Here is a 144179-nt window from a genome sequence, read left to right as displayed (position 1 = left end):
CGATACAGACACAATAAATTCATACAAAAACAAATTGGTTTAAAAGCAAATAGGCTACAGTATAAATACATTAAAAACAAACTAGTTAAAATACAAATAAGTTATATAAATAAGCTAAACACTAATAAGTTTAAACACAAATACAAGTAAATTCATGGGATATGTAACAACATTTAATTGGAGAGCCTAAACTAAGAGATCATGGTAGAGTATAAAAGGGAGACAGAGAGCAAGAGGAATTCAGTTTGGCAGAAAGCTTTGGAGGAGCAGCATCTCCCCAGCATTGATGGGATTCACCTGTAGGATGGCCAAAGCCTGAAGAAGTCCTAGTTGGACGAAACGTCGCGCGCGCCACCTGCAGGACACATAGAAAAACAAAAGGTTAACCAAAAAACAAATATGGGAGGGAATTATGAAAACTACGTAACGCCAAACTATATATAATAAAAAAGACCAAAAAAATGGAAAAATAAAAACACAAAAACAGAATAAGCGGTAAAAATAATACTTGATATAAACTTTACTTTAAGATACATATAAACCCAACTAGAAATTATAAATTATTATCTAAATACACCGCGAACAAACAAAAACACAAATGGATGATGATGGGGATTGGGGCTGGTCAGCCATGTGAAGGACCGTGCATTCTGGGCGACCACATGGTGGTGCCCAGCTCTTTCTCCTCACCTAACCCTGACCCCTAACCTTAACCCTAACCCCCAACCCAACACGTGTCATGAGTGATGACTGGCCATGCCATGTTCTCTTACCCCAACCAGTCGGGGGATGTGACCAACCCTAGGTATCTCACTTTGGCAGATTTCTGTAAAAAGTTGGTACTTTTCAGTCTTTTTATAGGTCTCTATAGGCTCCAAATGGCCTGAAACGTGGTCCTAGACAGTTTCTGGAAGAATGTCTTGGAGTCTGACACTTAGTGCAATTTCTGAAAAAGATCGAAATTTTTAGTTGTCCAAATTTGACAAGTGAGTAGTCTATCTGCTATCACCAACCCTAGGTATCTCACTTTGGCAGATTTCTGTAAAAAGTTGGTACTTTTCAGTCTTTTTATAGGTCTCTATAGGCTCCAAATGGCCTGAAACGTGGTCCTAGACAGTTTCTGGAAGAATGTCTTGGAGTCTGACACTTAGTGAAATTTCTGAAAAAGATCAAAATTTTTAGTTGTCCAAATTTGACAAGTGAGTAGTCTATCTGCAAGAGAATTCAACGCTGAATCCAACGCAACAAGTCCCCTGTCTCTACGAGGTTCCTATCAAAAGTTATCGGAAGACATAAGTCGGACAAAATCAGTACCTTCTTAAGTTCATATCTCCGGGACCGCTGGTCCAACTGGGGCGGTCCTGGTGTCTATGGAAAGGTCTCGACGAGACGAACAAAAGCCGACAGGTCTCAGCTCTGTCAGACGTTCCTGGACCGAGATACGGCCGTTTGAAGGAGCCGGCGCATGCCTCAAACACTTGGGCATATTTCAAGCTACTTTCACTTCTCTTCAAACGGTTATAACTCCGGATAAGAAGGGGCTAGGAGGGAACCAAGGACATGTACGGCTTCAGCACGGGCCAGACTATACAGTCAGACACATTGCACAGCGTTTCCAAACACTTTGGCCCAAAGTTGCTCCCATCAAGACGGGACTGACATAGGCTGACTCTACGCGGCCCAAAACGCGCTCCTACCAAGTTTCAGAAATTTTCATTTTGGCTGTGACACTTAGTGAAATTTGGCAATTTTCCCAAATTTCAAAACGGCCATATCTCCGGACAGGAAGGAGATAGAGACTCCATTCCAAGTGCGTTGGAAAGCCCGTGGCAACATTTGGGGGGGTAGCCAAAGTCTCGTTCACTGGACCGGCCGGGAACATTAATGACCGGGCAGCCAAAGTCGGCCGGCCGCCGACCTTTAAAATCGCGATATCTCCGGAACGGAAGGAGATAGAGACTCCATTCCAAGTGCGTTGGAAAGCCCCTGGCCACATTTGGGGGGGTAGGCAAAGTCTCGTTCACTGGACCGGCCGGGAACATTAATGACCGGGCACCAAAAGTCGGCCGGCCGAAGACCTTTGAAATCGCCTTTTCTCCGCACGGGAACGTCCGAAAGACCGCCTGTGGCCGGATTTTAAAATCGCAATATCTCCGGAACGGAATGAGATAGAGACTTAATTCCAACTGTTTCGGACAGCCAGGGGCCACATTTGGGGGGGTAGGCAAAGTCTCGTTCACTGGACCGGCCGGGAACATTAATGACCGGCAGGCCATTGTTTTTTCGCCAACTTCCCGAACTCCGATTCCAAATCCGAAGCCACCAGCGGCCTCGGGGGGGCCTGCGGTTTCCGAATATATGACTCTTTTCACTCTAGGACCCCGGGAACCTTAATGACCGGGCACCTCCAGGGTGGCACTCATCCCTATTTCCCCTAACCCTAACCCTCATAATTTCATAATGTTAATTGATACTTGGTTTAAAAACCCTCTAAAACAATATCCCCAATCCTAAAACCCTAATTAAACAAAACCCTAATGATTGGCATTTATAAATTAACATATATAACATATAATTAAGTTCATTTACCTTAACAATAGTCATTTAAAAAGAATTTCATACTCACCTGCAGATACACTGTAGCCACGTAAGCTAAAATAAGCACAAATAACGGATTCCATCTACGCTTTAAAGTTTAAAAACACCAATAAACAACAATCCATACTCACCCTTTAAAATTTAAAAACCAAATTATACTCACCTGTTTAGCTGAAGTCCAATCCATAGGTACCGTAGTCACTTAAAAACAATCACAAACAATTCATATTGCCCCTTTAAACTTTAAAAAGACAACTATATACAAAAATTCATACTTACCCTTTACAATTATACCAATTCATACGTATTGTTGCTACTTACCTGGAAAAACAATCAATAACAACAATTCCTATTACCCCTTTAAACTTTAAAATACACCAATAAAAAACAATTCATACTCATCCTTTTAAATCTCAAAATCTATTCATACTCACCTGCATGGTTGACAAATTCATACGGACAGTAGACTACATACCTCAAAAACAAGTCAAAACAATAAATAATACACCTTAAAAGCACAAGATATAAATAAATAATTCCATTTCCTTAAAAACAGTTACAAAAAACATTTCATATTGGCCCTTTAAACTTTAAAAACCACAATACATTCCTACCGTAGATCATTAGTACCACTTACCTTTAAAAACCATTTAAAGCAACAATTAATAAATACCCCCTTTAAAATTTAAAAACCAAAATAAATACTTACCTTTTAAACATATTGATTATTTACAATTTACCTTAAAAAACAAGTCATACGTACCTGCAGAGTGGAGCCATCCGTACCGGGGAGAGGGGGAGGAGCCAGGAGTATAAAAGGAGTCACTGAAGAGCAGGAGCTCATTCAGAATCTGACCTGCAAAAGAGAAGAAGCTCTGTGAGAAGTCAAACTATCAGTCATTTTTTTGTGTGCTTGGCCTGAAGAAGACCCATTTACGGGTTGAAACGTTGCCCAAAAGCACACATTATTTTCTTCCTTAAAAAACAATTCATTATACTTCATATAAACTTTAATTTCATAATAAATAAATACAAACCTAGATAAAAAATACATTATTAAATAAATACACCGTGAAAAAAAGAAAACAACACTTACCCACAAGGGATGGGAAGTCAGCAGGGAGGGTGGACGGTGGTCCGCCATGGCAGGAAAGGCCGGCGGCCTCTCCAGCCCTACCCAACCATCAGCAGGTGGGACCGGGGTGATGAGTGCATCCGAGGGAAGGACCGTGCACCTCCTGTTCCCTTTTGGGAGCAGGCTCAGTCCCGCTCTACTTACCCACAAGGGATGGGAAGTCAGCAGGGAGGGTGGACGGTGGTCCGCCATGGCAGGAAAGGCCGGCGGCCTCTCCAGCCCTACCCAAACATCAGCAGGTGGGACCGGGGTGATGAGTGCATCCGAGGGAAGGACCGTGCACCTCCTGTTCCCTTTTGGGAGCAGGCTCAGTCCCGCTCTACTTACCCACAAGGGATGGGAAGTCAGCAGGGAGGGTGGACGGTGGTCCGCCATGGCAGGAAAGGCCGGCGGCCTCTCCAGCCCTACCCAAACATCAGCAGGTGGGACCGGGGTGATGAGTGCATCCGAGGGAAGGACCGTGCACCTCCTGTTCCCTTTTGGGAGCAGGCTCAGTCCCGCTCTACTTACCCACAAGGGATGGGAAGTCAGCAGGGAGGGTGGACGGTGGTCCGCCATGGCAGGAAAGGCCGGCGGCCTCTCCAGCCCTACCCAAACATCAGCAGGTGGGACCGGGGTGATGAGTGCATCCGAGGGAAGGACCGTGCACCTCCTGTTCCCTTTTGGGAGCAGGCTCAGTCCCGCTCTCCTAACCCTAACCCTAACCCGACACATGTCATGAGTGATGACTGGCCATGCCATGTTCTCTTACCCCAACCAGTCGGGGGATGTGACCAACCCTTGGTATCTCACTTTGGCAGATTTGTGTAAAAAGTTGGTACTTTTCAGTCTTTTTATAGGTCTCTATAGGCTCCAAATGGCCTGAAACGTGGTCGTAGACAGTTTCTGGAAGAATGTCTTGGAGTCTGACACTTAGTGAAATTTCTGAAAAAGATCGAAATTTTTAGTTGTCCAAATTTGACAAGTGAGTAGTCTATCTGCTATCCCCAACCCTAGGTATCTCACTTTGGCAAATTTGTATAAAAGGTTGGTACTTTTCAGTCTTTTTATAGGTCTCTATAGGCTCCAAATGGCCTGAAACATGGTCCTAGACAGTTTCTGGAAGAATGTCTTGGAGTCTGACACTTAGTGAAATTTCTGAAAAAGATCAAAATTTTTAGTTGTCCAAATTTGACAAGTGAGTAGTCTATCTGCAAGAGAATTCAACGCTGAATCCAACGCAACAAGTCCCCTGTCTCTACGAGGTTCCTATCAAAAGTTATCGGAAGACATAAGTCGGACAAAATCAGTACCTTCTTAAGTTCATATCTCCGGAACCGCTGGTCCAACTGGGGCGGTCCTGGTGTCTATGGAAAGGTCTCGACGAGACGAACAAAAGCCGACAGGTCTCAGCTCTGTCAGACGTTCCTGGACAGAGATACGGCCGTTTGAAGGAGCCGGCGCATGCCTCAAACACTTGGGCATATTTCAAGCTACACTGTAAGAAAAATCTGTGTATTAACAGTTGAATGATTGTACATTTTAACAGATATTGTCCATTAATGGGATTCACAGGTTTATTTCTGTAAATTTACATCCCGAATTGCATTATGGGATTTTGATCTCCCAACCAACCTCTCTTGGCGGTCATTGTTTGCAAGGGTCTGCATTTCGTTCGTGGTAAGGAAAAAAATAATTAATTAACAATACAGTAGAAATCAATCAATAATAAAGCAACTGTTTTATTAACAGTAGGTCTAAAGGAGTTGGAAAAGTTATATTCTGGTCAAAATACGGCTCAGATATCACGTTAACGTATATGTTTGCTAGCACCAACGGTAGCTCGCAACGTTAGTCTAACGTTAGTTATACTCTATTGTAAATTAAAACACTTGGTTTAATTATTTTAAATTTAGAAAAAGATAAATGAATTAATTGTTTGCAAGATTAGAAACAGCCGCTTTGTAACGTTATATGAGCCTGTCTGTCGTGATAGAGATCGCTCGTCAGTTGGTCATCATCTGAGTTTACAGTATAATTTACAGTATTTTCTGTCAACCGCACGTGACGTCATAACTCAACCGCCTCCTCACTCACTGTGCGTCTGTCAACGCAGGTCCGTCAAGGTCTCACTCGGCCCTCTTCACTTCACCTCAAGGTAAGCCAATAGATTGAACTTTCAAAGTAATATTAAATACATAGGCTGTTATATTATATAAAGGTTCATGTTAGTAGATCAGAGTAAACGTTCGCTAAAGTATTTTACTATGGTCTCGCGACTAGCTAGCTACGTTAGCTTTAGCTAGGTTGGTCTGTTAGCTGCCTGTTGTCCCGTTGTTGACACATTACATTTTCATTTTGACCTATTGACCGCGGAAATATGGCTTTATTTCACCGGAGCAGACGGGTAAAGATTGTGCAGCCTCAGCTGACGTTAAGTTAAATAACATAGCAGCCTTAAACAAGAAAATAAAAATACGTCAGTAGTGTAAAGGAACACTAACGTTGCCATATTTTCCGGACTATAAGTCGCGCTTTTTTTAGTATAGTTTTACTGGCCTAGCGACCTATATTTAGAAGCGACTTGTATATCAAAAATATACGCTATGTCATCTATGACCACAAGAAGACGGCAGGGAGACTTTTATTTCTAAATCCTTCCTCATTCAGTAGCTCATCTTCATCCTCGTCACATGCAGTTCTCTTGCTGCGCTGTCAGACCTGGGTCTCTGTCTCCATTGCGCCGTAGCGCTTCACTGCCATTCGAGTCAGTTCAGAGTATTTTCACAACGTGCGCTGGTCTGTCTCTGTCTCTGGCTCCGGACATGGAGCAGAGACCCAGGTCCGACAGTGCAAGGCTGTCCCTCTCTGAAGCAGAGGATGAGGTCAGCTTCACACCTGTAAGTCTTAACAGACAGTCCACACAAGTTGAAGGAGTTTCGGATCAAATCCCCATCAGTTTGTTCCAGGACTGAGTTGTTTTTCTTTATCCTTTTTTCTTTTTTTAACCCAGTTTGTAGTGGGTTGCTTAGTTCCAGCCTTTATTTGTTTGTGCACACAAAGCCCTGGCCATTATATGAGACCTGGCTATTAATTGAATGTCTCAAAAATAAATGCGACTTATAGACCAACGTAGGGCTGGGCGATAAATCGGCAAAATCGATTAATTCGAGTTTTTGGTTTAGGACGATTTAAAAAAAATGAAAATCGTGTTTTTACTTAACTTGCTCCGCCGCCACTCCTCATGGGTTCCCGTAGTTCATAGTCTGCTCCGCCCCCAGCATTGACTTTCCACTGATACACAAAATCAACAACGTGCAGCGAGCTCGTTCCTAACACGACACCGTCTCGTTAGTAGTTTGGTTTTGTAGCGTCGTAGCCCAAACAAACCACGGTCAGCTGCAAAGTTTGTTCAAAGGCTGTTGTGACTAAAGACAGCAGACCGACATTTATTTCAGCCTCTCAAACAGACGCATGTATCACAGTGGGACACTTGTTCACTACGAGAAGACCGCAGCAGCCCACAAATACCTGCTATACAGCAGCTAACATTAGAGGAATCATTTAATCATTGTGTCCAGTATGAGAAGAAAGGGTCCCGGTGGACAGTTGTTACAGATGCAGTCACGTTGCATATCGCTAAAGATATGGTGGAGGTTCATCCACACGCTAAAAATGTTCGACCCCAGGTTTGTGCTACAAAGCCACAACGGGTCATTATGTCTCAAGCCAGAGGAAGCAGACAGGCTCATCCTCCTGGCCAAAAATGTGTTAAAAACAAAGCAAGCACACATCTCATGTCCTGTACATCTACCAGCATGCAGTGTTTACTATGGAATGCATGCAGATGTTTAATTAAGTTTACATATCTTCAGGGATATAATATACTATTTGGAAACAAAAGGCACCTTTTGTAAAATAAAGTATTTAATAAAACTTATGTTAACACTTTATCAATACCAATATGGAAACTGATCTGTTTTTATAATAGCAAGCAATCTGACATGTTAAATATGTTTACAAAAGCATTTTATCAATAAGGGACACATTCCTTTTAAAAGGATGCACTTTTATTTATTTTTTCAAATGAGTTTCAAGCTGCACTCTTACAACAGCATGGCAAATTTGTTTAGAATCATAGCATTGAAATAAAATGCAATGCTTTTAATAATTTCTTTGTAATTTGAAATTTGTTCTTGAGAAGGATAAAAAAAATCGCTTAAAATCTTAAATCGAGTTTGGTGTGAAAAAATCAGAGATTCAATTTTTAGGCCATATTGCCCAGCCCTAGACCTGCGCGACCTGTATGTTTTTTTCCTCATCATGGCGTATTTATTGACAGATGTGACTAATACTCCAGTGCCAAATATAGTCCGGACAGAATACGGCACTCATTTTTACTACTGAATATCCGACTGGCATCAGAGCAGAGCATAATGTTATATTGTGCAAATTTTTATAAAAATGTATTTATTTTCTAATTTATTTATTTAAAATATTTTTCTTTGCAGCCAGTGCAGTATTTTCTTGTTTTTTTCTTTTCAGATAATTGTTCATTACTCATAATTTACGTAAAAAAGTTCAATTAATCTTGAATTTTGCCATAATCTGATGCAGTTTCGGGGCGGAAAATAAGGGAGAAGGTGAAAGAAACAACATTGGTGAAACCCTAATATGCTGCAATTCATTTCAAGTAACCTGGAACACTTTTTTTTGCAATTAAAAAAACCTGGTGCAGTTTTGGGAAAAAAATGTAATAGTCTGTGTTCAATAAAGCCAATATCAGTGTTTTCAATTCAAATATGAAAATATTTGTTGGCTAAAATTACTGTACTTGTTTTCAGGTGAACATCTACCCAACACAAACCTGCCACCTGTCAGTGTGCAAAAGTTCTTTGGACGGCTAAACCACGTGGCACCCCAGAAGCCAATCCATTGTGCCTCAGTGCAGGTACCATATGGAATACGAGGATCTTTCCACATTATTATTACTTTTTTCTTTTTGAATAATGGAGTGAACAGGTTTTGGACTCTACCATTGACACTACCTTGGATATCATTCTTTTTTTTTTTTTTTTTTTTTTTACACTTGCTATGACACTTCATTGTGGTATCTGTGAGTTCACATGTGCCTCAGTGTCTGCCTATTTAAAACATTGCAGGACCCATAGAAACATTAGCCGGGCAGTTTTTCCTTGTGGTTTTCCAGATTGTGGAAGAAGCTTTACCTCTTACAATTCCTTTAATGTGCACTTGACCAGAAATCACCATGAGGGGAGGAAACAGTCTTTTAATCGTAACATATCTGTACAGTTGAAGTGTTCTTGGGAATTTTGTGGCAAAGAGTGTGGAAGCATAAAATGTCTTGTAGCTCATCTTAAGTTTCATATGAAAGAGGGTCTTGAAGTGACATGTCCTTATAGTGGATGTGGAAAGACCTTTAAAATCATATCTACTTTTACATCTCATTTGTCAAGATGTCATAAGCAGTGTGATGTTACACATATTTGTCAAGGTCATATCAGTGAGACAGAGTATGTACATACTGATTCTGATAATGGGCCAGGGTCATATATTGATGATGAAATTCACCATGATGATGGAGAGAGTGCAGCAGGGCAGCAAGATAGAGATACTAGCCCAGGGTCAGCCGAGGATAGATACACCGAAAACATGGCTCTTTTTTTTCTTGGCTTACAAGCCAAGTATCTTGTCCCGGCATCTACAATCTCAAAGATTGCAAGTGAAATGAGAGTGCTTCAGGACATCCAGCATGAGTTTACTATGGATTTGTTTTCAAGAGGTCTCCAAAAATATGGCGTACCTGATGAGGCTTTACAAAATCTAGGGCAACATGTATATGAGCAAAGCCCAATGCAGAACACACTACATACAAATAATGGCAGCTTAACCACACACCACAGAAGACTTCAGTATTACAGGAAAGAGTTCAACTTAGTTGAACCTGTACAGATACATTTAGGCCGTGATGACACTGGCAAACAACGACATTTTCATTATGTTCCCATCTTACAAAGCTTAAAAGCTCTCTTGGCAAATGAAGGTGTGCGGCATCAAGTGCTACATCCCATACCTGCCAATGAAAACGTGCTACATGATATTGGAGATGGGCATGTCATCAAATCAAATGTTTTGTTTTCATCTGATCCGCACACTCTTCAGGTCATGCTGTTTCAAGATGCTTTTGAAGTTGCTAACCCCTTGGGGTCTGCCAGGCAAAAGCATAAAGTTCTTGCGGTGTACTACAGTCTAGCTAATGTCTATGCCCATAACAGATCCACTGTTGATTCTATCCAGCTGGTATTACTTTGTTTGGAGAGGGACTGTAAATGGTTTGGACCTGACACAGTTTTTGACACTTTGATGTCAGACTTGGGTGACTTGGAGACAACAGGCATTTGTGTTGAAGGGAAAACCTTCAGAGGCAGTATCGCCTGTGTTATAGGAGACAATCTTGGGTCCCACTATCTTGGAGGATTTACCGAAAACTTTAGCAGATCAGAATATTTTTGTAGGAATTGTCATGTCAGAAAAGCGGACTTTCAAAGAAATCCTCTTTCTACAGCCACTGAGAGAACACCAGCTAGTTACAGTGAATCATTGCAAGAGTTGCAAAATAACCCCGATCTGAAAATGCATCAAGGCATCAAGTCAAACAGTGTTCTCAACAAGCTCACACATTTCCATGTTTGTGCACCAGGACTCCCACCTTGCCTTGCCCATGATTTATTTGAGGGCATAGTTGACTATGATTTGGCGATGTACTTGCAGTTCCTAGTAAAAACAAGGAAATGGTTCAGTTATGATGTACTTAACAGCAGGATTGTGACCTTCAAAGGAGAGAGTAAGAACAAGGCCAATGTTTTACCTACCAGTGGGACAAAACTTGGCGGGCATGCTGCCCAAAACTGGTGGCTGCTTAGACATTTACCAATACTGTTAGATGACAGAGTCAGAGACCGCAAGGATGAGGTCTGGCAACTCATACTGCTTCTGAGACAGGTGGTTGAGCTCGTGTGTGCTCCCACACTATCAGAGTCACAGGTTGCATACATGAAGGTGCTTATTGAGGAGTACCTGGAAACGAGATATATCCTCTTCCCTCTTACACAGCTAAGACCCAAACACCATTATCTCTTACATTACGCAGATCTCACACTACAGTTTGGACCTTTAATTCGCACATGGACAATGAGATTCGAGAGCAAGCACAGCTATTTTAAGAGGTGTATTCGAGCAAGTAAAAACTTCATGAACATCTCAAAATCCCTCTCAGAGAGGCATCAGCTACTGCAGGCCTACCAAAGCTGTGGCAATGTGTTCTGCCCTGAGTTGATCATGTCTGACTGTACAAGGTTTTACTCACACTTGTATGATAGTCAGGTTAAGGGTGCATTGACAGAGTTTAATGTCTCACATTCAAATGCAGTTGTGACAGACAGAATTACTGTACGAGGCACATGTTATGCAAATGATATGCTTGTCATTTTGAGCTGTGAACTTGGAAATGTAACTGTCGGGCTGATTGCATGCATTGTGGTGAAAGAAGAAAAGTCAGTGCTCCTTGTGCTTAGACAGAAAAGTGCAAGCCTTGATCCAGATCGTGGTGTTTTTGAAGTAGAGAGTGTGGGGGGTCCTTTTACTTGCAAAAGAATTGATGAGCTTCTTGATTACTTTCCAGTCAGGCATTACCATAGAGGTGGCAGGCAGCTGTTTGTACTTAAACACAGTCCACCATGGAGCATGTAAGGCACACGATCAGAAGAACACTGCTTTCACTGGAAGAAGAGCAAGTGGACATTGTTATCACAAAGTTGATGGACCTTGGAGTCACAAATCTTGACGACTGTACGTTTTTAAAAGCGGAAGACTTGGATGGGATTTTGCCACCAATACAGTCCAGGCGGCTGATCAATGCATTCTGCTCAGGTACTTTGTTTCTGTTGGTTTGTCTGTCTGTCTGTCTGTCTGTCTGTCTCCCCTCTCTTGTGTCTGGCTATCTCTGTCAGTCTGCCCCCCGCCCCTTGTCCGTGCATTTCCTCTCTCCCTCTCCCAAATTGAAACATGTATGTTAAACGAACACACACACTCCCTCACACACTCTCACTCCGTCACTCCCTCACTCACTCACTCACTCACACAAATTCTCACAATCTCTCTCACACACTCACACAAATTCTCACACTCTCTCTCACTCACTCACACAAATTCTCACACTCTCTCACTCACTCACACAAATTCTCACACTCTCTCTCACACACTCACACAAATTCTCACACTCTCTCTCACTCACTCACACAAATTCTCACACTCTCTCTCACACACTCACACAAATTCTCACACTCTCTCTCACACACTCACACAAATTCTCACACTCTCTCTCACACACTCACACACTCTCTCACAAAATGCCAAAACTGGGTTGAGTCTGCCTCACAAGTAGTAGGGCTGCTTGAATATAGTAAAAATAATGTTCTTCTCTTCTCCTCCAGTTGGTCCAGTTCCCAGTGGATCCAGTTCCACCGAGCATCCGATTGGGACACTAACAGCTACGACACACATGAATGGGACACCAGCTACAACACATATGAATGAGACACCAGCTACAACACACATGATGGGAACATCAACTATGACACATACAGAGAAGTTTCAAATCCCATGGCAGAAGTTCCCAGTTAAAATGATGACTGCACTGAAGGAGAGGAGGAGACCACAACCAAAAGATAGAAGACACATGATTAGGATCATCATGGAAGACATGATGGCTTCTGACATCAGGCCAGGCAGAAGCAAGTTGAAGCAGGTTGCACAACAGCTGGTTGAGAGATACCCGGATTCCTTCTTAGATAAGTGCGGGACAAATGTAGTGGGTCAAGGTTTTGCATCCCTCGTGGTACAAATGGAGAACCGAGTAGAGAATGTCAGACGGCAGTACGGTGTCAGCACTAGCTCTGAAGGAAGACCTAAGAAAAAACTCAAGTCATCAGACTATTATGGCTGCAGTAACTGGCAACCTGTGGCACCAAATGGCTCTGATGATGAAGAAAAAAAGAAAATGCTGCAAGATGCATATAAAGAAAATCTTCTATCTGAGATTGACATAAAGAGGGTAATGTCAGAAACATACAGCGCCCAACGCATCACTCTGAATAACCAAGACAACGTAATCAAAGTCATGGAAGAATGGCCGTACTTGTTTGAAGCCACCCATCTACTCGACCACACAGAGAAGTTGATCGGATTTCCTGTCCAGACGAAACTGCTGAACCAGATTGAGGAGAAGGGCAAGACCATCACTGAGTTCCTTGTTAGCAAGGGAATCACGGGAGTTACAGCAGACCCATTGAACCTCCTCTGGGGCCTGATCAAGTACCTTGGAGAGGATCCAAACGTGTTGCTACTAAACCAAGAAGTGAGTACAGCATACATAACCTAATTTATTTTAGATACAGAAGAAGGGGAAGCTAGATAACCATGTTACCACTCTTAAGCATTAAAGTTATAGTTGTTAATCCTGTTGAGAGATACATGATTTGTTATACTGGGAGAAATGGTCCTTCTATCCTGAGAGTTATCAATACCTTATGTATTCAGAAAAAGGAACAAAAATAATCAGATCTCTGTGGCAGCTGCAGGACTGACAAAACTCTGACCAATCCATGCTTTTTACTCTAAAAAGGAAAAACCAATCAGATGCCTTCATGTCTAGTTCTGTCTACGCCAAATCAAGCTGCCGTCTCTCTCCCTCCTCCCATGTGCATGACCAGAGTCTTCACCTTTGTCCGCAAACGGGAAAGTCATGGTTTCAGAGAGAAGTCTGAGGAAAGGGGCTGGGACTTTTGACTTGTATGTTTTCAAAATGTAGCTAGTACTGTTTTTCCAGGCTCGCCAACCCTACCTTTAAAAGAAGCTTGATGTGGTTTCGACAGTGTCTTCAAGAATCCAGTATGCACTGCACGGAGTACGCCCTATGAGAGTGTTTATTTACCATATGACCATTCTGTCTTCACTTACAACAGGATGCCTCAAGAGAACTGCCAAGCACGCCATGTATCATCATCGTAGGTAAGTATGTTTACAGTATAGGTGTTGTATAGGCTGTTTATTTCATTGCTCATCTTAAATACTTATATCAAAAAACTGAATGTGAATCACGTAATTTGAAATTTAAAGTGAAACTCTCGCCAAAGAGCAACCAAGGCTTGATTTGGGATTGAATATGAGTCGAACCTTCGTGTGAAAGCATAATTAGGACTAAAGAGACACTTTTAAGATTTACCGTAGTTTTGGTTTTGGGCTCGTTAATTTTGAACGGGAGTGCATGGGGCATGATATGCTAGCATCAAAATCTCTATTTTTAGAACACTAAGAAGGCTCGACACAACATGAAACTTTGCTCGTAGCATCACCAGGGTCTCTACTCATGAACAAGAGCATTGAGAACGTCGATCCCCGAGTGCGACCGGACAGGCATGCTTGAGGAGCGGTTCACCATTACTCTCCTGCCTGTCCGATCACACTCGGGGATCGACACTTTTTGCCTGCCTGACGGCAACGCGCAGGAGGTGCAGCAGCTAACGTGAGTAGTTCAAAAACCTTCTTTTTCATAAACTCTATGTACACAATGTTCTCAATGCTCTTGTTCATGAGTAGAGACCCTGGTGATGCTACGAGCAACGTTTCATGTTGTGTCGAGCCTTCTTAGTGTTAGTGCTTATAAGATTTTGATGCTAGCATGTCCTGCCCCATGTACTCCGTTTCAAAATTAACATGCCCAAAACCAAAACTACGGTAAATCTTAAAAGTGCCTCTTTCGTCCAAATTATGCTGTCACACGAAGGTTTGACTCATATTCAATCCCAAATAAGTCTTGGTTGCTTTTTGGCGAGAGTTTCACTTTAATCGGTGAACTGCAATAACTGCATTTGGAAAAATTTATCTGAATAGCATAATTTTTAAACAGAATTCATTTGCTCTGAAACCTTATTCAGTTATGGCAATTCAGATTTGCTTCATGTCATTCAAATTGAGCAATATAAGTTTTTCAAATTCAGTCTATAGTAACATGCATCTCTGCACATAAAATGTGTGTTGTCTTTTTGTATTGTATTTTGCAGATGAAGGACAGTACAAGCTGGCAGTGGATCAGGTTATTTTTAACAAGATCATTAGCTGTCCACTGGTGGCCTTCAGCTGTATGTTCAGCATCTTTTATGTGTTAAACATAAAATACCCAAAAGAAGCAGCCCTGACACTGGAGTTCATCCAGAGGTATGTTTTGGCAATGCCCATATATCGTGTACTGTACTGTACTTAATGTTGCAATACCAAGTGGCATGATACATTTTGTGTTTGCCACAGGAGCCTGCTGGGTATCAATCCAGAGAGAGGATCAAAGGCAGAAAAAAAAGGTGCCAAACAGTATAATGTCCCCCCTAAACTGCTGCGATTCCTGTCGGATCTGAACGACTTTACAAATCCTTGGAAGATATAAAGGTTATTACACACTCTTCTTTGTTACTAACACACTCTCTCTCTTGTCTGTCTCACTCAAATCTTTGGTCACGAGTCTAAATCAAGTTTCAAGTCCCTTAAAAATTAAAGCCTTGTTGTAATGAGCCTTACGGTGGCCGGGAGGTGCAAACCAAAATTACAAAATGTGAAACAAATCTACATTTCAGAAAACAAATTTACATTTCAGAAAACAAATTTACATGATACAAAACACTTTTACAAACGCCGAAACAAATTTACAAATAAACATCAACCGGAAAGGGAATGTACCAACTCCGGGGTTGAACCTGAAGTAGTTCCGACTAAGCGATCTGATTGTTTAACAAGACATTTTGACCGTGCTCAAATCAGCATGACAGCACGCCTGACTCATTACTCAAAATATTACTCCGCCAGTCTGTGGCAATAGTGTATCCATCTCCATGGCAACATAGTAACTGTCGGAGCTGGTACGGCTTGAAATCCAAACTTTCTGCCGTAAAATATGCAGAGGAAAAGTCGGGAGAAGCAGTCGCTAGACTTTTCTCTGTCGACCCCAAGAGAGTGAGAGATTGGCGATAAAAAAAAAAACGGAGCTGTCGGAGGAGGACAGCAGCAGGGCCAGGCTGCCTGCTGGAGGGAGGAAGAAGGAGCCTGAGATCAACATGCGGGAAAGAGTTATCAGCAAACGGCCACGCCACGAGAGAGTGTCCCACAAAATGATCAGGGCGATGGAGAAACAAATGTACGCCATCGTGAGTGACAGCAGAGATGAGGAATTTACCTGCGAGTGCTGGTCGGCTGAATCGTTTCCTCCACCGCAACAACTTCAGTTGCAGAAAACAACTATTACCCAGCAGGATGCCAGAGAATTCACAGAGAAGCTGTGAAGTTTGTGATATTATCATCCCAGATTTTTGAGAGGAAGGAATTAAACGCATGTCCCAAATTGCCCCCTGGTCCCAAATAAACGCCTTGTCTGTTCAGTGATTGAAACAAATAAATGCCCCGACTATTATTTATTTTCCCTTCAGTGTGAGAGACACTACTGTGGCCGCGGTGAAAACGTTCTATAAAGAATATAAAAGAAAAAAATAATCAACATCTTTGTTATATCTTGGGCGATAAAAATAAGCCTTTTCTGTTTATCTGTGCAGTATTGATTTAGTTCAGGACATTCCGAGATCGCGATAAAACATTAACGTCAGCTCAGACTTCACTCTTCTGGGATTAGAAAATCCTTTCAGTTGCTGGGTCGTTACTAAGGGTTGGATTATTTGCTGGAGTAGTAAACTACGTTCCATTACACATTTGAGTCAACTGACGTGACTGATTTTGTTTCAGTTATTAGTCAGACCCCATGTGTTTCCATGGAAACGCGACGCACACTCGCAAAAACCTTTACAATTTGAGAGCAAATTGTCCATCAACATGGATATATTTTGATTATACATTTTATTTGTGTTGGTATTAGTTGTATAATCGCAATATTACCCTCGAGGGTGTGCTTTAACTTCATTTGAGCACTTCAGTGCTGCTTGTGGGTTAGATCGATGGACCAGATTTGCTGCAGCAGTGCATAAAATATTTTAATGAGGGACACTCATACGCTGTAATCGTGGACATGATGTCATGTTTACACAGTGTTCACATCAGCTTGAGGTCTCTGAAAAGCAAACTGAATGGAGCCGGGTTATATCGCAGAAAGGATTACTCCTCTACTCCTGATGTGAACACCGTGTAACCATGACATCATGTCCACGATTACAACGTACGAGTGTCTTTCACACTGAAGGGAAAATAAATAATAGTCGGGGCATCTATTTGTTTCAATCACTGAACAGACAAGGCGTTTATTTGGGACCAGGGGGCAATTTGGGACATGCTTTTAATTCCTTCCTCTCAAAAATCTGGGATGATAATATCACAAACTTCACAGCTTCTCTGTGAATTCTCTGGCATCCTGCTGGGTAATAGTTGTTTTCTGCAACTGAAGTTGTTGCGGTGGAGGAAACAATTCAGCCGACCAGCACTCGCAGATAATTCCTCATCTCTGCTGTCACTCACGATGGCGTACATTTGTTTCTCCATCACCCTGATCATTTTGTGGGACACTCTCTCGTGGCGTGGCCGTTTGCTGATAACTCGTTCCCGCATGTTTATCTCAGGCTCCTTCTTCCTCCCTCCAGCAGGCAGCCTGGCCCTGCTGCTGTCCTCCTCCGACAGCTCCGTTTTTTTTTTATCGCCAATCTCTCACTCTCTTGAGGTCGACAGAGAAAAGTCTAGCGACTGCTTCTCCCGACTTTTCCTCTGCATATTTTACGGCAGAAAGTTTGGATTTCAAGCCGTACCAGCTCCGACAGTTACTATGTTGCCATGGAGATGGATACACTATTGCCACAGACTGGCGGAGTAATATTTTGATTAATGAGTCAGGCGTGTTGTTGGTACATTCCCTTTCCGGTTGATGTTTATTTGTAAATTTGTTTTGGGACTTGTAAAAGTGTTTCACCACTTGTAAATTTGTTTCGGCATTTGTAAAAGTATTTTGTATCTTGTTAATTTGTTTCCTGAAATGTAAATTTGTTTTCTGAAATGTAAATTTGTTTCGGTGTTTGTAAAAGTGTTTTGTATCATGTTGATTTGTTTCCTGAAATGTAAATTTGTTTTCTGAAATGTAAATTTGTTTCGGTGTTTGTAAAAGTGTTTTGTATCATGTTGATTTGTTTCCTGAAATGTAAATTTGTTTTCTGAAATGTAAATTTGTTTCGGTGTTTGTAAAAGTGTTTTGTATCATGTTGATTTGTTTCCTGAAATGTAAATTTGTTTTCTGAAATGTAATTTTGTTTTCTGAAATGTAAATTTGTTTCGGCGTTTGTAAAAGTGTTTTGTATCATGTAAATTTGTTTTCTGAAATGTATATTTGTTTTCTGAAATGTAAATTTGTTTCACATTTTGTAATTTTGGTTTGCACCTCCCGGCCACCGTAAGCCTTCCATCATCTGCTGCGATCCAGTTTGCTAAGAATACTGCACAGTAATATCAAAGGAATTCAAAGCATTTACTGTATACTGTTAATACTGTATGCTAAATAGATAAAGGAGTGATAATAGGCTAATACTATTATTATCACTCCTTTGTCTATAGCATACAGTATTGACTAGTTTTTTACCATATGCAGGCATGTGATTTTTCCGGAAATCCGGATTTTACGATATGAAAATGTGACCCTCGCGAATTATGCAAATCCGCTTTGACATGACCGTTTGCTGATAACTCATCCCCGCATGTTTATCTCAGGTTCCTCACCAGCCATCTTCCTCCCTCCAGCAGGCAGCCTGGCCCTGCTGCTGTCCTCCTTGGACAGACGCTCAAGCTCTGTTTTATTTTTTTGCCAGTCTCTCACTCTCTTGGGTTCGACAGAGAAACATGTAGTCTAGCTATTTTATGTGCACTGCTGATGTGATGATTTATCTAAAAAATAAACCATTAAATAACCAATGGCTGCCTGTTTTTGTTTTGTTTTTTATATAAAAAAAACCCCCAAAAAAACAGGACATTATCCAGTATAAAATGGTCTTAATAGACCAATTTAAACTGGATAATGTCCTGTTTTTTTACAGTAAATGTTCAGTAAATTACTGAAATTAGATTTACAGAAAAGGTTTTATTTCACTATAAATACACCATTTAATAACAGAAAATGACCTGTTTTTCCACTATAAAAACACCATTAAATGACCACAAATATCTTGCTATTTCACAAGAGATAAACCATTAAATAACTGAAAATGTCCTATTATTTTGCCTGTAGTTTATTGTTAATTGACAGTAAAATTCTGTTTTTTAAGGCCGGTTAATTAATGGCAAAATTCCGTTTTTTAATTAATGGTCAAAGTCCTGTGTAATGAGCTGCCAGTACTTTTACTGTTATTTTACGGAAACATTTCTGACAGTGTACTTTCACTTCTCTTCAAACGGTTATAACTCCGGATAAGAAGGGGCTAGGAGGGAACCAAGGACATGTACGGCTTCAGCACGGGCCAGACTATACAGTCAGACACATTGCACAGCGTTTCCAAACACTTTGGCCCAAAGTTGCTCCCATCAAGACGGGACTGACATAGGCCGACTCTACGCGGCCCAAAACGCGCTCCTACCAAGTTTCAGAAATTTTCATTTTGGCTGTGACACTTAGTGAAATTTGCCAATTTTCCCAAATTTCAAAACGGCCATATCTCCGGACAGGAAGGAGATAGAGACTCCATTCCAAGTGCGTTGGAAAGCCCGTGGCAACATTTGGGGGGGTAGCCAAAGTCTCGTTCACTGGACCGGCCGGGAACATTAATGACCGGGCAGCCAAAGTCGGCCGGCCGCCGACCTTTAAAATCGCGATATCTCCGGAACGGAAGGAGATAGAGACTCCATTCCAAGTGCGTTGGAAAGCCCGTGGCCACATTTGGGGGGGTAGCCAAAGTCCCGTAGCTGACATCCTTAAAGCTCTCCCGCCCAATTTTTACAATGGCCGCTTATGGGCGAATTTTAAAATCGCGATATCTCCGGAACGGAAGAAGATAGAGACTCCATTCCAAGTGCGTTGGAAAGCCCCTGGCCACATTTGGGGGGGTAGGCAAAGTCTCGTTCACTGGACCGGCCGGGAACATTAATGACCGGGCACCCAAAGTCGGCCGGCCAAAGACCTTTGAAATCGCCTTTTCTCCGCACGGGAACGTCCGAAAGACCGCCCGTGGCCGGATTTTAAAATCGCAATATCTCCGGAACGGAATGAGATAGAGACGTAATTCCAACTGTTTCGGACAGCCAGGGGCCACATTTGGGGGGGTAGGCAAAGTCTCGTTCACTGGACCGGCCGGGAACATTAATGACCGGCAGGCCATTGTTTTTTCTCCAACTTCCCGAACTCCGATTCCAAATCCGAAGCCACCAGCGGCCTCGGGGGGGCCTGCGGTTTCCGAATATATGACTCTTTTCACTCTAGGACCCCGGGAACCTTAATGACCGGGCACCTCCAGGGTGGCACTCATCCCTATTTCCCCCTTATGAGTGGGTTAATTTGATTAGATGGATTAGATGAGTCCAGACCAGGATTGAGCCTAAAATTAAAGTCCCCCCCACAGATAAGCGTGCCCTGAGAGTCCACCATTAAGTCAAAAATATTTCTGTAGAACAACCAATCACTCCCAGGTGGGGCATATACATTTAATATTGTGATTTGAGACACCTCCATCCTTCCCGTTACCTTGACGAATCTGCCTTCATCATCACCAAATTCTGAGATATGTTCGGAATTAAGTGCACCAGAAATAAGTATAGCCACTCCCCTCTTATGTTTAGAATTCACAGATGAGAAGAATACATATTTGAAACCCTTTCTTTTCAACCTTAGATGGTCCGTTTGGCTCATGTGTGTCTCCTGGAGCAGGGCGATCTGAGCCTTTTTTTTCTTTAGTTTAGTTTTGACATTATCTCATCTTACTCACATTCAAGATCCTGTTTACATTGAAAAAAAAAATTTTCACTGGCTCATCTTGCATGTAGTAGTAATAACTGGCAGCACGGCATATCCCTGACAGCAGCAGGCAAACCCCCTTAGAAAGACAACAAATGAGGAAAGAAAAAATCAAAAGTAAAAAACAGAAACAGAAAATTCTGTGCGTAATTGGAACATAAATGCACCTGACTATACTTCCAGCAGTGAAACACCTCCACTGCTTCCCTTAGTCCTAGAAGGAAAACCCCTTTTCCCTCCCTGAGTCAGGGGGCCTTCCACTATGATGGTGCCCTCAGCAAAGAGACACCCCATTCCTTTTAACTCGACAAAAATTATATTTTACCATGTCACCCATATCATACTTATATAATAATGTACTAGTTCTCTTCTCGTCTGTATACTTGCAGCCTCTCCTTGAAACCTGCAGCTCCTCGGGTCTGCCGCGTCCGCCGACCCCCAGCCTCCCGGCACGACGACCATCTCCGTAGTTTCTCTCTTAGTGTTGCTGGTGGTATAATCACTTTCACCGGGAGCCCCCGGCTCGCCAGATCCGCTGTCGCCTCTTCCACTGTATTATAAGTCTTCGCTCCTTCTTCGTAAAATACCTTCAGGCGGGCTGGGTACAGGGTCCGGAACCGCAGACTCCTTTCTTTCAGGATCCTCCGCGCCTCTGCATACTCCTTCCTCATGGCCATAATCTCTGGCGGGTAGTCGTGGTCGAGGTTAATCTTGCTGTTGTTCCATGTAAAACCTTTCTTCTGCCACGCCAGCTTAAGCACTTCTTCTTTAACGGTGAAGCACAGGAATTTTACCAGGACCGACCTGGGCTGTGAGCCGTCTGGTGGAGGGGAAGATGGCGCCCTGTGTGCCCTCTGTATCTGTAGCGCTGTTGAGGAGGGGATGTTGAGATTCTCTCGGAGTAGCTTCTCCTCAAAATGGGTCATAGATTGCGAACCCGATTCCGCTCCCTCCAGGACCCCGTACAGTCTGAGCGTCTCCCTCCTTGAGTATGCCTCCAACGCTGTCAGTTTTAGTTGAAGTTTTTCCTGTGTTGTTATCATCTCGGATAGTATGTCCTCTGGGGGGCGCCGTGACATTCCGACACCCCTCCATTGCGAAACACCACCCTTCCGAAACACCCCCACTCCGAAACACCGCTGTTCCGACCCTCCCCTCAAAACACCGCCGTTCCAAAAATAAACACCGCTGTTCCGAAATTGATTTTCAAGTTTACATTACTTCCTACATCAAACACTGCCGCATTCACACAACTCATTGCTTTTTATTGCTAATAGGCCTATGTCACTATCTTCATTTATTATATATTTTCGGTTGCAGCAAACACATTTAAACGTTTGTCTAATCTTTTTACACGCAATATCCGTGGTGCTGGAATCCCCACTTCCAGCCGCACTCTCACAACTCTGAAATAAACTGTGGCCCATGGGTGCGATCTGCCGGGGAATGACCCCTCTGCTCGTTCGTTTTAACATAACTTGCATAGTTGCCAACTCTCCCGATTCACGCAGGAGACTCACGATTTTTAACCCTATCTCCCTCGACGCTCCCGGTCAGTAATTTCTCCTGTTAATCTCCCGATTTTACAGTAAAGGAAACAAGTAAGATTGTGTCCCTATATTTGTTGCAGTATCTGGCAACATTGTCATTACTGCTATTTGTATAATTTCTACAAGTCACCGTTGAAGTTGAGTGACTGAAATCCTCGTCATCCTTTTCAAAGGCTGCAACAGGCGACTCATCGAACCGGGGTGAAGTTAGTTTCAGTTTGGATATTCTGTGGATATCTACTCGGGTCCAGCTGAGACTTTACTGAGGTTCTCCCAGTGTCAGCAGCAGGAGGACGGTCAGCTCACCTCTCAGAGCCTCGCGATGAATCACTGGAGACTGATTTAGGGACCGTCATTAAATTACTTAGCATAAATATATTAATACAAAATAACTGCTGTTTTTTAGAATATCTTTCATGTCATGTGACCCAGTGACTCCAAACCAGCTGCAGATTGTATCAGTAAACTGGACGAGTAAGACACCTATTGTTATTGTATTTTAGTGCTTCCTCTATTTAATATGAATATTAATATGCAGAAATTATGATTATTTTTCTCAATAGCTTCCATGTCATGTGGCTCACTGACTTCTGAAGTGCTCAGGATGTTAACATATTTTCAAGCAGCAATGTCAGCTTCTACACTCTTTTGTCTCATGTCTTAGATTCTGATTCTGAAATTCTGAAAATGATTTTCTTTTCAAAAATCTCACGAGTAGGTGAGATTTAAAGGGTCATTTTTCAAAAAATTTTCACAACCTAATGTTGGCAAGTATGAACTTGTCTTTGTGGAAGGTTAACAAAGTATGAGTGGATTGAGCACTGCTGCTCAGTTTGTCTTTGAAAAAAAAAAGCAATTAAAAAAAGCATTCAATAAACATTACATGAAATTGATTGTGTATCCATCTCTTATAGCCATAGACGGATTATCATGACCACAGGCCTACACACGCAAACTGTGCGCACGCAAAGGCGCTGTAACTTAAGGCAAGGGCGCAAAGGCTGTTACATAATTACATTTAATGTAATAATGTTCGCAAACGTAATAAACCTCAAACACCTACTAATAATACTGACCGTGCGTGCAAAATCCAGCTGCTGACCCTCCGCTCCGCTGTCACACAACGGATCCCCCGTCCGCGCTCCCTCTCTCTTGCCCGAAAAATAATTTCCATGAAGAAAACATCGCCTGACATTTAAATTTAAATTCCCATTGAAAGTACAAATCTCAAGAAATCTGGATGTATTGCTCATTTGTAAACACAACACTTGTCAGTCTATAGGAAGAATCTAAAGGTTTATTAATGCAATTCATTTCAAATTCGCTTTATTGGCACGAATGCCACAACAACAATATTGCTCCAAGCACCAAGAACCACGAAAAGAATACCTCGCACAGTAAATAATGATTATAATAATAATAATAATAACAGTAATAATAATAATGATAACTTTGAACATTATCACAATTAAGTTATCAATCTGCAATGTAAACAAAATGCAAACATTACATACTTCTAACATTTTTTCTAAAAGTGTCTGTATTTTAAATTGAGAATAGTTTTTATATAAATTACACAAAAGGAAAAGAAAATGTGATTTGTTTTACCTATTTCAGCCATAAGCGGTCATATTGACCGCACATAATTTCGCGGGATTTCATACATTGTCTCTCGTCTCTAACTTTGTTAGCGGTCTCCAGCTGTGTGACTGTAACACAACATTATATGAAGAAGGACTAACACTAATAGCCAAATTGATTCTTATTTCTTCCACTTACAGAACGGTTTACGACTCGAAACAATGTTATTATATATGACGTTTCTGACCAAATGTCGCGGCTTCAAATGCATCAAATTCCCACATCCAGTTACGCAGGCAGCTGTCCAGGGTGCTGAACCAGGTGCCAGACAAAGGCTGCACTCTGCGTTCTGATGTTTGCTGGGCAGATCTGTCCCCCTTGCTTTCTCATCCACTCTGTTGTGGGAGATCTCCCACAGAGCAGAAGTAATACACATTTTTTCTCTCCCCGCTCGGCTCGAGCCCAGCTGAACTCTGGCCTGAGCCCACTTCACCCAGGCGCGAGCCTGCAGCCCCGCTCCTGCTGACAACAGACCGGGGGAGAAAACAGACATTCCTTTGCTCAGAACCCATATCAGGCTGTGTCTGAATATGCTCGAAGATCGGTATAACGCATTGGAGCAATTTTCATACAATTTCGGATATTTAGCATGATAAAATAATTTCAGTTCAACACAGCCATTTGTCCAGCTGAAGCATAATGAGCATTATGTCATTAATATGAAGAAGGCTTGTTTTGCGGTTAATCAGCCACATGATCCGTTTGAACCCACAAAGAAAAAAAGGATAAATGCGCAGCCTCCGTTTCCTTTCTGATTGAGTCCGTTCGGAGTGGGGGGGTTTCGGAATGGCGGGGTTTCCCCAATAGACTTTTCGGAATAGCGGGGTCTTTGAAAAAAAGGGAAACCCCGCCATTACGATGAATTGAAGTCTATGTTCGGAACAGTGGGGTTTCGGAAAGGCGGGGTGTAACCATCCCTCTGTATTTTGGAGATTATCTTCATGCCCAGCGACCCTGGCCTCCATTTCGTTGAGCCTCACGTTGGTTTTATCCAGCTCCCCTCTGATGACCTGAAGTTGTGTTTTCGTGTCTTTCCGAAATTCCTTCACCTCTTTCCCCACGCCTCTTAGTTCTTCCAGAATCAGCATCAAGCTTACAGGTTCGTGCTCATTCTCTATCCCACCGCCATCGTAGCTGGAGCGGGGGAGGCGGCCCGGCTTGCCCCGGGAGGGCTAACGCTAGCGCTAGCTTCTTCTGTTAGCTGCATCTCGCCGTCTTCAACTTGTTCGGTGTTTAGCTTTTTAACTCTCCTATTTTTTTTGGACGTCATTTGTGCCCCTTCTCACTTATTTTCATGTACTTAGCTGGTTCAAGCATTCGCCTTGGGGCAGTTTTAAACACTTCTCGTCGAGAGCTCCCCTACTAAGCCGCCATCCCCTCTAAACCGGAACCGGAAGACTATAAAAGTATACTTTAAGTATACTTTATAAGGTCATTTTAAGTTTACAGAAGTACACTTTCAAGTATACAAGTACACTCATCTATATACTACTAGTGTACTAATTATATACTTCTAGTCCACATTTTAGTTTATTAACAAGTTTATAATAGCTGTAATACCTAAACGCAAATGAGTATAGTGAAAAACATCTTTATTCTATTAACTTAAACATAAGCACACGTCAATGACTTGACCTTTATATGCTCTTAAATCAGGATATACTCAGTATTAGTACTTGTAATTTGGCAAGTGCCAGCCAGAAATTCACCATTTATTAACACACAGACTGATAGCTTAACAGACGGGAAGTCTCTCCCAGAAAACACCCCTTCACTCACGGTGCCAACATTTTTATCATCTTTGTTAACTCGGCACAATTTAACCACAGAACAAGGATGTGAATTAACCCACAACCATCTTACACATCATTTTATTCACAACCACATTCACGAACTACAATTACACCAACAACAACGGAATACCCAAGAGTCTTTGCGCAACAGTCCACAAGGGCCGTTACAGTATACTAAAGTATAAGTATAAGCTTTAGCATAAGTGTAAGTCTAAGTATTAATGTACTTAGTGTAACCCAGGTCCCATGTAGTTAAGAGAAAAGCTAGAGTGGTTAATACGATGAGACTGGGCCTGGGCTCGTTGTAGGAAAAATACAACTATTTTATATGTTACTTTAATGATGTATATTACTTTAATAATGACCACCACAACTGTACTTTAAATACAAAAAACCTCACAGGTATTTATTTATACAAAATGAAATAATATTTAAATGGGAAGATATTTCCTTATGAAATAGATGGCGACAATATAGATAATGGCGAATTTACAGCTTCTTCAGATGGTTACTTCTCTTTTAAGTTTCAAAACAAAAGCATTTTGCTGTATACACTTTGAAAAATAAACAATGAGTCCAAAATAAACTCTTTTCACTTTCAATGAAACACCTTTTGTTTTCTTATACTTGGAGATAAAGGAAATCTGATCCTCTTAAACATATTCAATTTACCTTCAAAACAGTGACTCAAAACAACTTATTATGTACCTGTGGGCCCACACACATTCACATGAAACATACCAGAAACGAAACTTAAACCCGTTGCAGGCCTGTTGGATGAAGCTCGTGTGCGGTGGGGCCTAAAAACTGTAATGGCCGCTTCACTCTGAGCGTAAAATAAAAGCATGTGCACAATTGTTTCAGTTAGTACTCACGAATCCAATGTTTGTTAGTAGGGATAGAAGGGGACAAGCGATGGCAGTCTCATGAGGGCAATGGAAATGGCAGTCACAGTTCAAACACACAGGCGTGGGCAATGGCGCACAGCAACGAAGTCACAAGGAAGAAAAACAGCAGGGCCGTCGGTTGGAAACCCGTCTCGATCTCTCTCTCCTTCTCCAACGTCAGCCTCCTTTAAGGATATCATTCATAAGTTGAGCCACAATATCAACTGCTATCTCTTGTTGAATTAGCATTAGTTCGCTTTAGCTTCAAAGTCATCTTAACGCTAAAACTACGATACACAGGCACATTAGCACTGCATGCTACCGCTAGCTAGCATGTCGCTAACCGCGTTACACATCCAGTCTACTTTACACTATAACTGTTAGATATAGCACAAAATACAGGCATACACATCATATTCACCTCTTGCAGGTCACACAGAAGTTTGTATCAGGACAACGAGTAGTCGACCTCCACGATAAAACTTAAATGCTCTCCACAACACGATGCCTCCTTCTTAGCTCTCTGGTCGATAGCGTCTCTATCTCTCCTGTCGCATGCTCACTACGCACCAAGCTAACCTGCGCCACTAGTCCCACCTCTTACACAGTGACTTTACTCTGATTGGTTTGTGAGTTTGATAACCACCAAAGGAAACACAGGAATTAAATGATTGACATTAAACAGGTAACAAGTTAGATTACACATAAGAATACTGCTACGTCTTCTCTCCTTTTCTCTGGATCACAGATATCTTATCAACTCTATGAACTTAACCTTTTTAGCATATTTATCTTTTAACTGTAAATAGTCTTATTAAACTGTACATATTATATTTATACCTTTTATCCAGCACATATTTTAACCATTAGTTTTTTAATATTATAAACGTTCTCTTTCAAATACCATGAACTTTTTAATACAACATTTTATTATACTTTGAAATGAATTTTATGCACTGTATCCTAAATGATTTTAGACAGGGCTACACCAGTCTTAGACTATTCTTTATACTTTTCAGTATAAGCCAAGTATACTTCACTAGACTATTCTTAAGTTTATAAAATATAGTATATAAAAAGTACACTTCAAGTATACTGACTCAGTTTTAGTATAAAATAAGTATGCTTGTTGAACACTTGAATAAACTACTTTTTGCTAAGGGGTACTACAGGATTTTTCAAACCTTCACAGATTAGGAGACCACACACTTGATGATAACGAAAGACAGATCGCACACGATCTCTCTCTGCTGATCTTATAGTGTGGTGTTCTCCGTAGTGCACACCATACAGTAACCGATTCTTCAGCAGAGTATTAGGTTCTTCACGCTCAGTATTACAAATCTCGCGTGGTCAAACGTGACCTCAGTGTAAACAAACATGGCATGGCAGACGAACCAGAAGATGCACTGGTGATTGTTTTAAGCCTATTACTGGCTGAAAAAGTCATGGAGACGGCGAGGGTGTGGGCTGTATGCGTTACAGCGCAAGTTGGAGGTGAGTAAAAATTGTCACAAGTATTACAGATAGCTTCGAGAGTAGCGCTGCGCGCTCTGACCCCCGGTGCTGCAGGTAACCATGGCAACAGGTAAATATAAGGCTGACGGAGAATCGCAGCTGACTCAGCTCACGTCTTGATTGGCTGTTTGTCCGGTCCACGTGACATCACACGCTGTGTGTGCTCGGCTCCGCTCGGAACACCCCACACATTACAGGATTTCTTGTCGCAAATATTAAACATGTTCATTATTTACGATCTCTCCTTCCGACGCCTTCTGAGCGGATCTGACCGGACAAAATCACTGTTAACACACCCCGCGCCACAATAAAATCAGACACGATGTCCTTTGCAAACATCAGATAATCGTTCCTTTGCTGGCTTTGATCGTAAGCGGGAAATCTGGACAAAAATCACCCCGATTATCCTGTAGTGTGTACCCCCCTTAAGATGGAACTTCCATATCTGTGCAGTGAACGCTGTTTCAGCGTACATTATTTCACACCGGCAATAGCAGGCCACCGAATTATAAAGCAACGACTTCCTCAGCGGAACGTGTTGCTTGAGCATGCCCTGACGGCAGCATGCATCAATGGCGGCATGCCCCGACACGCGTGGACTGCGAGGGCCCGTTCAAAGCTGCTTGCAGCTTTAATTATTTTATATGTGGTGCCAATATATTTTCATTACTGTGTGCATGGATTGTACATCCCATATCCCATATTAAATTATACAATGCAGAATCAGTTTTTGTTGGATATTTTTCCTTCTTTATCTTTATTTGGGGGAATTTAAGCTTTTAAGTGTCAGTTTAAAGTGGAAAGGTTCTCACAAAGAAAGTTGTGTAAAAGCCGAAATGATGCACTCATTGACTCTCATGGAACTATCTATTTCAGCAGCTGTTATGTGATTTTGCCAGGTTTATCACTAATATTTTATATCTTGTAATGTAGCCTCGATTTCTGTTGTGTATTGTATTGTTTTTATATGGTGCAACTACTTTTTGATGTTCAACACAGTCAAGGACACATGTACAACCTTTCCTTTAGTTTGTACAAATGTACAAGTGGGTTATCCCCCCTATCACCCTGCCACTGAGCATGAGGGTTTGTTTAATGCATTCCCCCTCTCAACCTACTCTCCCTCTATCTGTTCTCCTCTCCTCTATCATGGTTCATGCTAGCAAGTGGGAGGTGGGATGGGGACTAACTTGTGGCAGCCAGCGCCCTGCCTCTGTCTCTCTACCCCAAACTATGTTGTCGTTGGTCAGCATAGGGAGAGGCACTGAATAGTTTACCACTTCACCTAACCCTTGGAGGCTCTAACTCCTTCAGGGACGAATCACCCAAATGTGCAATTGGGTTATCACCCCCTTTACCCTCATTTAAAAGGATGTGCCTTTGATTCCCTTTAAGTGTCCCCTGATGATTTCAGGTCTTTAATAAGAGAGAAGTAAAGTTGGACCTGAGCACGTGCTGTATTGAGCCTCTTTGAGCTTCCATACACCTATTTCCCCATCACCTAACCCCCTAACCCAGAAAACTGGTAAATCAAGGCTTCAATATCTTTAATCTCGCTCATCCGCACTTACGCCCAAGATACCCGCATTCTCCACCATCTGTGAGGTCATGAGAGGTATTCCAGATAGTCAAGGCTGGAGCAGTGCAAAACTGAAAAAACAAACCAAAACCAGAAGATTCAATGCAGACGGCTTATTCTTTCACACAAAAAATCCCATACAAGTCAAAATGAGGGGGAGGGCCCTTTAACTCCTCCTGCACCCCAACAAAGTCTCTAACAAAAAGTGTCCGCATTCCTCCTTTTTCCCTGAAAGCACTTTCCTTGTCGCTGCAGTGGTTTCATCCCTGGCCGTTCAGCTCCTTTCAGCTCCAAGCACAGCTGCTCTCTGCACTCTGTCCTCCTTTGTTCTCCTCCCCTCTCCCTTAATCAGGTGGCCTAAACACCTACACCTGTCAGAGGAGTGAGGCCTGCTGGGAAGCGTAGCGTGTGCTACGGCCATTTTGTTAGGCTGCAGCCAAGCCTTAAGGGGAATATAGCAGCCCTCTACCACCTGCCCCTGGTGATGCCACAGTATGTATAGATTCCAAATGGCCTGAAACGCGCTCCTAAACACTTTCTGGAAGAAGGATTTGGCCTCAGACAGAGAGCTTGCTTTCAGGTCTCTAGGACGTTCCCATCCAGAGTTATTCAATCTCAGTTTTTGCGTACAGCGTACAACGACCTTATATACCCTTATACCTAACTAGAAACATGCCAGTCACTGTGCCTACGCCTGAAGAAGACCCGAATATGAGTCACAACGTCGCGCAAATTGACACAAAAGATCTAAATAAGAGTCTTAACAAAAAAACATAGGACTCTATAGTTTTATTAATAACAAGAGCTGCTGGCTATAATTACTTCAATACCCTGTAAATGTCTGATAAATTGCATTAGTATTCTATTGTTTTTGTGTTAACAAGACATCATAGTGCTACAGTGCCACCTTGTGGTCTGTTCCGCTTTTATTTTGAAATGCGCTGTTTTCTTCTTCTGATGGTTCTGGTGACGTTGAACTTCCTGCAACTCTCTGTTCGCGATGCTGTGCTCCCGTGTGGTTAGAGGAACGGTAAAAACTTGTAAACACACTAGTTATTTATCTTGTTCGTCTGTTTGAATCCTGTAAGGAAAGAGTTTACATTGTGATATACCTCATTATCTTTGTATTGTTCGTACCTGTTATTTTAAGAGCTCCGAAATGTGAGTCGTGTGTAAAGCTAGAGAGCATGCTAGCTGATGGCAGAAACTCTTTATTTGAGAGAGCGGAATGAGGTATGGAAACTGTGGAGTGTGTATTATCATCATATATGATTTTGTTTAAGAATGTCATTACTTCATTTATTCATGAGTTAATTGCACGTTATCAAGATCAAAGCAATATATTCTTTTTGTAACCGTAATAATGAAAACCCATCACTAAGTATTGTTTTGTTGGCAGGCTCAAAAGTTCTGCTATCGATTAGTCAGACTGGCTATAAGGTGGCTGGGCTAATATTAGCCATGTTAGCTAAGGTTAGCGCTTTCATTAGCTTTAAGTAGTTTATAGGCGGATATTTAGACATATTACTTTACTATCATATCGTAAGAGTCCCACGTGTAATTACTGTCTATCTGCCTACAATCCCAACAACATAACATTACTTGCGGTAAAGTGTAAAGTTAGCATTGTCAATAAAGACAAAAAAAAAAAAAAAGTTTATGTTTACGGCTGCACTTGTCGTCAAACCAGCCCAGTGGCATTACATTTGCATATTCATCAGGGAGCGGTACCCATCCAACAGTCTCTCAGTGCCGTAACAATCTCAAGCGGCACATACCATCATGTGTCGGTGGAGTAACAGCGGCATAATAGCAGCATACCACTCCAAGAATCTGTATGTCAGTCTGGGGATCGGTATGCCATTCTAAGGATCGGTATATGCCGTTGAGCAGCAATCGACATACCTTTAGCCACTTTTCGATCTGGCTGTCACTCTATTTCCCTCAACCTAACCTGCCAGATCCTTCCCCTAGGACTGCTCAGTGCACCACTCACCAATCTCGTGTATAAAATGGACTTTATGTACAAAACACTGATATACTTAATCAATAAACTGGATGATTACTTGTTGTATAGTTGTATATTGCAATAATAATCTGCGGTTGGAACTAAATCCCACTGCACACCTGGGCTCGTTTTTTTGCCACATTTTATATCAGTCAGTTTTAGCGTCTCTAGTGGTGCGTTTGCAGATTGCATCCACCTGAATACCCTGATGAACCATTCATAGTTTCAGGCGATAATACAATAATGACGACATCATTGTGATTATTTCATTCTATTTTGGCGAAAAAAATCCTTTTACATAAATGCATAGGACTGTTTACTGTTGTTCTATTGATGCTAGACCGTGGGTGTCACAATTTGCCATGACTTTGCTTGACTGCTCTACTTGAACAGCAAAGTTACTGAAGTTATTAGTAGAGCTGACTCCAGTGAGTAAGAGGTAGAAGCCATCAGATGCAGAAATGTCTTATTATGCCTTACACTTGTATTTTCAGATACAGAAGTGCTGAAGTACATTTTTTTATTTCTTTAAAAAGTCATGCTGTTGTCTATTCCACCCTGTAATCATACTGTAAAGTCATATGACTACATTAATAAGTACATGTAACAGCACTGTATACACAACATTTCAACTGGTCATGGAAAAAACTAAACTGCCTTAAATAATTCCAAGTATTTTGTCTTAAAAATGTCTGGAGGGTATAGTTGTTTCTGATAAGGTTTCTCAAATAGTTTAATCTCAAAATGTTTTACAATTGTATTAACTCATTCTATTATTGGAAAATGAGGATAATATTTTGTGCTTTACAATGAAGTTGCAGAGATGGTGTTCCACGAGTTACATTTCTTGGAGTCCATTCTCAGTGAATGTGCACGGGAGGAAGTGTCCACATCAAACTTGTGTGTCTTACTAGCCCAAAATTGTCTGCCACGCAAGTTGTACCATGACAAATCTGCTATTACATACACATGTTCAGCTCTTTCCCCCTTCAGTAGGTGACTGTGAAAACAGACTTCTAGTTAGGACATTTAGAAAACCATAGTTCTCCACCCTTGACCTCAAACCCCAGATCACTATAAGCAAAACACACTTTTGCCTGGAGGGCGAGTTAAAAGGCCCATGTTCAATTCCCAGTCAGGGATCTTATAGTTTTCTGCATCTAAATTTCCCTCGGGATCAATGAAGTATCTATTTACAGCTGCAGAAGGCAACTATAAAATAACCACAACAGAGATCACATGAGATATGACTTAACATGAAGCAGCACTAATAAAAACTTTGGAAATCAATTATCTTTGCATAAAAAGATTCTTTATTAAAACTGCATGCAGATTCCATTACTCCAGACCAGATTAAGTGGCAAAGAGAGAGCTGAAGTTGCAAAAAAGATCATCAGTCAAGAGTCAGAAATCACAATCGGAGTGTAGTTTCTTGGGGCTCTTTTAGTCGATGGGACCAGCCAGCACAGTGTCCAGGGTGCTCTGAGCCTCTTTGATTTGCTGCTGCAGTCTTTGCTTCATGCCCTCATTCTGGGCCTTCTTCAGCATGTCCTGCATGTCTCTGATGGCTGCCCGGTAGCCCGGGGCGTTGTGAAACACTCGGATAGCCTTGTCACCGCTGCACACCAAGTAGCGTCCGTTAACATCAAATCTAAGGTCTGTGATCTCCTCGCTGTGGATGCCTTGCAACTCCTCCTCCACCTCACCGCTGGCAGCGTTGAACATGGCTATGTTACAGGCATCACTAATGGCCACCACCCGGCCATCTGGAGACAAGGCAACCCGACTACCCTCAGATGATGTACAAGGCACTGTTTTCAGGAGGTATGGATCCTGCTGCTTCTTGTACTCCACATCTGTATTCCACAACTTCCACGTGCCGTCTTTGGAGACAGTCACCATTCTGATAAGTTAAAAGAAAGATAAGAATATAATTCCATGCAAGTGTAACACAGTAAAATGACTAATAGACAGTTTTGCACTCTAACCATTTTCTTACATTTCTGGAGTCGTGTCATCACTCAGTGCGTTTACATGCACGGCTTAGTCGGATTACAGCCATAGTTTAACTATACTACGCAACCACACAACGGCAACTATCCGAGATACATGCCCGTGAGATAATTGTATTATTGGGCCGGAGTTTGTCATACCCCGGTACGATAGGTGGCGCTGTACCCATTTCAACAAGTGGTAACTTTGGCTGACCTCATTATGTCACCAGCTGCCTCGGCATTACAGAAAGATGGCGCCAGGGGAAAAATCTTGCGCGTGTGCAGAACGCAAAATCCAATTACAATCTGATGGAACGTATACATGCAGGAGTAATGCGACTATCAATCGAATAATCTGGGTGCTTTAATTCGACTATGAGAAATCCGATCCGGTCCGATTTTAGTCAGACTAAGGTGTATACTAGGGCTTTGACTCCGAACTTCGTTATTTGAATATAATTCGAATATTCACAAAAATAAAGATATTCGAATGAATATTAGGCAGCCCTTAATATTCAAACCTGTTATGGGCATTATTTTTTGTAAATGCATTTGCTTGTAAACGTTGTTTTCAATTCAGATTCCGAGGCTTTTTCACGCCTGGTGAAGTTGTGAATCACAAGCTCATTAGCAAGGCTATTATTGGTCATCTGGGCTCCTGTAAGTGACGTTAGCGTCCTGGTCAGCGCCTATTTTGTATACCAGAACAATGGCCGCGCCAACGCCTACAACAACTACGCCTAAGGAGTTCGAAATCTACACTCCAGACCATCCGAAAAGCAACGTGAGGCACTACTTTGGGTTCCAGGGAAAAATCACAACTAAGGACAAAGTGATATGTAAAATATGTAGGACCACACCCACATACCACGCGACGACCACCAACTTCAGAGCCCACCTGTCAACACTACATCCCGGCAAGCTGGAAGAGGAGGAGGGGTCTGACTTTTAATAAGAAATTAAAAAAAAACAGTCATGTGTTTTTCTTCTGAAAACATCATTGCCTGCCTATTGACATTGACTGACACACTGCCCTCTGGTGGACAGAACATATTCAACTTAAGTTTGATACCAATATAGGTCTTACTGAAGGCATTTAATGGTCAAAATATTATTAATAAATATTAGAATATATTTGAATATTAATAAACAAACGAAGGGGGGGGGGCGCGCTACATTATAAACAGGAAGCAAACCTCCCCTTGCTATGGCTAACTTGAAACCACCGTAATATAACTCTGTTTTAAATTCCGCTATAGCGCCGGTAACATCAGGTTTTAAAGCTTTTTCGTGTGAGAGAGTAGCCGTTTAGTTCCCCGTTGTGCCGCCAGTTTATCCAAATAACGCTTGTTTGCACATTTGCTCCGACGTGGTGGGAGAAGTCCAGACCAGCCACACCTGTAGCGGAGCAGCGGCGCAGCCCAGTCCGGGTCTGCTGAGGTGATCTGCGGTCAAAACTTCACCGTCATACCGGTAGAAGAACACAAGCCGATTAATTTACCTGCAGCTTTTTGGAGATTAAACACGGGCTGGATAGCTTCATTTCGGAAGATAAATGTAGGTCTCATAGATGAAAATAAACATCTGTGTCAGCTACGTTAGCTTATTTGAATGAAAAGTGTAAAATATAAATAGCATCCGACAGTGTGCAGAGAAACAGACAACAAGCGCGGGTTGGCGCCTAGAAACACTGCATCTTAAAGATCCGATCATAGTCGGACTAACACAGTAATTCGATTTTCTTGAGTGTCATGTAAACGCACTGACTACCCCCCAATTTCCACTGGATACGTGTCCGCTGCGTTGCGGCTCCGATCCGGTTTTGCTCCGCTGTCCGGCAATCCCCACCGGTTGCGGTTTGAGTCCGCTACGACGCAGTACGGTAGACAGCTGGCTCAGGAAGCAGAGGAGTTCCCGCGATAATCAAATAATCACTCACGACCGCAGTTATAGGTCTGTGTTATTAAAAACAACAACACGAAGTGTTCCCGACCGAAAGATCAGCAGAAGAGCTTGTGTTTGTCTCTTTTGTGAGATTTGTGTACTGGGGTCAACACAGAGTATTTTATTTTGAAAGGTAACCGGATGCTGTTTGTTATTTCGGCGCTTGACTTCCTTTCTGCTCGGTGCTAAATTCAGCTGAATTGCTGCGTCGTGCTCCGGCATCCGCCAGATATAGAAGTCCTGCGTATCTGTGCCGGAGGGCTCCGGATTGCCGGAGCTGGACGGAGCAGACACGCAGTGCAGCGGACCTGGTGAGGATTGACACATTGACTAAAGTGAAACGTATCTGCTCCTCTGGCGTGGCGGAGACGCAACACAGTGGAGACGTATCCAGTGGAAACTGGGGGTAATGCTGCCAGGCAACCACTGGAGGCTGCAAATAACCCCGGTAAAACGAAACATATGGGCGTTATACTTTGGTGTTTGTTGTGACATAATAATTTCAAGGTGTATGTATTTTGGCATTTTGTTTCCTCCCGTTTTAAAATCTGCAGGAAAGCTACAGCAGTGTTAAACACATGTTTAGCTTTGTGGTTTAATAAGAAAAGCCTCTGTTACCTGTGAGAGTCATTGGAAAAGGCGAATGCATGAACTCCTGCAGAGTGGCCCTTCAGGTCAAAAGCTCTCACCACCTCTTTAAACTCTCCTCCCTTCCCGAAGCAAACCTCCCACACCTTCACGTCTGGAGTGAAGCCACATGAGGCAACGAACCTGAGCACAGGGATGAAAAGCGTGCACACAATTACATACAAAATACTTTGTCATTACTTTTTCTGTTTTTGGAGAAGTTTTTTACTGAGTGATGAGGCTGCTTAATACAGTATGTTAAAAAATAACTGGAAATAATGTGATGGCCTTTACTATAACTAAACTCTTATTTTGAAGAGTAATGATTCCAATACTTGGACTTTTGGGCTGAAAAATAAATGGGATATTTTACGTTCAAACAAAATGTAAAGACAGCATTAAAAGCTTGACCACCTTCTGAATGCATGTTGTTTAAAATAATCGAAGAGTTCTAACTTCAACATGGATCCATAAATAGATCTGATTAAACATTTGGATGATACCAGAGACGTTCTACTATTGTAGAGACAGATCACTCTGATCATTTTGAATGGGGAAATCTGCGACGCCAAAGATGGCGCATATCCCGCCCCTTTCACCAACAGCCAATCACCTGCGTTGTCACAGCCGAACCGGGAAAATTATAGCCCAATCATGTTGTTTCACCAGCGCATGCGCACAAGTAGTTTTTACAACAGCGGGAACGTCTCTGGTAGAGTCATTAATGGCACCGGAGTAGTGTCCGAAAGTCCGTTTTTCTTTCTGCCGTTGAGCTCACTATATAGTGCACTATGTTGGACTCACTATGTAGTGACTAGGGAGTAGGGAATGAGTGGGTGATTTCGGACGCAGCCCCAGAGCACAGCAGCCGGCACAGATTCAGCCGTACGATTGACGTCGGTGTCGTAAATCTGTGCGCATGCGCAGTGGAGTTCTCCCTGTAGGAAAAGAGCATTTTAAACATAATTTCTACGGTAAAGTCGATGTTTTTTGGTTTTCATGTGCATCTTATTTCACTGGCGAGCATGTCTGTATGTTTTTTCCGTCCTGCTATCACGTTAAAGGGTGGATTTGACCATGCCTCCATTCATTTAGATAGGGGTCTGGTCTCTTTGGGCTTTTCGAGGCGTCGCCAAGATGGCCGCCGAGTGGCATGACTTGCCTAGAAGGACTTTGATGATACTCAAGAGGGCAAAACCCACGGTGTCTTATAAGGGCTCATGTTCTAGATACCACATTTTAAAGACATTAAAGAGTCTTTTGCTATTTATTACGGTCATAACAGGAACATTACAACTACTTTGATTCATTGTTGTAAAATAAAATCAATCTAACCTTAACACCAACACTTTAAAGTGGAAGATTTGTGGTGATGGAGGGGTGGGACTGACCTGCCACATGGGGAGATGGCAGCATAAGAATTGGTTATCTGGTTAGTGTTGATAGAGGCAAGAACCTCTCCTTTCAAGTCCCAGACGAGAATGGTGGTGTCGGTGGAGGCACTCATGATGAACTTGCCTGTGGAGAGGAGAAACAGAATCTGCCTGTCCATCATCACACAAACTGATTTTAGAAGGTAATTAATAATGGATAATACAGATAACAACAGAAGATATTTTCATTAATTCTGCTCATATGATTCACTTTGGGATTTAGCCAGACAGGAACTCAGTTTAAAGACATCTTGTTTGCAATTTTTCAAATACACACCTTAAGGCTGCTATGATTGTTCACAGCCTCATTCTCACAGCAGGCAAGCACTGGGTGCAGAGGTGTCGTTCACAGCAATAAATTCATTAATTCTGTAGTATTCTGTTTTTTTATGTGCTGGCTCCCTGTCAATGGCTGCCTTAAACATACAGTATCAAAAAATAAGCTAGACATAAGAATTCATGCTTGACTCTAAGACGTTGTGTGTTCTATACCCGTCTCTGCAATGCCAATGTTGAGGATGGAGGCCTTGTGTTTCTGTGGAAAGTCTTCAGGAGCTGCTTTGAAGCTTAAAGTGCCGTCATCCTTTTTCATCATTTTGAAGATTCGAATAGTGTCTCCATTCGCCAACCAGGTGATAAATGCCCTGCCGTGAAAAGGTGAGAGTCAGTGAAGGAGGTGGTGAGACTTTCATGCGCCTGAATCCCAAAAAATGCCCTTGAGATGAACCAAAGTCATTTTGGCTTAACAAACTGTTTTTAAAATGTACAGGACACACCAGTAATCAGAGAAATAAAAAAAATTAATCAATATCACAAAGTAATGGTTCATAGCTAAAATTGCTGATGTGGGGGCTAAAAGCTATTGTTGTGTTGATATTTGCACAAATTTTTATGATAGATAGATATTAATCACTGAAGAAATATTAGGTTATCATAGCAATGGGTACATTCAATTACAAATATAATCAAAATACAAGGGCAAATATATCCTTTATCTTTTAGTACTGCTTCAAGTTCATCTTAATTAAACTTAATCTGAGACTCAAGGTTTGTTTGGGGGAAGTCAGAGAATGCTTTGTGTCAGTGAGGGCCTGCTCAAGTTCAGTAGAAGAGACCTGGAGTCTGGGCTAAAGCGGACCAGTGTGGCATGATCCAGTTCCACATTGGCCCTCAGACACTTGTGTTCCCGCCCCAGAAAGTCTTTCGTGCTCCAGATTCGGACGGTGCGGTCGTCAGCGCATGATGCAAGGTATTTCCCGTTACTGCTGAAATCAAGACATGTCACGTTCCCACTGTGGTTCTGAAAAGTACATGGAAAAAAATACACACTTGTTTAACGGATGTTAGAGAAGGAGCCTAAAGTCAGACACCATTTTTTGCCATCTAAAGTGTAAATACATTTATTAGATACATCTCACTAAAACTGATGAAATAACACTGATTCTCATTGTTTTTCTTACTTTACCTTCAGTGAGGCTGCCAACAGTGGATGGCTGAATGTGTGCTGTGAGGCTTTGTCCTTGCGGCTGCGCTGCTTCTCCTGCTTCGGTTTTTTGGATGCAGGGCCTTTTGCAACACTGCCTTCAGCTGAGAGACAATACACTCTGTCACTGAAGAACATGTGAATTTAAGAAACTGGAGCACAGGCAAAGCCTGTCCAAGACTAACTAAAGTCTCAAAGCTTTTGTATTTGTCATTGTTGTTGAATGTCTCTGATGCACAAGACAATAGGGGGGAGATAATATCGATAAAGTGGTGGCAAATATCAATACTTTTGCTATGTTACTATTTTTTATTATGTATACATTTAATTTACACATATTACATTAATCATATAACACAAAAATCATTTATGGAGCCAGCGTTTCTTTAACTCCAGATGTGCTTTGCTATCTGATAGCTTATGGCCATTTTACGTAGGGCACGACCAACATATTGGTTGGCCAGAATTGGCGTATCAAGCATATTGGTATCAGCCTATACGCAGTCATATACAAGGCAACATAAACAGTTTTGTTTTAGAGATCATAATGAAGAAAAAGATGCTTGAGGTAATTTGGAAGTTATTTAATTCCCAATTAAGTTTACTTTATCAATGCTCTGATGTCATTTGGACAGTAAAGTGTTGTGTTAAATTATAAAACATCCTGCCATCATTAACTTTCTTTGTTACAAGCATTTTTTAAGCATTATGTGAGAGAAGGTTGCATCAGAGCCAAAGTAGCACGTTTTTAAGTCAGTTTATTTTATCGGCAATCTGATAGAAAAATCAGACACCGCTGTCAGAAAATGCTTAACATTGGTACCAAAAACCGGCCAGAGCGATACTCTCGTTATCGTGTATTGTGAAGCGTATCATGAGTTCCTCTGTGATTCCCACCCTTACAAGACAGGAGCATTTAGCTTGTAGCATCTGGCAACAGACAGCCGACTGAGGCTCTGAAAAGTTATAGTATCATCACACTATTTTGCTTCTCTAAAAATCCCCTCTGCATTTTCTTCAATTCAAAATAGATAGGTTCCTTGGTAGTGTAGTAGTTAGCCTTCAAGTTCAGAAGACGATTTGCGACAAAGGAACGATTACCTTGTTTTCCTAATTAACAGGTAGCGCTTGTTTATGGAGGAGTCATCCAACTGGTCAGTCACATGTAGCATTTGACTGTTTGCTCGCTTCCTAAATTCCGAGTGTTACAGTGGACGTGCTCTATGCCTACCACACACACACACACACACACACACTGCTCTCCTGCTCCCTCTCGTTATGAATGAACTCAGCAGAAGCAACGCGTGTGTCAAAGACCACAGAGATAGTTGGTGACTCACCGCCCTCCCCTTAGTCAACGCTTCGGATAGAGTTACGTTAGCTAATGTGACTCTTACCGGCAAACTCCGCTGCCTTCTCTATTTCCTCCCGTATCTCTTCTTTCCGTCTGCCCACCGCTAATGCAACCAGAACAACCAGTGCACCCAGTAACAATGTGAGGGCGACCAGTGCGACGAACTCCATATCGAAAGCTTTCTGCCACGTACTTTGCACCGCTACGGTCCACTTGGCTGTTACTCACTACTGGAGCACTGCGCACGCGTCCGAATCTTCTTCGCGACCTTTTCCTTCTTCTTCGCTTTAATTATGCCGCAAACCGAGATAACCGCTATTACCCCCACCTACAGGACTGGAGCCGCAAACTATTGTTGTAAACAGTAGTTTAAAACTTATTCCTGACTCAATGTCTACTCGCTAGTTGATCAAGGGACTGAATGAACACCAGAAAAAGACACCAAGCAATCTGTGCACATCAGACCAAGTCAAAGGTCAAAGGTCATCGCCCAGGAGCACGTGGATAGCAGTTTTAGTAAAGAGTTTTTAATCAGAAGAGAAGGATCTTCATTTACTGATTTTTTTTTTTTTTTTTTTAATATACCTAAACAGACAAAATAAACACTTTTTGTTTTCGTGACTGAATATACTCACTGACCTTAAAGGACAACTCAATTTCATACTTTTACTTTAATTATATGTGGGGGATCCTGCCACCTGTGGGCCTCCGTCTGTACTATTTACCCCGTGAATTTTCACATGCTATTGCAGTGGCTGTGTATATCCCCCCCGTCTAAGCCTAAGCCGCTAACCCGACGTCGGCATGTGACGTCATCCGCTCTACAATAGCTGGACTACAGACTGCACACCCGAGTGCTCTCATTATAATCTCAGGTGACTTCAACCATGTCTCCATTAAAAAGACAATCCCGAAATTCACCCAGTATGTGACCTGTCCAACCAGAGAGGAGAAGACCCTGGATCCTGCTGTATGCACACACCTCCACGTCCCTTCCCCTGCTGGGAAGATCAGATCACAACTTGGTGCTTCTCACCTCCTGCTATGTGCCTCTAGTGAAGAGGCTGCCTGTGACCACAAAGACAGTGAGGACATGGTCAGAGGACTGCTATGAGGCACTGCAGGGCTGTTTTTAGGTGACTGACTGGAATGAACTCTGTGAGCCCCATGTAGAGGACATTGATGTGCTTACTAAGTGCATTATAGACTACATACATTTCTTTGTGGATGGCATTGTCCCAGCAAGGACTGCATGTTGTTACCCAAACAACAAGCCTTGGGTAACTAAAGACATCAAAGACAACCAGAAGAAGAGGGCCTTCAGAGGTGGCAACAGAGAGGCGCTGAGGGACATTCAGGCACCGTCCAGACGACAACGTTTTTTTTTAAAACGCACACATATTGCATAGTTTTGGCTGACCGTCCAAACGGATCCTGAAAACACACTTCTTTGAAAACGGGTCTCAGGGTGGAGAAATCCAAAAACGCAGCCCTCCCGTTTTCATGTGGACGGCGAATCCGCATACTTTCCAAAACGATGACGCCATCGCCCCACCCCGCGACGTCCCGTAACAACAACAACAACAATGGCGGACTACATGCTCGTGTTCGTGCCGCAGAAGATATTGAGCCTTTCTTGCAACTTACTCTCCTTGAAGTTGAGTGTGGTTTCCTTGCACTACCCATTGTCATCTTCTTCTTGTTGTGTTCGGTTTCTCCGTCTACTGTCTGTTTGTTTACAGCGCGCACGCTTAAAGCGCATGCTCTGTGTCTTCTTCTCCATTTTTGGTGAATGTCAAGGCCTGGAATATGAACTACAGCGTTTTCGGTCGTTTTCAGTGGATCCGTATGGACGCAAATATTCTTAAAACGATGATGAGGAAGACAGAGAAAAAAAAGATCGTTTTCGCCCGTGTGGACGGCCCCTCAGAGGGAGCTGAATGCAAAGATCAAGGAGGCTAAGGACAGCTACAGGAGGAAGCTGGAGAGGAAACTCCAGCAGAACAACATGCGGGAGGTCTGGAGTGGTATGAGGACCATCACGGGCTTCAGACCAACTAGCGGTGGAGCTGATGGCAGTGTGGCTAGGGCCAATGAGTTAAATCTGTTCTTCAACAGGTTTGACACTGCAGCCCTGGCCCCTGCTGTCTCTCCTGCTGACTGTCTCCAGCCACCACCACTTCTGACCCCCCCTCCCCCTCCTGATAGCACCTCATCCAACTCTATGAGCCCCTCGCACCCATTCCCCACTCCTCACACCTCTCCTGGTTCCCTTGCTACCTGCCCTCCTCTCACTATGGACTCCAAATCTCCCCTTCCTCAACCTGCAATGTTTACCAAAGACGCTGCAGCCCAGCGGTCTCTTGGACTACCGACCGGTGGCACTGACGTCTCATATCATGAAGACCCTGGAGAGACTCGTCCTGGATCAGCTCAGGCCTATGGTCAGGCCGCACCTGGATCCCCTCCGGTTCGCCTACCAGCCCCGGATTTGAGTTGAGGATGCCATCATTTACCTGCTGAACCTTGTCTACACCCACCTTGACAAGCCGGGGAGCACTGTGAGGGTCACGTTCTTTGACTTCTCCAGTGCTTTCAACACCATCAAGCCTGCTCTACTGGGTGACAAGCTGACGGCGATGCTGGTGGATACCCCCCTTGTGTCCTGGATTGTGGACTACCTCACTGGCCAACCACACTACGCGTGCCTGCGGCACTGTGTGTCTGATACAGTGGTCAGCAACACTGGAGCCCCACAAGGGACTGTCCTCTCTCCTTTCCTCTTCACCCTTTACACCACGCACTTCAGCTACCAGACAGAGTCTTGCCATCTTCAGAAGTTTTCTGATGACTCTGCTGTAGTTGGATGTATCAGCAACGGTGAGGAGGCTGAGTACAGGGCTGTGATGGATAACTTTGTCTCATGGTGTGAGCTGAACCACCTGCAGCTCAACACAACAAAAACCAAAGAGCTGGTGGTGGATCTGAGGAGAACCAGGACACCAGTGACTCCAGTTTCCATCCTTGGGCATAACGTGGACATTGTTGAACATTACAAATATCTGGGGGTGTACAATGACAATAAACTGGACTGGACTAAGAACACTGAAGTCCTCTACAAGAAGGGACAGAGCCACCTCTATTTTCTGAGGAGGCCTCACTCTTTTAACATCTGCTGGACGATGCTGAGGATGTTTTATGAGTCTGTGGTGGCCAACGCTATTCCGTTTGCTGTGGTGTGCTGGGGCAGCAGACTGAGAATAGCCGATGCCAACAGACTCAATAAACTGATCAGAAAGGCCAGTGACGTTGTGGGGGTGGAGCTGGACACTTTGTCAGCAGTGTCAGACAGGAGGATGCAGTCGAAGGTGTGGGCGATACTTCAGCATGTCTCTCACCCTCTCCACAACGCTCTGGTCGAGCACCTTCAGCCAGAGACTGATTGCTCCTAAATGCACAACTCGGCACCACAGGAAGTCATACTTACCTGTGGCCATCAAACTGTACAATTCCTCCCTCTGATGATCGGACTCATTTGGCTATTTATAAAACAAAACAAACAATATAACTATTCATTCTCATTTAACTTATAACGTTACAACCATTTCATTGTATATATTTCAGTTTGTATACTATTCTTTACCATTTTATTATTTATTTGTATTTTATTGTCTACTTTGATATTTTATTTTAATGTCAACTTTAATATTTTATTTTATTTACATCTTCATCTTTATCGCTTGTTTCCATTCATGCTGTATTTCTATTTCTTCTTTGCACGGAGCATTGGAACAAAAACAATTTCCCCCTGGAGATTAATAGAGTATTCTGAATCTGAATCATCTGAATCTTTCTAGTTTCAAACTGTCCTGGGGACCGTAATTTCCTCTGAGAATAACTTGTTTATTCAGTTAAGGAATCAATATATAAAAGGGCGGCCCTTAATTACTAGCCTTCTTTAACCTTTTCATACAAAGCGAAGAAAAACATCAAATGATCTTATTTGAGCAGCTGGAATCTGAATGTTTTGTAATTAAAAAACAAAAGGCAAATTATATTATCAAAGTAAATTCAGATATATTTTCTGTCAATTAATTAACAAAACCTGTTACATCTGTGTGCTCACTATTCAAAGAGATGTGTTATCTAAACAGGAAAAAACACAAGATACAACAATACAAATGAGGTGAGTTGTGCCCCAAACCCAGACTACCTACTAATTCTGAGCAGGGTTTAAGGTATTGTGGGAAAAAAGTAGAGGAAAAGGACCTTGAAGAGCTGAATGGGTTTTTGTTGGAACATCGAAAATCCAAAATTTACATTTTATTTATTCAAAATTAACCATCAATAACTCATTCAAATACTTGCTCACCTTTCACAAGCAGTGATTACTGAGGCGAGAAATCATTCTGATAAAATAACTCAGACTGCCAACATAAATGGATTTATTGTCATCTTTCCTTGACAAAAGACCTTTGAGACTAAAAAAATCCCTGCAACATAGTGACTGCAACTGTTATGAACAAGCAGATAAGGGTTTCCAATTTGAGAGACTGTATTTCTAGTAAATCTATTGTAACAGTGATATTCCAGATGTGGGGATAATGTGTTGCTGTGCAGATGTTCAAAAACTCACCATTTATTAAGGTAAATCTGTAATAACAGTAGTTAAAGGTAAAATCTAATTGATCTTCTTGATCTTTCAGTGGATAAACACAGATTCAGTGCCTGAAATAAAGAGAGGTAGTCTGGCACAAACAAACACATCTCAGGAATTAAAGATGAGATAAAACATCACAGATTCTTTTCACAGGCATGAAGTTGAAGAATTGGCTTTGGTTGTCAGCACAAGTCAAGACCAGTCATCCTAACTAAATACTGACCTGCTAATTACATCACTGTTGGCAATCACTATCAAAAAAAGGCTGTCCACAGGAGGACTCTGGGAATGCTTGCAATGAAAAAGAGTATGAAACAACAACATAAGGGTCTGCACAACCTACATTAAGACTAAAGTTGCCCTTTAAGTGCAGAAACACATCATTCATTTAGAGAGCCAATTAAAAAAATAATTTAAAATGCAAACGTCTCATTACTTTACATACACACTGCCACGTTGTGTACCTTATCTGAATCAACTGTGCACTTCCCCCTATTCAAACACATTCAGATAATGTACTCAAATATTCGGTAACATACAAACCAGTGAGCTCTTCGCGTAAAAAAATAAATGTTTGAGCCGAGGCTCCACGTCTTTGCCAGACTCAACTTTCTCCTTGAGACAAACCAAAGGGAGTGTCCACATACTGTAAAGGAAAGAGAACTTTGGATATGCTTTTGTTCAGAATGAAACTATTCGACTGTCTTTTCTCCCTCTTCAAGTATAGTGCATTTTTATGGATCCTGTCTCCTCACTGCTACATTCCCTCACTGGGTCATGTAGTCATCCAGGCAGCGTGAACTCAGCAAGCTGGTGTGCACTTTCTAACTCCTCTGCAAACACGTTTCGACCAGCACAACCCACAGGAGCAGGGGCAGGAAGCAGAGGGTAATGTGGTGGCCTGGGTGGGGGAAGTTGGGCTGAGTAGAGAGCAACGTTAGCCAGATTAACCATAGCAGCAACAGCTGAAGTCCTCTGATAAGTGATGCTGGACAGGTTACTTTTTCCTGTTGTGTTGCCTCCGCGCTTGCAGCCTCTGCCGCGCTCCAGACGGCTTTGATCCGGCTCCAATCGAGAAGGAGGGAGTCGCTGGGTTCCCTAATATAAAGAAATGCAAAAAAATGTCAGGACGTGCCATTTACATTTCTTCATCGAAGGCGTAGTAAGCAGTGCCAGAGTCTTGTCTGCTTTGTGAGCGATTAAGCCACCTTCTCTAGTGTTCAGAGCATGAGCTGAGTAAATCAATAAAAATAAGGGTGAAAAGAAAATGGAAAGCACAATACTTGTAACAATATTTAAACACAGTTTACCCTCTTAAAGCACAACTTCACTTTGCAACTTTCTCCTTTTATATATATACACACACACACACACACACACACACACACACACACCAGAAAATTACTAATAAGAAGAAAATTCAGAGAAATGACAATTGAAGTGATACTCCAACATTTTCAGTAGCAAACACCAGTAGTGCTAGTACAAAAACAAAACATCCTGAGCCCTGCATTCTTCACCTCTTCAACAACTTTTATTTTACAGTAGATAAACACTCAAAGCACAGCCTAAAAAAATCTTGGTTGCACAAAGCTCAGCTGGACTCAAGAATCTCTACCACAATCAAAAAACAGCATTAATAACTTACCAAAAGGAACAGCATTGAATCCTTGGACTGGAGTTCCAGGACTTCCAAAGGGAATTGGTCCTGTAGAAGCACTCTGGCCAAAGGATGGGGTAGACGTCCCTGCAGAAAAACCAGTACACAACTTGATTAAACTAAAATAAGAATTAGGACTAGTCAACTGAATTCTAGTTTGTTTGTTGTTGAAGAAACATTAAAATATCTTTCTAACCAAGTGAAACCAGAATAAAAATGAGACCATGACAAAAATCTCCCACCAGGACTTGACTTGACAGGTGTTTGGGAATCAGAGAAAAGTTCAATAGAACATGCAGGTTTTGTGTAAATTGCAAACTCTGTTGCCCCCGGGATTGTCTGTCTGCAAATGTCCCACTATGTCAAGATTTTATAACTGAAAGCCAAAATTGTGTTTGTGGCTTGTTTAGACATCACACTATAGAAATCCTCTGTGAAATATTAAATGGCAAACAAAACAGTTGTCATCGTTTCTTACCAAAAGCTGATTTGTCAGTAGCAGCAGCTCCAAAGTTGAAGTTTCCCATCTGTGGTGCAGGATTATTGGCAACTGGTGTTCCAAACTGGGGACATGGCATACCAGCACCAAAGTTAAATCCACCAGGTGCTGGCTGAGCAGGGCCAGAGGGAGCCGGCTGAGGAGCTGCACTGCCGAATGTGAAGGTGGCTGAGGAGGAGCTTTGAGTCTGAGCTGCAGCACCAAAGTTTGGCACAGCTGAGGGTGCAGCTGACGGAGCGGTGGTGCCACCGAAAGCAAAACCTGTGGAGCTGGCTCCAAATGCTGGTTTAGCTGTGCTCCCGAAGCTGGAAGTTGTGGTGACAGCAGCTGCGCCAAAAGCGAAAGGGGCTGGGGCTGGGTTAGAGGCAGGTGTGGCTAATGCTCCACCGCCTCCAAAGGTGAAGGGTTTTGGTGCCGGTGCTGCAGACGAGCCAAATGTTGACTGAGCTGTTGGCGCTGGTGCTGCAGATGAGCCAAAGGTTGATTGAGCTGTTGGCGCGGGTGCTGCAGACGAGCCAAAAGTTGACTGAGCCGTTGGGGCCGGTGTTGCTGACGAGCCAAATGTTGACTGTGCAGCTGGCGTTGGAAATGACGACTTTCCAAAGGTGAAAGTAGACTGGGTGGTGGCAGCAGCAGTGGTGGTGGAGGCTGTGCTGGCCATGGCAAAGCCTCCAAATGAAGCAGTGGTTGTGTTCTGGCTGGGTGCTGCCTGGCCAAAGGCGAACATATTCTGGCTGGCTGCTTGAGGGTCTAGCTGTGTGGCACCAAATGTGAATGCGCCATTGCTAGAGGTTGTAGTAGCAGCAGCGGGAGCAGCGGCAGCGGGAGGAGCTGCAGCTGACACAGTGGTGGTAGCGGCTCCAAACTGAAATGTGCTTCCTGTAATAGGGGCCTGCACTGTGGCTAAGCTGGTACTTGTTGAGGATGGTGCTGACCAGTTTCCAAATAGGGATGTCACAGCTGGCTGGGCTGTGGACTGCATGGCGGTGATGGAACCTGTGGATGCTGTGCCAGTGGGGGTATTGGTCTTGCCAGGATAGGCAGGTGGGGCAACTGTGGTGCTGCCTGTGGATCCAAAGAGTGAGGGTGTACTACTTGAAGAAGCTGTAGAGGTGGGGTTGGTGGTTGTGCTGGATGGACGCTGTCCAAAGGCAGCCGCTGAGGTGGCGTCTCCAAAAATTGACTTAAAATTTTGGACAGAGGGTTTGCTCTCTGGGGTTGATGTAGCTGGAGAGGTGGTGGTGGTGACAGCAAAGATGGGCTTGAACCCTGAAGCCAACAGAGGGTTGGTGTTACCGACTGACCCTGAATTGCTGGATGGGGCAGTAGCAGTAGCAGTAACCAGGTTGGAGGCTGAAGAAGCAGTGGGGGTGCCGATCTGGCTCGGCAGTCCGAACAGACTTGCTCCTGCTACAGGTGGAGTGCTGTTCGGAGCTCTGGAGACCTGACTCAGCACCTGAGTGAAGGCGGAGGGCTGCTCCGTCCCAGCAGAGGACAACTGAGGCTGGGCAGCAGGAGGGAGCTGTGGGGCCACTGTAGTCGAAACCTTCAAGGTTGAGCCCTTGGGTTGTTCCAGTGTGGTTGATGCAGACACTACAGACACAACAAGCCAGTTACGGAGAGAAAAACACGTCAGAATCAAAGATAAGTTATGAGATATTTGGGAGGTTCTGGATGTAAGATGTATAAATTGTTACACAGACTGACAATTATATGAGTTCTGAGTTTTTTGAATGACCCATTTATTGTGTAATAAAAGGAAAGACAAAGAGTATTGTGTCATTTTGAACTCAATGTTTACTTAACAACTTAAAATGAGAATACCAGGCCTTTATTAGTTTCTTTTTTAACTTTATCAATAATTGAGTGAATATCAATAAAAATTTTAATGCTATTTGCAGCCTGTTAATTCTTTAGTTTAACCACTACTGTCTTAAAATGAGTTATTGTGGAAGATTATTTTCAGCTCATATGCGTTGTCTTCACATTTTTTTCTGTCTTTTCATTAACGGAAGCATAGACCTGTTACAAATGTCTACTGCTCATCTCTCCATCTGAGATTTTCTGGAAATGAATGCAAGACGACTTCAGAACTTCTTGTGGAAACATCATCAGTTCAGTGGTCATACCTGTAGTTGTGTTAGCAGAAGGTGCGGAGCTAGCAGGATTGGTGCCCTTCTTTTTCAGCGCCTCCAGAAGCGGGTTAGAGGCTGCAGGTGTTGCGGGCGCTTTGCCAACACTGCTGCCTGGACTGGGGTCCAGGTTGATGACTGGAATAACTGAGCTGGAGGATGTGGGCAGAGGAGCTGCTAGAAGGCTGCTCAGGGTGGTGGTGGAGTTGGTAGAGGAGGGAGGCTGGGTGGACAAAGTTGCTGGGGGAGAGACAGACTTCTGTGGCTCTGGAGCTACAAGAGGGCAAATTAACAGAAAGTATAGAGGTCAAGGTCGAGGCTTATCCGGGCAACAGCTTCATGAGACTAGTCGAGTCCAATTGTCCTGACAGTCCACCCGGAGGAGCAATTACTCAGCAACATAATTCAGGGATGTGATTGGACAAAGATAAAAAAGCAGGAAATTATGAGGACCCTGACATGTAAATGACGTCTGCCTTGGTTCATTTAATTTAACTTAACATATGGACAACTGACTGCATAATATAGGAATCAGAAACAGAAATGCTTTACAGCAGCTCCCATTCAAAGTCAAGAATATGCAGAAAAATAGTAGTCATAATAATAATATTAATTAATAAAATAACTATAGTAATAAAAAAACTATATATATGCTGCATATTTATAATAGAAGTCTACTGCAACTGTACTTTTTTTTTTTACCATTAAATGTTATTTTATACATTATCATATTTTATAATGTTCTGTCATGGAGTACATCACTTCACTGCTAACAGAAAAGAAAGCAGCTCACAGCCAGTTGCGGCTTCGTATCGTGATCTGCAGATTATGAAATTCACAGTTACATGTCAGGATGAGGTTATTATAGACAGATTCAATATTTAACTGTCATGTGTCATCACAGTAACAGCGTTACATACATTAGCAGCTGTAAACACATAAACACATTATAAAACACATCATGTGGTCCCCTTTAAACGCCGGGTGCAATTGTATATTTTGGTAAATAACCGCCGGTTCCAAATTAATGCCGAGTCTAATTTATAAAAAAAAAAAACACATCAAGGAAGAAGACGCGACATCTGACACGGCACGATTTTTTTCTTCGCCTTTTTCACGTATTATGCAGCAAACTTTCTGTCTTAAAATATGCAGAGGAAAACTCGGGAGAAGCAGCCGCTAGATGATTCTCTGTCGACCAGAAGAGAGGGAGAAATTGGCGAAAAAATAAAACAGAGCTTCAGCGTCTGTCTGAGGAGGACAGCAACAGGGCCAGGCTGCCTGCTGGAGGCAGGAAGAAGTCTAGCGAGGAGCCTGAGATAAACATGCAGGGATGAGTTATCAGCAAACGGGCACGCCACGAAAGAGTGTCCCGCAAAATGATCAGGGTGACGGAGAAACACATGTTCGCCACCGTGAGTGACAGCAGAGATGAGGAGTTGGATAAATCGTTTCCTCCGTGGCCTCTGGTTAATGGCGGCCTGGCGGTCCTAAATTTGACTTTTGACTCTTGAGTTGCGTGGGCAACACCACAATATTTTTAAAGGTTTACTTAATAAATGGCACCCTGACACACTGACAATGTTAGAATCTGTAGGTGTGAGTGGAGCGCAACAGCAGAGCATGAATCAAACAGTAGGGTTGGGCCAATTACATAAATGTCAAGCCAGATTAATATTAGGTTTCATGCTTGACCAGACCAGTAATATCAAAGTAGCTGTCACACATGACTCAGTTGCTGCCAGGAGCAACATAAGGAGAGTCCGTGAATGACAGCAGCACTACAGTCATGTCGTTGTGATACATCATATTTTTATTTCTCACAACAATTCAACTTTCCGTATTCTAACGATTGAAATCAAAATAATAAGTAAGATTTCAGCTGAGTAAAACTGGAGGAAAAAAACACAGAAGCTACAGTTCAAGTTGCCTACGTACATGAGTTAGCAAGTCAATGAGTTTTCCGCAACACATTCCTGCAAATGTTTCACAATAAACGGCTTGTTAAGAAACAGGGTTTCTGTCCACTAAAACGCTAGAGGGCTTCTTATTTGTAACAGATACGTTAAGTGTTGAGTTTGTATTCACAGCATTAAGCACCAACTTTAAGGGCATACAGAAGCAGCGATTAAAAAGGAGGCTTCTTACTAAAGAGTGTAACATCAGCCTGCAACGCTAGTTAGCTGCAGCGTAACCTGCATCAAGCCGCTACATACTAGTATCGTGCCACTGTGTGCACAACTCGCAACTCTAATACAACAAAGCAAGACATAAGCACCACAGCACCAATGGAACCGAGCTAATCGATTATTCTGGGGCTCCTGCTAACTAGCAACACGCTACTAGCTCACTCCACCCTGTAACTGCTGTTTCAGTCTGTTGGCAAAAGTTCAAACTGGTTGAAGCTCACAGACCTGGAAACCTACCAAAACTTATCAAACAGTGTTGAAGTTAAATAGAAGATGAGTTATATTGTTTATTGTTGTGGCTGCTTCTGCTCACCAGGTGTCTCCAGGACCTTCTGGATCTTACTGATGGCAGCCTTTTTCTCTTCATCCAGGTCCTTCACAGTAATTGTGTAGCCCAGCTCTGGAGGTGGGGGCTGCAAGTCAACAAACACAGACAGTAATCTAGAGCCATAGACTATATGAACAAGGGCATCTAGAAGCATGAAGTCTGACAATGTGGCACTCCTTACCAGAGAGATCTGATCATCTCGGTGGCTGGACACCAACTGGATCTTGCGTTTCCTCTTCCCACCACTACCAGTAGAGTCTGTTGAGGTAGTGACTGGGACCTTGGGGACTGTCGCCAGTTTCACTGCAACGTCATCATATAATGGAAAATGAATCTAAATCAGAGTATTCAGTCTCAATTTGTTTTATTTAGAATACTGTTATGTGTTTTAAGGTAAAACGTATCAGTCTTTTACAGGGATAAAATGTTGTATTCTGGATATATTTCCATTACAGGGTTCTCCCCAGACGGTGGAACAGCGGCGCTGCGCCGCTCTACCGCTCGGTCAGCGCCGCTATACTCCGCGCGTGACAGTGTCGAGCGTCCGTCCGTCCGTCCGTCCGCCCGCCGTCCCCCGGTTGACGGCTAGGAGCTCCCGGCTGACGGCAATGAGCGTCCGTCCGTCCCCCGGCTGACGGAGTTGATGACCGGCTGTCCGTACGTCCGTGTCTCCCCCCCCCGGACTGTCGTTGACGAGCGGTCCCCCCCCACCCCCCCGAACTGACATTGACGAGCGGTCGCGCACCCGCCCCCCCCCCCCCCGACAGACGGTGCGCCGCTATACTAAGAATTTCTGGGGAGAACCCTGCATTATTGTTCTTGGTGTTCTTTTACAGTAAGATCCTTCCGTCAATCATCAGAACTGTTGTCATGATGAAGTTGTGGACGGGTTTTGCCCTGATCCGATCCACTGGATCAGCATTAAATACTGACTTTGTTGAATGGATTAAGTATCAGCATCTAATGTGCAAATACCAGGCCTAAAATATCAGCCAGGTGTGAAGTAGTTCCTTCATTTTTGTCTTAAAAAATTATATTATTCTGCTGCCAGTTACATTCATTCAGTCACGGTGTCGTAGTCAAATCCCTGTCCCCGAACGTAACAACAAATTAGAAGTTAGGGCAATGACCATAAACCATGTGTAGTCCATATCTGTCTGTATACATTGTTGTTGTGCCATTACATTTATTGTTTATTACAGCCATTGGAGATTAATAACACTTACAACTAACAGGTGCCTTTGCAGATATTGCCTGGTCCGACCTCACTGAGGACGCTGAGCTGGGAGACTGCCCGTCATCCTCTCTGGTAAAGAAACCACATGTTAAAAACTGTATCATTAAACTAAATATGGACGATAAGCAGGAAACCAGTGGAGACCTACCTGAGTCTTTTTGAGGCTCCTTCAGGAGTCTGAGATCGAGATGATCCAGGGCTGGACAGAGGGGAGCTGGCTGCTGACCGTTTCTTCAACTGTGAAAGTAAACAGAGATTAATCTAAAAACCTCCACTTGATCTCAGCTGAGAAATGTACGGTGCACATTCAGCTGGTAAGTGTTACCTGGCTGATGCCTAGAGTAGAACTGTAGGAGCTGTAGATGGGGTTTCTTGTGCTCCCTGGGGTTCCTCTTGGGGCATGGGCACCACTGGCAGAACTGATGGAGGACGTGCGAGACCTCTTCATGATAGATTCCTCCAACAATGAGGTCATCCCTCTTTTCAGGCTTCCTGGCCTGGAGAATGGAAAAAGGAAGGGATTTAGACGGCCGCTCTATACTTGGGCATGATAGAATTAAATGCAGTCAGTAAAACTCAAAGACGAGCTGTAACAATGTAAGGAAAAACAGCAGCACACAAAGACTCACTTAGGGACTAGCTGTGATGGTGTTCCATTTGGTAAAAGAGGCCCAAAAGCAGAATGTGCACTTCCACCACTGTCGTTACGCCTTGGGAAATGAAAATGGATAACAAACATGCATAACACTTTAACTGACTACTACTGACAGAAAATGTGTGGCTTCAATTATCTTTTAAATTGATGTTTTTTCCTCATTCAGAAGCACGTGTCTTTAAAGTAAATGTAAAGACTAAAGGCTTCAGTCAGACATGACAACGTAATTTCACAGACAGCCAGCATGAGATTCATTAATATACACAGAGTGCTGGATATTCCTTATTCAACTCAGTTGAATTAGTTCAGACAGGTACCTTCTTTTGCTTCTCTGCTCAGTTATGAAACTTCTGTCCTCATCCTCCACGTCTCTTTTGCGGGTTTCCTTCAAAACCTTGAGGACACTTTCCCGGGAGCAGGGGTCTACAGGGGCCCTGGGGAGCCCTGCAGCACTGAAGTGGTCAAATCTAAAAACAAAATAGGTCACAACTGGTCAGCGTTAATATTCCAAACAGCAAAGATACAGCAGAGTGTAACCCAGAAAACCAGGATTTCACTGAGCTTGACCCGGGACGTTACTGAACGACTAATTACTTCTGTCAATGGCAGAGATAAACTGTTAGGTGTGGAGGTAATTCATTTTAGCCGTGTCACATCATGTCAATCTATAAAGTTGTGTTACTGTTACTACTTCAGGGCTACAAACATATTATCTTCATAGTCAAATGTCTATTTATATTTCTATTGATTGATTTATTGATCCTTTATAAATTAAATAATGCCAGATAAGTTTGAAAAATACTGTGAGACCAACAGGTTCAAAAGAAGAGAAAGATGGCAAATGGCACATTTGAAAAGCTGGAATCAGCAAATATTTCCATTTTTTGGCTTATCAAGTGGATTAAAACATTCAAATAATTATCAAAAGTATTGCAGATCAATTTTCTGACAGTTGCATAATTATAACAGCCACAAAAAAAACATGACCAAAAAAAAAAAATATGACTCAAGGTGATTCCATGTTTTTATACAATGTGTGCCATTTATTTCTATAAATTAAAAAATTAATAAAACTAGACATGATGGCAGACTAAGTCTGTGTGAATGTAGAGACCTGGGCGTGTTGTGGTGGTCAGGCCGGGCAATCTTCACAGTGACGGGGCTCAGGACAGCCGGAGAGTTGCGAGGACTCAAGACATTTTTCTTCCTGAAACCGTCCCAATTGACAGGAGGTAGAACTCCCACTGATGAGGCACCCGGCTGCTGCAGGGGGTAGTGACGCTGGGGGGTGATGGTGAACCTGCCCACTGTGCCCAGTGGCTCCCTGAGGAGAAAAAACAATATGATGCAACAGTAGATAAATGTACTTGCCTCCAATAAACAGTAAAAAGCCAAGATTAAGAGCGCACATCTACATCAACAGGCAATCTGTAGCCCTACCTACAAAACCCTGGCTTTTTTGTCACGCCAAAGATGTCTATTGTCTGATTGCACTGACCAAAAGATTTTCCTGGGCAGAAAACAACATTTCCATTTACTCTGTGGAAATATTAGTTTCAAACGCTGTTTTTTGCCACAGTTATACAGCAGTCTGCGGGCAAGCTGTAGACATCTTTCAGATCACATTAAGCTCCCTTGAAACTAAAATCAGCTGCTAGATTACATTCTAAAACAAACATAGGGAAGGGTATGAGACCAAATCACAGAGTAAAATGCAGAGGGGTAACATGACAAATTGTCAGTTGTATATGTTTTTATTACTCCGTATAGTGGCCTCAAAGGACCAATATACTTGGTAGTAGCAGCAGTTTATGAAAAGAAGCCCGACTTTTTCTGGGGCCATCAATGGCATTCTGGGAAACAGAGAAGTTAAGCCACTTACTAAAGTTAGTGATATATTTGCTTCTTTATGCGGGGTCACTGATAATTTATGGCCTTGTCTGCTTTCTGAACAATGCTATTGTTTATTTAAATAATTCAGTGTTCTAGTTGTACTCCATATTCTCTAATATATCTTAATGTCGGACAACACGTCTTGATAAATACTGTGAACACCAGCAACAACAAAGGAAATATGTCCATGACTTAAATATTTTGAAACGGCTGATGTTTCCCTTAAAAAACTGCCAATATTGTAAATGAAACAAATTAAGACCACAGACGAGGCATATTAATGTTTTCCGTTTCATAAATCTCAGATCGTTTCAAGCCCATTTCCCACTAATAATGATTTTTTTAAATGCTTGTTGTACAATACCTTGGCATAACGTTAGCAACAGAGATTATTAAATGGTGGCGACAACGATCTGTCGACAGGCTTAGGAGTTAATAATTTATACCCGCCAAGAAATTGAACCTTTATCTTCCTCGCCACTGCCGGTAACGTGCCGCCTCCAAACACACTGAGCGCTTGCGTTAGCGGTTGAAGCGTGATTTTATTATGAACGTACCCAGCAAATGACAGCCTCCTGTTCGGTGTATAGACAGCATGGTTGGGTCTGGATAGTTTTTCCCGCAGCTGCTCTCGGGGATTTCTCCCTGCTCTTGGCCTCCCAGGGTCGGCGGTTGGACTTTCGGGCTTCCCGATGTAACTCCCCATGAGGAAATCCCGAGGGCTGAAAAGAAAGGAGTCACTTTCCAAGGTTTCCCTCCGATAAATCCCAGGTTCACCGAACCTTTCTCTTAAGTTTCCCTCTGACTCCCGGAGTCCGGGGGTTTTGTTTCTGCTACTCTTGGTTTTCCCCCGTGCGGCCACCGACACGCCGGTTATCCCCCAACCCACCAACCACCGCCGGAGCACGGCTGGGACGTTAAGCCCAGCCCGCGGATTCAGGCCTAGCCTGGCGGGAAGCGGTTCTCCGCTGTGATAGTAACACACTATACAACAAACTGCAATAATTAAACTCGCATAAAGAACAGTGGGGACATAATAGAAAGCAAAACTAACTATGCCAAAAGCAGAGAGAAGCGCTAAATGTTTCTCTCTAGGTGACATGGCGGCAGCGCGCCGCCGGAGGACTTTCATATCCCATCATGCTGCTGTTCTGGCCCCGTCTTCTTCTTTGGAATCAAAGCGCTGGTCGTTTTGGTCCGACAGCGCCCCCTATCGGACTGGAGTTTGTTTTCACATTGATTTAACACCTTCCACAAAATGTTTTGTCAATATTCAGTGGTAAAATGTGACTGCAGAGCTACGCTAGTACTTTTATAGTACAGTCATAAGGTATTTGTATTTGACTCTAGAACTGTATTTTATTTTTATTCTTCAACAACAATATGTTCACCTGACAGCTGTATTTGGTCACTTCTACCTAACCCTATCTAACAACAACACATGAGATTATTTTGATAAAATTATGACAACCAAATACAGTGGCTCCTGAGGGTAAATCATAATGATATTTTAGAAAGCACAATATTTCAGAAAGCGCAAACATTTCGGAAAACACAATGGCAAATTTTTACAAAAGACAACATTTGCTAAAAAATTGCTGAAATGTTTCTTCATTGTTTCTTCTGACATGTTGCTGTGTTATCCTAAAAACAATGGTTTGTAAAATTTGGTGTTTTTTTTATGTTATGTCATCCTAAATGTCGTCGAGATTACAGAAATTTTATGTTCTGGGAACGTTGCGTTTGCTGAAATATTGTGCTCTTGTTGTGTTTTGACCCTCAGGGCCACTGTGGGACTGATATAATATAAAGCTTGAGCTTTATATTATATGATATCAACCAAGCTAATTCCGTTAACTAATGAAGACTGTGAAGTTTGACCCTAAAGAGTTGAAAGATCCAGGAAAAGCCAGTAGGTAAGTGGAACATTGACATGATATTATTTCGCCAACGTACCATTTAATTTGCCTTTAAATGACCATGGATAATAGGTTTCAGGACACTTCAGGGTTTTTATTTTTGAAATATTATTTCAACACAACATCTAACATTGCATAATGCAACACAGACTTATAGGCATACTGTAAGAAAACAGAGAGCAAATCTTTTTTATACGACAGAACAATAGCAATTCTGGCAGCCCTGAGATTATTATTCAAGATATATGCTTGTATTTTATCAGGGAATATTAAAATCACTTTTAAGTCACTCATTAGGATGTTATTGTACAAAAAAGAATAGTTTGTTAAGCCAACGTTTTCAAAAACACATCTTCTTGTTCCTTTGCTGTGCTCCTGTCTTTTGCACTGAACGGGGACATTTGGACTTCAAAGATCTTGTCAAATGCACTGTAGTCCACACGAAACGCCCCTTTCTCCAAGGAAATGCATGACTCAAATCGGTGGCCCCAGAGGACCTCATCCTCGGTGTAAGATGTCCTTGCCTGGCATGTCATACCTGGAAAACATCAAAGCATCAAAAGGGTCATATAGATGTTCCATCATCAGCATTTACACCAGGAGATATGTACTGTTAAGCACATATTGATTATCTTTGTCCACCTATTAGCAAATTAATTTCAAATAGGACCTTTTCTCTGTATATCTGTCTTTCCATCCACAGCTGAAGAACCTTTTCAGCCAATAAGAACATAACTTTTCAAAGAATAGTTTTTGGTGTTGTTTGGCAGTGTTGCTTGGACAAAATAAGCTTTTCAAGAACATTTACTTAAGGTGCATTCAGACTTCACAAAGTGTATAATGTTTATCCTCACACAACTCATAAATTGAGGGATTTTTGACTGTAGTTGATGTGGCTGCTTTGACCTATAATATGTTTGTGTAAAGTTTGCTACCTGCCGTGGCACAAAACCTTTCAAATTGTTGTGTATTATTGTTAATAATGATTAGATACATGTTATCCCTGCCGTTCAGTTAATACAATGAACATTCATGGAGCACATCATTTAATATGACGTTATTATATAAATTTTGACTGCCTTCCCATGTCCCCGATTGTGCAGAAAAGGTAGGTAATGTGATATGATTAACATGGCAAGATTAGCTAACAAATATATATGATTATGATTAGTTAGCTACGCCTGCCATAGTTTTCATATTTATTGGCCTTGTAACTCAAGTCATTTGCTCCGAATCAAGGTAAGGCAAGTCAATTCCCTACCCTTCCCAAATATTCTGCAGTCTTACCTGCAGTTTTCATCTTTTATGAGCAGACAAGCTATCAGTACCTGTCTAATAATTATATTATTGGCCAATTTATGTAACCAGTTAACCCAAGTATGACAATTAACTGTATTTGCATTTAAACCGACAATCAATATAAAATATAAATGTACATTTACAAAACAAATTTAAGCATATTTATTTTTTATTTTCTTCTTCTTCTTCAAAAATCCCTTTTAAACAGGGAAATACTGACAGCCAGACTAAAAATGTAAAAATAAACAAGCATGAAAGTAATAGAAAGTTATTCACACCATCATGTTCCAAGTCAGGTTGAATCCTGAGTCTTTAACTTACAATTCCGAGTGGAGCCTTTTATTTTCTCAAGTCAAGTCAAGTCATCAAAACAATGACTGGAGTCGACTGAAGTCCAAGTCCCAATGACTCTAGTCCAAATCCCCGGTGTGCACAGAACAATTGGTTGCGAATACAATTCGCACCTTAATTGTTTTCAGCTTGCCACATGCCAAAAATATCCCTGTGATTACTTAGAATACACATAATAATATAGACATTGCAAATGAGAGAAGCTCAGATCTCACTGCAACAAAGCTTGATCTGATTTCTGCCTTAAATGAACAACACGTTTCATGTCCAGCTTCCTCAGGGTATACTCATTAGCAGTGGGGTTTTGATAAATCCTGAACTCAACATTTAGCACCCTGTCTGCAGGGATAAAGTCTACATTCATTTACTGTCATTAAATCTCTTACTGTGAGCACTGCCTAAATAAAAAACAGTAATTCAACTGAGGATCCCAGTGTAGCATACCAGAAATTATCAATAGCATCGAGACCTGCTAACCCAGTCACGACATGTCAAGGACAGCAGCTGTGTTGTGTTTGTGATCAGAGAGTCAGAGTAGCTAGAACAGATCTGTATCCTGAAGATGAAGCACGAGGTGATGGTCTTTCCATCCACCCACACTTCTTACTTGATGCATCATTTGGCAACTCACTGTACGAGGACCTTAAAATCCTCTTTTTGAGGACTGCACAAAACTTAAAAATATATGTACAAACCTGATGCTTCAACTATTCCCTCCAGGATGACAATGATCTCAAAGGTCTCCCTCTTCAGACGCTCGGACCCCACCTCCCAAAAGGGGCTGCTGTCATTGATGACATGGGTAATGGTCTGGGGCTCCACCAGGAGCAGCCTGTCTCCTCCAGTGTCATAGCCTAGATTGATTTCTGATTGCTCCAGCGGGATGAACTCGCCCTCCTTGGTCTGCCTGGACTTGATCAGCTTGGCCCGGATTTTGGCATCAACCATGTGGCTCTCTCTCAGGTCACCAATGCGAAAAAGCATGCACAGCTTCTTGTCACGCTCACAAATGACACAGTGCTTGCTGAAGATTAGCGTCTGGGCCCTCTGCTGTGGCCGGGAGATTTTAACAAACATGCAGCCTACCATTAGAGCGTCGATAATGGAGCCGAGGATGGACTGGACCATCAGTATAATCGTTCCCTCAGGGCAGTTAGCTGTCACCATCCTGGAGCCGTACCCAATGGTCCTCTGGCTCTCTAATGACAGCAGGAGGGCTGAAAGAAAGCTGTCTACATTTTGAAAGCATGCTTTCCATTGTGGATCATCAACGTGTGCAATGTCGTCACGCAACCAAGCACCAAAGAAGTAGAATACACCAAAAACCACCCATGTGAGAATGTAGCACATAGTGAAGACAAGAAGGAACCAGCGATATTTGAGGTCCACTAATGTGGTGAAGATATCTGAGAGAAAGCGACTCTTGTCTGCGATAGGTCCGAGATTGACCCTGCACTTGCCATCCTTGGTAACATAACGCTGGCGCTGATTGCTTGCAGTGATATGCAGCAAGTCCTCGTCACCCAACAGCTTAGAGCGCTTCTTGTGACTCTTTGCAACATGCAGCTTCTCTATTGCAGAGACGGGAACATTACAGCTACCAGTGGAGCCTCTCGATTGCCACCTGGTGCTGAAACGTTTGAGGTGTCTGCTGCGATGCAAACGCTGAGGCTTTGGATTCTCTTCCACTGGTTCCAGAGGTGCTACTTGGATCGTCTGCTGCTGGGGAGGCTCTTGCTTAGCCAAAGTCAGAGGCAGAGAGGACTCCTGAGTGTTTGGTAGTGGTGAGCTGTTGTGCAAATTGTTGATGAGAGAGGTTCTTCTTGTGGTCATTGTGGAACCATTAATTGATTTAGTTGTAACCTGAAATGAAGGAACATTTCGTAGGGAATGCAAAAGTGCAAAAGACCTGAACTGAATAAACAACTTTTAGATTCATAACTGATTCCTATTGAAGGCTGTCTAATTCTAATGATCATATCACATCATCATCAACATATTTTTGAGTGTAAGAGGACTTTAACATAGAGAGCTGTACCTTGTAAGGGTAATGGACTGACTCAGGCTGTGGTCGGGGCAGGTATGCCAGCAGATGTTTAGCAGTAAGAGTCTGAGTTGGGGGAATGGAGTTCCTGCGAGGCTCGATCCTTACAGGGCACCTGATGTGACTGCTGCATGGAACGTTCGGTAGTGTCTCTCTGCTGCACATCACAGTAGATCATTGCTGATGTCCCCAAGATATTGATTAACCTTCCAGCCTGACTTCTGTTTGGGCAACAGAATTAAATGGAATCAATGATTTCAGTTTTCAACAGCAGCTACTGAGTCACATGGCAACCAAATCTCTTTTGTTCGGGTTTGTAGAAATGGAGAAAAAGGAGTGAGGATCATTAAGAAAGCGGTGACGGCACTGAACTTCTTATTTATATTCTGGTGCCCTTCAAAAAGAAAATCCCTGAGAAACGTCTGTAGATCAGACCAAGCTATGGTGTTGAGTGATGATGTTCCCAGAGCAAATATTACTTTACTTACATTAGTACAGCACGAGGTTTCATCAGTTTGAAGTGGGCTGATCAGTGTCTCGGTCACTGCCACAGTTTATTCCCATGTAGGGATTATCACTAATCCTCAAAATTAATCAGCGAAACACCAAAGAACACGATGGATTTTAAAAGATTACTGACTGTATTTGCCAGAAAGCTTAAAGAAAGTATTGTCCAGATGTGACCAAATGAATTGTGATAAATTCACTATTCTCTGGTGAAAATGTCAAAACAGTGCGATGTTTACTGTATCACACTGGGAGGGGTCAGCTGGCCAGGGTTGTCTGCTTCTTAAAAAGTTAGTTGTTAAAAGAGACTATTTGTTGCATTGATTTTTTTAGTTTTTGTATCATCTCACATACAGAAGATGAAATATGCCTGTACATTGACAAGTGGCAAGAAATATAATGCATAAGCAAACACAAACATTTGTTATGTTTTGGCATTATTTGTATAACCCTTATGTAAAAATATGCTTAATAAAAAGGAGATGTTTACAGATAGATGTGATACAATATACCTCAAAAAAGATTTATCATAAAAAAATTTCATGGTTTTGCTTTAGCTGATTTTTTAGTGTGCCCTGGTGAAAATCCTCTCCACCTGCAGAAACTTTCAGTTGTATGCGATTTATTGAAAATCAATTGGCAACTATTTGTAAATCAAAAATGCAAAGCACTACCCAATTTCTGCTTTTCAAGTGTGACAATCCGCTGCTTATTCATGCCTTTTTTTCATTTTGTTTTGGACAGCTGGTCACACAGAACAAAATACATCTACAGACATCATTACATTTTATTCCCTACCAAATGATTAATCAATTTATTGAGAAATTAATCTGCAGATTAATCTAATGAAAGTTATCTTTAGCTGTAACCTTAGAATTATTTGCAAATTACATAATAATAAATCATATGACAACTGTGGTCAAATGTTATAAAACATGGAAATGTGAGATTAGAGGGCTATATTCCTGATCTATATTCATTGTTGATACTTGAAAACCTTGAAACTGCAATAGGGCTGTTACAGCTGAGAAGCATTCAAATAATTATTAATCCTACATTTAAAAATGTAAAAATAACTTTTTTCAGATTTCTTCCACTGATTATAACACATATATCTCGACATGAAGAGAAAATAATCACATACCTCTGTAAAGCATAACTCAAGATGAAAACTGCTGCTGCGAGAAACTCCACTTGCTGGGTGAAGTTTGATCAGATGGAGGAGGGTGTGAGGAGCTGCTCCGTGACCGCCCATCTGTTTGTATCCTCCCCCCTCTGAATTCTGACATCATTTAACTCAAAGTATTGCAAGTGGCTGTGACAACTGTTTGGTCAAAGGACCTCTTCATGTGCCATCACATCAGGTCAGCTTATCAAAGTGACATTTAAAAAGCATCTGCACAAACAACAAGCTTATTAACTGTGATTGCCTTTGGACGTCAATCAGCTCTGTACTCATCTTGAAGAATCAGTCAGTCAGTGGGGTGCTGTTTAGCTCAGTTGGTAGAGCGTGTGTCCCATGTGCTGAGGCTCTGGAGCGGACCCAGGTCCGACTCCCGGACTGGGTCTCTTTGCTGCCTGTCATTCCCCCTTTCTCTCCCTGTTTCCTGTCATATCTTTAGCTGTTCTATCAATAAAGTCATAAAAGGCCAAAAAAATATTTAAAAAAAAGAATCAGTCAGTCAATCAACAAGTCAGGTCTTTATTTGCATCCAAATACACACGCCAAAGCTCTTACAGTAAGTATTTCTTTCAGTGCCCCTTTAAAGAAATATTTTAACATTTTGGAAAAGCAGTAATTGATTTATACATACAGTATGAAACTCGGCCTGGAGTGGGCCAACTTAGCTTTGAATATAGACTGGAAACAGCACCTCTCAAGCTCATAAACTGACATGTTTTCTCTTGTTATTTAGTCAAAAATAAAAGTACAAAATAAGTACAAAAACGTAAGTGCAGGGTTAGGGTTATTGGTGACCTGTGGAAGTCACAAGTCACTCTTCTCATTTTGTAGAAGTCAATTGCAAGTATTTCTTTCTGTATTTTCAATATTTTCTTTTCAAAGATGTAGTTTGACATTTTGGCATATATTCTTGCTTGGGTTAGATGAGAAGAACAGTAACACTCTCTTGCAAACATTTTCAACTTAGCTTTGCATAAAGAATGGAAACACAGGGAAACAGTAAGCATGTTTCTGTCCAGAATCTCCAAATGCTCACATTACATATCATAATTGAATTCTGCTTTTTTATTCTCTGTAATGTCTATTTTACCACATAAATTGGTAAGAGTATAACCTAATGCAATTTCTTGAAAGCAGCAGAAATAAAACCTCAAAAACCCACACATTTCTGGGAAAACTGATTAAAATATGTTCATTAAAAAACACTTCAGAAATGATTCTGAACGGCTGGAAACATTTGGTTAATTTGGACAGGCAATAAATACAATACAGAAGAGTTCAGTTTCATGCCCTATACAAGAAAATTATTTACAAGAGAAGTTGGTCCAGGGTTTCTTTGTTAGAGCTAAACGATCAGTAAAAGGCAGTTAGGTTCAAACAAACTGTCTCCTGAAATGACACAAGAACAGAAAAGCAGAGACCTCTGAAACAAACTGCAGATGACATTTGTTTAACAATGTGCAGCCAAGTTAACCATGGGTGCAACATCACATATCAGCAGATGGCGGGCCACTGGTTACACAACCCCAGTTAGCTTTGTAGTGGTAAACCCACAAAGCTATACTGATAGCTGATGTAAAGAAGCCTTCATGTAATCTTCTGTAGGACTAATTGAAGTCTGAGAAGGAACTTATCCCACAGATTGATTACAACCAGCTAAGACCCTCAGTGACAGCTCCTCCATCAGACTAGGCGACCAATTCTCTGGCAAATTGTTCTGCCTACATACAATTAAATGTATATATTAAATGAAACAGATCTATTTGATTTTAGACAGAGCTACAGCTCTCCTGTCTGTGTTCTGAAACAAGGCTCGGATCAGATTCTTCACCTCTGAACTGCAGAACTCCATTGCCAGCGGACCTTTACCATCAGCCCACCTGTGGAGAGGAGGCACAGATAGATCAGCCAATCAAACACATTGATGGAAGAAAAGTATGATGCAACCAAACATTTTATGTCATGAAAGGAAGAGTCATTATTTAATTGTACATCTCTTATGTCAAGTAACAGATACAGACTTGAAAATTATTTTGATTGAAGGGATCTACGGTGGCCCTCCAGTGCAAATCACAAGCATGACGAAATAGTTGTATAATGAGCTCTAATGACGACGACTACTACGACGACTACGACTACTACTACTACTACTACTACTTCTTGTGTGGCGATACTTGATGTTTGACTCAGACCAAACAGACGGGAAATACTGGACTATGATAAAAAATAATAACAAAAAATTCATCATCAATTGAATACTTTTTTCTCAATTGTCAAGTTTCCTTCTTACCTGTCGACTATCTCCTGCAGGTTGGCCCGCAGCACAATGACCAGCTCCTTGAAGGTGCTCCACTTCTTCACATAGAGAGGGACTTCCTCCTGGTATTTCTTGTTTTTGTTTTTTTCAGCCAGAGGAATGAAGACCAGTGGACCCTCCTCAATGATGGTTTGGCACAGAGTGTGGAGGTGCTCCCCATCCTCAGAGGAAATGTCCTGTAGATTGTTAATTTATAAAAATATATATACACACAAATAAAAAATCCTTACTGGTCATCAATAAAGATCAAGAACTATGTGTATACATCAGATCATTATCAAGATGATATGACTTTTCTATCATTTGTGTTTGGGCATTTTATCGACCTATGACTGCATCAAAGATAAAACAATGATGGAATTAGTGATGCTGAATTTGTCTTTTTTACATTACACACTGTTTTTTTATCTGACCATTATTACTAACCAGTATTTATCTGTTTGTAACTTACTCATTATTTGAAGTCCTGTTTTTATTTTGAGAATTTACTACACGCTACACAGCCAGCTACACATCACAATTTAAGTCCAAAACCTCATTATTTCCCAGTTTTTCAATGAATGTTTACTTGCATTTATGAACCAAGTTCCATGTCTAAGTAAAGGGGTCATGAATTAAGAAAAATGACAAACCTCCAGCATCATTATTTTGGCAATGACTTCTGTAATGGCTGTGTTGAGGAGGCTGCCCATGGCTTTACAATAGATGCTGACTGGTAGGACATCTTGCCACACTGTGCCCAACTGCTTCAACTGATGGATGACCTGCAATCAAGCAAACAGATGATCACTCAGTTGATCACAAATGACTGGATGACAAGATGAATCATATCATCGCAACAACTTTACATTTTATTTTCATGGCGTGTTCTCCCACCTGTCTGACTGCCTTGCTGGCTGCAATGTAGTTGTCTTCATCGTCCAGGTTGCAAAAGTTGTGAGCGGTGGAAAGTCTCTCCAACAGTTCGGCTCTCTGGACGTTCATCTGTGTTAAGAAGCACCGGGCACCTGGAGGAAAATCACAAAAGGGTGCTCAGCGTACTCCAAGGCAATCCAACGATTTTATTAATTTGCATGTAAAGGTGGAAATACTGGCCCACAGAAAGACCAGTAAGGTCAGCAAAATAAATGGTGACTTGTATCAATAATATCATGTCAGCAGTTTTGGAAATTAATTTCTGCACCAAATTTCATGTCAATGTCGTTGACAGTTGTAGAAATGTTAGTTCACCCAGTTTCTTGAATCCGGGCACCATGTCAACAAATGTTGCAATGCCCTCGCTGTGAGGCTCTGGCAGGTGAGTTCTGAAATGGTGCCCCAGGGTGAGCAGGTGGTGGGCCAGGTACATGCAGTTGTTGTGTTGGATGGCAGCCAGGTGAGGGAACTTGAGCAGGTTCTCCCTAGATGGATTAGCAGAGGAACAAGAGACAACCATTTACACCTTCATGGGAAATGTGTTGGTGTGATCTGCTATGTGTCATTCATATATGACGGAAGCATTCTTACTTGTGGTACGTTGGTACAACATCGTAGAACAGCTGGAAGATGTTTCTTACAGTGTAGAAAAGTTGCAACGCACTGAAAGGAACAAAATTGCAATTTAATCACAACACTTATCATGCTATGTATACTACAGAATATCGTAATTTTTATTTTTATCATTATTCTTATTATTCTTCTTATAATTATGGCCTTTTTAATGGCTTTATTGATAGGACAGCTTCAGAAATGACAGGAAACTGGGTGAGAGGGGGGTGACACGCAGCAAGGGGCCCCAGGATGGGAATCAAACCCGGGGCCGCTCAGAGAGGACAAAGCCTCTGTATATGGGATGCCCGCTCTACCAACTGGGTTAATCTGCGCCCAGAACACAGTAAATTTTCACGTACACATAGAGTTTAGAGTATAGCTGCAACGATTAATCCTTTTGTTGACAAGTCAAAATTAAATGCCTGCTATTTTGGTAAACTGTTAATTATTTCAGTCATTTTCCACATCCATAATATCAAACATTTGCTCTCCAAGTCTCCAAGGGTTTACTGCTTTTCTTTGTCATTAGTGATAGTAAATGAAGAGTCTTTTGGTTTTGGATTGTAGCGTTGGACAAACGAAGAAATCTTAAGACATCACGTTAGGCTATGGGGAATTGTGATGGACCCATTTTAGAAGTTTGTAACAAAAAATAAATAAATAAATAATGAAAACAAATCTTTGTTGAACCTAACCTTTGGATTCCCATGTACGCTGCAACTGAGTAAATCAATAGTAGTTCAGTTAGGTCTTTGGCACTGAAACGTACCAATATGTGGAGCTTCCAACAGCTTCAAACAGAGTGTTGAGTGCCAGCTCCATCAGCTGCTGCACTGACTCACTGATGCGACATGCCGGCAGACACAGACTCCATGCAGACAGCTGCTTTGAATTTTCGATTGTCATCTCCTCATTTGTGGTCTCTTGCTTCACCTTCACCTCTGTACCTGGAGCCGGCAGCTTGGGAAGACGCAGCTTGTAGTCTGGTGTGATCTAGGAGAGGAAGATCAGAAAAAACAAAAGGAAGCACTTAAATAATCATATTTTTATAGGTTTTCTTGCAGTGTTTGATAACTAATCTGAACCTTCATGAATGAAGACACTCACACATACTTTAACTGTGTTGTGCATCTTCGAGGTCATGAGTTTGCGGGCTGCCACGATGACATCCTTGCACTTCTTGCTAGCAAAGTGACAGTTGACATCTCTGGCATATTTGAGGAGGTCTGTGGAATCGCCCTGCAGGAACTCCAACTCCTTCAGAGACTTCTCAAACTCCTCGGTTTCTTTGATAACCTGGAACACAAATGCATATTGAATAAAAAAGTAATTTTCTAACTCTCAACAGACAGTAACGTGGCAAAGACAAAAACAATCATCACACTGCACAAACTGCTGTTAGGCCCTTACAGTGTTGTATTTTTCCAACTGGCTGCTGTTGCTGGGGATGGAGTACAGCAGACACTCGTGGATGATGCATTGGGAAATTTCATCCCAAATCAGCTCTCCCAAAATGGCCGACAGCTTTTTATCCCCAATGGACACGTCTGAAAAATTCCAGAAGATGTGACTTGCCTTTCTCAAAGTCATTGTGTAACAGCCTTATAGCACAACTTATCATTTCTGTATGAGCCCAGCCGTACTGTACCTAGCAGGTATGCATGTAGTGTCTTGAGCACCAGGAGCAGTTTGCTGTAGACCTGTGAGGGAGCTGATCTCTCTTTGTTGCTTTCTTCCAAGCAATGTAATGCCAGGACGATTCCCTCATCCTGCTGCTCCGTCACACTCACTGACAGTGACGGGTACATCACTAACGGCTTCAACATGTTCTTCAAGAGCACCTGACCTGGATGACGATGATAGAAACCAGTAGAGAACAGGTTCTGATTTACATAAGTATAAATGCAATCGTCCGCTGATGAGTGACAATAAACTGCAGCGAAGAAATGTAAAAAAAAAAAAATATGCCCTCCGTTACAGTTTTTAAACTAGAAAACATCCTGCTCAGCACATGATGGTCACAAGTCTTAAAAAAAAAAAAAAAAGTGGTGCCAATTTCATATTAATTGGAATTAAGTGACTGAGTGGTATGAAAACAGATTTTAACAGTGAGTAGAGTGTCTGGCTCTTACTGAATAGTTTGAACTTGTGTTGAAGGTCTCCCTGTATGGCCAGAGCTTGCAGGACAGAGCACAGCAGAGCAGGAGGTTTTGGTTCACCGTCCCTACTGCTAGCATGGCTCATATTCAACTCCACCCTCAGGAAGGACTTTGGGCCTGCAGGCTCTAGTGATGAACATCCAACAGTCACTACCAATGCCTCACAAAAGCAAGATTTTGTCATCTGCCTTATTTGACGAAACTATATTTTTAAGCACAAGGTTCAAACACCATATCAAACAATACCAACACAACATTGCATTAGAGAGGATGATCCAGAGAATAATTACAATTGTGTTTTATGATGATTCATGGCTCTTACAATTGTAGGCAATGTTTGGTGGTCAATCATTTTAGCATTAATGATGGTGGATGAATTCAAATATTTAGGGGTTACCCTTAATCAAACTCTTAGTTTTAAAAATTATGTTAAAAAGCTGAGTAACACACTGAAATTTAATCTCAGAAACTACAGACACATAAGAAAACTCTCTTACTGTTCAAGCATCGCATACATATTTAAATGCAATGATTCTCCCATATCTTCTCTATTGCATGACAAGTTGGTCTCAGGCATGTAAAACAGCCTTAAAACCACTTGAATCATTAAAAAATGGTTACACTCTGTTCAGAAAAAACAAGAGTTACCCGATCAGTTACCAGGGGAGAGTGCAGTATTCCTAAACGCAGGGCTTCATTTGGTAAATCATCTTTTTCTTTTGTTGTCAGCAATCAATGGAACACACTTCCAACAGAGCTGAATACTTGTGTGGATTTTAAAACATTTTTATGTCATACAAAATGTTGCTGTCACAGCAGACATTTGTGGTTGTGTGTGAGTGTGTGTGTGTATTTGATGGGGGGGAATTATTATTTATAAAAGTTGGCAGGAGGGGGGTATATTGTTTTAAATTGATTGAATGATGTGGGAATGTGTGTATTCATAACTTTGTAATTGAAATTTTGCGCAACTGTAAATTTAGTAACTGTTTCTAATTTATTGTATGTTCCATCTACCTGCACAGGGATTATAGGTGGAAAATAGCAATTTGCTAAAACCCGGTGCATTGCATCTGTCCTTGTTATAAACAGGGTCAATGTTTTATTGTGCGCTATCCCTGTTCAAATAAAGAAATAATAATAATAATAATAATAATAATAATAATAATAATAATAATAATAATAATAATAACAACAACAACAACAACAACAACAACAACAGTCCATACATTTACCTATGATAAACACCTGTGACTGTTTCTCAAAGGTCTATAAGACAGCAGTGATGCACAGGATTCATGCAAAAAACTTAAGTCAGTAAAACATTTGGAAACCAATTCAGCACCTACTTTAAATAAATAAATAAATCACAAATGGCTAGAATAATTTAGAAAGCTCCATCAGTGCCATATCTGAAACATATCAAAGAACTGTTTTCTGAAGTCTTACCCTTTGAAGACGGTAATCTCCAGATGACAAGGCGCTTCCACTCATCGCCCAGGTGGTAAATTAAATTTTCTCTCTGCACTGTCAACTCAGTACTGAGAGCACTGAGCAGTGGGAGCTGGGAAGTCTTCCAGCCCTTTAGGGCAATCACACTGGCCCTTGCCTGGGGGAAAAAAGAAAGTACCCATCAATCAATATGTGCAGCGTTTCCACTATATGCACCTAGCAGAGGCGGACCGCCACTGCTGAAATACGATCGCCGCTGCTGATTTTTATTTATTTTTTTAACGAGGAGAGAGGAGAGGTGGAGAGGTGGATAGTGGACTCAGTCTTGTCTCTGTAGATACTAATGTTATATTATTTTGCGCTATGGACGCTTCATATCTATGGAGGACTGAAAGTGCCATAATTAAATAAATAAATACACCATTAATAATTAATCAAATGTATCATTAATTAATTGAATGTGTCATTAATTATTAAAATTTGAATTAAATGTGTCAATTATTCATTAAAATACCAATTCATTTTATGTAAAAAACATATATAATTATTTCACTATTTAATTAATTATTTCATGGTCCTGTGTTGCAGTGCTTCATGAATTTATTTTATCTGTCAAACTCACCCATCAAAGTCAGTGGGCAGGGCTAACACAAATTTAGTCTAATCCATTGCTTTGGTCTGAAGTCTTGAAACCGAAAGAAGAACATCCCCTTGAACTTTCTAGTGAGATCAAGTTTTTGACATTTTGTCCTTTGTAAATGACCTTTAGTGTGATGATTATTTATAAGAACATCTTGTTTTCATTTGGTTTACTGATATTCTTTGAAGCCAGGTTATTATTTCATTCATTATTAGACGCTAAATGCGGGACTTTTATTTTAAAAGCGTCTCGCTGTGACCTGAAAAACATCCGTGTTCGTGTGAATTGTGTGTCTGCGTGTTGGAATTGTGCCTGCATGGTCTTTGCTGAACGTGATGATAATTATTTACTTAGTACCTGGCTGATAAAGGGCACAGGGTTTGTTGTCATATCGCTTCATGACATGTTTAAAGTCCGTGTAAAGCGGCAAAAAAATTGTGTTATGAGTTTGTCACACCAAAGAAACATGTATCATTGACCACTGAGCCAAAATTGAAAGATTAAAAAAATTGTTAAGTATATAAAATTAGGTCTCTAAATCATGGAAAAACAAGCACTTCTTTCTGCTGTGAAACGCTGGGGGCGTGTCAGTTAGAGGCGCTGGAACCACGCCCATGCGGCGGGGGCTACACGTCATGTTAATGACGTCGGTGTCTCCCCAGGTGTTCCCCAGGTGTTCCCCTTGTCCATCTAAACCCGCGGACAGTTTATAATCATATAGATGCTGTTATAACGTGTATTGATTGAGATCCTGACCCACTAAACATCCTGGAAAGTGACGGAGTGAAGTTTTTCGCGCTAAATTACATAATTATACATAATCACCATCAGTAAACAGGACGCTGTCTGACTCTGTCACTTGCGGGGACGGAGGCTGTTTTCTGGGGGACAGTTTCCTGAAGTCTCGGTCAGGAGGGCTGGCGGTCGCGGTGATTTATTTTCGTCAAACACTCGGTGAGTTAAACACTCTTGTGACAAGCGTGACAGACGCTGTTTTGTGAGCAGAAATGTGAGGAAGAGTCGGGAGGACAGGGAGGGGACGGACAGGAGGACAGACGCTTCTCCACATACAGCTGTGGGATTTGTTTTCCTCATAAGTTGCTAAAGACAGTTATAGTTACTACGTTACTTTTGTTCGGTCATGTAACGTTGCTTTGTGGGACATTTCTCTGTATGTAGTTGAGTGAAGGACCTGTGCAGTTAGACTGTCAGACCGACACGCCCTCGCTCCGCGCCTCCGGATTATCCGTTCACACTGGGACGGCTCACCAATAATGCGGCCCTGATACTACCGCCACATACCGCCGGTGGGACCCGCCGTCAGCAGGACGGAGAGGGTCGGCTGCGGCGCGGCCACATCATGCCGGTGGGACCCGCCGTCAGCGAGACGGAGGGCCGGCTGCGGCGCGGCGGCCACATCATGCCGGTGGGACCCGCCGTTAGCGGGACGGAGGGCCGGCTGCGGCGCGGCGGCCACATCATGCCGGTGGGACCCGCCGTTAGCGGGACGGAGAGTGTCAGCGGCGGTCAGCAGCGGTCACATCTCCTCGTGGCGGAGGAGAGGATGCAAGCCGGGGACGGAGTTGACCAGCGTCAATGGACTCCCCCGTTTCCTTACGTTTCATCCGAAGGAAACTTAAATAAGCTAACAGCGCAGTCACCCTGCACACTGTGGCATCCAGGAAAGATGCAGAGCAATGTGGAGGAGACATGGCTGGTTAGCTGACTGGTTGGCTGGTTAGCTAGCTGCAAACTATTGTAAGCAATGCTATCCGAGACTGGAGAGTGAGTGGGAGAACCGCTGAAGCCGATGCGCTGAACGTATTTATACCACTTCCGCAGCAGGGCGGGGTTTATGCAAATCATATGGCCGCGTTACATAACGCGGCCATGATTTGCATGATTTCTGACCCGCCCATTAAATCCTGAACACAGAAATGTTGAAAAACTGTTTGTGAGCCTAGCTCCAAAATTAAATTCTACATGGCCGAATGGCTTTTACATGTTTTAAGTAAACACATTTATGACCCGTTTAATGTGTTTAGAAGAAAATGGCTGATTTTGGTTTACACGGACTTTAATGTTTAATTCAGATTGTAACTTTTACAGATTTGTACAGTTTGATATAGCATGTTTGAGCTAGCGGGAACGCTAATTAGCATTAGCTCAGCTATCCTGTCGGTACAGAGGAACGCAGATGAGGTGTTCAAAGGTGTGTTCGAGAGTGTACAAGGTTCCTGTAATAAACACTTGGACCATCGTTAGAGAGTCTAACCATCAATCAGCCGGGGATGCTACATCCTGCACCTCGCACTCTGTATCAACAGTGGGGCTAGCAGGGGACCGAGCCTTCCACAGCGTTGCCAATAAAGTTTTGTTTGATTGCATCAATCCATTATCTGGAATCAATTTGCCTTGACTTGATGTGCAGGGTAACCAATTAGGTGTTAGGAACCGCCCATCGACTTTGATTGGTGAGTTTGACAAATAAAATAAATTCATGAAGCACTGCAACACAGGACCATCAAATAATTAATTATATAGTGAAATAATTATGTTTTTTTTATATCGAATGAATTGATATTTTAATGAATTAATGGCACATTTAATGAATTAATGACACATTTAATTAATGATTTAATGGTGTATTTATTTAATTAATAAATATTTAATAACCTGTTTGAAATGATTTATGAAAATAAATCACAAACTGCACTGGGCCACCTTTAGAGACTATGAAGCCTGTTACGCCATTTCTTACAGCTGTTACAATAATGAACTTTAATATAACAATTTCGGCTGCCAATATCCATGATTCTATTGTCATACTACGCTTAGCAACTATCATTGTCATTGTCTCTATAACGTTACCGTTGATGCAGATGATGCGCCGCGCTAAACTCCGCTATTCCGTGCCGCGCTGCGCCGTCTCTCAGCATACACTACAATGGAGGTAACGTTAGCGCCGAGTTTGGAGAAGGTGCAACGTCAAACTTTGAGTTTACTTGATAATGTCAGCTAGGGCTGCTCGATTATGGCAAAAATCATAATCACGATAATTTTGATTGATATTGTAATCACGATTATTAAAGACGATTATTCATTGATTTGAGAACAAGAACTTGTTGAACTTTGAACTCTGGTATTTCTTTCAACACAATAAGTTTGAACTGAAAAACAAGAAAAATGCAAATAAGAGAAAAATATATCAATAAAATGAATTAAATAATATGTAAAATAAAAAATAAACAATATCCCGGTGCGACTCGACCATAGGTCCGTTGTGGTGGCAAAATATAATGCTGTTGACACTTTTCTTGCAACTTTTCTGCGACATTCGTCATAAAAAGAGCAGGCAGCGCAATTCTGCTGAAATGGTGACATGATGGTAACACATACCGCTTGTCCAATGTGTTAATCGGTTTATTGAACCCCGGGTCGCTAACGTTGTTGATAGGGCACATGTCTATGGCATCAGGTACATGACGGCATCCGTTATTTCTTTATGCCTGCAGGAGCTGGGTGGATATGCGGTGGCATTGTAAAGTGCCTTAATAGAGGACTGTGTGGCGGTGGCAGGAGTCGATCAGTTTTTCATTTTTTAGTTTTTTTGTTCCTTCTCTGTTTGGTCATGTATTACTCTGTGTGTGGACTTTAAATGGTTAAATTGGTCGTGTTCCCTTGAGACACGGTCGCGTGACATATCTTGCACAATATCTTCGTTTGTTCCAAATCAGACTCCTCGAAACCGAAGTGTTTCCACACTACAGAATTCGCTTTACCTTTTTTCCCGACCAAAGGCTGCATTTCTGCCATCTTCTACAGTCTTCTTCTACACGTTTTTTTCCAAACACGCAATGGCAATACGCACCGGCGTGGCTGAAAGCAAACATTTTCAGGGGGGGCGGAGTGGTGTGCACAGGTGGAGATGAAACGGTTTGCTGCATTTACCACACAAGACACGGCTTGCGCTAGAATGATCGTTTTATTACGATTATCTTGTTTTCATGATCGAGGGAAGCCAAAATCGAAATCGAAATTGAAATTCAATTAATCGCCCAGCCCTAATGTCTGCATAACAATTTTAACCAGCACCAGGTAGATGTCAACAATGAAGCAAGCATCACTGATCACGGATTCAGGATTATCATTAGGGGTAGATGGATTTGTGCCGAGTTCACAAGTAAGGACTCCAACTTTGAGTGGCGTTCCAGTGTCCTTTTTTTTTAGTAGGAGGTCGGAAAAAACGCAGCATTACTATGCACTTAAACAAAAAAAGGTGCAGACATAACTTCTGCCTTTTGGAAATAACTCACAACACACAACACTGACTGACAGTGATTTGATGTTTGTAAGATGAGATATATTTTGTGTCACTAAATGTGTTACAGAGGTAGTTTTTGTCTAAAGTAGTTTACCAAATATACAGATAGATCTAAATTAGCTTTGTTAATGTGTCATGATGTAATTTTTCTAGCTGAGTGTAGAGGCAAGGTTGTGTGGACTCTTACCCGTTCCAGCTGATTGGCTGCGTCGACAAAATTCTTGTCCTGTATAGATTTGTTCGACTCCTCCATTGCATTGTGAAACTGAGCCACAAAGAAGATACAACAGCCTCAGAAACATTCAAATATGTATATTTTGGATGCTTAGAACATCACTGTATCTCTGTTAGACTTTTATTTAATGTATGGCAACACAAACCTATTCAATTTCTTTCTGAGAAAAAAAATGAAGGTAGAGCTTTTATGTTGAGCTCATTGCATTTAAAAAAAGGTGAACTTGGAATCCTTTTATTTGAAGGTATAGAAAAGCTAATATTTCGTATACAATTAGGGGTGTAACAATACATGCATTTGTATTGAACCGATTCGCTACAGGACGTTCGGTTCGGTACAGGACTGTGCACGGGTGAGTTCTCGGAACGGAAGTTGTGTGTGTTTATTTTCCACCTACACGTGCAGCCCGTTTACGTCATGGCTAATGCTAGCGAGAAAACAGAGCTTGAAGACCCTCCCTTATCGCTAAAGTCTCCTGCTTGCGAACACTGCGGCTTCCTCGTTAAATATTGCAACGGAGAAAGACATGGTGACAGTTTAATTGTTGTTCATTTTACCGGTGAGGGTCACAGATGTGCTGGAGGTGTGGTTTGAGAATCTCGTCTCGAGAGGGGTCCTCGGCCATGTCTGCTAACCAGGAAAAACATTCCGATCACCCTGCTATCCAAGTCATGTTTATGTACGGTATATTAATTTTGACGTAGCTTGAACACTACTATTCCACACTGAGATGCTGGGGTCTGCGACCTGCAAACCACTGTTCGACGAGCGCTACAGAGCACACAGTGACAGTGTAGGCTACTGTGTCGATGCCTGTGCAAACAAACGCGACTGTCAATAAATTGTACAAAAATTGCATATTGTCATCCTTATACCTTCATAATGAAAGCCTGTACTCACAAATAACTCATGGGTGGAGTAAATGTGGACAAGTTAATCTTTCTCGCAAAAAACAGAGGGTTGAGTAAAACTGAACAGGGCTACATGCTGGAACTGTTAGTGCTGCACTTTAATTGTAGAAACTTTTTGTTAAAAGCCGTTAACAAGCTGTGAGGAATTTATTTCTATATTTCATGTATTTTTTGTTTGAGAATATTTTATTCATTGGAAAGCTTTTTTTTTTTTTTTTTTTGCATTTTGTTGCCACACTGTACCGAAAATGAACCGAACCGTGACCTCAAAACCGAGGTACGTATTGAACCATAATTTCTGTGTATCGTTACACCCCTATATTTGAATTTAAAAAATGCCATGTATTGTATGATGACCTCCTTTAGGTGTCCAAGGATTTGTATGATGATAGTGTTTCTCTCCAGCTGCTGCTTCAGCTTTGCATACTCAGTCACAGCCACATGTAGATTCTGATGCACCTGTGTCCACAAACCAACAGTTAAAACCTGCACTGCCGTCAATTTGCCTGACTGTTCTGCTCTTCCTGGGAGGAGTTTCTCACATACCTCATTTTCAATGTAGTTTTTGAGGACATCCATTTCTTTGGAGACCTCATCAACTCGTACCATCAGCTCCTCTGCTCCTTGAAGACCAGGTAGGAAGTCTGCATACTTCTTATTCATCATTTCACATACTTCTTCCTATTATAAATAAATACATACATACATACACACACACACACACACACACACACACACACAGTTACTCTATTGTAATGTGGTATAACTGAATGCGCTAGTAACGCCAGTAATGATGAGATTAGATGATTCAGTCGTAGTTATACTGAACACAATAGAGCCATGAAGTCAGCTGTCACCACTTAGCACCACATAGGTCTAGCTAACGCTAACAGTCTTGCTAAATAAAAATGCATTTAATGCACCTAATCAAAGTAGCTTGAAAGTCCGATATAAACTAATGTGGTAGCAGTTACAGTTAACATGAAGCAAAGTGTTATTCCAGGGAGCCCTGTTTAAGTCTAGTTAATATTAATTAAAGGATGAGTGAAGTTTCATATTCAGTGTTAGCGCTAATGGCTGACGCTAGTTGAAACTTTACTAAACAGAGCTAATGTTATGCTAGCTAGCGGATTACCTTTGTATCTTCCACCTTGCGCGACATTTTGCTGATTTTACCGGACAGGTCCTCTTTCTCCAGTTTGCCAGAGCTGGCGAGTACTTCAGTCACAAACGACGCCATACTGTACAATAATGGTAACAACCAAGAATCGGAGACCCGCCACCTGGATAACAGTTTATACTATGGAGACGGCAGCACCCGCCCAGCCCCGGCTCTGATTGGCTAGTACTCGTGGCCTCAGTTGTTCGGATTGGTTAGGTTGAGGCTCGTGGTTCATCCGCGCCGTTAACGTGATTGGATGGTTTTATATATAGATGGTTAGAGTGCCTTAAGAGAGAGAGTGTGGCGACAACGGAAGTTCACAACGCTGGCCCGTCACGTGGTCCATGTAACCCTCCAAAAGTTCCAGGAAGTGCTTAGCGGGCAATAAAGAACATTCGGAAAACCACGATAATCGGTAAATAATGGTAAATAATGGTAAATAAATGCTTTGCTTTGCAACATTTACATGCTAGTGTTAATTGATTTTAACTCCGTAAAGTTTACTAAACCTGTACTCTCTATAGGACTCTAGCAGCGACTGAGTTTAGAGCAGTTTCGGCAAATATTGACACGGAATATACATTTATTGGTACCTCGATTACACGTATGTTCAAAATATGTAAGGGTATGTTTTCTGACAGCAGTGGTGGAAAGTATGCAGATTGTTATTTAGTGCTGTACTTAAATACATTGTTGGGGTACTTATTGTACTTGAGCATTTCCATTTTCTGCTACTGCCTCATCCTACGCCACAACATTCAGAGGCATATATTGTACTTCTTATGTGTATTTGAGTACTTATTTGCATTGACATGATAATAGTAGACCTACAAAAATATAATCAACAAATACATTCTGGACCACAGGCTACCCTCTACATGAGGAGTTGGACACAGACTTAATGAGCACTACTAAAGAATACAGTCTAATGACGTCATGTCCACCTGCCACATTTATAAGGTACTTGCTTGCTGGCTCTAAGTTCAGGGGCAGGAGATCTAGTCGCCTTCTCCCTCCAGATGCATCATTTTTTCTAATGTCCCCAAAATGTCCTCTGAAAGTGAAGACAACGGGTCTCATTGAGCCGGACTTGTGCTCTTTGTCACCTTAAATAATGAATAGTGAATAGAACAGGGTGTGGGGGAACGCAAAAAAAGTCAAACAAAATAAAAAGGAAATACTGATAATTAATTGTGGCGGAGACTGTCTCAAAAGTTGAAATGGATACTATTGCTCTTTTTGTCTAAGTCTTCAAAAAATGGGTCTTCAATTAATCAATCAATCAATCTATCTATCAATAATCACAACACCATCAATCAGATTTTGTTGTAGCAAAATGTATACAAAATAAACAAATTGTATGTAAACAAAATACAAAAAAGAAAGATGACTCTTTTCACTAAATAGCGTGAGTATCATACAGCCGTGTAACTCTGTACTCTTTATACTTCACAACTACCAAGGAACCACATTTTAGAATGTTTTGTCACATCTGAGATGGACATACTGTTGCAAATTAGCATTTTAATTAGTTAGCTGAACACCCAAATTGTTTCTATAAAGATTTTTTGCCTCATAATATCACAACCGATAATTGTCAAAACAAAACAGGGAAATTGGCAATATTACAGTAGCAAAAATAGAGAGCATCAATTACAAACAGTAGTAATAAACAACTACAAAAAAGATTATGCATAGAGATATCAGTAAAAATTCAGTAGAAACAATATAAACAATATGAATACGAAACAAAAAACTCCCAAAATATTGACACTATTGCACATTGACGAGAGTATTGACACAGTTTCACACAGAGTGGGGGCTGATGATGGCTTAGCTGTGTCCCACTTTCTCCCACCGCCTGCACTCAGACCTGTGGGCATCCTGAGGCCTTGTTGGTCAGTTTGTCAAGTCTCTTCCTGTCAGCAGTCATGATGCGGCTGACCACTCCTAAGAAAATGGCCGATGTCACAGCAGAGTCAAACAGCGTCCTCTGGAGGGCCCCTTGCACTCCACTGCACCAACTGAGTCCTGACTCCTCAGCAGGCACAGTGGGATCATTATTCTAGCTTGAGTAATTGGAAATTCATTCAACACTGTTCAAAACAGTGCTTTTGTTTCAATCAGTGAAGTCTCCATAGAGTAACAGCGCGGACACCTTGTGTAGGCATTGCTGCAGCTTGTGGTCAGCAACGGACTTGTTCCCGCCTACACGCGAAGGCTGAGCCCATGCACACTGAGGAAATTCAAAGTTACCTCTATTTAAACTGCTCGGCCATCGCGGATGATGAACCCCCACTACGTGAAAAAAGCCCCCATGTGGTGCACTCTTAGTCTCACTAACGGGCCTCAGTATAAGCAGGCCTAGTAAAACAACCTCCACCTTTACCAGCTGCATCAAAGTAATCAATATTTCGCTACATAATCAAATGAAATTGGCCATTCTATGTAGTAACTACTTTTAGTTTATCGTACCTTGGGTATATTTCAATGCTACTCAGGACATAGTATTTTTTACACTGTAGTGTATTCTATATATACTGATTTACTGTAGTGAGCCACTGTTTAAATTAATAGGCTGTATACTGTATCAAAAGAGAGGTATAGTGCTCACTAAAGTGGTAAGTCAGGCATATAAACACACAGAAAAGGTTTTGATACAGACTTATGGTGCTCTTTGGTTTTAAGCAATTCTAGTTTATGAAAAAAATACTTATTCAGAGGAGAGATTTGATGTGTGAAGTTCATCTGCTTGGATAAAACATGAAGAAGACATTGTGTAGGAGTGCGCAGGTGGTCGAGTTGTTAAAGCGCATGCCATATATGCAGCTGACCCTGGTTCGATTCCGGCCAGAGGTCCTTTGCTGCATGTCACATCCCCCTCTCTCTCCTGTATTTCCTCTGTCTACTGCTTAATAAAGGTGTCTATGCCAGGAAAAAATCTTTAAAAAAGGAGACATTGTATATGCATGCTATATAGGCAAATTATATCTGCACCCCTATTTTGTTTTTACTCATTTTTTATTTATTTATTTTAAATGTAAATGTAATACTAACACACATGCAAATATAAAAAAGGGTAGCTCATGAAACAGGGAGTATTTGATCATAATTTACAATATATTGTCGTATAAACATAACTTGAGGCCTTCTTAAGTTGTAAGATCAAATGAAGCCTGTAACTTTAAATCTCATTCTTTAAAAGACATTCTATTCTTTAATAAAGACTATTAACATAAACCTCGATTTCTCATGTTGAGATTCTTCTTGAATAATATTAAAAAAAGGGATTTCAAACATTCAGTTGCAACTCATGTTTATTCAGGAAACAAATCATACCTCCACAACACACCTTATTTTTGACCTGCCATCTCTGGGTTTTTGATACAACAGTAAAAAAGAAATAACATAAAAACAATTAACAAAGGTCGTCAAACTAACATAAATACAACAAAACACCACTTGTGCCTGCCTCATCAGAGTCTGCCACACCACTGCTAAATAAAAATCGCCATCTCCTTCCCTTCCTCGCTCCCCTCCCTCACTCCCTCCCTCACAGCGGGACAGCGATAAAAGAAAAGCCTCACCAAAACCCCCTGCCTTGTCAGAAAACAGCAGAGATGTTTAAAAAAGCTCTTAAGACCCCAAGCACAATCAGATCCAAAGTGTTTAATTGAATTGGACCCACCTTTATTCTTAGGCTGATGTTGATTTATTGGTCGGGATTGCGTTCGAGGACTGCACTTGATCCTCTTGTCCTCAAAGTGAGAGCTCAGTTTGTCAACAATGAAAAAGTAAAGCCAGAAGTAAAGTACTGTTATCTGAAAGCAGGTTGTTGTTACTTAGTCATATCATTGCATCTGTTTTTATGTTTTTTATTTATCTTTGCCCTCAACTCCAAAACAAGTTGAGGTTGAGCTACAAGGGGCAGTTTAATCGTGTTTCTATGTTTTTTCCTCCTTCTCAAGATGACCTCAGGATGCCAGGAGCAGGCAATAAGCTAGAAGCAAATGCAAAGGACGGATTCTCACAATGTTAATTTCTGAAAGAGCTATGATTGAGTGCAGGAAATAAAAAACTGACATAAACATTTTTGGGGACAAAGAATATTAAAAACTTTAAAATATGTATTTTTTCTTCACAAAATCTTTTCTTTTCTAAAGCAGGTGCTTCTATCTTCCTTTTATTAACACCAATAATTGTGCGGTCAATACATCATGGGGATGATATTTATCAAGCTCCTCAGAGGGGGGAGGCTCAGAGGATTGTGGATCACGTCACCTGTGTTAGTGTGGCCCATGCAGCTCCACGTCCGGCAGTGCTCCCGTCTCTGAGATTTGATAAATACATTTTACTTGGTCCAGTGAACCCAAACAGGCTGCAACAACATCATTCACAAAGCTACATTACATTTACCGTACATAAAATGCCACCTAGAGCTAACCAATGGTACTGCATGATATTACATGGCTAATGTGGGATATAGTGTTATAAAGCAGACTACTGAAAACGGGGTGACGTTGAAAGCCAAACAGGATGAGAGAACCATAGCATCATTCTGAGCAAAGCCGTATCTCTTTTCCTTTAGGAACATAGTTTGTTTTATTTCTTTATTTCTTGATGTGGTGATAATTCCCTTAACCAAAACAACAGGTGAAGAACTTTTCACTGTATTTGTGGTGTATTACAGACTGAGAAGGAGTGAGGCTAAGACGGCTAATGTGAATCGTGCTTTGGCGGTGTCTTTTTCTTTAGTAGGAAAGGAAAAGGGATACAGGTCTCATCTGAGCAAGGTAGCATTGTGACAGGTAAGGCATGAGGATTCAGTGTTTTGCTCTTTTAACTTTTAACTAATTATGGTCCTATGCATCTCCTCCTCCCACCCTCCCACACCCTTCCCCTTTCCCTCCCTCTATCCCTCCCCCCTCAATCCTGCACTCTGGCTGCCCTCTCCTTTCGTGGATGCGTCCCCTCGTCCTCCTGCTGTTTAACTGAGGGATGTGATGTTGGAACGGCCACCGGGAGGCACTACGATACGGCGGCCAGCAGGCCTGATGGGGATGTCATCTGGGGTGGGGGGACCTGCAAGAGAGAGAGAAAGGTGGAGTGAGTTACATGATAAAAGAGCACATAAAGAAGAGGGGAAAAAGCTTTTTGAATTTGAATTTAAAGGGAGACATTTAAAAGACTGTAGATTGTATTCATGTTAAATTCATGTTAAACCCAACCGATATATCAGTTAGTCTATATTATTGGCTGATTTGGGCCAATCACAGATAAATCAGTATCTGCCTATATGTTGTCCAATATTCACCGATATGATACCATACTTTTAAAAGATTATTTTGCCAAAAAATATGCTTGGGGTAATTCATGTTAATTGAATCACTAAACTTTATCCGCACTGCTCAATCGTTCTCCTCTGCTCTTTGTTTATTTGTCCTACACATAGAGCTGATCATTACACCTTATGACTTATACGTAGATCCTTTCATGTGTTCCTGGATAAGCAGGATGTTGCTTCTTGTGCAACAATTAAGTCAAGACGACTGTAGACTTGTGTGATAATCTGCGGGGAAGAGGTTTTCACACTCCCCTGCGTGATATGGAGAAAAAGGAGTAAGAAAAAGTCCTGGCCAATTAAAGCACTGGTTCAACTGTAAAATGCCCTGCCTTGGTTGCACAGCGTTTATTTGACACAAGTGTTTGATAACCACATTTTAGGGATCATTTAAAAATGTGTGTATTTCAGCCAATATATTGATATTGGAATTTTTTACTCTCAGATGTTTGCAATGGCACCAACCAACACCATATCAAGTATCAGTCTGGCTCTATTTAAAAATGTCCTCAGCTATAATGGTATTATCTAAAATATATGTTAAATTATTCAATTAGCACAATAAAAAGGATCCATCTTAACAGACCTGTATAACTACACAGACACTAAACATTGACTCCTTTCGCTCTCCTCTGGAAACGAGCATCATTTGTCAATATTTTAAAACGCACTCCCCTCAGAATAGCTTTTATACCGTCATAGCACTAAAATTCTGTGTGCACACACATTATTACTTTCCAGGCACCAGAGGTTTTTCAAGACACATCATTATTGACTGTGATTTACAGTATGTGTCACTGAGATGACAGGGGAGGGCACATTTTGCTGCCAAAATGTTAACAAAAGCAGCTAAAGTTTGACATAATGCATTTCAAAAGGATGAGCCAGGGCTGCAACACATTATCACTGCATATATGAATGGAAAATAACATGATGTCAGAGTATGATGCACTGTTTCTAAGCAAACAATCCTTTGCATCTCCTTCCAGGCGAGTAAATTAACTCTGCAGGTGGCGACTGTGGAAAAACTAAAATAGATACGAGTGACTCACACAAGAATACTTACACACTTAAACACACACACAGCTATTACAAAGCCTGGGAAACAAGGAGTAGCCTCACTCCCTCTAAAATCATGTTCTCAAATATGGAAATTCTTTCCAGCGGAGGTCAGCTTCTTTTTTCATCGATGAGGTATCGCACATCAGCTGCGCTTGTAAAGATAAGTTGTTCAACACTTTTCTGAGTTAACCACTGCTAAAAAAATACAACATGAATTTACAGAGACAGCCAACACCATGCTGAGTTAGAGAGGGTAGCTATTCCTGATATAAGGTCACACACACATGGTCACATTTAGTCTGTCGGCAAGGGCAGAATGACTAGTAGCTATAGTAACAGCTATGGTTGCTCTGTTTGATTATAAAACAGTGGAAACACTGACTGATCTGGTTCATTATTTTACCAGCTGACAAAATCAATTTCTCACATTGGTTTTCTAAATCTGAGATAATCCAATGCTGACCTTACATAGGGGCAAAAATCAGGCTGTCACTTAGCAGCTCAGCATAATGGAACAGTTGTTAAATGTGAATACAGGGCGTTGTGATCCCTCACATTAGATAGGCTTTCTTAATAGACCATGTCCAGATGCCTGCACTGAAATCTTGCACGCTGTATGGTTTAGGCTACGAGCCAATATTCATATCTAGCGTGACTTACAAGTGCAAAGGTGGAAATAAATGTTGCAGAGAGGCTGCAGTTAGAGGTCAGAGTGTCCCGTGTCACATTTTAGACATGAGTCAGGAGCTAGAAAGATTAAGCCAATAAGATGTTGATGGGTGCAAAACAAATGTTTCATATACTTTATATTAATTGGATGCAGGAGGTTGGGATGGGGGGGGGACTGATGGGTCAGTCTAAATAATGATGTCATTGTAAATGGTGCATGACATTCTTTGTGTTTTTTATGTTTTTTTTCCTATCAATTAGAATGACAAGAAAAACTTTGATCTAACAATTATTAACAACAATTTACAACAATTTGAGAATGTTTTGCACAGTAGCAGAGACTCCCTTAAAAAAGGAACTCAATTTAATAATTCTCATCAGGAGAAATTTTAGAAATATTTTGAAAGGCTGTCTATGACAAATTCTTGATTCTCTGGGCCTTCTTGTGAAATCGGCACGTGTTATACATTCTGTGCTCTCTTTTTTTGTGTAGAAAGCATTGCGTTAGTTTGTCCCAGCAAAGTTTATTTGATATAGAGCAGGGAAGTGAGATCTGATCACAAGTGGTCACTCGAGATGCGTGTCTAGAGGCCTAATGCCAGGTGTGAACTGACAGGCCAAAGACACTTGTTGATGCCAAGGACAAACAGCCTCATAGGTTAACGAGGATACAGATGTTTCGTAGAGGAGACTGTTTGTCACCGTTACCAGAGACTCCACTCAGCTGTGTAGTTTATAAGCTTCATTGATAAACCACGGAACTGAAGAGCAACTTTAGGCTTCATGATTTCAGATCGCATGGACACTGTTACTACCTGGTACACCAGCTTTTTACAAGGAAAGACACTATCTGTAGAGTGCTGTGTTAATGTACTGCTAATGCAAACTGAACATTTCCTACTGCTGCGCCAGCATTGAACTGGTGAAACACAAGCTGACTTCTATTTTAAAGTAGGCTAGTCACAGGAAATGCTATGCACTAGCACTTACCGCTATCGTTACTGCTATGTGTCTACAGGGCAAAACAATAGTCATTTTTTGCATTTGTTGGCAGTGGATCAATTTTAAATATGCCAGGGAGTAATTTTATCTATGACTATGTAGCATGAAGAGCTGCAGGCGACAGGCTGCACACGTCCAAAATCCAAAATAACGCCAAATAGGCGATTTTTCTTTTCGCTGCTACAACAAATCATTCGCCATCATCTTGTCAGTCAAGTCAAGTCAAGTCAACTTTATTTATGTAGCACATTTCATACGGCATGCGTAGACTCAATGTGCTTCAAGATAAAAGCATAACAATTTGAAAGATCAGTCAAGAACAAAAAACATGTATGAACATTAAAAAAATAAATACATTCTTTAAAACTAGCTAAAAGCTTGTGAAAAAAGATATGTCTTGAGATTGCTTTTAAAAGATGACACAGTAGTAGCAGACCTTAGTTCATGTGGTAGAGAGTTCCAGAGAGTGGGACCATAATGACTGAAGGCACCATAAGCTGATTTAGAATTTATCCTAGGTTTATTAAGGAGACCTTTATTTGATGACCTAAGGGATCTGTCTGGTGTGTATTCAGTGAGCATGTCAGCAGTATATGGGGGAGCTAGACCATTAATGGATTTTAAAACAATTAGAAGTATTTTAAAATCAATTCTTTGTTTAACTGGGAGCCAGTGAAGAGAAGTTAAAATAGGAGTGATGTGCTCAAACCTTTTGGTTTTTGTCAATATTCTGGCTGCAGCATTCTGAATAAACTGTAGTTTATTTAAGACCTGTTTTAACAGTCCAGCAAAAAGTGCATTACAGTAGTCAAGTCTATTAGAAATAAAAGCATAAACCAGTTTTTCAGCATCTGATGGTGACAGGAAGGGTCTAACTTTAGAAATAATCCTTAGATGATAAAAGGCAGTCTTGGAGATATTAGATATGTGCTTATGAAAGCTAAGATCAGGATCTAGAATCACACCTAAGTTATTAACATGTTCACCAGGTTTTACAGGCAGTGGGATTAATAAAGGGTGAATCTGGTGCCTCAAAGCCTTGGGACCCACTAAAAGGATCTCTGTTTTGTTCTCATTTAGTTGTAAAAAAATTTCAGCCATCCATTGTTTAATATCAGTACTGCATTGGATGAGTTCATTTACTGGGCTATGGTCGTTTGAAGGGACAGATATGTATAACTGTGTGACATCAGCATAGGAATGATATGAAATTTTGTATTGTTGAATGATAGAACCAAGCGGGAGCATGTACAAATTAAACAGTAGTGGACCGAGAATTGACCCTTGAGGGACTCCGTAAGGAATGTCCACTTTATCAGATTTAAAGTTGCCAATGGAAACAGTGAAGCATCTACCAGTTAAATATGATGAAAACCAGTTAAGAATGGTTCCTCTAATACCTAAACAGTGTTCTAGTCGATGAAGGAGAATTGTATGGTCTACTGTGTCAAATGCTGCACTGAGGTCAAGAAGCACCAGAATAGAAACTTTTCGGTTGTCTGAGTTAATTTTAAGATCATTAACAACTTTGACCAGTGCAGTTTCAGTACTGTGTTTTACTCTAAAACCAGACTGGTATATATCAAACAGATTGTTTTTTGACAGATATGCATGCAATTGTTGGTATACAACCTTTTCAAGAATTTTGCCCAAGAATGGGAGGTTAGAAATTGGTCTGTAGTTCTGAAAAACACATGGATCAATTTGCTCTTTTTCAACAATGTTGTTACAATGGCTTGTTTAAGACCTATGGGGAAGATTCCAGTAGAAAGGGATGAATTGACTATTTCAAGGACATCATCTAGCAAACAGCTGAAAACATCTTTGAATAGTTTGGTAGGCATTGGGTCAAGATCACATGTTGCAGAACTTAAAAGCTGTACCACTACTTGCAGCACTATAATTAGTAAGCGTGAAATTGGACAAAGCGTCGGAAAATGTGGAAAAAGTCAACTGTCCATGGTCTTCAAATCTTTTAGTGTAATGTGACTCTTTGCTGCAACTCTGCTGCTAATTGTCACGTCCATCATCTGATTTAAAGAAAAGCTAAATGACAGTGGATGCAGTGGCCAAATAAAGAAATCTGTGAATGCCCCAGTCTAAATCCCATGGTTTTAGCTTTTAATGGTTTTTATTATGCCTCATTCTAGGCCCCCTCAGCAGCCCTAGTTTCCGCATCCATGTATAAAAACAAATGCAGGAGGCCGGATAAGAGAAAGCATTTGCACAGTCAAATGTGCACAATACAGTGATACACAAAAGGCCTTCACTTATGTCTTTAATTCTGATTCATCGACAAAAAAAAAAAGTGCAGTTTTTATGGTTTTAATTTGGGGTAGTGTTCATGTCAGACCACACAAGAGCAAACGGACAACTTTAACTGATGTGACAACGTTTAACTTAATGCCATTCAATGTGTGGTTTATTAAAACTCAAGTGAGCAAAGTAAGCCAGCTTAATGACATGCACAAACAGACAAAATATTACACAGACTGTGTTTAAACACTTTTATGAAGAAGCATGATATACTGCAGATAAATGACTGCGCTCATCATGATGTATGAAACAGGATGATGAGAGATCATTGGATTACTCTTCACAGACTTGATGCTTAACGACATGGGCTGTGAATGCATCATTCATGAAGCATGACTGTTGTCCTTCACAGCATCAAGTGTTGAGATTAAAGGGCTGGGGCGTTTAGATCGACAGATGCACATGCGCAATACTTCGATGTTTCTACATACAGACCAAAAACAGATGAAACGAAGGACTGCGTAATAGAAGGGTGGGGGTTGTAATAAGAAGCTGGGCTCACCGCAGGGTGCAGGGTTACCTGCTAGACTAAATCCAGACTGGTGCAGGTTTCTGACGGGCTGTTTGGTGGGAGAGGTACGTGCAGAGGCCGAGGGGGTACCGCCACGGGACATGGAGAATTCAGACACCGGACCATCGTACATTCCTCTGGGTACTGCCCTCAGGACAGCCAGCTACAGGACAAAGAAGCAGAAGTCAGGATGGAGACAGAGGTGGTGGAGAGAGAAATAAATGTAACCAGCTCCACCTCCACCTGTTTAGCATTATACAGTTGTTTGTGCAACTGTTGGTGTTTGAATTACATATGTATTTTCCAGAGACGCATTTTCCTGCCAAGAACCAGCACCAGATTTACACAATCAGAGACACACAAACAGAAGTAAGCAGATTGGAGCAGAAATCATCGAGTGTTTGTATGTTTTCAAAGCAAGTTGAAACTTTATGCTAGTAGTGAAGAAGCCATTGTCTGTCTGTCTGTGTGTGTCTGTCAGTGGCGTGACTCAGTGGAATCTGGGAAGAGTAAAAAAAAGAGACATCTGTGAATGAAGAAAGCATAACAGCGACTGCTACCAAGATAAACAGCACACTGTTACTACAGCTCCATTTTCTCATCACCAGCCAGCTGCAAATTAGGAAATGGTTGGACAATGAGATTTTTGGCCCACAAGTAAGACGGCAAGTGAGCAGACAGCAGGGTCTGCTACGAGTTCACATTCTTATAAATCAAAAGCTTAAATGTGCTCATCTCTTTATAGATTGGAGGAGACAGCAGTATATCCACTTTGATTAGGTTTTCTTTCTGATGAAGTACAGCTAGCTCATAGAGGCATATGTGGTGAACAAGAATATGAGTGCAATGAATATCTGCATTCAAATTCCCAAATATATACGATTGTATGCTTGTTATTAAGTTAGCAGCAACCTCTTTTTCTAGAGGTTATAGCTGCTGTGTCTCACAGCAATCAATTCAATCTATTTAAATGGTTCTGAAGATGCAGATTTGTTTACTTTACAACAAGCAACACCATTATTTTGGTTTAACACTTAAATGTCCAGTATGTAGGGGTTTGAAGGATCTATTTGTAGAAATAATACTATATACTATCTTTTATATTGTATATCTACAGAGGGAGCACTAATTATGCACTAATAAGGACATCATTTGGAAGCTATAGATTTTATACTGTAACATTCAGATTTTTTTGTCTCCTGTTGACATTTGAGTCTGTGAAGGTCTTTCCAGATAAAGTATCAACCGTCCTGAGTGGCTTTTAGAATCAGATCAGCCTTGTGAGACTACGGTAAATTGTCAATTTGGGTATCTTTTGGAACCCCTTTGCTGTATTTCTGAGGTCTCTCTGGAAAGTTATTCGAATCCAAACCTGCTGCATCCTTTTTCAAAACCAAGATGACGAAGCCTCGACCACCCTCACTGCATGGAGCGCCCTGTGGCTGAACCTTGGAGGCTGATGTCAGACTGACTATATCTCCCCCACATCCCACTTCAATGCCTCCGACCTCCTTTCTCTCCCCATTGCAGCTTCCATTTCAGCCAGACTCCCACAACTCCTGGATACAATCAAAAAACTGCTAGACCACCACTGCTTGACCACTACCCTCCACCTACATTATTCTTAATAAGTGTGTCACTGGGTGGATATCTAAACGACAAATCTTGTTTTTCTGCCATTGTGTTATTCATATTTCTTTTTGTATTAGAATGTATTAGAAACAACCTTCTGTTCCTGGATGGATTGTCTGCATCTATTTAGCAGTTCAACTTAATTTTGTAGTAAAAATTTCCTATGTCAGCATGAAACTTAAAATAAACCGTACTAAGGTCTGTTTCAAAAAAACAAACTAAACTAAACATGACATACTGTTTAAAGATAAGACATCTGCCTTAACACAATAATTGTTGTGTAACACCTGTATTTACCTGCTTCCTGGCTTTAACACGCTTGTAGGCAAAGTCAGGGAAGGCAGAGCAGGGAATGAAGCGTCCCACACCGGAGGTCACATGCAGGTTTCCATCTTCCAGGATGATCTTCCCCTGGCAGATCACCACGAGTGGGGCTCCACGCAGCTCCATGCCCTCAAACACGTTGTACTCAGCAGTCTGAAACACAAATATAAAATGATTGGATACTTCAGAAAATTAAACAGTTCATCCTGACTCACGGAGGACATTTGTACCAAATTTGAATAAAGTCATTCTTGTCACAGGAATGAGACAGACAACCCACAAACAAAATTGATCTGGCCACAGTTGTTGCTGGTGTGGAGGCATACAAACATCCAGTTGTGGAATAATTAATTGGATCCTTTATCTTAAGTAAAAGTATAAATATCACACTGTAAAGATAATCTATTCCAAGTAATAGTCCTGCAATCAAGACCTTAACTACTTAAGTATGCAAGCATTGTCAGCTGAATCTACTTAAATTATCAAAAGTACGAGTCCTGCAGTAAAATGTTCCATGTCAGTGTTTCACTATTCATGTGATGTCTTTGTCTAATTCTCATTTCTGCTGTGTTATATTCTGTTGGGTCGATTCATCAACTGCAAAACATCATATTCTATAAGATCATCGTGTGTTTGGAGCGTGGCTGTCCTGTGAGTACCACATACGTCTAAAAAGTAAACTTTTCCAGAGGATAGTTTATCTGGTTAAGAAGTATGTTCTCAACCCATAACAGAACACTTCATCCTTCAGTTTATTACAAAGGAAGGAAATTGTAGACTGAAAAGCAGAGAGTTACTGAAGCTGTCAGGCAAATGTAGTGGAGTAAAAAGTACCTAAAATGTCTGCCTAAGTACAGTTCTGGGTTACACTGCACCACAGAAAACATTATATCATGTTAAGACCTCCATACAGCATCCCGCTAAACAAGCCTGACATTTTAGACCCATCTCATGACTCATAGAAATGTTTGTAAGGGTGGATAAAATAAACAGAGTGAGGAACAAAAGGGAGCAAATCCAATGTACAAATGATGAGCAGAGGTTCAAACAAATATCCTCACCGATAGTACAAATTGACAGAGTGGCGTTTTCAATTCATTTGTCATGGGGCTTTTGATTTGGAAAATTAAATCAAATCATATTTGCTCAATCAAATTGAATACTGAGTGAAGACAAAAACAAAAGTTAACCCCCTCTGAACCTCTCTCAAAAGGCCGATGAAGAGATGTAAGAGGAGAGGAAGACAACAACAGGGGGAGCTGTGGGAGAATGGATGAAGGGAAAAGGAGCAAAGGCACTCCTCCACACTCTCCCTCCCTTTATCATTCATCACCTTGTTTCTTACTCTTGTCTGTCTGGCATGTACAAACAGCTGCCATCATCCAGCTGCTGTCTTTCTCTTCTTCTCACTCTCTTTACGTTTTTCTCTCCAGCTGTTCACTCCTTCATTCATTTACTCCTCTTTCAATATCTGTTTTTCACCCCTTCACTCATTCTTGCTTGATTTATGTAATCTCTCGCTTTTTTTCAACCTTTCGCCCTCTTCGTCCACCTCCAGTTCCACCATGTGCCAACTTTTCTTTTCTCTCCATGTTTGTGATCTGTGATGGTCCCCTCCCCTCATTCCATTGTTGCTGATTTCCTCTGCACACGGCCCTGTTTTCTGCTGCCGTCCAAATTCAGGCCAGAACAGGACATAACTCAGATCTACTGCATGCCAAACATGATGTCATCACTAAGCAGAGTGTGTCTCAAGAGTGTGTGTTGCTGCCTGTTCTTGTCTATGTGCATCAAAGTGTTTTTACGTTGACAACAACAAGCAATCCAGACCAGATGTGGGCTCACAGATAACAAACTAAGACGCTGCACAGTCTAAGTCATATTTACTCTACTGGGGACGGCATTCCTCAACAAAGTGTGCTGGTAAACAGGGGCGCTGCTGTTTGGCCTGCCGTCAGACTGTCCATTAAGGTAGATTTATTGGAAAGTGGGAGTTTCCGTGCTCAAGGCTTCTGCTCTCTTCTGTTATATTTTATCTGGAAGGACGATCGGCAGGAAATGAAAGGGTGACATCATTATGTAAGAACCCGCGGATCCTCAGTGGATGTACTCCACATTTGGAAAAGGCATATTATTAGTCCAGGTCTCTCTTTCTCCTTCCATTTCTCCATTTGGAGACAGAGTCTGCTGCAAGTAGGCAAATTCTACTAAAATCTATCATCTGTCTTCACTTTTTAATACATATATACATATGGTCCAAAACTGAAAAGCCAAAAGCAAGTATGTACTGTGCTGTACTTTTAAGATGCAAAATTGTACAGAAGGCTACAGGGGCAACTTTGACTTACTGACTTTATGCACAGTTAGTCGCTTGTTATGTGCTGAGATAATAAACCAATAGGTAACGATCCTACAAAAGCCTGACAAAAAATAAAACAGCATAAACAGTGATTCAATCATTATTATTTTTTTCATAATTTTTTAAACATTTTTTGTGAGATACATCTGGTGGCCCTATTGAACCTTACGGTAGGCCAACTTTTGCCCTTGGTCCCCTCTTTGGCCAGCCCTGACATAGAGACACACTGCTGTCTCTCAACAGTTTCTGCTGGGGTACCGCGACACCACTTGGACAAACCACACCAAGAACTACAGTACACTGTCATACTGGAACAGGCAGCAATAAATATGGCATTTTGTGGCATGTTTATATATTTGGGGGGTATATGGCTCCCACAATATGTGTTACAATTACAGCCGGAGGACAAGTTTTATACATTGTAAATTCTCCCCTCACTCTGTATTTCTATACAAGCCTTAATTTCCTGTGTGGACACTTCCTCTGCCGCCGACCGGTCTGTTTGAGATCCTCTAATACCTGTGTAATGGTAGATCATTTCTCACATGTGCCAGATATGCTATACTGTACACACAGTTCATGTAAAATGTGTGAGTAGGGCCCTTTTCTTTAAATACTTTTTTGGCCTTTGGCTTTATTGACAGGACACCTGAAGATATGACAGGAAACAGGATGAGAGAGGGGGAGTGACACGCAGCAAAGGGCCCCAGGCCTGGAGTCAAACCCAGGTCCACTGCAGCGAGGACAAAGCCTCTGTACATGGGACGCTGCTCTACCCACTGAGCTAAACAGCTTAATTGGTGTGATTGGGATGGCATCACTCCCCAGATCAGAGTGGTGGGTATGGCTTCCCAGTTTGTCCAGTCACTTTGTCTCTTTCTGTTGCACTATCCATTATATAGTAACGTGTGGTTTGAGATCACAAAGTGTCCATTTTGGGTGTGGTAGTAGCAGTTCACTTTTGTTGGGTCACTTGTGGTTGCAGCTTAGGTGTAAGCTGGCAACATTTGTGTGTAGTAGTGGCTACACAGTGACACCTTTTGTGCGTTGGCTGTTGCACTCCACCTGTTGCTATTTTTGGTGTGTGTACCACAGTTGGTGTATTTATTTTTTGTGTTCTCTCCTCATGGTGGTGGCCATTTTGTTTGTGGGAGTGGCACCCACTAACAAGGTTTTGGGTCCTGTACAGGAGTGTTGCTTTTATGTAGATTGATTTTTAAGGGGGAGCAGACTTGCTCAACACCATATTGCATGAACTCGTCCCCTGGTTATATAAACATTTCTGTGCTTTCCCCTCCCTGAATAACCCTCTTTACCTGAGTGAGTGAGAGTATGAGTGTGTGTGTGTGTCTGTGTGTGAGATTGGTTGCAGGTGTGTCTGTGATTGTACGTTGTCCCTGGGAGCTGATTGGTTCCTACCTGGAAGACAAGGGTTTAAGGGCCAGCTCCTCTCCAGTTCCTGTGGGCTCTCCTCTGCTGTCCGAGACTGCCAGCATGTGATTGTGTACCAGCTTTGTTTTGAATAAAACTATGTAAAAACGCTTTGCTGCTGGTGGTGCTTGGGGGACGGAAAGAGGGGAGTCTCAAACTCTTGTTGCACCAGGGTTTCCCCTAGGCCCTGGTCGTAACAGGTTGAATTAAAGAGGCAAAAGGTTTGGGAATTTGTCCAGTGGATTGCCTTGGCTGTCTGCAGCAGAACAGGCTGCAAAGGGTGCAATGTAATCTTTGAAGGCATCTGAGCCCGTCAAAGTACGTCCACAAAAAAAAAATGCTTGTTTTTGCCACTCACATGCTTAGATACTATGTGTCAGACAACACAGTATTGGAAGGACCCTTAAGGAGCTAAACCTTCTTGTTAAAGATTGAGATCCTTTTTGAAGCTGATGTATTGCTCTGTTGAAAGCCACCAGACTCAGTGACCTACATTGGAGAACATGGTAGTTGCTGGTCTAACGCTGCATCCATCGGTTTGTGTGTTGTGTTAAAGTGTGCTTTTGGTGTTTAAAAGACTTGAGAGTTAGCCTTTGAATTGCAGCCGGGTCAAAAAAATGTTTTCTGAATTTTAATATATAACAATTGTGTTGTCTTCAGGCTGTGATCCATGATCAGGGCCTTAAATCGCTAGGCCCTAAATTGCAACATAATCTGGGTAAACGAAGTGGACTACAAAGTAAATGGTGACCACATCACTCTTTTCTATTCCGATTCAGAATGAATGTTAAAATGTTTCCCATGAAATCCAATGTATTCTGAGTGAAGCTGTCTGAGTTTAGCTGTTTTCCCTACAAGCAATGTACACAGATGTTCCAACTCTCTGTGGTTTATGAAAGAATCTGAAGAATTAGTATCTAGTGTTGCATAATTCTTTTGAACCCACAATGGTCGTCCAATCATGAAAACATTCTGAGTGAATCATTCAAGTGAAAATGATACAGAAGAAGGACATACCTCTTGATTATACAGCACATAGATTCTCTGTAATTGGACCAAACAGGACATTTTGGAAAATGTTTGCATCACTGACAGAGTGTTACATCTGAATCATCCATATTTAAGGATTTCTGGATTTAGTTTAGCTCAACTTTACATTGAAAGCTGGTCATTTGGCGGGTGCAGTGCAAGCTGTATTAGTGGCGGACATCCACTGAGACTTCATTTCCGCTCAGAGGAACTAAGAGCTCTCTGGAAGCTGCTCAAAAATGTGCTTTCCCTCTCTCTCTCACTCTCCCTCTCTCTTTATCGCACTGTCTCTTGCACACATGCACACACAGATTTAGACACTTATCTCATATTCTGTTTTACTCTCTCTAAAAATCAGGCCATTATATGTCATTATTAAATATCTCCATCTCTCTTTTTCAAAGCAGCTCTTATATTAAGCCAATTATATTTCTGCACAACAGAATAGATGGATTGGTGTAACAACAACGACATTATCTAACCAAATAGGATTAAAGGTGTAAAAAAATTTTAGTTTCAGTTGCTTTAAGATGTGTGCGCTGAATCGAACTGAAATTTGACCAGTGAGCGCTGTTCGTACCGAGTTGTGTGTCTTGGCAGTGATGGTGCGGATGGAGTCTGTGTCCCAGATGACAAGGTCGGCATCAGAGCCCACGGCAATCCGACCCTTACGAGGGTACAGGTTCAAGATCTTGGCTGCATTGGTGCTGGTGACTGCCACGAACATGTTCTCATCCATCTTTCCTGTAGTCTGGGAGGGAAACAAGAAAAAACAAGAGATAGTAAACTCTCTTTTTTTTTTTTTTAAAAAAGGTGACTGGTACTCCTTTTACCTTGCATGGAAAATATGATATATATGGAAATACTGTACATAACTCTAACTGGATTATATTGATATTTATTGTGTTGTCTTGTGGTGTGCATTGCAAATCCCATTGATAAAAATGTCAATTTGAAATGCCCTGATATCAGATACTGCGAAGATTAAGGAATCTCTTATTTTTGGTCTCTTGTCAAGAGTTAGATACTTAATCGAAATGATTTTCATGTCTGCGCATTATTTGTGTCTGTCAAGAGGTGATTTGCTCAGCTTACCATAAAGGCTAGAAACAGGGGATGAAAATAGCTACCCTGGTTCTGTACAAAATGTAAATATTGCCTACTAGCATCTCAAAAGGGCACGTACATTTCAAGTTTGGATTTTAAGTAACTTTTAAGAGCCTATCTACATTTTTACAGGCATCTCAGCACTCCACAGCTGCACAGACCTGCATGCTCTGTGTCTGCTAGCAGCACACTGATGCTTGTGATAACGAATGAGAAGGAAGGGGAAAAAATGAGGGTAGTGTGCTATATCCAAGGGTGAAAGAAAGGACAGATGTGGAGATACAAAAGGAAAAGTTAAAGGCAGAGACCGTGAAATTAATCTGGAGTGAAGAAGGACTGATAGCTGACGAGAGAAATGTCTGGAAAAGTAGTATAGTAGTAAGTACAAGAATGTCCTTATAAAAATAGAATATAAAAATAGAAACCACAGAGATGAGAGAGATGTGGATTTGACAGCCGAGCAGCAAACAGCACAGAGACTCAATATGACTGGTTTTAAAACAAAGCTTAAAAAAAATAATGATTTTCCTCAGGGGAAAAGGGTAAAGAGCGACTGAATCAAGATGAAAATAACAAACTAGACTGAATCTCTCACTTTATTTGTCTACTTTCTGTTCTCCTTCTTCTGGAGCTTAAAAAAGGAGAAAGAAAAATATAAACCTAAGTAGTCCTCACCACAGCCTTATCCCAGATGAGGGACATCCTCTCCTCCACCCCGTTGACACCTTCTGGGATCTGAGTGAAGTCGTCTTTGCCGATGGCCTTCTGGGACACACTGAAGGTACAGTGAGCACTGCCAGTCACACTCAGGTCTCCACTGGAGGACAGAGCAATACAGAGTTAATAGAGATATTAAGATGGAAATATATCAGCACAAATCTTTGTACACTAGAAAGTTCTTCAATCACAATCTTACCGTTTTATTATATTCTTTCATTTTTACTATCCCTATTGTAATATTACTGTCCTTTGGCCATTGATTTTTCTTCCAGTACAAGTTTCCTTGTGAAGCTCAAACTCACTTGCCAGATGATGAATGCCAGGATTTATCATATGCAACTCAAAAAACTACGACTCCAGTTTCATGCATTCATTTAACTGCATAATATGTTTTTCTGCCTTGAGGGGTGCTCTCCATCTTAACAAAACAAAAGACTTTTGCCAAGTGTTGTGTGAGGAGGGCCATGGAGGAGAGAGTCAGATGCAGGGACAGCAGTAATCCATGAAGGTGACCTCCATTGGTGTTTATGTACTTTAATTTTGACTGCGGACTGGAGATTGAGGAGAAATGAACTTCATGAACCTAACGTTACAGAGGGGAGAGGGGAAAACAAAGAGAGGGAACCGCAAAGGGTCCTTGAGCAAGATACTGAACCCCACATTGCTCCTGATGAGCAGTTGGCACCTTGTATGGCAGCCTCTGCCATCAGTGTATGAATGTGTGTGTAAATGGATGAATGTGGCAAGTACTGTAAAGCGCTTTGAGTGGTCAGTGGACTGGAAAAGCGCTCTAAAAATGCAAGACCATTTTCCATTTCAGATCTGTATCGGTACAGTGTGTGAGGAGTGATGCTTACTTTTGACCTTAAGCATCTTTTAGATTTCTAACATTGCAGTAATGGATATTGCCGAAGGGTCGAGAGTAAAGGCAACATTTTCAGCATAATGTTCAGTAAGTAATAAAATCAGTCATGGTTTATTTGTTGATTTGTAAAATTTTAACTTTCAAATTTAGGTCACTAACAAGCAGTTTGTGGCTCGTAAGAATTAATGAGTACGAGACAACTGAGTACACTGTTACCCTAAATGTGCTGTTTCCTGCTGTGCCTTGCAATGTTTTAATGCACTCTACAGTAATAACAGATGACATAATTTCATGTGAAACATTTACTAAAAACGTGTCGTATCGTGTCCCAGCTAAGCACAAGATGATAGACAGGTCAGCTACGAAACCAGAGGGAGGTGCTGGGATACGCACCTGGACAGCAGTGTGTTCAGATAGTCTGGAGTGGTGGGATCAGGGCTGAGAGGAGGTGATGTTACAAAGGAAGCTGCCTTAGCCCAGTTCTTGCTCCAATAATGCGTCCCATCAGTCCCCAGGCTGGCTGTGATTGGCTCCCCAAACACAACATTTCCTGGGAAAGAAATAACAGCAGAAATCTGTTGAAGTATCCAGTGTAGAGTGCATACAATTATTTTTAGTGATTCTTGGTATTGTCAAAAATACATCAATCAAGCCTGATTAAAGTGTGGGCAGTTTAATCTCTCTAAAAGCTTTCAGAGTGTTTGCAGGAGAGGAACCACGTGTAATCTCTGAAAAGAATCACCTTTGGCAATGGAAAAATTTTACTTTGGCCCGATTGTAGTTGAACTTTTATTCTGTGCATGATGAGCCAATTTTGGTTTCCTGTCACTAACTCTTTTCCGCCCTTGTGTTCTTGAGGATTCCTCCTCTCTCCCAAAAAGCATGTGAACAGATCTAAACTGAGGTGTCAAGCTCATTAATGACCCTCAAAGGCGCACATTGCTGCAAGAAGAAACCATTTTGAGGTCACCAGAGACACCTAAACGCACATTCTTTCTTTTCTGCCCTATCTCTTCTTGCTGTTCATTCTCAAAAATGTTATATCGCACAATCCATCACAACCAGGCCAGCCCCTCGGCTCACTTCTGCTGTATTCTAGGACAGTGAGGGATGGTCTGTGTGACAGCATAACCACAGAGATGACCTAAATGACAAACTGGAAGTTCCTCAGAGAGTAGCATCTTTTTTCATTATGTCAAGCAGTGCTAAAGACTGTGTACATCAGCAGCTTCAGAAAAGACAGGAAAAATCATCTTATAAGGGCCCAGGTGCAGACAGTGGTACTGGTAGTAAGCAAAACATTATTATTTTTTTATTGTAACATAAGGCTATACATTGTCTTAGATTGGCACAATTGTTGTCTTTTCATGGTATGAGAGGCTGCATTACAGTGTTCCACTGTTCTACTTGGTCTAATACTTCCCTTAACCTAAGTCATTGTATCCACATACTTTTCATTACTGATCAAAAAGTTAACCGTGTTCATATTTTCTAATAGTACCAAACATCCCTATAATATTATTATCAAGATGCTTGGTCGAAAGCATTATGATATTGGATCTTTTTCTATATATGTCGCCTATATAGCCTAAAAATATTGGGATATTATTTTAAGGCCATATCGCTCAGCTCTAGCACTAAGGCACCCATCATGATGGATTGCAAGATTAAAGTGGCCACAAGCTCATTATCAAGGGAAAGTAAAACATTGTTCCCACACAGAATTACATTTGTTTATCAGAATTTCTCTAATCTGTGCTTTTATTTGCGAAATATTGTAAATTAGAAATATTGTATATTTCACATATAAATGTAGCAGCCTAAGACAAGGCATGTATGACAGTAGACATGAGTTTTGTCTTTAGGGGTCACAAGCAAAACATTTTTGGAACCACTGTAGTAAGGAACTGCAATCACCACATAATAAAGTGCTCAATGCTCGGAGGTAAAACAAATTAAACAAGTGGTTTTCTGTCTGTTTTAATCCAATTTCCAAATTCTTATTACACAGTCTGCTCTTGGTGATGCTGTTGTTCACATGGTGGGAGAGTTTGTTTTCTCCACATGCTACCTCCACGAAGGCAGTCTCATTTATCTGCCTCAAATTGTACTAACTTATTGATACCAGCCACCTAAATACAACGCTCAATGGATACAAACACATAGTCTTTACCTTTCTTCCGGGCCTGTGAGATGATGTCAGCAGCACTCTTGCTCATGACCCGGGTCACATAGAGAGGACAGTTGGTTTGGCTGGCGATGGTGATGGCACGAAACACCGCCTCTGCCTCCAGCTACAGAATGGACAGGACACAGTGGTTGACTTAGAAATGGTGTTCCATTTAGAATTTTACTCAAATAAACTGCAAGCATCTTAACCACTGCAAATTATATATTTTTGGAGCTGTATTATTTGAATTATTCATTCTGAACCAAAACTACAAGTGTAAACTTCTAATTTAAACATCATAATCTGGTGAGGTTTATTTAGTTATGTTGATTTAAGGTAGTTTAACACTCAGAGACAGACAGACAGCAGCAGCCTAAGATGGCAATTGTTCTAAAATGTTGAATAACCTTTGAACTGCTAATTCTATCCATATGCTCCCATAACTCACATAAAGCAGAGTTTCCCAGCATTTCAGTGATATTCCATGTGTCTTGTTTGGCCATTCAGACACTCCGTAGTGAACATGATGCAATATGCAATTATGCAAATGTATGCAATTCCGTTCTAGTGCATTGATTCATCGAGGAAACCCACATAGTTCCCTCAACTTGGCCAAGGCAATGGCAATGGTGGCAGCCAAGCTTCTTTTGTTGTTCATGTTCGCTAGCTAATACATTTCTCTAAAATAATGTCAACTTTGCTTCAATGTCCCCTCTTATGGTTAATGAACAGACACATCTGCATGGTCAGTATATTAAACAGAGAACTACACTTGTTTTTTTTTACTAAAGAACAATTGTATAATAAATGGCTGTAACTTGCTTAGGAAAATCAGATGTTGACAAAAAGTCATAAGAACGTCAAAAACAGCCAGGTATATATATATATATATATATATTATAAAAAACAAAACAAAAAAACAACAAGTTCACACTGAAAATATAAAAACACCCACCAAATTTCGACTGCCATTTTTTTTTTTTTTTTTTTTAATTCTGGTTAATTCAACTATTTCCTGACAAGAAATGTGACATTGAGTGACTGACTCATATCTGACTTTGAATAACAGGAAAAAAACTGAAGGTTCTCCTGAATCAAGTGATATGTGGCACCTGATGCTGACTGCTAGAATAGGGTAGAACAGAACTGATATGAGTCAGTCGCTCTTAAATTAAACTAAATTAAATTAAACACCTTGTGTGTCTGCACTCCTAACTAACTCAGGATTGTGTCCTGAGATCAAAATCTCATTTTCGAGATTCCTCCCAAAACTGGGCGTATGTTTTTATTTATTTATTTATTTATTTATTTATTTTTATTTATTTATTCATATGCACAATGATAAAAAAAAAAAAGAATCATACTTCATAATACAAAGGCAAATATTTGTGCAGGAGAGGAAATGAAGCCCAAAGGGCTTATATAAAATCCTCCCCCTCAACACAAAATCACTAAAACAGATTAACTAATAAAAAAGAAAAGAAGGAAAAAAGCAAAAAAGGGAAAGAAACAAAGAAAAGACACAATAAACAAATAAACATAGAGTGAAAAATATCCATTAAATTACAAATTCAGTTCAGTTATACTAGACATGAGTATTATTTTGCCTGGATAGAAAATACCTCACCAGACTAGTCCTAAACATTTTGTAGGATGATAGAAGCTTAAGAGACCTATCTAAAGAGTTCCAGAGTCGGGGGCCATGGAATTTGATAAAGAATTTATGCCTGGAGGTACGACAAAGAGGTAAATGAAAATTCTTCAGACCTCTCACTGAATAAGAGTGAATATCTGATGATAACAAAAAAAAACTTGTGAAAAGTGCCTGGAATATCTTGTTTGTGATGAATGAATTTAGACATAAACAGACATGTTTGAAACATATTAATAGAAAAAATTGATAAAAGTTTAAATTTGCATAATAAAGGTGCAGATGGCGCTTGATTAGTGGAATTTGAAATCATTCTCAAGAATCTTTTTTGAATTGAGAATTATCTGATTAAGGTATGAGGAATATGAAGCACCCCAAACAATGTTACAGTATGTCAAATATGGATAAATTAAACTGTGATATAATGTCATAAGACAGGACTGATTAACTAAGGAAGAGACTCTTCTGATAATGCCATAGGACTTCATACATTTTTTGCATACATGCTCAATATGGTTTCCCCAAGATAATCTTTCATCAACTAATATACCAAGAAATTTTGCACAGGAGACTTGTTTGATTTCAATGTTATTAATTTGCAGCTTTGAGTCCTGCTTAGGAAGAGTTTTATTTTTGTTTCTAAAAAGTATATAATTTGATTTGTTTACATTCAAGGAAAGCTTGTTCATTTGAAACCATCTTGAGGCGTATTCCAGCGTGGTATTGGCATTTCTGATTGGACATCCAAAGTCAGGGTGAGACATGGCAAAGTTAGTATCATCCGCAAATAAAATGGGCAGAGAAGACTCAGACATTACAGCGAAATCATTAATAAAAATCAAAAACAGAAGGGGCCCAAGAATTGACCCTTGAGGCACACCATAGTATAATTTTGCTTTCTTAGATTCATGACCATTAATACAAACATATTGTTCTCTGTTACAAAGGTAATCACTAAACCATTTGATCACAACCTCTTGAAGACCATATCGGTGGAGTTTTAATATCATGGTCAACTGTGTCAAACGCTTTTGAGAGATCCAAGAAAATACCAAGAGCAAACATAATTTTGTCCAGAGCTGTAGAAATTTTATCAATAAGTTGCAAAAGAGCCATATATGTTGAGTGCTTTTTGCGAAAACCATATTGGTGTTTGTACAATATGTCATTATCATTGAGGTGTGTAATAACTCTTGTGTAAACTAACTTTTCCAGGACCTTGGAAAAGCATGGTAAGATAGTATTACACATACCAACACAGAAATAAGAATCATTTAAGGAAAATGATTTTTAAAAAGGCATTAAAACACACTGAAACACACAATATTTCAATAAAAACAAATATGCTACCTCCTCTGGCCTGCTCAGCACATGTCCCTCTGGTCCAGTGATACCCATCTGCAGCATGCGGGCCTGCTCCTGTTAAACAAACATGGAAAATTAGGCTGTAAGCTGCTCAGGTCACTTATATATACGCAGTAGAGTTTTTGGTGTTCAGTGGTTTGAGTGCTCGGGCTGATGTAAGGTTTTTGGTCGCACTCCAAATGATATTCTGTTTCTGCTTCTTTGTGCCTGTGTGAAGACTATGAGCAACAGTTTTGTCATCTGGGTCAGGCCACACACGGAGGAGAGCTGTGGGAATCCACAGGCTGTCGAGGGTCTTTGTATACATGTAGACCTACCTCCTGGGCTGTAGTAAATGCACAGAGACACTTAAGCATAGCGTCTCTGATTATAGTATTTTTCAATCTGGAGTTTACTGTTTGACTTTGGGTAATGATGGGTTAGGGTGAGGGTTAGTGTTAGGGTTAACCCTAACCCTTGGGTAACTTTGCTGTCATTAAGATAAAGGAAAGGTGGACTTCATTAACTATGCTTATACCACATCTGGGTGAATACTTGATTCTGATTAGCTGCAGGGTGTCAGTTTATTCCTGATATACGGACACCTATGAAACAGCTGGTAGTAGTTCCGATGAAACTGTCCACCTGTACCTAGAACGAGCAGCATTAAGTAGCTGCAGACACCTCGAAGTCAGAAATAAATTAAATGACGATGTAATATTGAGGGGGTCATTAAAAACTGTCCACGTTGAAAATATTGGGCTATATTCTTGATGGAAAAATTATTTCCAAGATTCACAAAGTCTCTCCTGTGACTGCGGGGGCCATTTTTCTCTGACGTCATGTTAAGAATGGGAAATTCAAGTGTCTTACTGCTCTGCTCCAGGTTGAAAGTTGTATAAATGTAGGGAATATGACAAATTATTAGAATTTAACCGCCTCCTGATTGATCAGCAATTAAAAAAGACAGTGGACAGTGTAAGTTTGGAGGGGACACCAGGTCATCATTTAAGCTAAAACAACAGATTTGCTAACCCATTAGCTAACGATAGCATTCCACTTCCTAACTAACATTATTGTTTGATTAAATCCAGTGTGCTTTACTTCCATGTTTAAACAAATGTGATCTCTTCATTTTTCAAGTCAATAAAGTTGCTGTTTGTTGTAAAGATAGTAAAACATCATCTTGTTTTTTGAAAAAAAAAAGTAAAAGGGAAAAATCTCCATTCACTATCATATATATTTTTTCCCAAACAAGGTGCCATGAGGTAAGCGGTAAGGGGTGTGACTTCGGCTCTCTATTGAAATAAAAGTCATTTTTTCTTATTTGAGCATCTGGTATGTACAAGAGGAACTGCAGCTTTAGAAACTCCCGCAGTGGATGCAGCACTCCTCCATGATGGTTGTCACTTAGTTACAGCACTAACAACATTCATCACACACACGTACAAACAAGGCCGCTCTGTCTCAGGAGATCTGAAGTAAAGTCAGGTCATGACTTCGGACGATTTTGGTCTTAAAGCTGATGGAAATCAGACTCCCTCAAAGACCTGGTTGGGATTTGTGATGAATCACATCCAACACACACACAGTGACAGACTCCAGAGCTCTGACTAATACCAGCCCTCTCAATCCACCAACTATTACGCTTCATTCATTGTCATTTGACCACAATACGGCACAGCCCTGTGTATACTACACCCCCACATTACTGTTCTACGGGAAACACATTCTCCTTCTTGGAGGTTACAGCATGTTAAGTCTGCAGGTAGAGGAGATTCACTGCAATAAGGCTGAAAAAAATGAAATACATCACACTAAGCTAAAACAGATTTCAAAGTTGGACACAAGACAAGTCACTTAAGAGAGAGGTTAGTGAAGAATTTGTGGAATAAAAGAAGAAGAGCTGTTTATTTAACTTTATTCTTACCTCTGCGATGATCTCGCCATTCTCAGCGTGGACCTGAGCGATGCCTCCCCTCTCTGCCAAGAAGGTGAAGACCTCATAGAGCTGGAGGAGGAAGACTCACAAATTACAGTGGCTCTGCTTTTATATTTAAAATCCTGCCCGGCTATTTACACAAGAATCAGACGCTCCTTTTAATCTGATGGTTGCCCTCAAGCCTCAATTCAAAAGAGGCCCACAATTTACATGATGTCTCCTGTGACATGCTGCAATTATTGTGTGTGGTCTGCTGAAAACGGTTAAACTCATGTGGGATGAGTTGCAGTTGTTGTTATGTTGCTGCGCCACAGTTCCTCAAGTGAGCTGCATGACATCAGTTTTTCAAGCTGGACTATTTCAGTTTCCTCACGTGCTCCTCTGACCAACCGAATTAAGCCACGGCTGCATGAGAAACAAGAAAAGTCCCGCCTCACACTGTCTTGACTGTTGGTTCCCTACATTTACCAGATAACTTACAGTATGAACTCACACTGTACATAGCAGGCTACAAGTTACATGAGGACAGGGTATTCGACGTGAGAAAAAAACCCCGTAATGCTCCTCTCGAACTTAATAACACACGTTTTGAGACGTTTTGTGCCTAGGAACCAAGCCAGTGCGATGTTCTCTCGCTTCTCAGTTTCTCAGAAGTCAGCATTTATTGATTGTAGTGACTGAAATTGCTCTTATTTGATTACTTAAATAAGATCACGATGTTTAAATTATACACTGAGTGAAACTGAGATAAATCCTAATCATGTTCTGGATTTCTAGTGCAGCCGAACTGCACATCAACACACGTACAATGTAAGGTAAAGCTCTGTCCATGTACCCGAGCTCCTCATTTGCCATTTGGCCATTTGTCGTCTGTGACGACTAATGGCCGTCCCCGGGGATGTTGTTTAAACTCTGAGTGTACTACTACAGGGTTAGGGTTGTGTGCACTCCTCAAGGGTCACAAGGAGTATAGAAGTCAGACGGAGAAAGATTCGACTTCTATACCACCCTAATCAAACATGAACCAACATTATGTTACTGCACTGAAATGCTTTCAGAAACATATTTCAGTCTATGACTGTTGATTAATTGTTGTGGTTTTATCTTGCATGTCTTATATCTTATCTTTCTTTTCATTGCTATTGCCTCCCTTGTGGGTCTGAAATAAAGCTTGGGCTTTATTCAATTGTACTGTTTATCTGTAATACAAGATCCCAGGTGGCCACTACATAGACATTTCCTGTTTTATTTTGATCGTCATGTGTCATGTTTATTAGTTATTAGTTTCATCTGTCTCTTGTTAGTCTGTCCTCCCTTGTGTATTTAAGTCTGTCTTTCCTTCTGTCTTTTTCTTCCTTACGTGTTCTGCAGTCCTGCCTGTGTTCCCTAAGCTTCATCCTGTTTGTACTTCATTTTGGTTTTTAGTTTTGTCAGATTGTCCTTGTGTGCCATTTGCTGATATTTTTTTGTCACATTTTTGGATTTTGGATTGTAGAGTTTCCTTGCTGAGCTTCAGTGGAGGAACACAGAAGGGGAGTTTTGCACTTTAAAGACTTTGGAAGTCAACCAATGGCTTTTGGCTGGTTGATGTTCCTTATCTCTTAACCGAAGTGAGCAAAGCCTGATTCCAAAACTGATTAAATGTACATACGAAATTGGAGTATTAGATACAGAACCCATCCTGAAAGTGTGCAAAGTTATCGTACCTCACTGTTGGTCATCTGGTAGTAGTCCTTGTAAGCCATGTAGACCTGGAAAGAGTTCACACCTGTAACAAAGGAATAAAATGTGAAAATAAATGAAAAAACCAGGTTCTAATCAGTCATGTTAAGGTGATCTTCAATTAGAAGTTATAATGTGGAAAACTACAAAATCCCTTCTTTAGTTAGATGTTACGTTGCGCCATAACTGCCCACCTTTCTCCTTGATGAGGTTATCCACCTCCTGCTTTACACTGTCGTTCCAGTGGGTGATGTCAACGTGGAGGGAGTAGTCGCAGCAGGCCTTCTCATCTGCCCACTGCCTCCATTGGTCGTAGGACTCCATCAGGCTGCTGCCGGGCTCTGGGATCACATGGTCCACTGGAGGATATTGATGGTAGAGGAGAGAGGACAGACAGAGGAATGAAGTGATGAGGGGAAGTTTGCAGAAAGAAAAGGACACAAAGAGGGAACAGAGTGGAGTTGAGGTGAAGAGAGTGTGATGTTGGGATTTGTCTGCTGGTGTTTCCACTTTCTGCCTGTAGTGTTGATCTTGCATAATCAGCTGTCTGTCTGAGTTCCTGCAGTGCTCAGCCGTTGGGGACCAACCTTGTCAGATGTCACATTACATTGTAAACATCTGTGTCAGTGCTGGGTGTCCTTGATACATTTAGAGGCCACTCCAACTGTGAATGTTTTCTAACTTTTGCTTTTGGTTATTTAACTGTAATACATTTTTCACTGATATTTGTGATAAACAGGTGTGTATACATAATCAACTGTGTATGTTCAAGAGTAGAGAGTACAGCTTATGCATTTGTGCTTGAATATTCACTTGTATATATTTTGTGTCTCTTTTCACTGAAATTATTCATGGACAGTTAATCCTCGTCAGACACCACAGTATCACTGTGCACAAAACATCCCCCATCTTTCTCAGCTGCGATACAATACGGCTGCCTGTTGGCTCACCACCTGACTGTCTTCTTTATCTCATTAAGGGTGACCTAATCTGCTTATATGGACTTTGCATGTTAATAGGATAGAGCTGAAAACAACAACAACAAAAGCCCACTCCTGTTTACTGTCAGTCATCTGAATTACTTGTTTGTTCAGCCTTGCACAAACACAAGTTAGTGAGTAGACATGGACACATAGATGTACAATTCACAGAGATATAGATTAGACTCTCACACCAGAATACAATCCCTCCATGAATGGATCCTATGAATAGAGCTTGGTACAGTAGCAGTGCCTGTTAGTGAATGTGTCTGTTTGAACGCACTGGCAGACAAGCAGCAGAGTAGCAGCCAGCTCTTAAGAAGTTAATGGTATTAATGAGACTACGGTGGCCACCAGCTGTTGGCTGTGATAGCGTCTCTCAGCTACATGAAGCCCACATATAAACCCACACTGTACACAGCCGAGCATGCAGACACACTCTGGTGTTTTATTTCCGTGGGAGCAGAGTCGCCCCCCCCTCCTGATCCCACCCCTCACACTCACTCTTTTGTATGGTCCTCTTTTGGAAAGCTGCCCAAAACCGCTTCACATCCCTTTCTCTTGTCCTCTGTTGGGGCCCTCCTACCCCTCCTTCCCCTCCTGGACTCCCCTCTTTTTAGCTTCACACTCTGTCTGAAACTCAGTAACCTTTCTTGCAGCCCTTACCGATCATGGTCGTCCCCCCGGCAAGAGCAGCCTTTGTGCCCTGGGAGAAGTCATCCACAGTTGTGGTTCCACGGTATGGCATCTGGAAGTGGGTGTGGATGTCAATGCCACCGGGGATCACCATCTTCCCATTAGCCTCGATGGTCTTCACACCACCGGGCACGATCAGGTTGTCACCGATCTGCCTGTTGAGGGGAAATATTGTTCTCATAAATTAATGATGATATGGTGTTGCATCCTCAAAAGACATTTAGGAAGCTCAGAACGATAACCTATAGACAATCTACCCTTTAGTAGAAAAGAATGGAATCTTGAACGTCACTGTCACGTTCAAATTAAGCTGATATAAACATATTATTCAAATTGTATTCATTCTTTTATTAAAATGTTTTGAGTGTGTTCGAACATCTTACTGACATCCTGAGTGATCCGGTCAAGTAGACAGCGGAAGTACAGGTGTGAACATCCTATAGAGGCATTGAGGATGCATTTGAGATCCGATCGCTCAGACCACATTCATTTAGCAGTGTTTATACACGTGTGTCCTCATCCACACCGAAAGAGCGCCTGCTCAACTGACATGCTCCGAAGAAGGAATGGATTAGTCACTGACTCATTTCCATGTGGTTCTATAATGTAAATGACATGTTTGGGCTCAATTAACCTGCTAATGTTAGCAGCAGGTGTTTGTGACACACACTGTTTCAACTAACTGTTGAACTAGTAACCTTAAATCCCTTACAAATTTTAAGTATTTCAACAAACGTTTAACTTAACAAACGTCATCTTGTGATTGGGACAGATGTTAATACCGGGTCTGCAAACATATTGTGTCTGGACCCCTATTCTCAAACGTCAGACAGCTTATCAGGTCATCCCATTTACATATCTTCATTATGTCTTATACGATTGTTGTTTGTGAATAAACCACTTGCTAGAAAGAAATCTTTCAAACTTAGACTACAAGCAAAAAAAACTTTGTTTGGCTTCAGAGTGACCCTAAAACAGAGTCAGCCACGCTTGAAGCGGCACACTGTCACCATGTCAACACATCAACATTCACCCCGGTTGTTCCCAAAAATCCTGTTGTTCAGACTTTATAAAGGAGGCCAGACCAACAGGCAGAAGCCACAGTGTCTCTGTGAGTCTGCCAGAAGCCCCATGGTCCAGCAGGCATCTGGGTGTTTATCATGCAACACCAGACTTTCTGTGGGTGCCACTCTCTGAGCTGCTTCACTAAGTGGCAGGGGGGGACAAAGGGCCTGTAACTGGAAAATCAAGTGGGAACAGAACCAGGGGGAAAGAGAGTGACGGAGAGGGTAGACTGATTCAGGGAAACACAGATAGAGGAAATCAAACTTCATCTGGAGGGGTAGGGACTCGCTCATACTGGAATATAAGACTTGGGACGATACCTCGTCTTTGACCCAACGACTAAGGCGAACTCTAGATACAAGGACTCTGTGTGTCTGAATATCAGCTTGAGTACTTCCCAGGATGTCTTACTTTACATTTGGCACACATGGAGAAGACTTATACATTTCTATACATGCATAGGAAATATGCAGTTCCGTACAAGGGAGAGATAACAGCTGAGATGCGAACACTCTAATGAAAGATCGCAAATGGACAGTGAGCTTGAGTGGTGCTGGAGAAATGAAAGCAAATGAGAATGAATAAAAGCAGAGCAGAAAGGAGGACAGTGAAGGACTTACTTAATGAGGCCATCCTCCATGTAGATATCAGCATGGAAGGACTGGTCATCGTTCACAATCCTCCCGCCTTTGATCAGAAGCCTGTCGCTCTGTAGAAAAAAAGATGGGAGGAGGGGAGGGACAAGAAGAGGGAGGATTATTCAGTGTAATTTCCTCCCAACAAAGACTCAGTTAAGCTTGAAACACAGGACGATCTACCTTGCTGGATAATTTCTGTTCTATTTTTAGAGGGGGACAATGTTTCTCAATTTCTGTGTTATTAGATTATGTCCTTCTTTTTCCCTCCCAGAGGAAAATTAACAATGTTTCATTCATCCATTAATTTAGTCATTCTTGGCGGGGAAGAGACGGGGCTTGTTTGTCAGTCTTGTCCCATGTAAACACACCTCAGACAGTTTAGCTGAGGACCGCCCGGCAGATCTGCCTGCCCACTTAGAGTTAGGGAATCCCCTGCCAGGAAACTTGTGTTTGCACTGACACGTTCTTGATATCCCTGTTAAAGGGGCACTATGTAGTTTTGGGGATGAAATTCAAACTCAAAAAATATTTAAAAAGTAATAATACAAACTCAGAAACATTCGCAACTGAATAAACAAGCTGTTCCCAGTGGAAAAATTAAAACAGTATGAAACTGTGTTGTCCTTTAAGGTCAGTTAGTTCATTCAGCCATGAGAACAAAGACAGTTTGTTTAAGCTCTTTCTCTTCTGATCAACATTTATTCGCCAAAACTACGCAGTGCTCTTTTAGTCCATTGAATAACAATGTGTATGAAAAAATCAGCAGCTAGATGGTATTTCAAAAAGGCCGACGAAGCAGCATTCACTGTCACTTCTGTTCCCCTGCAGTGGACCTAACATGCTGAGAACATTTGGAAAGATGACAGTTTGCTGTTGGAGGCAGAACTGAAGCTGCTTTTAAGGACTGATCATAGCTTAACATCTAAACCCTGTTCAGCCAGATTCTGGTATGCAACCACCCAACAAACAGCGCATGTTATTTCCTCAGTATGATCCATTTTTCCAACAGACTGAGTGCAGTCGCCAAAATTGATTACTGATCATTTCAGGAGGCAGGATTTTTTTTTTAAAAATCTGCATGAGAAAATAATCCTCAGACACTGTCACATCTGAGGGACGTCACATCTCGTAATATGGTGTGATCTGGGCGTTGCACCAAGAACTGACTCTAGCAGGCCGTCGTCATGGCGACCGGTTGACTGCAGAGGAGGGGAGGCTGGGCGCCTGGTTCTGCTGACTTGTTGGATCGCTAGTTCAGTGAAGAAATGGTTGTCCAGCTGGGTGGAGAGCTGCATTAGTAGAGGGGATTTGTTAGTGCAGGTCAAGTTCTGGGGATCTGAGGGGAAAATAATTGTTTAAAGGTTCTCTACATGTGATTTTATACATTATTATAGCAGCAACTATTTGCTATGTGAAGCTAAAGCAGAGGAATGGGCAGAGAATGTGTTAATAATGGTACTAAGAGAGTGACCTCCCACTCCCACTTGGGAGCCAAGAACCCAGCTATTGTCTTATCGGCTTGCTTCTACCTCTGGCTGTTAAATGTCTTAACTCAGCTGAGTGCTTTCCACAACAATACAGTTGCATCAGTTCATTTCAAATAGATAATATAACCAGAGCAAAAATAAAAACCTACCCCTCTTCACACTGTTTTTCTTTCTTTCTGTCCCTCTTATTACGCAGTTGGTAGGTCAGGCTGCCATCTTATATACTGCACTTTTAAACTAATGGATATACGTTCCTCTGTAACATAGCCTAGGTGTTTGACTCGGCTTGGGACAAACCAAGCTGTTTGAAGACACCCCCTTTTGAAATTATGATGACGGGCATTTCGGCATTTCAGAAACCAGCCAGTAAATCGACACTTTTTGTCTGCCTTGACGGCGGCACGCTAGAGATCCAGCTCCAACGGTGAGTAGTTCAAAAACCTTCTTTTTAGTAAACTCTGTGTACACAAACAACGTTCTCAATGCTCGTGTTCATGAGTAGAGACCCTGGTGATACTACGAGCAAAGTTTCATGTTGTGTCGAGCCTTCTTAGTGTTCTAAAAATAGAGATTTTGATGCTAGCCTCAGAGTGCCCCTGCACTCCATTGAAAATTAGCTTGCCAGAAAACGGAACTACGGTGAATCTTAAAAGTGCCTCTTTCATCGTAATTATGCATTTACACGAAGGTCTGACTCATATTCAATCACAAAAAAAGCCTCGGTTGCTTTTTGGTGAGAGTTTCACTTTAACTAGTTAGATTGCACCCCAAACAAAAGTAAATCATTCCCACCCTATATAAAAAGCAGGACTCGCCCTGCTAATAGGACAGACTTCCATATTTCATCCGCCCATGTGTGCAGTGTATAACAGCTCTGGCTGTGGCCCCATTGTTTCATCATTTTAATGAACTGAAGCCACTCCTTCAGAAAAAAAAGCAGAAAGCATAATAGAGTTTTGTATGAGGCTCAAATGATACAAGCTGAATAACTGCTGAGCTCATGAACACTCGCAATGTATATATTCTTGCATCTTAGTGTTTGTGTGTATGTGATGGTGATGATGATGGAGTAGTGAGAAGCAGAGCCCAGAGCCTTCCTAAGAAAGAAACCACACCCTGAAGCAACACATTACAACACACAGTCATCAGCAGCTGGAACGAGGCAGCAGCAGCAGCAGCAGCAGCAGCAGCAGCAGCAGCAGCAGCAGCAGCAGCAGCAGCAGCATAGATCATCCTGCAGAGCACGCGGCCCTGAAACTGTCACTCATTAGCTCACAGACAATTCCCTTCCTACTCTCATTTCTAACTTCTTATCATAACTTCATTTCACCTCTTTCATGGAAATACTGCAATGCGATTCTGACTCTGATGTGGATTAACTTCAAAATCCATAAACTACCAGCACTGACAATACTTAGAAGGACTGATCTACTGTCCAAGATTCGCTGCTTCCTAATTGAGTAGTTCACACTTATTTTCATAATCCATTTACCGTGTACATTTATGAGAATGTTGACTTTTGAGTCTCATTCCCAACGCACCACATACTGGTGCTTCGGGATTATAGGTCTGATTGCTGCAATTCCAAGCATCCGTTTTTTTCGAGTTGGGGATGAGACTGAAAAATCAACATTCTTACAAATAGGACCTTTCAACACTTAAGGAGGTCATATTATGCTTTTTCGGTTTTTGCCTTCCATTTATTGTGTTATGTAGCATTTTTGTATTTTTTTTATAAAATATATATCATCCATTCAGTCAGCAGACCTTGCTCTGCATGACCTGCCCTACTCTGATTGGCTATTTCCTGCCTGTTAAGAAATGTGTTATTTTGATTGATATTGTAGTCACGATTATTAAAGATAATTATTCATTGATTTGAGAACAAGCATTTATTGAACTTTGAATTCTGGTATTTCTTTTAACACTTTAAGTTTGAACTGAAAAACAAAAAAAAATGCAAATAAATAAGAGAAAAATACATCAATAAAATAAATTAAATAATATGTAAAAATAGAAAATAAACACTATCCAGGTGCGGCTCCACCATAGGTCTGCTGTGGTGACAAAATATAATGCTGTTGAAGTGATGGTAACACATAGTGTGTCCTTAATTGAGGACTGTGTGGCGGTGGCAGGAGTCTAGGAGCTTTTCATTTTTGAGTTTTTTTGTTCCTTCACTACTTGGTCATGTATTACTCTCTGTGTGTGGACTTTAAATGGTTAAATAAATTGGTCGTGTTCCCTTGAGGTGCAGACACGGTCGCCTGACATATCTTGCACAATATGTTCATCTGTTCCGAGTCAGACTCCTCGAAACCGAAGTGTTTCCACACCACAGAATTTGCTTTACCTTTCTTCATGACCAAAGGCTGCATTTCTGCCATCTTCTACCGTCTTTGTCTATACGTTTTTTCAAAACATGCACTGGCATGGCACTGGCACAATTTTCAGGTGGGGGCGGAGCGGAGCGGAGTGCACAGGTGGAGATGGAAGGGTTCGCTGCATTTACCACACAAGACACGACGTGTGGCAGAATGATCGTTTTACTACGATTATCTTGTTTTCATAATCGAGGGAAGCCAAAATCGAAATCGAAATTGGAATTCAATTAATTGCCCAGCCCTACTTTGAGTGCAAGGATCCTGCGTCAATTCTCTGCATCCTCCTCTGTGTGAAAGTTTCAAAATGCCGCGAGGGGGGAAATTTTGCTGCAGCTCTGATGCGACTCCGGAGGTAGAATCAGAGGTGCAGCAGAGGCGAACCAGCATCTGTGTGAATGTATAAGCCGGCAGTGTGGAGCAGGGGCATGTCGATCTGATGGTGTTCACAGTCTGATCACTACACAGGTCCTTCACTCAACAAAATAAAGAGAAATGTCCCACAAAGCAACTTTACAGAACCAAACAACAGTAACGTTATAACTGGTCGTGTCTTTGGCAACTTATATGAAGGGAAAATACTGCAGTCATACATGGAGAAGCGCCTGTCCTCCTTTCTGTCCTCCTGTCTGTCTTCCTGTCTGTCCTACCGACTCTTCGTCACATTCATGCTTGAATAACAGCGTCTGTTTCCGGCATAAAACTTTAACCGAGACTTCAGTGAACTTTCTCCCAGAGAACTGCCTCCCTCCCTATGAGTGACAGAATCAGACAGCGTCCTGTTTACTCATGGCGATTATGTAATTATGTAATCAAGAGCGAGAAACGTAGCTTTGTCACTTTCCAGGATGCATGGTGGGTCAGGATGTCAATCACAATGCATCATAAAAGCATCCATATGATTATAAGCTGTCACAGAAACACATTGAAAAAAACTCACAGACGTCAACATCATGACGTGCACCATCACAGCTCTTTTGGAGCCGCAGTGCCGGAGTGCTGTGTGAACTGACACACTTGTGCGTCTTTACACTGGAGCTGCTTGGTTCTGTGTGAACAAACAAAGGCGGAGCACTAGCGAACCTCTGCTGCGAAGATAATGCTGAGTCTCCGTGTGAAAAGGGATGTTGAAGCAATGCAACATATGAGACAAAAATTGTTTTTGAGTATTAAAGTATGTCAACCTCTAAACCTGAAATTAGCTTAATATGACCTCTTCAAGAAATGTCAAGCAGAAATGTCAAACATTTGCTGGTTCCTGCTCCTTAAATGCTGCTTTTCTGTTACATTTATGACAGTAAATGAAGAGTGTTTGGTTTTTGGATAGTTGGAAGGTGTCTGAGGACGTTAGTTTTGGCTAGTTGAAACTTTGATGAGCATTTTTCCCAATTTTTCAACATTTTGTGGACTAAATGATTAATTGTGAAACAATATTTCAACAATAAACAAAATCCTTAGTTGCAGCCCTCATACGTTAAGAAGAGAGTGCGACTCAGACCTGCTTTTTCAGACGAGTAAAGACTTTTGAACTGATTTATAATACTGCAGTGAGGGGTGTGCCCTCATGCATGGGCGCCTTACTGAATGGCTGCCACTCTCTCTCCCTCGCTCTCTTACACGCACACACACACACGCATGCACACACACACACACACACGCACGCACACACACACACACACACTGACACACACACACACACACAAAGCAAGAGACCACAATCATTTGACAATCAATAGTTTTCCATTTGCATTACATCCCAACAACTGTCAGTCTGCTTAGTCCTCAGTTAGTGCATCCGCCAGTGAAATACGTAACGAGCTTACAACAAGACTTGACTCATTCCCGGTTGGTGGAAAAATAGATGTTGAAAAGCCAACCAAACCAAAACCAATGTGGCAAAACTGTCAAAGAATCTCAACAACACATGACTGAAATCTAAACTGTCGAGCTCTGTCAAAGACACCTCATCTGAGACAGGAGTTTTTTCATTAACACTTGTTTATCACATTTCAACACACAAATCTAATTGCAGACCCAGCATTTATTCTGGCTTTTTCCTGGAAACTATGACACCATACTGGCCAACACTCATTTCATTCGACCGCACACAGCAATATGTTACACCGAAGAGAAAATATAACAAGTGACAGCAGACTGTTTCCCAATGCGACCACACAAAACACTGTTGATTGTTTTAAAATGTATGCACGGTTCTGTAATTTTCTTCTAAAAATGATTTTGCAGCATTTCTACATTATTTTTCCTTTTTACTCAAGAACAAAAGGGACACCACATTCGCAAAATGTATTTTTCCTAAAGTGGGAATATTGTGGGTATTTTCCATTTCCAATAAATGCCACTGTACATTTTTACAACTTCACAATATGGTTATTTTCTTCCTTATGAAGCTGAACTCAAACTCTTCTTTCTGTGTAACAGTGACAGAGTTAAACCATCTGTGCTATTATGTGGTTATGAAAGTAAACCTAACCATTTGTTACTACATTAACGAGACAGCAGCATCCACATAATAAAAGGATACCGCAGTCATAATGCTGTTTGGATTGTTGTTGCAGCCCTCGCTTTGGCAAAAACGGTTTAATAGCACTCAGTGGCTGTATGTGGAGTCCAAGATGGGGCTGGATGTCCACCACTGTTTTGAGATGGTGGATCTGATAAGTGTCATCATAGTGTGCATATATGTGATGTGAAACTTAGTACTGACCAAGGAATGCTTTATCCAGCTATTACGATACATGATCACCTCTTAAATGTGGTGAAATTCAACTCTCTAAAAATGTTGCCTACTTTCGTTCGCGCATTTGGTGGCAGATGTAAAATCTGACCTAGACACAGATGACTTGCTCCGGCTTTCTCTGCTTTACATCATGATGGCTATTGATTTCAGTTGATTCTCTGAATCCTTGTTGGACACCTATTTGGGCCAGATCATTTCATAGACTATTAAAAACACAGATTCACCCCCAATTTCCCCTGGATACGTGTCCGCTGCGTTGCAGCTCCGATCCGGATTTGTTCCGCCATCCGCCGTCCAGCAATCCCCACCGGTTGCGGTTTGAGTCCGCCACGGCGCAATACGGTAGACAGCTGGCTCAGGAAGCAGAGGAGTTCCCGCGATAATCACATAATCACTCACGACCGCAGTTATAGGTCTGTGTTATTAAAAACAATAACACTAAGTGTTCCCGACCGAAAGATCAGCGGAAGAGCTTGTGTTTGTCTCGTTTTTGAGATTTGTGTGCTGGTGTCACGGACTGTTTTATTTTGAAAGGTAACCGGATGCTGTTTGTTATTTTAGCACTTGACTTCCTGTCTGCTCGGAGCTAAATTCAGCTGAACTGCTGCGTCGTGCTCCGGCATCCGCCAGATATAGAAGTCCTGCGTATCTGTGCCGGATACGCAGTGCAGCGGACCTGGTGGGGACTGACACATTGACTAAAGTGAAACGTATCAGCTCCGCTGGCGTGGCGGAGACGCAATGCAGCGGAGACGTATCCAGTGGAAATTGGCTGTAAGTGTCCAGGATGTCACCCATAGGTTTCTGAAGAGTCTTTTTGAAGCTTAGTGTTAGTGACTACTGCCATTACTGCCTTAGCGGCTCCTGACTCTGCTTACCCGCCAGCTAATCCACAAACTGGCAATTCCTTAAAGCCTTAATGTAATCTAAATAAGTGAGTTGTCGTGAAAGTGGAAGTAAGTAAAGAACCAAAACAGTTTTTTGTGCCAGGCTGTACACCCCTTTATATATGTGGTTGGGCATTAGTAGGGATTGATTCACTTTTGAAGATCAAAAAGATCAAGTGGCCATTTGAGAAACTGCAGGTTTGGGCACTTCCATGTTGGCTTGATTTTTCAGGAGGTTGTAGCTTGGTGTATATTTTCTACTTTGTTTTAAAACGCAAGTATTTCCTCCAGTAAAATCAGGACAGGGGATTTAGTCCAACTGATCAAGACACATCATTAATTCACTGACCCGTAGATCACAAAGCATTTCTGTTGTTGGAATTTGGCGTAATTTAGACGATAAAGCAAATTGCTCTTTCCTCACTTATCTGTGCATGAGGATTTTTTAAAGGAACCTCAATATGTTCAGAGATTTAATAATTAAGTTTTGGACTGGAGGAGCAACTTTCAAACTTAAACCCATTGACCAAACATGTGATTTGTGAAAGTGATTTTCTGTTTCCCAGGATAAGCAGTTACAGCACTGAGAGCAGCCAGGTGGGAGAGGAAGGGGTACAATCAGACTGGGGAGTCTGTGTCAATCTCTTAATAAAGAGATTCATTTAAGTAGGTAGAAGTCTGTAATGTGTTTCATTCAAATTGTTTTTTTTGTTAATGTCAAGTCAGAAAGCTATCATTTTAAAAAGTACGTCAGAAACTGCTCGAATCAACCCTGTTTTTGTCATCTGATCTTATTTCCCTGAAGAGTGGACTGAGACATGGGAAGTGATAAAATATAAAACATAATTAGGCCACAAATAATCATACAAGCATACAATGCAGATCTTATACCAGTGCAGAATTTGATCTTGGTCTAGAATATCAAGATGAGACATCATAATATAAATTGATCTTGATTTGCTCTGACCTTCCAGGGTCACTGACCATGTCCTCATTTGTCAATCATGTCTCCAGTGCAGCAACCGTTTTTTTGGTCTCACTAGATGAGCTGTATATTGGGAAAAATAAACTGCATAGTTCAGACAGAGAAAGGAGCACAAATCTGACCACTGAAATGTTAGTGCAGCCCGTGTTTATTTACCAAGCTCTTACAAGCCTATAAAAACAAAAGAAACTACACAGAACAACTGAGGCACCAAAATCTCCACAGCTGTAGGGCTCAGTTCATCTATATATTAATCTCCATACGACCTACATAAGCAAAAAAAACCATCAGCGAGAAGATTGGCTTTTTAAAAGTTATTCTTTGTGCCTGCCACCAGGTTAATTCAGATTAAATTATTTACGGCACGGAACTTAAAGATGTTTAAGTTTTCCCAGACACAGATTGACAGTGGTTTGCACATTAGCCAATAGGAATGAGGCAGGAGGGGATTTTCTTTACAGAAAGCCTGGACAGCCATGGCAGCCTATGACAAAAAACACAGATTGAAAGAAGCTGATTAAGAGCAGTGGACCCCACCAGTCGGACCGAACGCCACTGCAAGCGATGCTAATTCCCGAGGAAGAGGGAGAAGACAGTCGGATGACAACTAAGCTAACCCATCTTGGATCTGTAGTAGAACTACAAATGCTTCTTTCTTTTATTCAGTTTGAAAGCAAATTCGCTCATCGACAGATCTTCACGACACAAGCAGCGGTGCATAGTGATTTTGTCCACAGGGTGGCGGCAGCATCAACGCAAAATAAAAGTTCCTTGTAGCTCCAATAAAAGAGGTAAAATCAAACATCACAAAATGTTTCAGGTGATCTAAACATGGAAATGCAACACTTTTGTCAGAGCTCTGTATTGTTTTATGGATAACCTTTTTGTTTAATCTTTATTTATTCAGCGAGGGTTCACTAAGAGCAATGATCTGTTTTCCAGGAACTTCCTGATCTCATTCACAAAGTTACACATCCACACCTGGAAGCGGCCCAGTGCTACCACAGTGTGATCTACTGCCACTGCCACCATTGCCCATAAATACTAATCTGACATATGTCTGTTTATTTGGAGGGAAACAATTTAGACAAAGAACTGTTTCTGGAGATTTTTATGGTTCTACCAATCACAAATGTTTCTTGTGTATCTGCTTGTGTGTGTGTGCGTGACCACAGTATGACTCTTATTACTCTGGCTGTGGGTGAACACTAGAGGATTTAGTGTTTTACTAGAGTAAGTCACAGAGTGGAGGATTTCCTTCAGCTGTCCACAAACTGGGACAGTTGTAGAAGGATTAACACAAACAGCACGCAAACAACACAACTCGGGTAAAACAAAAATGCTTATAAAAGGTCTGTCCCAATGATTTAATTCAACTTAATTTACTGTGTTTGACCTGCTGTGTGCTGGTTTACAGTTCCATAATTTGAAGTCATTGGAAAAAGAAATGAAGTCCTTTTTACCTTCTTCATCTGCAGCTTCACTCTAGTGTTGACAGGCTCATCTGTTCAATTTATGGCAAAGTTCAGGCGGAAACAATATCTTGTCTTTCAACTCCTAAATAAAAAAGCGCCGAAAATAAACCACTTCTCGCTGCACAGGAAACTGTCATTTTCTCTTACAAAAGCCAGCAGTAATCAAAAATAGACGGCAGGATGTTGTTCTTGTACTACTACGCTGATATACGCTGACAACTCTTTTCCATTTCCACCGGACTGGAGGGAGAAGCGCTCATAAACTGGGATGCGGATTGCTAATAGCGACTCATTTGTGCTTAATAAGTGGGAATGGTCGTGGAAAACTCTCCAGCTACAAAACAGGCCAAAGGGGGCCGATGAGAGGACATGAGTGGAAGCCATGTTAGGGTGGAGGGAGAAGTGGGGAGGCAGGCGGGAAACCAGTGGAAGAGGGAAGTCATCCTGAATGTGCACCAGGGCCTCTGCTTCAGCACTGTTGCCTAGCGCGTGCAAATATTTACTCTTTACCCAAAACTGCACAGGATTTTTTTCACATTCTGGAAAAGCAAAAACAATGAGACGTATCAATCCAAATTAACTGTGGCGGGCCCTGCCAGCCCTGGTCAAACAGAAACTGTGCCTGTCTGGAATGTTGATCGTGTGATAGGCGGGAGTGTTGGTAGTAACCCGATATGGATCTGATTAAATCAGACAGGTTCAATTACAAACTCTCTCAGTCAAGATCTGAGAAGTGTCAGTTTGTGCGTGATGGAATCTAAGTGTGTCAAATCACATCCCAAACGACAGACCAAAACAGGGGTTGTGTTTTCCTGCCATCTGGGTGGCAACGGGGTGTTTTGTTTGCATTCAAGCCCACTTGCGCCCACTGTTTTGTGGCGCGACAACAGGGGGGAGCGGGTTGCATTTCCAGGGCAGAGCCACCGTCTGCTGGCCCTGCTTCATGCCCACAGATGCCCGTTCCAGCTGGAGGGGATTACTGATGACATGTACCCGCCTGGAACAACACTGAGGCTGCTTTGAGTAGGTATGAGGGAGAAGGAAGAACCACGCCTAGAAATCTGACAGAGCCACTCTGGCAGTGAGTAGATGTAAGGAAACAGCTGGAATAGAACAGACAGGCATGGAAATACAGACAGCCTGAGAGCGGAGGACGCTTATGTACCTTATTAGTAGTTTACACTGAATACTACCTTTATACTTTCAGCTGGCTGTTGAAAACTGTGACTTTACTTGGTAAATTAAAGCAGCTACAAGCCAATTTTATTCTTTTTTTATTTTTGGCCTTTATTGATAGATTAGCAGAAGATGTAACAGGAAATGATGAGGATGAACTTGTGGAACAAAGTGGTATGACAGCCATCGCCTCCTGTAAAAAACTTGATCTGGATAGAGCATGCATTACTTTTGGAAGCGATAGCAATTTTAGAACTATTTTCTTTTTTAAACACAACTGTTTGCAGGAGGTATGATGATGAGGTAATGTATCTTTAAGATTACTTTAGATACTTCTGAAAAGTAGCTCAAGCCATGTTTGCTGGCCCCAGTAGCTGATACAGGTATTATTTCCGAAAGGTCGGACAGATTATGCGACGAAATATAATTTGTGTTATACAAGTAGATTTTGATCATACAGGACACATTATACTGTTCAAAATAACTTCAATCAGCTGGAAATATGTTGTGAGCAAATACTGATCAAAGTGGCAAAACAGAGTGGAAACTGCGCTTTACATCAGCCCGAAATCCAATGAATAAGTGCCAAGTGAACTGATGATGTGAAACCATTTTAAATGTGCTCTTGGTCGAGGACATCAATGAGATACTTTATGCCGTGGATGCAGCTAAATGGCAGTCCAGCTAACATCTCGGTCATATGTTGGGTGGAGCTTGTCTTTCAGGACAACAAAAATCTTCCATCTGAAAAATGTAACTTGAGTGCCCAGATTACATGTATCTTGAGGGCATCAAATTGCACAAAATCACTCATGTTATGCATTTTTCCTTGAGTGTGACTTCTTGCCTCAGTATCAGACTACCAAGAGAGGAGACGGATCTTATCCTTGTGGGTCTTACTTAATGATTTTGTCTGTGGATGTGGGTGTTTTGACATAAATGTGATGCCTTCTGCAACTTTAACAGCACAAAGTTCTAAACAGCCCAGTCACCAGGATAAAATAGTGGCAGTTAATATTTTCTTCAAACCACTGATATGGTCACTTTAACGTTATAGGCCCACGTACAAAAATGAAATTTCTACAAAACACGTCATATCATATTTATATAGCATGTACGCGACACAACTGTCATATCTGGAGGGGGAGGGGATGGTCGTGGAGTTGTCGGCAAGAAGGTGTGATACCAGTGAATCTTTTTGCAAGCATCTGTAAGCATGACGCAACTGGATATTTTTGATGAGAATTCGGGACATCTGCGGCCATGTTTCTGGGAACAAAACTGGAATTTTCTGATGAGGAGTCAGGAAATTTCCAGCCATGTTTCTGGCAACAAAACCAGGTGTTTCTGATGAGACCCCAGTACATCTTCAGATGTGTTTGTGGGGATCGTATTTTAAGCCAAGACACCATCTTTTCCTAATCCTAACCAAGTGTTTGTTGTGCTTACACCTAACCAGACCATAGGGACAGCAACTGCACAACATGAAATAGAAAAACATTGAGAAATGTAAAGTTTTGACATTTCTGGGGCTTGCAGAAATGTACGTTTGCCAGCATTTCTTCTGGTGGGTTAGGGTTAAGGATTGGGTTGAAAGAAAGTTCAATATAAAAAAGGAAAACACCCCCTCTCTCCGTTGGGGCAAATTTCCATCCAATTAATAACAGTGAAAAACACTCCATGGAAAAATCTAGCCCACTTTAGCATGTTACAGAGACATGTCCTACTTTAAGGGTAATGACATTAATGAACCTCTAGAGGCCAAAACCACCCAGCCTTCCCCCACATCACCCCTGTGGTGTAATATCACCTAAAGAGACGAGACAAAGGCTGAGTCTCGTACAGCCGAGCAACACACCCTGACTGCAGCCTGGCTGCAACAATGAAAACTGGAAGGCAGGCATTTCAGACTCACACACACTCACACTCACACATACACAAGCAGAGGGAGTGGGAGAGGTTCCTCTGCAGTTTATAACACACACCAGCCACCAGCTTGAGAGATGCTGTCTGAATCTTTCCCCTTCTCCTGATGCAGGACTACAGTAGGAGCGACCGTTACAAGGCCGGCATATCACAGCTCATCACAAATGGGCGTGTGTCCCCACCTATCCTCCTCCTCCCCCTCCCCCCCCACCCCCTCCTCCTCCTCTTCCTCCTCCACTCTCCTCTGCACCATGTCTGGAGTCTGCAGGGGACACATTTCATTCTGTACATCGAAATAAAACGGAGAAAAATACGGAGCCGATGTACAAGAACTGCACGTTATTTCACGAGGCTGACTTTGGATTGATTGGTGGGCAGATAAAAGCAACACGAAAATATAGACTCATTCGGTTACAGCATCATTTAAGATACTTTAAGGCATGGCACTTAGAAAAATGTGCACTAAATGGCAAGAAAGTCTGATTAATGAGTGTAGTAATATCACTGTTGAATAGCAGTGATCGATTAGGCCTGAAGCAGTCTCCATCAGAGAGAAAGGGCTGAACTCGCGCTCCAAAATGGCTAAAACGGGATTTTAATCTCACCGAAATGGATTTTTCTTTCTTTGTTTCTTATTTTAGCAAAGTGCAAGTGACCTCCAGGAGAAATGAAGAGCCTATGCATTACGCTAATGCCTCATTCTAATGATATGCGACCAAATGAGATTTAAAAAATATACATATATGGTAAAGTGCAATCAGGTGAGTGTAAACTCTTGGTCTCTGCGCCGCAGGAGCGTTACAGTGATTTTCTTTCTTTTTATCTATTTATTCATTATTTTTTTGTGGGCGAGCCGGCTCGCGGCAGCATGGATCCCTCAACAAAGAAGATGCAGGACACCTTTAAGAAAACGCCTCGTCTCCCTGCCTGCTGTCACTGTGGCAGCCAGTCATGCCATTTCACAGTGCGTATTTTCCCAGCACTCAAATGTGTCAATACGAGAGGAAACAATGCAGCTGTATATATATATATATATATATATATATATATGTACACACATATTAATATATCCATGTTTATGAGCCATCACCGCGGATACAGAGATCCGCAGCAGCGGTCATCAAAGTTCCCAAATCCAGAGAAGAACTGCTCCTTTTACTCACTGTGATCTTTGGGATGTTCTTTTTTCCTTGATAAGACATGTTTCGTCCGGTTCCACCTTCAAATTCAGTCTCGGAGAAGCTGTTCCCTCTGTACGGATGCTGCAGCGGGCCTCGCCTGGATGGGAGCTTCGGGAATGGTCGCCCCTCTGTCAGCGCGATGTAAAGTGCCTCGCTGAGCGCTATAGGAGCGTCTGAGCCTCCGCCGCCCGGCCCCTCCCTCAGTGGGCTCAATGGGGAGAGGCTGCAGTGGCGCAATCTTTCCACCGGAGGGCGCAGTGGAGGCGGCAGCCAGCTGTCAGCATTACTGAGCTGTCGCACATTTTTCTTACAAGTCAGTGATGAAATATCTGAAATGTTTTTATTGCCTCAGTAGCAAATAATTTGGTTTATAATCAGCCACTCTGTTCTGTGTCTGTGTGCCACTGCCACTGGGGAGAACTGATGAGAGTAGAAGGCCAGTATTGATTGATTGATTGAATAGAGAGAGTGTGTAGCACCATTAACCAAAAGGAATGAGCAAAACATACAACCTTCTTTTCACTAGGACGTCACACTGAGATAATTATCTCTTTTATAAGTAAGACCAAGCCAATATAGAGTCAAAATGACAAGACATCAACATCAAATCAGATCACAATAGCAGCAGTAAATATGAGAATACATTTTATAATACAGTGTATGAACAAATAAATAATACTTAGGCATTTGTGAAGCAACTGCAGCTGCATTTAAATTGATTTAAAGACACAACAGAATGTCTCCAATACGTGCCAGTTAGTTAAACGACCGTCATCGTACAGAAATCATTCGGCGATATGGTTTAACAAAGGGCTACATGATCATTTTGGCCAAATAGATACACAATAACGATACAATCGCATTAACTTAAGAAAAAAAAATCAGCTTTAATCGTGTGTTTTGTCTCCTATGTGGATAAATTGCTCTCAGGGAGGTGAAAAGAGGCTCGACGGCCACAACTATCAAACGTAACAGTGACACTCTGCTTTACATCCCTACACCTTTTCAATTGGCTAATTTTGTCCCCATTATTTTTTTAAAGTGTTTCTTAAATTTTTTTTTTAAATGTTCGGAAAGCTAAAACAAAGAGTTGTGGATGTCATGCATACGGATGATGCTATTGGCTGGTCAATGTTATTGCGCATTTAATGCTAAATGAGTTCATCTTGTACACGATGCAGTAGTTGAGGATTTAACCTTCTCATTTGCAGCTATGCAGTGTTTTTCCTGCTGTAATTATATACTGTGACTTCATACACATCCCCCATTAAATCTGCTCAAACTATGTTAAAGATCACATCTAAGCCCTGATGCCACTTATAAACGCCCCTGGTTTCTAATAATAATCTATCTTACAATCAAAAGATCTTCTGCGCTGGATTCTTCACATGATATTATCATAAGTGTATCATTAACAATGTATCATCTTTGACTATTATGGTTATGGTAGACACTGGTATATAATGACACCACAAACACACACTGAATTAAATGACTTTTATAATATAATAAAAAAAATAGTATTAAAAAAAATTAATTTGCAAAATAATTTAACTGGACTGTTGAGACAAGCAAGGTTAGTTAAATTTAAACATGTTCCGATGTCTTACTTCATGACGACGAAGCAAATCTGTTCAGTTAAAATATAAATATATGAGATTTAATTGGGAGAGTACATCGTTACTAGTTATTACTGAAAGACTTCTGTGTTTTGTCTTTCTGGAAACAGAGGAGGTGCAAAATGGTGTAGCAGCTGTCACAGAGTCGCCCACCACACTGCACACCCACATGCCTACTCTCCACGACACACACACACACACACACACCCACACACACACACACACACACACACACACCCACCCACCCACACACACACACACACACACACACACCCTACCTCTGCATGTCCCCACCCAGCCATGTGTCTCTTTTGTTTGGACCTAAAGTGGACCCCCCCTCAACACTAATGCACCATCAAGAGGAGGCACATGACACTGAGGGTGTGCCTGAACATTTACATGTGTCTGTTAATATTAATATAAACACACTACGACCATCAGCTTTTACAACATACACTCATTTGTCTTTGTTTTAAAGTAAGACAGAGATTTATTGGTACTAGTCGCTCTTTTTATGTCAAGTTTTGGTATATTTATATGCAAAATGCAAAGTGTGGACAAATCTGATTAATATCCATGCTACATATCTCATCTTTTTAGGCCTAAACAAGTTGTTTATTGCAAAATTTGTAATGATTTGTTTGTCAAAAAGGGAATTCTGATAAAGATTAGCATGGTAGGGCAATTATCAGACTTTTGTCGCTCAAAGAGGCTTCTAAAATCTGTCACACACAAAATAAAATTCCCCCACCTTTCTTTTAGAATGCATGAGTGATCAAACAGGGAATAATTTCATATTTTTCATGAATGTATTTTAATTTTTGGCACATCAGATACCTGTTTGTGTTGATGCTTTATATATGTGTGCATACATGTGAGTTCACAATGCTTAGCTCACCTAGTGTTAATGTTTTCAAGTGCACATAAAGACCAAATATATTTTCTTATAAATATCTAAATGTAGTATCTCACCCTCAACCTTTCTCTGCAATCTAAAACTGTTTATATTTGGAGGACATACGCTTTTAAAAAAAAAACAATTTCATACCAATCACCAGCCACTGATTGTTTCCCTGCTGCCTCTGGCTACAAGAGGACGCAGCGCCTGCCTGCTGACATGTCCTTTCATGGCAGTCAGTCAGTAAAGCGTTACCTCAGCATTCCCAGGCTGTGGAGGAAGCATCAACAAACACACTGGAAGATTGCAGGCTTGCTGCCTCTGCAGAGCACATTAACCAGCTGACAGTAACAGACAGACCGGACTCAGACAGATCAACGGTGCAGAAAAGACTGTCAGGACATCACCGCTGCACCAGCAGACTGAGCTCCTTGGTGACCCTTAATGGAAAAGATCACTTTAATACACATTACTATGATTATTTAATCACTTGCTAATATGTGATCACTTTATATCTTAGGAAGGCAAAAGATCTACTTTGACATTGGCAAGTGCAGAAAAGTTTTGAATTTCATTCTCAGCAGATTTTTTCTGGGTGAAACAGTGAACACAAGACGCCCACAGGCACAAGAATGACGTGGGCAGTCGGGTAAATCTGCCAGGAATTAAAGTGTTCAGTGATGCTTTGCAAAATTAAATAAAGATGGTCGTCATCGAAGCAATAGAGGCTGAGATATCCTCAGTCACTTGTATGAGTCCAACTGCCAATAACTGGATCCTTCATTTCCCATAATGCAACAGTGTCTTTTCATTGATCCGCCCAGGTATTTCAAAAATCACATCCCGGTGTGTTACGCAGACTTTCTGTTATATATCGGAAGTGTCCGATCCCAATTTGAGATAAGCTTTTTGATATTTGGAAAACAAGATAACTTAACTGCCACATGTTTAATTAAGAATAAAACAATAAATGGATTAGCTTAAACATCACTCTGTCATTTGCTCCTCCCAGTCTGACCAACACCCTGCAGGAAAACAAAGAAGGGGAGGTTCGTCCCTGAACAGCTCCCATCTGGCAGACCACTCCCCGTTCTCTACTCCATTACAGCAGCTGATTGCACTCATTAGCTCCCCCGATGGAAGGAAACCAAAAAAATCTATAATTATGATTGCATTTGTTTACATTTGCCACAACATCAACGCAAGCTTATTGCATATGGATGTGATTTGACCACATAAGAACGCTAACTTCAGTATTGTAAAGTGAAAAACAGCATTTGCCTCGTGTCAGTAGTGGTATGAAAACATTCATGTTCACCCTGACTGTCAGAAGAGTAAGCGAGTAAGTAATGTCCCGACGCTGGTGTCAGTCTGATGTCTTCAAACTGTTTCCAACACAGACAGACTCTCTGCCTGCTGAGTTGTGCTGAATCATCTGCTCCCTCAGGAGCTGCAACACTGCAGTTCACTTTGAGGCCACAGGGGGGAAACTGGCTGCCTGCCACACAGAAGATGACTACTGAACATATATTGCTTAGAGGAAAGACAACTTTTTATTACCTTATCTAGGCTATTAAAGGTTGCTTTTAGGATTCAGAAGAGAAAGTAAAACATTAGGATCAGGATGTGAGGATTCAACATGGTTACAGTTAGTGTGTGTGCACCGGCCCAGACTCCAACTGTCAGACTGTGAATCAATAAGAGCACAGGAATCACTGAGGCGTACATTCTAAGGACAAACAGTTCAAACCACACAGCAAACTTTTTTTGCTATTCAGAAATAAACGGAGCTGTGTGGCTCCCGTCATCCCCCAAACAGGCCTGGACCTCTGCCGCCTCTTCTTCGCAAGCTGAATTAATGTCAGGAGGCGACAGATAAGAGATCTTCCACCAGAGCGGAAACAGCAGCAGTATTCAAGTCTCAGAAACAATAAGGGAGATTTCAATCAAATGGCCTAAAAAGTGTTTGGACTCTTGACAGTCAGAAAATGATTACGCAGACTTTTCTAATGAATGTGTCTTTTTTTGGTCCGTTTTCTTGAACATCATAGATTCTGCTGCCAAAATCATAAAAGCTCACAATCACCAGTGCTGAAGAGGTGCTTCTCAAGAGACACGTGAGAGGAAGTGTAGTGTTGCTCCAAAGGCATTAACTGAACAAGATGTTGAACTACTGAAGGCAAAATTATGTGACTAACATACCTTCAAATGATAGCTTAATTCTAATCATACCGTATTTTAACCACTCCGTTTCAGTGACTTGTAATAAAGTGAACAGCATCTCTATCTCAGCCACTCCACCCGTCTTAGCAAAATCACACAAAATACTACATGATGTTGCTTTAACATATTATCTTACTCTTAAAAAAAACCTTTCAATATACGGTAAAACAATGCATTGTCATTGGTTTCCTCTAAAGCAACACACTCTAAACATAACCATGAACAAAACTGCTGATTGGGACCAGAGCTGACGCCAGGCTGATGATACATTTATGTATCTGAGCAGGCAATTCCATTTTATTACTCTATTTGACTGTAATCTATGACATAGTGTATTACATCAGATCATTCCACAGCGTTTAACTCTTTCCTGCTCCAAATAAAAATCAATTTGCTCCATTCATGCTTCGTGTGTGTGTGTGTGAGAGTATTTGGCCAGCCCTGCAATGACTAACGAGTAATCAACCTCACTTTGTCTAATGGTGTCTTTTCCTCTCTGAGCCATAATTGCAAGTGTGTGTATGTGTCTGAGTGTGTGTGTGTGTGTGTGTGTGTCTGAGTGTGTGTGTGTGTGTGTGTGTGTGTGTGTGTGTGAGAGAGAGAGAGAGAGTTAGTGAGAGTCATGAATCATCGTTTTGGTGCCCAGAGAGTGATCTCAGTCAAGTGAAAAAACAACTTCTTTATTTGAAACAAGTGTTTTTTTAGGCTAGATGTAGTAAATATTTAGTGCTCCTGCTTGGTAACACATACAGATGGTATCACCGTCTACTTCTCCCTCTTTTTCTTCCATACACCTTGGTTGCCCCTCACAACTCAAAAACAGCTGAAATGATCAGAAGTGTAATGACTTTTAGAAGCTTTGACACACAAATTTGGACTTTTCCTGAAGGAGCAGTAGGCAGGGGTTAACCCTCACACCCGGGAACCATTTCCAGATCTTAGCCTGTGCCTTTGGTCAGGGGCACTGACTTGAGAATCAAATTTAGGTACATGTTTTAACGGTGGGAGAAACCGGAGTACCCGGAGGAAACCAATGCAAGCATGGGGAGAACATGCTAACTACGCACAGAAAGGCCCCGGCCCAGCAGGATCTGAAGCCTTGCTGTGAGGCAACAGTGCGAACCAATATGCCACCATGCTGATAATAATGAATGTTGTAAATATTACAGCAGGAGGAAAGGAGCATAGGAGGAAGTCAGGCAAAATGGTTAAAAGACAACAAAGTTGGCATATGGAGGAGGAATGTTGAGTCAAATAAGCTCAGGACTTTTACCCAGCATACAGCTGTTTGTGTCTCGTATGAAAGTCCTGTTCATGACATAACTGACATTATATTTTGTAATGTGGGCATTACAAAGCATTGCTGAAGCTATGTAGGTAATGTTTTTAAACAGAGGTTTTCCCATATGTAACAAAGTAGTTTTCTTACCTATACCTGAGCTAACTTCAAGCATACAACAAAGGTCAGCCTGTTGCTAGTGTGCTGCAATGGTCATTGCAACCACCTGAAAACTATTTTTTTTCCTTTACTTTTTTAGTTTTGTACAACATATCAAACAAGAACCTCATGACCTAATCCTCCTTTCTCCAAAGAGGCTACATAGTTAAACTAACACCTCCTCCTCAACAAAAAAGAGAACAAAATCTAAAAAAGTTTTTCAATTTTCAATTTTTCAATTTTCAATGGGTGATTTTGATGCTAGTGTACGAGTGCCCCCGCACTCCATTGAAATTTAGCTTGCCTGAAAACGAAACTACGGTAAATCTCAAAAAGTGCCTCTTTCTTCTAAATTATGCTTTTACACAAAGGTTTGTCTGATATTCAATCACAAATAAAGCCTTGGTTGCTTTTTGGTGAGCGTTTCACTTTAAGTTTTGTACTGAAGTTTATCTAATGAAGTGGAAGCACTGTGAAGTTAAAGGTGCCACTTTCAGGACAGGGTATACAGTGCTGAGGTGATTTATAGCAGCTCTGACCAGAGACACAGCAGGCAGGGACGGAGAAAGTGCACAGAGAAGCCAGCGGGAAAGAGTCAGCCATCAGCCAGAGAGCTAACAGGCGTGCAGAACCGGAATATTCTCACATCTTACTTGGTGAATTGAGGATTTGTTTCGACCTAACCAGAGGTGACTGTGGAAAGACACAACAAGACTGGGTTGGTGATTTTTATTTAGTTGATGTCGGATTTGAATTACGTTTTTTTTGTAGGTAATGAGGCCATTTAGCTCATCTTAGTTTGGTAAAAAAGAGAAACTTGATGTCAGACGGTTGTATTTCCTGGTTAGTAAGGAAAACTGTTTTTTTGACATGACATTTTGTGAGGTTTTTTTTGTTCAGTAATTACACTTCAAGCTAAGAGAGCTTGTGAATTGAGCACCAGCTGAAACTACAGCGGCTATCAGACTACTGCCTCTTGTGGTACTAAAGCCCGATTCGCACGGGACTAGTATTACCTGGGGACCTCAAGTGATTTAGAAATGACCCCACCACGTCTGTGTTTTGAGGGACGCATTCGCACGGGATAAGCAAAGTCTGTGTTTTAACTCAAATTTACTGACATTATCCCCCGGGTCGATCGCATCGGAGCCCTCATTGGAGCAGGACAAAGGTTAGATATGGATATTTTTAATATAATAACTGGTGAGCCTGTTGAAAGATAGAAACATGTTCTTTACCGCATGCTGCCATGCATGTAATCCATGAAATCATCTTTCGAGGTTTCGCTCTTCTGATGAGCCTCCTGAATTTGCACCCAAAATGCTGTCAAAACTTTCATTCATAATTCCAAACGCAGCCTCCATAATTCTCAACCGGGAAAAAGGCAGAAAAAAGGGGTGGAAAAAACAAAAAACCTTCAGAAAAAACAAAAAACCTTCAGAAAAAACAAAAAACGACCCCAAATCAAAGAGATGCTGATTCGCACGGGACTAATATTATCAAATGACCTCTGTGTTTGGCGAAATATGATAGGTAATTTGCAGTGGAATTTTTACTTATTCGCATGGGATTAAGATCACAGACGACCTCCGCAATTATTACAAATTACTGGAGGTCCCCAGGTTATACTAGTCCCGTGCGAATAGGGCTTAAGTGATGTTAGGACAGGGCAGGCCGGGGCTAGCTACTTAGCATGCTAACCTAAGTAGATAATCACTGTAACACAGTACAAAAGATGTCTTTGACATTATAGCAATCTTTCACATAATGTTCGTTCTTTTTTTTAAGTTTTAAACAAAAATTCCGACCATACCTTTTTTCTTTAAAGAGTCAGATTTTGGATTCAGATTGGATTCGTTTTCATATCATTTGGACTACGGCCTGACTCTGCCGCCACCTGAGGGCTGTACTGTTGTTTCTTCACTGAAATCAATATGGCCTCTAATGTTCATTTCCTCAACTTAACTGTTTTAACCTGTATCATGTGTCTGCACAAGTTTAATTCGATGTCTTTAGCAGGCAGGTGTACCAGGTGAAGCTGTTCTGATAGAGGTGCTATAGATGGTGTTTTATTATTTGTTCCTGTACATGCACGGCAGCTTTCGAGCAAACAAAATGCTTGAATTTCTCAGCTGCATTTCATGAGTATTATATTTCTAACCTGGGTGAAACAGCTACACTACTAAGCATGCACACACTGTAGCAGCTCAAGGGCTTTCATTTCAGCTTGCTGCTTCAATGACTGACCAACAGTTGTCCCACAATATTGGCAGGCCGATACGTTTCTAAATGTGTGGTCAACACTTGCTGCATTTGTTTTCAGTATAATATTCAGCGTCACGGTTGTCAGCTCTGTGGTTTCACTACAGAAGGAAATAAAGTCTGCAGTGGAGCCTGAAGCGATGACAGAACTTTTCCTTTGTCCAGCCTTGTTCTGTGCCTCTGTGGCCTTGGTTGCTTGCATCTTACTGTCTGGACACTCAGGCTGTACTATTCCTCCAGGGTCTAAGGGTTATACTCGATGAACAAATGTAACTGAATGTTGGCTAAGTCTGTCTCCTTTCCCAGCCATTGTGCCAAACAGGCATACCTTAAAAAAACTGATTCTGTTAGCAGAGAAATGACATTTGCTCCACTCCAACTCCACTCATGGCTGTTGGCTCTTAGTGTCCTGCTCTTTGACATGCAGTATCACGTATCACTTGTCAAGAGGTAATATCTATTCTTCGGTGCTGTTGAATTGTTCATTCAATTACCTAAGGCATGTCTATGTTCCTCTACACCTGATCTAACAGATCATAGAGTGATGTGGCGGCACAATTTAGGGTTTCATTTACAACACATCCCAAATGCATTGGGCTTAAATTCCTCCTCTTTATCTGTTAAGGTGAATTTGAATGTGGATTAAGGGATTTCAGGTTTTTCAGGTAGGTGTGGCCCACCAGCCTGACAACATCACTGTCATTTCAGACATTTGTGAATCAGTTAAGCTGATTATTAATGGTCTCATACATATTTTTACAGTCTAATTTTGTAATGGAAGATTTTCCATTATTAAATATCACTATTAAAAAACAACAGAAGAGAAAAGTACACTCTCTCTCCCTCACACACACACACACACACTGCAGGAAGCCCTCCTGTCATTCACACATGCTGCATCAGTCAAGTTACTTCTTCTTGTTCTTCTTCTTGTTCTTCTTGTTCTTACCTTTTCCTCTCCCAGGTTCTGCAGCACTTCTTTCCCGCAGCCGCTTCGGATCTCAGGCTGAGCCGTCTCTCTCTGCCTCTCCGCACCATCGGTGCTCCTGCGCTCAGTGGCCGGGCTCCTCGCCTCCTGGCCGGTCTCTCGCTTGGCGGTCCTCGGGGTGCGGGAGCCCCTCTGGCCGACGCTCAGCGCATCAAAGTCAATGGTTTTACTCTCAAACGCGCCCTCGACGCTGCAAAACAAGCCGCCGTATTTCTGCCGCGGCACCTGGTCGGCCGTGCCAGGCCGGGCCAGATACACCGGCAGCTCGTCCTCTGCCTTGTCCCGGTTTCCTCTGCGCTCTGCCATGCTGGAGCCGTGCACAAGTGACCGAGAGAGACACGGAAACTAGTGCTGAAGTGGTGAGTGTGTGTGCCTGCGCGTGTGTGTGTGTGTGTGTGCGTGTGTGGTTCTGTGAGGGAGCCTGAGCTGACTGTCAGGCAGGAGTTGAGTTTAGACCAGAGGGGCACCGTGGTGGTGTATAGGTGGCTTATCTCAGGTTCAAAATGACTTTATTAAAAAGCATGTTGGATTGTGGAGTTTTAATATGTTTGACTAAGTTTTTTAAACGAGCCACTGAAGGACGGCAGCTCTCCGTGGACATACAGCACAGTGGGCGATTTGGTTCAAAGACAAGAGTACAAATTCAGCCATTATCTGCTGTAAAGTGGCCCTGCAGCATTCTCCTGCACAACTTCAGCTGATGGGGACTTGTTTAAAAACCTAAAGAGAAGAGTGACCAAAAAAGACCTGAGATTGCTCCATGCTGCTCATCCAGCCTGAACAAGTCTCCAGAAGCCCTGACATCCCACATTTAAATCCAGGACGAGCGCTGACTTTCTGGTGAACTGCCTTCCTACCTCCAAGTGAATCACTTTTAAGATAAATAGCAACTGCAAAAACTTTGTAGCTTTGTTCATTATTGAGACAATTTATTGATAATGTGTTTTTTAAGCTGGATATACAAGTCAAAATATTGTGCAGATCCTTATATTCAGTCGTTTCAGTAGTCTGTGTTTATTATTTTGTTGTTTGGTTGTTTTCTGCTTCATTTTCCAGTAAATCCAGCAGGTTTTAAATAGTTTGTGTGGCTTCAGAAGTAGGAGAATTTTCCAAAATCATAAAAGGAACTTTTAATCATTCAGTTTATTGCAAATATTCAAGACCAACACATCTGGAGATACATGGATTTCTCTGGAAAAGAAGAAAAGTAACTCAAGCTGTCGGAACGATGAAGTGCAGTGAAAAGCCAATATTTATCTCTGAGATGTAGTGGAATAGATGTATGAAATAAAGTAGAGATACCTTGAATTTGTATTTGAGTGCAGTACTTTAAGGTAATATACTTAGTTACATGCCACCAATGCCAAAGTAGTGATAGAGCTGTCCTTTCAGCACCGCCTTACGGTGTTTGATATGTCGCCACACCTGTAATCAAACCTCTGGGCCAGGCATTAACACCTCATCTTAAAGCAGGCTACAGCTGATGTGTCTTCAAGTGCTCATCTGGGCCTTCAGCGGTGACACCCGGGGTGAGGACTAACTTACACAAGCACAAATGAGACAGGACCATGTCAGCAACGGCCAGCAGGACTCAAACTGAGAGACTGCTGAGTGTAGAGGGCAGCAAAAGGAAACAGGAGTCAACACCGTCACTTGAAAACAATTATGTAACGGCCATGTCTCAGCATGTTTCACAAGCATGAGAGGGGTCAAAGTGGTCTCAGTGAGTCTGTGTGTTTGTGCCCTCCTCGTATACTCCAGAACAGCAAGAGGAGAAATGAAGCTGGGAATCTACAAACCAGTGCGAACAGTGTTTTCCAATCCTGTTCCTGCAGGTTTTAAAAGATTCCCTGCTCCAACGCACCTGATTTCACCCGATCAGCTCGTCATCATGCTGTGCTGATGTCTCATGACGACACATTGGTTTGAATCAGGTGCTTTGAGGCAGGACTGGAAAACACTGAGTGAGAAAGTCTTCCAGCTGACTTCTGTGCGTTTATTGTGAAGGGTATGTATCTGTATGTTTATGCATAAAATAAAACAAACATATTTTAAAAGAAAGACTTCAAATTATATACATTTATGAATGTATTATTATTATGGTTACTATTATTATTATTGTTATAATAATAATAATAATAATAATAATAATAATAATAATAATAATAATTGTTATTATCTATTTATGTAAACATGTAAGTCACATATCTGAAACTTTTTCATGAGTCCATTTATCATTTAGTGTATAATCACATCACTATTCCCATCATGCAATGTGCTGAGCATTTTGTGAAGTTGCTGCTGTTTATGTTTGAAAATGTGACTTTTTGTTAGTGTATTTATTAGTATCATTCAGAACTTATATTGGTTATTGTCTCTTTAGTTTTGCTGGTTTATAGTTTCACCATCAGGACTTTTTATCATGACTGTTCTATCAGATTAGTTTATGATTCAAGTCTTTAATCAAACCAACAGCCCAAAACCCCAAACTCCTTATTTACTGTGATAAACGACAAAGAAAAACAACACGTTCTTACATTTAACAACCTGGACACAGCAAATGTTTACCAAATTCATTTACCAAATTCTTTTTTTTTAGGGTTAGGGTTACTGACTGAAGCGGTTAATTGATCATCAGAACAGGTGATGATGATCATATTTGATGATTATTGGAATAATATCATGAATTGCAATTGTTTTGGCGAGGACTTTTCATATCATCCCTGACACAGTATGAGGAAGCCTTGGGTTTCACTGTGATGATGAGGCTTGGTGGGAGTTTTCATCAGCTGGATTAGAAATAACTGCCCTCCAGATCCCATTGAAGTGCTAAGTGTGTGTGTGTGTGTGTGTGTGTGTGACAGAGAGTCCACAGAGAAGAGGCGGGGTTTCAAGGTCAGCCACACTGTAGGCTACAGTGAAATCCAACAGGGGACATCCTCAGGTCTCATCTAACTGGTTGTCATCACTGAAATGAAGCCTTGGCTGCCAAGGAGGCAACGTTATGGGGCACAGCAGTCGAGCCAGCATCCAGTATTTCTCTGTTATGCTCCTGAAGAGGCAACGGCAACCAAACATAAACTTTAAAACGACTGGGAATAATTTCTTTCGTCAGTTTGTGAGAAGGAGGAGAGGCAGCTTTTCTTTTAGGACATGGTGTCACCAGATATGACGATTTCTTTGCTCACGCTAAGAGAAGGCCCGTGAGTTCGAATACATAGGAAAGGAGAAAAAACCCTCTACATACCGTCGTCGCTGTCGCTGCGTCTGCATCTATTTAGAAGCTTGTCAGGCCAGCACAAACTTCCCCACATGCCTTGGGACTTCTCCAGAGTCTCTGTCTGTCCTGTCCTCCTTTCCTCCAGCATGTGGCTTGTAATTAGACAGTAATATGCTCAGAGAGAGGGGACAAAACTAAGGAAGCCGACAGTATTCTTTAAATTTTCACTCACTGATGCCAACTTCAAAAGACAGAAATATTACATGAGAGATGAAGGACAGCACTCAGAGGCTGCTGCAGATGTTTGTCTGGACAGAGCCGACTGACTGGAGGCAGCAGAGCCATCAGCACACACTGTCTGGCTTTCAGTGTCCATGATCTGTCCCTGTTCTTTCTCCTCTGTGTGCCGTTTCTTTAAAAAAAACACACATTACTATTTTTTTTAGCTGTTAGCTGTTGTCATTTATACAGCATGTCTGAGCATCAACCTCTAAATCAGAGATTATTCATGCAGACCTCTCCTCTCTTGTCTGGTTCTTTCAGTCCTGCTTTATGATCAATGATCCCAAATGGTCAGATTAGAGTAACGTGTTATTTAGTAATTTAGCAGCTATATCACTGCCCATGGGTTGTCTTCTCCACCTCCAATTGAGCAAAGATTTTGCATTGCACCTTTTGACTGAGACATACAAACCTGTAGTGTGTTAAGCAGTACGTCAACCCTTACGGAACAAGCATGTATTAACATATACTGAATTATTTGACACATCTTTGACAATACAGACCAATATCTTGTCATATTATGATCAGTACAGTAATGTAGCAGCAAACAACTACTTGCTAATTAAAGGTGAAGTGGAAAAGCATCCTACCAGAGAATAAAATCTTGCTTCTTATGCGTTTGTTGAGATTCAAACTTCTCTGTTCTTGGTTTCAGTGGCCTGGATGGCTGTGAGTTCTGTGATACAAGCTGCTAACGGGCTCCAACTTGACTCGGTAAGCTGTGGCTTATCATCTTAATAATTCATCTTAACATCTTAAATAATGTGGCTAATCAGCAAGTAACTTAATGGGTACATAACTTTAAAGGCTATGGGCATTACGGCTAATTAACTGTATTTGTTTATCAAATGTTGGAATCACTAGGTATTTTAATGATGTGTACAGCACCTTTTGAAAGTACATGAAAAATGTATAATGGTTGAATGGTCAATATATACATATGATGATATGATGTGTTCTGTTCAGTATTTCATCACAGATCATTATCAAATATAAATTCCAAAACATACTTTATTTAGATGACACCAATTTCAAACGTTAGCCTCTATAGTCAGCTCTATATTCCAGTGCAATGTGTGACTACAAGCTGAAATACTTGTTTATATGAAATATATATATATATATATATATATATATATATATATATATATATATATATATATATATTTATTATCTATCCACTGTGTTTCTCATGGAAAGTGCCGATTAAAGAAGAAAAGAAGATAACTTTAAATTATCCAGAATTAGCCCACAGGCTAATGTTCATCTGTAGCTCCCAGCAACCTTAAATCAGGAAACAAGTATAAAACAACGATCATGACGATCATGATATCAGGAACTTCAGTCACAATTAAAGCAGAGCAAAGACATGGACAGCAGTTGACACAAATGTAATAAATAAAAACCTAGAAGGTTGACACATTAATATGATGAATATATTTCCGTTTCCGAGGGAAGCAGCTCTCTAACAGGATATCGCTCTGAGTTAATGAAGCTTTTAAAGCAACAACAGCAGCAGTGCAGGAACAAAGCAGGAGCATATCGCCCATCTTCATATTAAAAATGGATGTAAGGTACAGTAGGTAGTAAAATGAATGTCCCCCATAACTCAGTAGCTCTCATGTTGCCACTGGCCTAAGTGCATGTTCATCCAGGCATGATGGAGTAATGGCAGACAGGACAGTTTGGCAAATTCACGGTGAATGCTCTTCATGGATTTGGCACAAAGGGCCTCTCGGCGAGTGCGACCTGTAAAGAAGTGGGTAACTGGGCCATTGTTCCACAGGCGAGTCAGCAGGAGTTAATTCACATCGTAATGCACCGTGTCCTACAAGTTCCAAGTGGGATCTGCACCACTTCAAATTTGTTTCATAAAATGAGTGATGGAGTAAAAACTGCAAAACAAGAAGTGCAGATACTCTTGATGTTTTCTGTTTATTTGTTGAGTCTTCCAAAATTATCTGCAACAAAATGGTGAAACTTGGTAACATGTAGACAGTGAGATCTGTGGGTTTAGTCCACAGCACACCTGCCTTTGAGCCTTAACACCAAGTCAAATCAACAGCCACAGTTTATTTGGTGGCTCCGCCTCAGTGTTGTCATATTATATCATTATTATTGTTAACAATGAAAATGGAAAACCAGGTGGGGAAAAACAAATATTTAGCTGACTGAAATAAAAATAAAATCTAGACTTTAGAAAAACTGAAACCATATTTCGCATTGTAAAGAATAAAAAAGTAATACCTACATACACCCACCATATCATAATAAATAACTAAAATTAAAACTTAGCTTAATTAAAAATTGTCTAAAACTAGGCAGTTTTAAACAAGAATGACACATAGAGTGTATACCTCCACTAAGGCCCAACAGTCCCCTTTAATTCCATCGACCCTACATTTGAATCTGCAAGATCTGCATTCTTATTAGGATCCGCATCAAATTGTATTCACTCATAGATACCAGTCACCTAAATACACCAGATTTTATTCATCAGAAGTTAATGAGGTCTATTCTGGGCTGAGTCTCATCCTGCATCCGAGTTTGGTGGAAATCAATTCAGTAGTTTTTGTGTAATCCCGGTGACAAACCAACCAACCAACCAACCAACCAACCAACGGAGGGTGGAAACACAACCTCCTTTGCGAGGCTAACAATCTGAACTAGAATAAGCTCTAGAAACCAACTGAAACTAAACTGAATTAAAAACTGAAACTGAGATAAAATGAGAAATAAACCAATTTAATTTTAACTTTTTTTCCGGCCCCTGTATGACACTAATTTATTACTGTATATTTTTAGAAACTAAGAAACAATGACTGCAACCATTGGCTTCATTATTCACAGCAGTCTTGGAGCAGTATCCTACAGCGGCAGTGACCCTTCGGCAGCATGCCCAGGACGATCAGGAGACACAAAGACTTACATTCAGGGCCTTTTTTGGATGCTCAAATGCGCAAGAGCCGCAGGCGAAAACACAGCTCAGCTGCTTTGCACTGTACCTTACAATGCTGATGCATGCCAAATGATTTAGACTGGAGTAAGTCCCTTATTTTGGTTCCTTCGAGTGGTTTTAACACTCTGGGCGGCTGTGGTCAGTGGTAGAGCCAGTGTCATGTTATCAGAAGGTCGCTGGTTTGATTGTCCTTGGGCAAGATACCGAACCCCAAACGGCTCCTGATATGCTGGTCGGCACCTTGCAAGGCAGACACCTCCATCACTGTATGAATGTATATGTATATATGTATATATATATATATATATATATATACACACACACACACACACACACACATTCATGCATTGATGGAGGTGGCATATACAATCTCTCTATAAAAGCACAGAATCTCTGTCTGTCTGTGTGTGTGTGTTTCTGTTAGTCAAATATCTCTGCGGATCAGGATCAGACTGACCTGAGACTTTCAACATGGCTGCTGCATGGTTCAGTGGTGTGCAATAAGCATTTGTTTGGACTGCAATGATACCGTGAATAAATTATTTCATAAATGCTTTACAAATTCCACCGAGCATTGTCCACCGGAGCCACCACAGTCACGTGCGCACCAGAGCCAATCACTGCAGAGCTCAAGCCCACGACATGCCTTAAAAAACAAGCGGATTTATACCTGCAGCGGCGTGAGCTGGACCGGGATTTTGCCGGCGGTTCGGTCCCGTTCTGTTCTGTTCTGTGCATCTAAATTTACTGTTGTGGATTAATGAGATTAAACGAGTCCGGACCGAGTCTGTTCGGGTCTGAGGAGATCCGGAGACGCGCGGTCAACAAAGTGGAATCGGAATCTGTTGATGTTCGCGTGTAGCCGCTAGCCACACGGCCCACCTCCCGAGGCGACGGACCGGACACATCGGCATGTCCAAAACCGGACCTAGGGTAAATAATGTCTGCCACGCTTTTTCGCGAACATCGCCGTCACGTTTGCTTTGTGTCTGGTGCCGGAAGAAACGGTAAAAACGGGCTTTTGTCACGAAAGTGTCCAAGCAGCAAGTTTGGTTGTTGAGGAACAGGAAGTTGTGGGAGGGACCTAGGCGGATGATTGACAGGCAACGACGGTTGGTGTATAGACAGTGATACTGAGAGTTGAGAGATTTGTGACATTACGCGTGTTTGGAGTGTGTAGTTAGTGTGTTATGTAGTGTTTGGTGTAGTGTGTTTAGTGTGTAGTGGAGTCGGTTTTTTGTTTAATGAGTCAGAATAATGAGGAGAAGCTGAATGTGGAGCAGGCAGTGCAGCTCTTCATTCAGCTGGAAGGAGCTCAGGCAGACCTGAGCATTACCTGCATTTAAATGTAAATAGTTACATATAACTTTGTAAATTTTTAAAATGTATGCACAAATTTAGCAAACAACAATTTATGTTTACATTATAAGTAAAAAAAAAAAAGGTTTGTTAAACACATTTGTGGTTTTCACAGTAAAAAAATCTAACTTTTTCTACTCTGATTTTATGTTTTTTTTGTGATTTTAGGTCCATTGTGTTAATACAGTTTGTCAAAATAAAAAAATAACTGTACAGTCACACATGTGAGGTTGTGCTGAAAATAATGACACCAAGTAAATAGCTTTTAAGGTGAAATATAATGGCAAAATCAAAAATAGTCAAAAACAGCCAATTATACCCTGGAATATCGGATTTCACAATAAACCTAAATATCCCTGACGTCCCACCTTCAAACAGCCTCATTTGGCCATCCATGAAAAAGCTACTTAACCTCCCACTTTTTTATAGGAATACATTTTTCTTACGGGCACTGCACTAGTAGTGTAAAGTTGCTTTGGACAAATGCCCTAAATGTAAAATGTAAAATCTACCAAACTGGAATTTTGCTAATGCCTTATTCATTTGCTGTCTTGTTGTGGAAATGAATCTTCCCTCTCAGTATAGTTAAATTGATGAGTAAGCAAACAAGTGAGTTGCCAGCCACACATGATTAGTATAAGTATGAGATATGAAGTCAGTGTTGCTAAGCAGTTGAACGGAGCAGACCGGCAGCTGCATCCGCCTGGGACGCTTTGACTGCTGACCAGCTGCTGCTGAAACAAGGTTAAAGAGCCTCCAAGGATGTGTTGCCAGTCATTTCAATCCTGTGTCCCTCACAGTGAGTCCAGCTAGCTAACAAACAATGGCACAGCGGTTTTCATGTCATAAGGAATGACTCATCATTAAAGCACGTTTCTGAGATGTGCGAAATGGGTTTAAGATGAAGGTTTGTGCTGGAAAAGCGTCTCCAGTGGATTTTCTTGCAGAAGAGAGCTGTTTCCACATGCCCACACCCAGTGGCGCTGCGAGAGTCTGCTGGGGCCCGAGGCAAGAATAAAAACCCGGGGCTCTTCAACCAGCATTCATCACCATTATTTTATAAATAATCTGACATCAAAATATTTTTATGAAATCTCAACATTTTATTTCACTAGAATTTTCAAAATATACATATAAATAACAATGTTGGTGTGTCTTCCTCCGGCTCATGATAGGCAGGCGGTGGGGTGGCCGCTATCCCACTGGAGATGGACGTTGACGGAACTGATATGACAAAAAAACCCCAACAAAAAACAAAAAAGCAGGGTAGATATTGTGATAAAGAATCTTTAGAGGGCATGGCATAAAGAAAGGTTAACAATTAAAGTGGAATTCTGTACTTACAGTTTTCATTATCAGCATTTGGAGGAGGCTCTTCATCCTTCTCTTTTGCTCCTGTCAAAAACTTAAATAATGATCCTGAGGAGAGATAACAAAGTGATATAGTATATGATCCTTGTTATAGGAGCATTTTAATAAAGTCAATTAAAAATGATTTCATATTATAGAATTAGTTATAGTTTTAGTATAGTATTCAAAGCTAGGGTTGCAATGGTGTGAGATGTTCACAGTACAATAAGGTTAACCCTCTCAGAAAGAAATCACGGTATATGGTATTATGCAATTTTTATTATCATTATTATCATATATCTCTGCAGACCCGGAGGCTGCAGAGATATACTATTGTTATTATCAGTTACAATGACCCTTTAAGGAATGAAAAAATAAGGTTTTTTTTCGTTAAACACACAAAATATGTCCTGATAGACAACTTGAAACCATTTTTCTCTGTCTGGTGACATTTTTAATTTGATAAAACTAATACGGTAGAATTCAATACCATAGATAAGCAAATGTATGTGCGGTACAAGTTTACATTTCTGCTTGCTACCTAGCTTAGCTAGGTTTAGCTAGCATGTGACTCAGGCCCCGTCCAGACGACAACGTTTTTTCCTGAAAACGCACACGTATTGCATCGTTTTGGCCGACCGTCCATACGGATCCTGAAAACGCAGCGCCTGAAAACGCACTTTTTTGAAAACGGGTCTCAGGGTGGAGAAATCCGAAAACACAGCCCTCCCGTTTTCATGTGGACGGCGAATCCGCATACTTTCTGAAACGATGACGCCATCGCCCCACCCCCCGACGTCCCATAACAACAACAACAACGGCGGACTACATGCTTGTGTTTGTGCCGCAAAAGATATTGAGCCTTTCTTGCAACTTACTCTCCTTGTAGTTGA

General features: G+C 41.4%; 6 protein-coding genes and 1 long non-coding RNA gene across 11 annotated transcripts; 1 reads left to right on the top strand and 6 right to left on the bottom strand.

Annotated features, from left to right (window-relative positions):
* Nucleotides 1–5324: 5324 nt before the first annotated feature.
* Nucleotides 5325–18730, top strand: LOC115593707 (uncharacterized). 2 transcript variants are annotated; one of them, XM_030437305.1, is made up of 9 exons: nucleotides 5325–5392; nucleotides 5829–5870; nucleotides 8557–8663; nucleotides 11415–11662; nucleotides 12226–13148; nucleotides 13756–13801; nucleotides 14854–15007; nucleotides 15098–15232; nucleotides 18530–18730. In XM_030437305.1, the coding sequence occupies exons 4-8, from the start codon at nucleotides 11470–11472 to the stop codon at nucleotides 15228–15230; spliced, it is 1449 nt and encodes a 482-aa protein (XP_030293165.1). In that variant the 5' UTR covers nucleotides 5325–5392; nucleotides 5829–5870; nucleotides 8557–8663; nucleotides 11415–11469; the 3' UTR covers nucleotides 15231–15232; nucleotides 18530–18730. The 2 variants fall into 2 exon arrangements, with proteins under 2 accessions (XP_030293165.1, XP_030293166.1); XM_030437306.1 differs by lacking the exon at nucleotides 5325–5392 and having other exon boundaries at nucleotides 5654–5870.
* A 7075-nt stretch (nucleotides 18731–25805) lies between these two features.
* On the bottom strand, nucleotides 25806–27363 carry LOC115593728 (uncharacterized). Its single transcript, XR_003986356.1, has 2 exons — nucleotides 27052–27363; nucleotides 25806–26815 (listed from the first exon to the last, which is right to left on the bottom strand). It is a non-coding gene; the product is annotated as an uncharacterized LOC115593728 (long non-coding RNA).
* Nucleotides 27364–33025: 5662 nt separating this feature from the next.
* On the bottom strand, nucleotides 33026–40971 carry tbl2 (transducin beta like 2). The gene is made up of 7 exons (XM_030439014.1): nucleotides 40614–40971; nucleotides 39199–39320; nucleotides 38849–39033; nucleotides 38226–38377; nucleotides 37692–37818; nucleotides 36292–36444; nucleotides 33026–33638 (listed from the first exon to the last, which is right to left on the bottom strand). The coding sequence occupies exons 1-7, from the start codon at nucleotides 40738–40740 to the stop codon at nucleotides 33179–33181; spliced, it is 1326 nt and encodes a 441-aa protein (XP_030294874.1). The 5' UTR covers nucleotides 40741–40971; the 3' UTR covers nucleotides 33026–33178.
* Nucleotides 40972–44880: 3909 nt separating this feature from the next.
* Nucleotides 44881–56988, bottom strand: pom121 (POM121 transmembrane nucleoporin). The gene is made up of 13 exons (XM_030438350.1): nucleotides 56381–56988; nucleotides 55045–55254; nucleotides 54248–54397; nucleotides 53905–53985; nucleotides 53601–53772; nucleotides 53424–53512; nucleotides 53265–53344; nucleotides 52220–52341; nucleotides 52024–52123; nucleotides 49519–49794; nucleotides 47369–48982; nucleotides 46879–46977; nucleotides 44881–46328 (listed from the first exon to the last, which is right to left on the bottom strand). Exons 1-13 carry the CDS (start codon nucleotides 56953–56955, stop codon nucleotides 46228–46230), a joined length of 3669 nt encoding a protein of 1222 aa, XP_030294210.1. The 5' UTR covers nucleotides 56956–56988; the 3' UTR covers nucleotides 44881–46227.
* Nucleotides 56989–57850: 862 nt separating this feature from the next.
* On the bottom strand, nucleotides 57851–63184 carry LOC115594337 (G protein-activated inward rectifier potassium channel 3-like). The gene is made up of 4 exons (XM_030438351.1): nucleotides 63088–63184; nucleotides 61431–61657; nucleotides 60088–61255; nucleotides 57851–58280 (listed from the first exon to the last, which is right to left on the bottom strand). Exons 2-4 carry the CDS (start codon nucleotides 61599–61601, stop codon nucleotides 58069–58071), a joined length of 1551 nt encoding a protein of 516 aa, XP_030294211.1. The 5' UTR covers nucleotides 61602–61657; nucleotides 63088–63184; the 3' UTR covers nucleotides 57851–58068.
* A 441-nt stretch (nucleotides 63185–63625) lies between these two features.
* Nucleotides 63626–78045, bottom strand: zw10 (zw10 kinetochore protein). Of its 3 annotated transcripts, XM_030438676.1 has the most exons (17): nucleotides 77830–78045; nucleotides 77241–77375; nucleotides 77052–77153; nucleotides 75736–75813; nucleotides 70582–70741; nucleotides 69106–69258; nucleotides 68622–68819; nucleotides 68384–68520; nucleotides 68081–68269; nucleotides 67743–67966; nucleotides 66950–67021; nucleotides 66674–66843; nucleotides 66320–66450; nucleotides 66076–66207; nucleotides 65417–65619; nucleotides 64958–65006; nucleotides 63626–64515 (listed from the first exon to the last, which is right to left on the bottom strand). In XM_030438676.1, the coding sequence occupies exons 1-17, from the start codon at nucleotides 77932–77934 to the stop codon at nucleotides 64480–64482; spliced, it is 2274 nt and encodes a 757-aa protein (XP_030294536.1). In that variant the 5' UTR covers nucleotides 77935–78045; the 3' UTR covers nucleotides 63626–64479. The 3 variants fall into 3 exon arrangements, with proteins under 3 accessions (XP_030294536.1, XP_030294534.1, XP_030294535.1); XM_030438674.1 differs by having other exon boundaries at nucleotides 63626–65006; XM_030438675.1 differs by having other exon boundaries at nucleotides 63626–65006; nucleotides 68087–68269; nucleotides 77830–78043.
* A 3110-nt stretch (nucleotides 78046–81155) lies between these two features.
* On the bottom strand, nucleotides 81156–124900 carry dpysl3 (dihydropyrimidinase like 3). Of its 2 annotated transcripts, none has more exons than XM_030437298.1 (14): nucleotides 124671–124900; nucleotides 110415–110503; nucleotides 108700–108884; nucleotides 107248–107412; nucleotides 107038–107099; nucleotides 105320–105400; nucleotides 103396–103464; nucleotides 100398–100518; nucleotides 98618–98774; nucleotides 97315–97456; nucleotides 96113–96283; nucleotides 90687–90866; nucleotides 88749–88920; nucleotides 81156–82938 (listed from the first exon to the last, which is right to left on the bottom strand). In XM_030437298.1, the coding sequence occupies exons 1-14, from the start codon at nucleotides 124707–124709 to the stop codon at nucleotides 82844–82846; spliced, it is 1728 nt and encodes a 575-aa protein (XP_030293158.1). In that variant the 5' UTR covers nucleotides 124710–124900; the 3' UTR covers nucleotides 81156–82843. The 2 variants fall into 2 exon arrangements, with proteins under 2 accessions (XP_030293158.1, XP_030293159.1); XM_030437299.1 differs by having other exon boundaries at nucleotides 88767–88920; nucleotides 124671–124879.
* Nucleotides 124901–144179: the final 19279 nt, after the last annotated feature.

Source organism: Sparus aurata, chromosome 13 (assembly GCF_900880675.1).
Source record: "Sparus aurata chromosome 13, fSpaAur1.1, whole genome shotgun sequence".
Classification (NCBI taxonomy): Eukaryota; Metazoa; Chordata; class Actinopteri; order Spariformes; family Sparidae; genus Sparus; species Sparus aurata.
The sequence above is the reverse complement of the archived record's forward strand: the minus strand, read 5'-3'. Positions and strand labels throughout refer to the sequence as shown.

Coding starts and splice junctions, on each gene's coding strand:
- LOC115593707 (XM_030437305.1), top strand. CDS start 11,470: ATGGAGCATGTAAGGCACACGATCAGAAGAACACTGCTTTCACTGGAA. Junction 13,149..13,755: donor TGTTGCTACTAAACCAAGAA/GTGAGTACAGCA, acceptor CACTTACAACAG/GATGCCTCAAGAGAACTGCC. Junction 13,802..14,853: donor GCCATGTATCATCATCGTAG/GTAAGTATGTTT, acceptor TGTATTTTGCAG/ATGAAGGACAGTACAAGCTG.
- tbl2 (XM_030439014.1), bottom strand. CDS start 40,740: ATGGAGTTCGTCGCACTGGTCGCCCTCACATTGTTACTGGGTGCACTG. Junction 37,819..38,225: donor CATTGGCATTGCAGAGACGG/GTATAGAACACA, acceptor TCCTCTCCACAG/GCAAGTTCATCATGAGTGCC. Junction 36,445..37,691: donor GCCATCTCCCCATGTGGCAG/GTCAGTCCCACC, acceptor CCCTGTGCTCAG/GTTCGTTGCCTCATGTGGCT.
- pom121 (XM_030438350.1), bottom strand. CDS start 56,955: ATGAAAGTCCTCCGGCGGCGCGCTGCCGCCATGTCACCTAGAGAGAAA. Junction 53,773..53,904: donor CCATCACAGCTAGTCCCTAA/GTGAGTCTTTGT, acceptor TCCATTCTCCAG/GCCAGGAAGCCTGAAAAGAG. Junction 52,342..53,264: donor TGCAAAGGCACCTGTTAGTT/GTAAGTGTTATT, acceptor ATGACGTTGCAG/TGAAACTGGCGACAGTCCCC.
- LOC115594337 (XM_030438351.1), bottom strand. CDS start 61,601: ATGTGCAGCAGAGAGACACTACCGAACGTTCCATGCAGCAGTCACATC. Junction 61,256..61,430: donor CAGTCCATTACCCTTACAAG/GTACAGCTCTCT, acceptor CCTTCATTTCAG/GTTACAACTAAATCAATTAA. Junction 58,281..60,087: donor GGGAATAGTTGAAGCATCAG/GTTTGTACATAT, acceptor GATGTTTTCCAG/GTATGACATGCCAGGCAAGG.
- zw10 (XM_030438674.1), bottom strand. CDS start 77,934: ATGGCGTCGTTTGTGACTGAAGTACTCGCCAGCTCTGGCAAACTGGAG. Junction 66,844..66,949: donor GTTGTACCAACGTACCACAA/GTAAGAATGCTT, acceptor TAATCCATCTAG/GGAGAACCTGCTCAAGTTCC. Junction 65,007..65,416: donor CTGCAGGAGATAGTCGACAG/GTAAGAAGGAAA, acceptor TCCTCTCCACAG/GTGGGCTGATGGTAAAGGTC.
- dpysl3 (XM_030437298.1), bottom strand. CDS start 124,709: ATGTCTTATCAAGGAAAAAAGAACATCCCAAAGATCACA. Junction 90,867..96,112: donor CTGCCAAGACACACAACTCG/GTACGAACAGCG, acceptor TTTGTGTTTCAG/ACTGCTGAGTACAACGTGTT. Junction 88,921..90,686: donor GTGTTAAAGCCAGGAAGCAG/GTAAATACAGGT, acceptor TTTGTCCTGTAG/CTGGCTGTCCTGAGGGCAGT.